Raw genomic sequence first — 144,179 nt, forward strand, 5'->3', positions numbered from 1 at the left:
TGGTGAGCATGGTGCTCCCTTCCTGCCCATGGCCCTCACACTGACCCCTGCAGGCTTGCGGACTCTCTGGGGACAGAGTCCTTTCTTCTCCTGCCTCAGGCCTCGGGAAGCCACCAAGTGCTGGGGGGATCAGGGGGGATGGGTCAGGTGCCCTCACTGACAAGCAGTGGAGTCCAGGGGACAGCCTGGCCACAGCTGGAGTAGCTAAAGTGCACGTGTCTACAGATGGCCAACAGACACATGAAGGAATGCTCAACATCATTAATCATTAGAGAAATGCAAATCAAAACTACAATGAGATATCATCTCACACCGGTCAGAATGGCCATCATCAAAAAATCTACAAACAATAAATGCTGGAGAGGGTGTGGAGAAAAGGGAACCCTCTTGCACTGTTGGTGGGAATGTAAGTTGATACAGCCACTATGGAGAACAGTATGGATGTTCCTTAAAAAACTACAAATAGAACTACCATACAACCCAGCAATGCCACTACTGGACATATACCCTGAGAAAACCATAATTCAAAAAGAGTCATGTACCTCAATGTTCATTCCAGCTCTCTTTACAATAGCCAGGACATGGAAGCAACCTAAGTGTCCATCGACCGATGAATGGATAAAGAAGATGTGGCACATATATACAATGGAATATTACTAAGCCATAAAAAGAAACGAAATTGAGTTATTTGTAGTGAGGTGGATGGACCTAGAGTCTGTCATACAGAGTGAAGTAAGTCAGAAATAGAAAGACAAATACCGTATGCTAACACATATATATGGAATCTAAGAAAAAAAATGTCATGAAGAACCTAGGGGTAAGACGGGAATAAAGACACAGACCTACTAGAGAATGGACTTGAGGATATGGGGAAGGGGAAGGGGAAGCTGTGACAAAGTGAGAGAATGGCACGGACATATATACACTACCAAACATAAAATAGATAGCTAGTGGGAAGCAGCCGCATAGCACAGGGAGATCAGCTAGGTGGTTTGTGACCACCTAGAGGGGGTGGGATACGGAGGGTGGGAGGGAGGGAGATGCAAGAGGGACGAGATATGGGAACAGATGTATATGTATAACTGATTCACTTTGTTATAAAGCAGAAACTAACACACCATTGTAAAACAATTATACTCCAATAAAGATGTAAAAAAAATCTTAAAAATAAAATATATAAACAATAAATGCTGGGGAGGGTGTGGAGAAAAGGAAACACTGTTGCACTGTTGGTGGGAATGTTAATTGATACAGTCACTATGGAGAACAGTATGGACGCTCCTTAAAAAACTACAAATAGAACTACCATATGACCCAGCAATCCTACTACTGGGCATATACCCTAAGGAAACCATAATTCAAAAAGAGTCATGTACCAAAATGTTCATTGCAGCTCTATTACAATAGCCAGGACATGGAAGCAACCTAAGTGTCCATCAACAGATGAATGGATAGAGAAGATGTGGCACACATATACAATGGAATATTACTCAGCCATAAAAAGGAACGAAACTGAGTTGTTCATACAGAGTGAGGTAAGTCAGAAAGAGAAAAACAAATACCGTATGCTAACACATATATATGGAATCTAAAAAAAAAAATGATCATGAAGAACCTAAGGGTAAGACGGGGATAAAGATGCAGACCTACTAGAGAATGGACTTGAGGATATGGGGAGGGGGAAGGGTAAGCTGTGACAAAGTGAGAGAGTGACATGGACATATATACACTACCAAACGTAAAATAGATAGCTAGTGGGAAGCAGCCGCACAGCACAGGGAGATCAGCTCAGTGCTTTGTGACCGCATAGAAGGGTAGGATAGGGAGGGTGGGAGGGAGGGAGATGCAAGAGGGAAGAGATATGGGGACATATGTATATGTATAACTGATTCACTCTGTTGTAAAGCAGAAACTAACACACCATTGTAAAGCAATTATACTCCAATAAAGATGTTTGAAAAGATAAAATAAAATAAAGTGCACATATTGGTACTTCCCTGGTGGCGTAGTGGTTAAGAATCCACCTGCTATGCAGGGAACACAGGTTCAAGCCCTGGTCCGGGAAGATCCCAGATGCCGTGGAGCAACTAAGCCTGTGCACCACAACTACTGAGCCTGCGCTCTAGAGCCTGTGAACCACAACTACTGAGCCCGTCTGCCACAACTACTGAAGGCCGCACGCCTAGAGCCTGTGCTCTGCAACAAGAGAAGCCACCACAATGAGAAGCCCGCACACCGCAACAAAGCGTGGCCCTGGCTCGCTGTAACTGGAGAAAGCCTGCGCGCAGCAACGAAGACCCAACACAGCCAAAAATAAATAAATAAATAAATTTAATTTAAAAAATAAATAAAAAAATAAAGTACACATGTCCTCTGACCCCCAGCAGTCCACACTCACCACAACACAGGACACACAGGAGTGGAGTCCCAAGGGCACTGGGTTCTTTGGAAAGAGCCTGAAAGCAGGTGGTCCTCTGGGAAGCTGACTCTGAGGGAGCGTCGGGGCAAGCGTTTATCAAGGAGGGTGCAGGGTTCATACCATCAGCAGTGGACAAAGGAAGGGGCACAGCGGCTTTTCCATGGGGGCTCCAGGGCTCACATGACCCAGCAGAGCTGTCCCAGGTGGGCCAAAACCACCAGACCTGCACAGACCTGGACAACCCATCTGGTTGGAAAGCCACCCGCAGCCTCCCTCAGGAGGCCTGCCTATGCCATGAAGCTGCAAGGCGCTTAAACTCCACACTGGATGAAGTCAGGTCCCTGGGAACCCGAGATGCTCCTTCAGGCCCTGGGTTTCCCTCTGGGAGAGCTTCTGGCTCAGTCCTGGGGGCTCTTCCCAGTGGCCCTAACTTATGACCAGAGGCGGGTCATGGTACAGCTGAAGATGCTCAGGATGGGGCCCTCATTCTCTTCTTCCCAGGATGGGGGACGCACCTCAGTGACTTGTTCACATGACTAGATGTTCTAGTAAAAGGGAGGTATTTTGAGTGCAGTGCATGAGACCATGGTTTCCCTTCTGGACCCTCCCAGTGTATTCACATTTGTCTATTCTTACAAAGGGGTCCCAGACTGGACGAGATTCAGGCTCTGGAGATGCTTCTGCTCCCCCTGTCCCCCTGAACACCCAGGGAGTGTCTTCCTCCCAAAGGCTGCACGTCAGACTCACCCAGGAGCTGAAAGGAATATAGGCCCCACCGTAGACCCACTGAGTCAAATTTGCTTTTCAACCAGATCTGCAAAATCCGTGAGCACAAGAAGAAGTGAGAAAGCAACTGGGAGCCACTCGGCCCTCTCCTGGGTCTCCCTGGCACTAGCCTCCGCTGCCACTGAGAGAAGGGGCACCTGGCAGAGAAGGCAGGGCCATGGGAGCCCGGGTTTCCCTGCCGACACTTGTATTCATTTCCTGCAGCTGCCGTAACAAAGCACCACAGACTGGGCAGCTTAAACAACAGAAATGTATTGCCTCACAGTCCTGGAGGCTGGAAGTCCAAGATCAAATGTTTGGCAGGGCTGGTTCCTTCTGAGATTGTGAGGGAAGGATCTGGTCCAGGCCTCTCTCCTGGGCCTGTAAATGACTGTCTTCAAGTTCATGTGGCATCTCCCTCTGTACATGTCTCTCTGTCCAAATTTCCCCTTTTTATAAGGACAAAGTCATTCTGGATTAGGGCCCGCCGTCGTGACCTCATCTTACTTAAATCATGTGCAAAGACCCCGTCTCTGAGTCAGTTCACACTAGCAGGTACTAGGCTAGGACTTCAACATCATGTTGGGGACACAACTCAACCACACTTTTTCCAGAGTGTCTCAGGGTGAGGCTGGTGCAGCAGCCCCCTCCTGATGGGTTGGAGCTGCCCACGATCAAGGGAAATGTAGCGAGTCCCCCAGAAGGTGGCAAGCTGACTTCAGCTGCCCCTGCCATCTTCAGAAAGCATCCTCACCAACTCACAGCACAGCCTCAGGGTCCAGCTCTGAAGGAACCATCGAGTTGGTCAGCTAGAATCTCTCCGAGCTGGGAGTGAAGCTCTGGTTGGACCCCAGTGGAGACCCAGCCATTTCCAGTCTCTTGAGATGAGCCAGTGAACAGAATGACATAGAGTCCATCTGCACAGTGTTATGGGCTGTGTCATGTGCCCCAAATTCTAAAATCCTAACGAAGGGGAAATATGCACTCAAAGACAGACACTCACGGAAGGATGACCACGTGAGGACATGGAGAAAACAGCCGTCTGCAAGCCAAGGAGAGAGGCCTCAGGAGAAACCAGCCCTGCCCACACCTTGATCTTGAACTTCCAGCCCCCAGGATTGTGAAGTGATAAATGTCTGCTGTTTAAGCCACCCTGTGTGTGGAGCTTTGTTACAGCAGCCCTGGGACACGGCTGCACACAGGGATGTTGACCGGGGGTGGCTTGGTTCTGCTGGCCTAAGGGAAAGGTTGGTCACAGGAAAAAGCATGTAACATGTGGTCTTGGGGGCAGGGCCTGATGGCCACACCCAACTGCAGACATACACACAGGTGTGCAGACAGGTGTGGCAGGCAGTCTGAAGAACACAATTTGGTTCTTGTTCCATAAGACATGGGCTGGAAGCAGCCCCACTGGGCCTTGGTCTCTTCCTCTCCACAGAAGGCTGCCCTGAATGCCTATCAGCGTCCCTGGCCAGGGATTGCAAAGTCTGTTGGGGCCCCATGTGAGACCCTGGGATGCTCAGCAATAAGAGGCGGTGTTCACTGATGCTGGAAGCCAGGGACATTACCATTGTCTCTATGAATCTGGCCTTAGTTTCATCCACAGGTGGTGTGACGTGGCAAAAAGATGGATGGAGGATGTGGGGGCCAGAAGGGGCCCTTCTCAGAGCCTGATGACGTCCTGATGGGGCTGAGCTCCAGGGGCCCAGCTTGGGGGTGTAGAGGGGTAGTAAGGGTCCAGGCAGAGCCCACAGCAGAGTGTGGCCCTAGCAGGTGACTTCTCTCCTCTTTGTTGGCACTACTGGCCCACCTCCTCTCACACCACCTACACCCAGTTTCTCCCCTCCCTCCTCCATTCTCTCTCTCACTCTCTCACTCTCTTGTTCTCTCTCTCCCAACACCCAGCTTCTCTCTATCGTATTGGCTGTTGGCAGGGATGGATTCACCATGCAGCTATCTATAATTCGTATAATCCTCAGGGCCTGGGGTTTGCATGGGCTCCTTCCAAGATCCTTGGAGAGGACCTAGCAAGGTAGTTATTTTTTTTAAATAAAATTTCCCCAAGTAAGAAATTTGATCTGAAATTTCTCAAGACAGCTGTCTCTTTCCCCTCCATGTTCCTGGGTAGCATTGGAATAGCCATGGGCACTGTTAAAATTTTGGGAAAGGAAAGCCAAGTTAGGGATGCAGAGAGCCTGGGCTCCCTGCAGCAGAGTAGCTTGGTTCCCTGCATCTTCCATGTATACTTAGGTCACCGCCAGCCTTCCAGGCAGCCAAGGCCACCACCCATTCTACTGAGAACGTGGTTTGAGACGGGAAGGTCACAGGTGGTAGGATAGTGTCCTGTTTGCTAGCACTGGATTGGAGGGGGGTACTTGCAGGAGGAACATGGTGGCCACGTGCAGGGCTGGAAGTGTGTCTGAGAAAGCCTCCTCATGGTGGGAGGAGGGGAGGTCCTTATTGTGAGGTGAATGCCCCTGGCAGCCACACGCCCTGCACAGCAAGACTTATACAATCATTCATATGATTGCACCATGCTTTTGTTTTTTCTTTTTGATGGGAATTAATGGAATTTACCAGAATTCCTATTTTCTTGCATCAAACCTGTAGCCATCTTACACTCAGTATGCAGAATTGCACATTTTATATCTCCCAGCACTTTGGACCAATCTTAGCACACCTGGACCAGAGCCGACTCTGGTGGTTCCGATGAAATCTCTTTCTTAAAGTCGGCTCCACAACCCTGCGTGTGAGCTTCAGACTCCACAAGCCTGAATCCGCCCTGGCCTCCGGGATAGACATAAAAGGTATTCGGTTCCCCTGTTCCAGGGCTACAAGGATGTGGACCTCCACCGGGATGTTTGTAAGGGAATGGCTTCAAGCTGAAATTACCGTGGATTTTGCTCATTGCTGGGCATCCTGCAAGTCACCTGGGGACCCAGGTGCTGAGGCTCGTGCATTCGAGGCTGAGATCTCCCAGATTCTTCTCCTGAGCGAGGCCTGAACCTCACAGGTTCCTCTGAGCCACCCTGAGCTGACAACAACTCCTGACACCTTCTCAGGTCCCCCAAACCCCATCCCCCTATTTGTCAGACTCTGCCAGCAGAGAGGGAGTGAAACAGGCAGCTCAGTTCCCAGGCTGTTCCCCAATTTGCTGACCAACACCAACAGGCTGTTCCCTGTTCTTCCATGAAAAGTTGGAACCCACATCACAGAAAAGTGATGAAGTTTAACAGGGAAAACCACGAAGTCAGATTTCTACCAGCCAAGAGAATTTTAGACCTTCACTCTTCACTGGGCCACTTTGGGATTGCAGGGACCTCTTAGAGGACTGTCCTGGCAGGTGTTCAGTAACCCATCGTAGAAAACATTGGTCCACGCTGTTTGGCTTCATTGGAGAAACCCAACCTGCTGGAACTCAGGTGAAGCTCCGACCTTAACTTCCTGTTCCAGGACCCCAAATGATTCCAAGTCCCCTAAGTCAGAGCCCTGATAAAGAGGGGCACCAGTGATGGGCCACACAATGGGAATGGATTGCACTTTTCAATATTGTCAATGCCTTGACCTCCGTGGGCCCCATTTCAGACGAATGCAGCCATGTTCTGGGAATGCAGCCTGGACATGAGCCTTTTTAAGGCTCCAGCTGATTCTGCTGTGCAGTCCGTCCTGGTACCCAGTGGTATTAGACAAAGACATCTGAGCTGGCCACTTTCTGGGTGCTCTTTTCTGAGTCAGGGACTTTTCATTTGTAAAATAAGGAGGTAATAATCACAGCTATCTCAAAAGTTGGTTGTTTTTACTTTTTATTTTTATATCAGTCCTGTGTCTTTATTAAAGAGAGTTAGAAAGAGACTAGGTCTGGCAACCAAGGAGTGAGGTACTGGCCAGAAAGGTGGGGATGCAAGGGAAGACTGATGGGCTGGGAGGGGCCGAGGATACCAGGTGCTGGCAGCAGCTGAGGAGGTGCCCGAGGGTGAGCTTTCAGGCACTGGGGTCAGAGGGGGTGGTGTGTTGGGTGATCAGCTGGTTCCGCAGGGCATCCAGGATAGATTGGGCGGGCCTGGAATCTCCCTAGATCCTCCAGTGGTCCTGATCCTGTGAGTTACCTTCCATGTCCACCTCACTGACCTCTCCATCATCGGGTGACTCATTGTAGTCTCTCACCCATGCCCTGCATGTCCTCATCAACCTCTCAGCCCTCTTCATCATCTTCATCCTCATCTTCCTCTTCCTCGTCATCATAGTGCCAGGCCTGATGCTGCAGCCCTGTCTCCTCCACACAGGGTCGATCCAGCTTAAACCACAATGTCTCAGTCACACAGAGGAAGGGCGAGGGGAACAAGGTGCGCATGGCTTCCAGACTGGGTTTGAGTCCTGGCTCCACGACTTACTAGCTGTTTGACCTTGGCCGAGTCACTTAACCTCTCCGAGCCTCAGTTTCCTCATTGCACCGGGAGGTGGCAGCTGGCGGTGACCCAGAAGCACTTCATTTTCAGAAGTTGGTTGTTTTTAGGCTTAAAATAGAAAATATATCTGAAAAGCCTTTGCCAGCTGTATTATGCAAATGCAACTTCTATTACAGTGGGCTCAAAAATGACACTGCATATACCTAGTCTACCAAAGCAGGGTAAACCATTTGTGTGCCTGAGCAATGCTCTGGCCATTCACACACTGTTTGCGTTTTTTACTATAAAGCCCTTTGTGTGCTGGTCTGCTCAGTGGTCAGAGGTGCAACCCATGGGCTGCTGCAGGGCATCATAGATACATTCATTTCTCTGACCCATGAGTGCTCACTGGGTGCTCTCCAAAAGTTGAGAATGGGGAGAGAGGAAAACTATGATCCCCACAGACTCTAATTCCACCCTCAAGTGATGTGGATAAGTAGTCTAACTTTGTTTTCTCTCCTGATGAAGACTCCAAGAATCACCAGTGGCCTGAGGCTTCACCCAAGGACCAGGAAGTGTCCCCCCCTCCGTTGGCCATGCAGGGAGTTGTCTTTGGGAAAACCTGAGCCGTGGTTGGCTTCCAAGTGCCATGCACTGTCGCTCTGCTGGTTAGGCTGGTTCCTCAGGGGCAGGAGGACAGGAAATTGCAACAAAAGTCCAAGTTCCACTGAAGTGGTACCTGCAGGTCCGGAAAGGATTCCCCCTACTCTCGGTGGACCCGATTCTCGCCTGACTTGGGGCTTCCCAGCACCCACCCCACCCTCTCACCACAGAGCAGGGGGTCAATCTCTGTGCAGTGCAGGGAAAGCAGACCTTTCCTTGTGCACTGAAATACTTGGCTCTTTCGAAGACGTCAGTAACAGTGTGTCAGGCCCCAGGTCCATGCAAGTCAGCAGGAGAAACCTGTTCTACACACTGAGAACTGAAATGGGAAAAGCAGTTAAAGCTGGTTAATAAGAGAAAGTTATTTTCATGTTGAGAAGAGTATTACAAGTCCAGGAAGTTCTGAAAAAAAGAATAGACACAGACACCTGTTTGACAGAGTCACACGCACACACACATACACACAAAGAATCCCTGGGGAAACATTACAAAAGAATACAGGTCCCATGAGCCAACTGTGGACCCTGTGTTTCAAATGATAACATACAGAAGTAGGAATTCGGAAAAGAATGAACTCTCTGGCAGTTTAGCCAGCGAGTTCTCATCGCAGAACATTCAGGAAAGGATGTCGTACTAACTTTAAGAGAAGAGTGTCCCAGAATGAACAAATGTCTAAAAGTTTTGATTGCAGAGTAAAGTCAATTGATGTGGCTCTCTGTTCCATGCTATGCTTTACCTCGGCAGCCCTTTTCTTTGGAGAGATCTCCTCCACTCAGTTCTGTCCATCTCAGGACAGAACTCATCTCTGAGCCAAGGAGAGTCTGCTCGGGTCCAAGTGTCCTGATACCCGTTGTGTGTTTAGGTCACTTTTTTTTTCTGTCTGATTTCCCTGCCATGTTCATAATCGCGTGAGGTACAAAGTGCTGGTAACTGGGATTGGCTTCCTCAAGCATCCTCTTTTCTTTCTTCTTCAGGGTTGAATGCTGACAGAAGTAAGAAGAGGTGGGGAGGGATGGGGCAGGCTGGAGGCTTATCAGGCAGCTCGTGCCCCTCAATTCTGATAGGTGCTGGGGGTGGCAGCATGCTGCAGTGTAAGGTTGCTCACCGGGCACCCTGGCAGGCAGAAAGCTCCCTGGGAACACATCCCGTGTCCAGGGGTCCTGCTCTCCCAAGTGCCTTCAGTATGAGAGGAGACACTTCTCTGGATGTTCTCCAAACATCTCCAGGTGCATCATGAAATCAAAAACTCGCTTCCTGCACAGCAGATGCAGATGACTCGTCTACTTCTGTGAAAATCACTTTCTTTCTGGAACAACCCACCTGAGAAGGACTCGAATTCAACAAAATGGTTTTCTTTTTTTTTTTTAACAACTTTATTGGAGTATAATTGCTTTACAATGGTGTGTTAGTTTCTGCTGTATAACAATGTGAATCAGCTATACATATACATATATCCCCATATGCCTTCCCTCTTTCATCTCCCTCTCACCCTCCCTATCCCACCCCTCTAGGTTGATTTGTGACCCAAGATATGATCTATCCTGGAGAATGTTCCATGAGCACTTGAGAAGAAAGTGTATTCTGTTGTTTTTGGTTGGAATGCCCTATACATATCAATTTCAATTAGGTCTATCTTGTTTAATGTGTCATTTAAAGCTTGTGTTTCCTTATTTATTTTCATTTTGGATGATCTGTCCATTCGTGAAAGTGGGGTGTTAAAGTCCCCTACTATGATTGTGTTACTATCGATTTCCCCTTTTATGGCTTTTAGCATTTGTCTTATGTATTGAGTGCTCCTATATTGGGTGCATAAATATTACAATTGTTATATTTTCTTGGATTGATCCCTTGATCATTATGTAGTGTCCTTCTTTGTCTCTTTAATAATAGTCTTTATTTTAAAGTCTATTTTGTCTGATATGAGAATTGCTACTCCAGCTTTCTTTTGATTTCCATTTGCATGGAGTATCTTTTTCCATCCCCTAACTTTCAGTTAGTATATGTCCCTAGGTCTGAAGTGGGTCTCTTGTAGACAGCATATATACGGGTCATGTTTTTGTATCCATTCAGCCAGTCTATGTCTTTTGGTTGGAATATTTAATCCATTTACATTTAAAGTAATTATCGATGTGTATGTTCCTATTACCCTTTTCTTAATTGTTTTGGGATTTTTAGGTCTTTTCCTTTTCTTGTGTTTCCTGCCTAGAGAAGTCCCTTTAGCATTTCTTGTAAAGCTGGTTTGATGGTGCTGAATTCTCTTAAGTTTTGCTTGTCTGTAAAGGTTTTAATTTCTCCATCGAATCTGAATGAGATCCTTGCTGGGTAGAGTAATTTTGGTTGTAGGTTTTTCCCTTTCATCACTTTAAATATGTCCTGCCACTCCCTTCTGTCTTGCAGAGTTTCTGCTGAAAGATCAGCTGTTAACCTTATGGGGATTCCCTTGTATGTTATTTGTTGCTTTTCCCTTGCTGCTGTTAATATTTTTTTCTTTGTATTTAATTTTTGATAGTTTGATTAATATGTGTATTTGTGTATTTCTCCTTGGATTTATCCTGTATGAGATTCTCTGCGCTTCCTGGACTTGAGTGACTATTTCCTTTCCCATGTTAGGGAAGTTTTCAACTATAATCTCTTCAATATTTTCTCAGACCCTTTCTTTTTCTCTTCTTTTTTCTGGGACCCCTGTAGGTTGAATGTTGGTGTGTTTAATGTTGTCCTAGAGGTCTCTGAGACTGTCTTCAATTCTTTTCATTCTTTTTTCTTTATTCTGCTCCCTGGCAGTTATTTCCACTATTTTATCTTCCAGCTGTCTTATCCGTCCTTCTTCCTCAGTTATTCTACCGTTGATTCCTTCTAGAGAATTTTTAATTTCATTTATTGTGTTGTTCATCATTGTTTGTTTGCTCTTTAGTTCTTCTAGGTCCTTGTTAAATGTTTCTTGTATTTTCTCTATTCTATTTCCAAGATTTTGGATCATCATTACTGTCATTACTCTGAATTCTTTTTCAGGTAGACTGCCTATTTCCTCTTCATTTGTTTGGTCTGGTGTGTTCTTACCTTGCTCCTTCATCTGCTGCGTATTTCTCTGTCTTCCCATTTTGCTTAACTTGCTGTGTTTAGTGTCTTATTTTTGCATGCTGCAGGTTCATAGTTCCCGTTTTTTTTTTTTTTTTTTTTGTGGTACGCGGGCCTCTCACTGTTGTGGCCTCTCCCGTTGCGGAGCACAGGCTCCGGACGCGCAGGCTCAGCGGCCATGGCTCACGGGCCCAGCCGCTCTGTGGCATGTGGGATCTTCCCGTTCTGGGGCACGAACCCGTGTCCCCTGCATCGGCAGGCGGGCTCTCAACCACTGCGCCACCAGGGAAGCCCCGTTCCCATTGTTTTTGATGTCTGCCCGCAGTGGTTAAGGTTGGTTCATGGCTTGTGTAGGCTTCCTGGTGGAGGGAACTGGTGCTTGTGTTCTGGTGGGTGGGGCTCGATCTTGTCTTTCTGGTGGGCAGGGCTGCGTCTGGTGGTGTGTTTTGTGGTGTCTGTGAACTTATTATGATTTTAGGCAGCCTCTCTGCTAATGTGTGGGGTTGTGTTCTTGTCTTGCTAGTTGTTTGTCATGGGGGATTCAACACTGGAGCTTGCTGGCCGTTGGGTGGAGCTGGCCCTTAGCATTGGGATGGAGATCTCTGGGAGAGCTGTTGCCGACTGATATTACGTGGGGCTGGGAGGTCTCTGGTGTACAGTGTCCTGAACTCAGCTCTCCCACCTCAGAAGCTTAGGCCTGACACCAGTCCGGGCCACCAAGACCCTGTCAGCCACACGGCCAGGTACGTGGGGATTTTCTTGCCTTTTGGGATGTCTGAGGTCTTCTGCCAGCATTCAGTAGGTGTTCTGTAGGAGTTGTTCCACATATAGATGCATTTTTGATATATTTGTGGGAGGAAGGTTATCTCCACATGTTACTCCTCCGCCGTCTTGAAGGTCTCCCAAATGTTTTTTTTTTTTTTTTTTTCCAGATGGTTTTCTTGATCAATGATCTTTCCTACCTTTCCTTTCCTGTTCATTGTCTGTGAAGCTGAGGCGTCACCTCTTCCCCCATGTCGGGGGAGGAGGGACTCAGAGCAACTGTTCACAAGCCGTGGGTATTAACAGTGCTGTCTTCCAAAGAGCTTTGACATCTTTGGTGGTTTATAGAAATTCATGGTGTCATTTCATATGCGCTATGGAGAATAAACAGTACTAGACACTGGCTCTTTACTTTTATGAATGAGGAAGAGTTGTTTGTGAACAACATACAATTTCCACTCACTGTTCCACAGTTGAATGGTTGTCATGGAAAACTGAGTCATTTGAAGACCTCAAAGACTGCAAAGGCATAAAGTCTCGTGAATCATGACTTGGGTAAAATAACGCCTCGCTGAGAAATAGCTCCTGGAAATGTCCTCAGCTGAGTAACATGTGGGCTGAGAGCATCACTTGGTCAGCTAATGCCCCATAAGGGGGCAGTGACTGGCAGTGCCCAGCTGGTGAGATCATGAGTTTAAACAGGCACAGGACGGTTTGAATCAACTCAGGATGTGCTGGGCGTCCAGGTGGATTTTTGCTGCATTTGGTGGTGGTGGCTCTGGAAATGTGTACTTTCTTAATGTAGGTTAATTTTGTAAAACTACAAAATAATAAATAAGTGGTCTTAAAAAGAACTCTATGTAATGAAACATCAAGTTATGTGCCCTGGGCCCTCTTTCTGTATCAAAATGCTATCATTTTATTTCTTTTTCTTGGAAGGAAAGATTGATTATGTGTGTCCCAGTGTTGTGTGTGTGTGTATGTGTGTGTGTGTGTGTGTGTGTGTGTGTGAGAGAGAGAGAGAGAGAGAGAGAGGGAGAAAGAGAGAGAGAGAGAAGGAAAGAGAGAGAGGGAACATGATGTATAAATAACCCACATTTGAGAACAGGACAGGGCTGGTTTTTCAGCTAATAAGAACAGGGTAACTGTTTCCTTGGCTGATTTCAGGGACAGAATTACATTCCCACAAGTGCACAGTATCCCACTGTAGAAACCCCTCCCTCCTGCGTGGTAAGTCTGGCATTTCCTAAAGTGTGTGAGGAACACCAGCTTGGTCTTGCTAGTAGGCACTGAGCACAATAGTGCTTCTGTGGTCAAAGAAGCCGGGAAAGTGATGAGCTAGAAAAAAATGTGTGAAAAGGTCTTTGTTGCACTTTATTCCTTGAACTTTGGGCTAATGGGGCACCAGAGTCCTTACGTGGGAATGCACTCAGCCATGTTATTTGATCAGGGAACTGCTGGGTGCAGAGCACAGCTCTGTCTTCCAGACTCATGTTTGCAGGAAGACACCTGTGAGCTGTTTCTCCGGTTTCTCTTTGGATGGACAGCAGGGAGAAGGAAAAGGTGTAGGGCCTGGGGGCCTGACTGTGCTTTGCCTCTGCTGGGCTCCCAATACCTGAGAAAGGCCATGATTCAGGAGGACTTGCATTCCCTGAAGCAGGGACAAATTCCACCCTGAGGCCGCAAGCCAGTGTCTAGAAGGAAGCAACTGCTGCCTCAAGTGGGAAATGCCAGCATCGTTTGTCCTGAACTAGAATCTCTTTCTGGCTCTTTCAAATTATTTTCATTTTTCTGAAAATCAGCTTTATGTTTCAGAAGCTGGGAGCCACTGATGCTCCTGGCCTTAGGTGTTCTACAAATTGATAGGCAGTTCAGGGTCACACAATGAGTTGTCACTTCCATGTATCAGGTGGTCATTTGATATGTTTCTTCATAGCAGTGTCATTCATAGGACCCCCCCATATGGGGGGTTAGTTTTCAGACTCCTAGGTTTGGCCTGTGTGGGTGGGATGGGAAAAACACATTCTCTTCCTCCAGTCAACACCACCAGAATGGGCCGATTTCAATGAAATGGAACTCTTGAGGGGACAAGAAGTCACCCAAGCTTACAGGAAGTCAGCTGTTCTCTGCCACCCCCCTTTCCTTCGGGCCCCAGCAGCTCTCATCTTAACAGCAGCTCGGGACAAGGTCTAATGGGTACTTTTTCTAAAAAGAGAAAGTGTTTATTGATTGGTTCTGAAGTCCCCTCCTCCCCTTGGAAAGAAAGGCAGGTCTTAAAATCTCTCTCCGCCTGAGCTCACTTTGGTGACAAAGCCATCTCACATCCCTGCTTCCAAGGATCACAAACAAGTGATTACCTGGGTTCTGCGCCCTCCCTGGGGTTGAAGAAGTCACTTCCTGAGCTGTCACACAGTGCCACCTGCTGGCCTGCAGAATCCCCATCGACCAGGTCACCCATTGCTCTTGGGGGCACAGGCTGTGGGGCCCGCTGGCATTTTTAGAATATGGCTCCTGGCCTCTGTGGCCAGCACTTACATGTGTCATCGTAGGTCAGTGGGTAACCCTCAGCTGCAGTTATGCACATCAGGAGGTTGAGTTTGTATGACTCGCCCAAGGTCAGTGCTGGAGACCACCTGTTGTGCCCTGCTTCCAGGGAAACCAGCCAAACGGCTTTTTGGCAGTCATCCCCCTTCTGGGGCCCTCCTGGTCTCAGGGCCCACCAATGGAGTGTGAGGCCAGCCAACCCAGGTCTCCTCCAAACCTCTGCCTTCCAGGAGCTGGAGGACTTCTAGTGGGGCTGGGAGGGAGGTTGATGGCCAGGAGAGACTCTGGTACTTGACCCAGGCCCAGAGCAGGTAGAAGAGAGATGACTAGACCCACTAACATGTATTCTGAGGCAGGATGTCTGTCCCACAGTGGCATTGAAGTGGTCATTCGGAATAAGCTTCAGTGTGCATGTGTGCTTATTGCAGTGTGTGTATGTGCATGGTGTGTGTGTATTATGTGTATGTATGCGATGTCCATGCATGTGTGGAACCTCCTTTAAAACAGGGGATGGGGCCTCTGGATATCTTTCCTTGACACTCCCCATGCTCCCTAAGCTATCTGTACAGAGAAAGGGAAAGTTCACAAGCCACAAGGCTGCTCTAGCCTCTTTTGGGATTTCTGTCTTGTTAGCCCACCTCGCATTAGTGTACGATGTGAGCTGTGAAGCTCTTGCTGGGCAGATGCCCTGCCCATGAACAGAGGATCAGGGCGGGCCAGGGCCCTCCTTAACAGGCCTTTTCCTTCTGTGCATGGCAGAAGCTTCCAGATCTGCTCCGACCAGCCTGCATACATCCATCTTTTTAGGATGTGGCTGGGGACTTACCATTTTTTAAAATACATGTTGCACATTGGACAATGCTGTTTGGCACAGTGTATTTGACAGTATAACCTATCATACTTCAATCACATCCATGAAAATCATCACAAAGCTCATTTAAAAGTTCTATTAAAAATCACAGTTGAAAAAAAGTCCAGTGACAAAAGATGGCTCTTCTGAAATGAATGGAGAATATGATGCCTGGATTGACAGGTCGAGTGTGCTCTTTGGGAGTCTGGGGGCCTGATAAACCGGCGGTCACCCCTACATGTGAAAACCCAGGGGGGATTGCAGTCATTGGGCTGGGGTAAATGTGAAGTCACCACGCAAAGGACAAAGGCAAGGCTGGTACCAGCAAGCGCAGGGGAAGGACACGCTCAAACGAAAAGCACTTGTAATTATTTTAACCACAGAATGAACTACATTTGTGTTACTAAAACTTTTGGTCCCACTGAGGTGACACAGTGTTTGTGGCATCAGCAGACAATTGGTACTGGCCAGCGCCGTGTGTCTGATGTGCTGTCCTTTGGTTCCTGCTAAACATGGACCAAAAGGTGAAGGCACACGGAGTGGGCCCAGACCCAGGTAAAGACGTGGTTAGACCCATCAGAAGGGCAACATGCATGGGAAAGCCCAGCCCTGCAGTAAGCCCTAAGCTTGCAAATTTTGCTCATTTACATCATAAGTCCTTCCACAAAGGTGCCTTTCCCTATGTGCCTTCCTCTGTGACCCCAGGGAAAAGGACAGTTATCCCTAACGCAGGACACAATTTTCACTAGACAAGACTTGGGCGAGTGGCCACAGTGAAAATTCTACACACAGGCCTCTTTCCATTAGGGGGAGAAGCAGAGGCCAGAGCGGAGGGGAGTGCTGGCTGCCTCCTGGGCAGGGCATCTCTTGCCCACTCACATTCTAGATGTTCTTCATCCCCAGACTCCTGGGAAGGGTGTTGAGCTGCTAGACAGTGTGGAAAATCCCACTGGAAAGAAGGCAAGAGCTCTACATGTGTATGACATGCATGCCCTCTATTCCTGTAAGTGTGTGGCCTTGCTACAGACACATGTTGCAGGTAGAAGGACCCTGGGAATTCAGCAGTGTGTATGGATGGTCTCTTTCTCAGATGCCATTACTGCTTTATCCAGCCCTTTCTGTGATGATTCTACAAACAACCTGACCACAGAGATTGTGTCACTCATCTTTATAATCTCAGGGACTCTAAATGTGCATTGCCATTGTTTTGAGTATCTGCTCAGCACACAGTGATCCTCTCTTTAACACGATGATTAAACTACCCTGTGGCAAAAAAGCATGGGTGGCTTCTGAAAGTTTCTTAACACAAGTTCTACCAGTGGACTCATGTCTTCTGCTGGCTAGGCTGGGGTGCCGACTGCTGCCTTTCTCCATGCCTGGCTCCCCTGTCATGAGTGGGGCCTCCTCTCTGGCCACAGGCTGGATGTACACTTTAAGATGTCTTAGGTACCGCTGAAGACAAGATGGTCTGAGTTTATGTGTCTCGACTGACCTAAGAAGGATAGCTACAGCAAATCTGATATCAATGGGCTGATGATCTGCATGAGATCAAACACTAGCCAAGGATTAACTAAGACTCAGGGACTAGAAAAAATTTCTTGGGTCTTGTATCTTCAACCCAAAGTCACACTTAATGAGGTTTACTTGTGGAGAGGGTCAGGCTCTGTGGCTTTACTGTGAATTAATACTTGCCTTAGAAACTCCTCTTTACATGACCTTGGCCACCAGGTTGTCCCTCACTATGAATACAGAAAACGTCAGGGAATTCTGGCTGCATTCCCTCTCTAAGGGAGAGCAAGCTTGGACCACACTAAGCAGACGGCAGCCCGTTGTACCCTGCTGTCTGTCCTAGGTCAGACCTGAGATGACAGACATCCTCTTCCCTACTGGGTCTCCACGAAGAACTTAATTTATTAGTCTCCAGTCAAGTACAGTCTTCAGAGAGGCTTTTGGGGGGAAAGTAAGCCAAGCCAATTCATTCCAACAGGCTCCATTTTTCATATAGATGTGAGTCTTCTGCCTCAGGACACACAGAGCAAAAGCAGTATCCAGACTTTTTATTTTCCCGTAACTAGGCTACAGGCTTAGAAATTGCAGTGGTCCAGCCTGATTTTTTAAGCCTCAAAACACTTTTATCGGGGCACGTTTTTCAGTGGCAGGGCTCAATCTTGGGACCTGTAGGAACCATGTCCTGGAGGCCGTCAAACCTCTTCTCCTCTCCCTTCCTTCCCTCCACGGCAGGCATCACAAGCCAAGGGCACCCTCTGGTCACTGAAAATGCAGCCGAAATGGGCAAGAGGGTTCAGCACCCCATGGTGATGCTGGGTATTCAAATGCAGCCCAGGAGCCCGAGAACTGAAAAGACAGAAAGACATTTGGAAACAAATCCTGCAAATAACCTGCCACTCAGACAAGAAACACACACGAATCCATGGGACCCTTGGTCCTGGTGTCCGTCTGTCTTCCCATCGCTCCTCTGGGACGGGTTGCTTTGTGGAGGGCATGCTCCAGGACAGGCTTTGGGGAACGACAGTCAGTGGAACGTTCCACCTGAGCCGGCTCTCCCGGGCGGAGGAAGATGGAGACTCAAAATCAAAGCACTGGAATCGTCTTCCCTCGACTGCTCATTTGCTCAAAGGCAGCCACAGACGGGCGCAGGAGCCGTTAGTTGACCACATCGTAGTAGTAATTGCGCAGCCGCAGTTCCACTGCTACAAATCCGGGCCTGTTCTCCACGCTGCAAAGGGAAGAGAGGCATTGTTGTTTGTTATCAATGCTCGTGAAAAAGTGCTGGTCACAGCAGGGGCTTTTGCAGGCCAAGGGCTAGTGGAGTGGCAGCGCCCCGCTTCCTCATGATCCTGAGGTCACACTGTACCCCTGCTCTAAGTGTGGCTGACCAGAAGCCTCTGGGGAATACGGTGTTAGGCCCACCCCAGACCTAAAGAACCCAATCTGCATTCCACAAGTCCCCAGGTGACTCCTGTCCACCTTAAAGATGGGAAAGTTCTGTTCTCAAAGTCAGGATCTTTTAACCGCAGGTTCAGAGACTGTCTCCTTACGATCTAGCAAAACAGAACGTGTCTGAAAATACTTAGTTGGTCAGTGTGCTGCAGATATATATTTAACGTTTGACTCAATCTATTTTTTTTTAAAAATGTGGACACAATTTAAACTTCCCCTCCCCACACCCCAATCAGGTGGCTCTGGATTTCCTGAAAAGATGCTGCTCTTCTAAACCTTAACGTGGCAAGGCCTTACTTGTGTCACTGTTGGCAGGTGAGGCGATGATGTATATAAACCATGGGTAAAAGTTTTCTTAACAACTTGCAACCTCTAAACAAACTTCTATAGACATCTCTGCTTTCTCTAACATGGGCATACTGAACAGAATCAGTTGGAAGCAAGTATTTCTTAAAATTCGGAGAGTCTATCCTTGCTTGGAAGTTAATTTTATTTTGCAAGATTTTGGGCTCTATGGCAAGTGGGTAAAACTGCCCAAAAAGTGACATAGAACTTGAGGTTAAACTGCATGAACTGTCCACATTCAACCTTTTTGACCTACAACAACTGTGATTTCATATGGTTCAGTCTAGTTATAAGAGAACAGCCAGGGACCACACATGGGAACCAAGAATCATTTACTGTGATAAGGGCAGGGTGGCTTCTACAGAACCAAAATAGGTTGTCTTGTCAAATGGCATCAAACAAACGGTTGCACCTACAGCTTTCAAGAGCAGGCAATAAAACTACGTAAAAATATCAGCCATCTGTGGTCACGCCTATAGACCACACTCACTGTGGGAAGATGCCTCTGGCCACTAAACTGTGTTGCAGGAGGGGACGTGATGGCCAAGCCTGGGATGTAGGACCATGTGTGGAAACCTGTGTCCACACAGCAGGAAAGCCTCCCTCCTGCTACTCAACTTCAAGCCAAAGAACACAACTTCAACATCTTTGCCAAACAGGATGTTCTACTCCTACATGGGGATCCGAATGCACAAAGAGTCCCTTTGAGTCTTGCTGTGAGAGTTTCATCCACGCAGCAGCCTAGCGCCAAGCGAACAAACTAGTGTAGGGAAACAGGAGTACAGACTGGCCCTCAGCAAAGACACCTGGTCAGGTTTCCCAGGGAATCTCTCCTTTATACCATGGGTGAGGCTGCCTCTAGGACATCACTGAGCTTCCGCAGAGGAAGGTGGCCAAGTGTCCTGTGTGTGTGCCGGTGTCCCGGTCACTTCCGACTACCTGGGTCTGGGTGCTTTTTCCGCTCTGACCCTCGTGCCCAGTGGGGGCATTTCCGACACTCAAGCTCCTCAACCTGCAGTTCTCGGTTGGAATGCCCCTCCCTAAAAGAGGCCAATATGGACTCTCCAATAGAAGCATGACCCTCCCCCCAAAACTCTCTACTCTCATTCAAAGCTCCCTGTAGCTTTCTCTATAGCTCCCATCACAATACATAATCAGGCGTTTATGTCGGGGTTAATTTGTTTCCTGTTTGCCTAGCCCAGAATTGTAACCTCCATGAGGAAAGTGGCAGGGAAATAACTGCCCTCTCCCTTGCTGACCCTGGGTCACTTCTAGACAATAATGAGATTCTTCACTTCCACTCCCAGCTACAGTTGTGGAAGATGCTTCCCGGGGCGTTGCAGAATCCCAGGTGGCATCTGAAAGCACCTGAAATATCCACCATCCTGAAGATACTCTTGCAATATCAGCTGTCATATCTGAGAACAAACCTGACCCTCGAAGTATCAAATCTACTGGCAGATATATGAGCTCCCCCGGATTACAGACCTGCATCATTGTCAAGTTGCAAGGGTGCTATACGCACACTTCAGTGTCAGAGGGACAGAGACCATGGCTTGGAGGTTTCCCCATGATGCATGTCCAGGCTGCCAAACCCAGGCAAGGTCAAAGGCCACGTCCCTGATTCTTAGGTGCAGTGTGTTTCCCTTGCCAGCTGAGCTGCCCTGGACATCACCTGCCTACAACGTCACACGTGCTCTACCAGGCAGGCCACGTGAGGCCCCTCAGTGCAGACTCTAGGGCCACTGTTCCAAGTTCTGAGTTGCTTCTCGGGAAGTGCTACCTTGGCCAATCCATCTGTGAGCTGGTCACCATCCGTGGTCATGCCTCACTCTGAAAGGTGATCAGGAAGTAGGAAGTATGACATCCCCCTGCTAATTACCCCTGCCATCCACTCATGCCAAAATAGCACGTGTCACCAGACCAGACCCTTAAGAATATTTTTTTACTTTGACCACCCCTCCACCCTTTGGCCAATATTATCTACGTTTAAATGTTGATACCCCGAATTAGAGTAATTGTCTATACTCTTTAGACTAAAGAATATAAGTGTGTGGTCCAGGAAGCAAGACCTCTCCCCCCATTGTTTGTTTAGAAAGGAGCCCATCCCTGATTCATGAAAAGACAGAATTCATGCTCCTTTTTAGTGCTTGGCAATTCTATCTGCCTCCAGAGCATTGGGCTAAATGGCAGAAGGGCTGGTACTCACTCGTAGGTCCAGCACAGGGTCATCAGCTCGTACATCTCTCTTGGACACCCTGGAGGGCACTCCATCCTCTCTCCTTTCTCCAGCATAGCAGAAACTTCACTGCCTTTCATTCCCTAATACATGCAAAATATTCTTGAGCTTTTTAAACATAGCATGCAGCAAAACAAAACAAATACATCCTACCCCCACAAAAGAAACAAAAGAGTACATGCTGTGTGATTTCAACTATATAAAGTACAAAAAATAGGAGCACCGGGCTTCCCTGGTGGCGCGGTGGTTGAGAATCTGCCTGCCAATGCAGGGGACATGGGTTCGAGCCCTGGTCTGGGAGGATCCCACATGCCGCGGAGCAACTAGGCCCGTGAGCCACAACTACTGAGCCTGCGCGTCTGGAGCTTGTGCTCCACAACAAGAGAGGCCACGACAGTGAGAGGCCCGTGCACCGCGATGAAGAGTGGCCCCCGCTTGCCATAACTAGAGATAGCCCTCTCACAGAAACGAAGACCAACACAGCAAAAATAAATTAATTAATTAATAAAAGAAAGCTGTTGTATGTAGAAAACTTAAAAAAAAATAGGAGCACCTAATCTATTTTTCTTAATATTTATTTACTTATTTGGCTGCTCTGGGTTTTAGTTGCAGCACAAGGGATCTTCATTGTCACGTGCAAGATCTTTAGTTGTGGCATGTGGGATCTTTTTAGCTGCAGCATGTGGGATCTAGTTCTCTGACCAGGGACTGAACCTGGGCCCCCTGCATTGGAAGCGTGGAGTCTTAACCACTGGACCACCAGGGAAGTACCAGGAGCACCTAGTCTATGATGCTAGAAGTCAGATGGGTTACCCTTGGGGTAAGTTTTGTGTGTGCAGGGGGAAAGGGGGGCTTCTGTTCTGTTTCTTCATTTGGGGGCTGGCTTCATGGGTGTGTCCCAATTGTGAAAATCCATCAAGCTGTGTCCTAGGATTTGTGCACTTTTCAGTATATATATTGATGAAAAATATCTAAAAAAAGGCAACAGATGCAAATTTGATAATGGGAATAGCCATTATTTCTATTTCAAATCTAATAAATGGTGATTTGGGTATATATTTGATGAAATAAAATTTATATTTTAAGGCAGGACAAGAAAAAAATTAAACATAAAATTCTGTGTTTGTTTGGACATTCTCCCTCCCTCCGTACTGTGCAGTCTGCATCTGCATCACACATTAACCAGAGCTCCTCAAAGATGGGAGTGCCTGCTTGGCTATAAAGATCACTTTTTTTCCCTTTCTTCTGACACTAACACTGTAACTTCTTTAAAAAATAGTGCTCTTTCCTAGCTCTGTAGGTCATGGTGACTTGCTGCTCCCTTTGTACACGTTTACCTGGACTATGTATCCCTAGTGACCTTTATGTAAAATATCAGTATGTCATTTTGATGTATGACCCTTTGTCTCAAAAATATATATGACTGTGCCTTCGACTTCTAATGGTGGAACAGTTCTCAGAGCTTTCCGGGAATCTGCTTCCTGGGTTATAATCCTCAGTTTCGCTCAAATAAAATTCCCTTTTACCCTTCTTAACTTGATAGTGGATTGAATTTTCGTTGACATATTTTATGCATATTTACATGTGTAATACACAATAAAAAAACCCCACAGACTGTCCAGATAGCTTCAAATATTTCTTTCAGTTTAGAATAAAGTGAGATCATATTAACCCCCCACTCTCAAAAGATAAAGACTCAGAAAGGGTGTACAGATTTGATGATTTTCAGGGTCCTTTAAAGATAATCTGGGGCTGATCTGGTTTGATGGTCTGTTAATTAGGAAATGAAACAAATGTAGCTCACCCGATATGGCTTCTGCCCGTAGGAAAATGCTTCCCACATTAACACTCCAAAGCTCCAGACGTCACTCTTGCTGGAGAACTTGTAGTAGTTGATGCATTCCGGAGCGTACCACTTCACGGGCCACTTCCCGTGGGTCTGGGCCTGAAAACCAAGCACATAGAGATGTTTCATTAAGAATAAAATGGTGGACACCATGTTTGTTCATAGCAGCACTATTCACAACAGCCAAAGATGGAAGCAACCCAAATGTCCATCGACAAATGAATGGATAAACAAAATGGGGTATATTGATACATTGGAGTATCATTCAGCCTTAGGAAGGAAGGGAACTCTGATACATGCCACGACATGGATGAACCATGTGGTTACCTTTTATTATGCTCAGTGAAGTAGGCCAGTCAAGTCACTAAAGGACAAATATTGAATGATTCCACCCATCTGATGCCCCTGGAGTAGTCCCATTCATAGAGACAGAAAGTAGAATAATGGTTGCCTGGGGCTGTGGAGAGAGGGTGGGATGGAGAGTAGCTGTTTAATGGGTACAGAGTTTCGGTTTGGGAAGATGAAAAGAATTCTAGAGATTGGTTGTGAGCGAAGTGAATGTACTGAACATTACTAAACTGTACCCTTAAAGACAGTTAAGATGGTAAAATTTATGTTATGTGCATTTTACCATAATTAAAAAAAATAAAATCATGACTCACAAAATGCCTGTGTGTATATATCTGGTCTGAATCTTTAAAATATGTTAAATCTTAACATCTTAAATTTTTAAAATTTAAATACATATTTTTAAGGTTCAGACTGAATTTTTTATATTTTTTCGTCTCTTTCTCTTACCTCTTCCTTTGTCTACTCACAGCTTCTTGGAGCTTGGCGTGGCAATGCAAGAGTCAGGCCTGAATATTACTTCATGGTTTTGCTCCAAGAAATACTAGGTTGTTCATAATATATTTAACTATTACTGTACATTTTTCTACAGCTTTAAGCCAACACTATTTTGGGGGAGACGGTTTGCTAGTATCATTTAAAACAAAGTTGTAAACTTTCTAATTTAAAAAAGCAAGTGCTAGTAAAGAGATAAAAATCTTGCCTAGCAAAACTCTTTCTTTGGGGCTTAGGGTTCAGCGTGGTGTAGTGAAGTCTTGATACCTCCCACGGAAGTCACTCTAACCTGGGTGACATCTCTTGAAGTGGAGGGAGGGAGGTGAGTTGCCCTACAGTGGCCAGAGGAGACAACTCGGGGATATCAATCTGAGACCACAGGTGCTAGGGCACTTCTCTAAATGACACACTGCTTATACGTCTGTCTCATTCATGTTATGTATTATTTTTAGATTTTGATTTCAAAAGTTGTGAACAATCTAGTCATGTGTGTTATTTCAAGTTTATTCTGAATTTTAAGCCGATCACAAGATAAACCTTTGACAAATCCTAAATATGATGAAAAGGGAATCTCTCTCCACCACAAACTCCAAATCCTCACCAAGAGAGACATTTGATCGTTTTTCTTGAATCCTTCCAGAAAAATCTACATATAAGTATAAACTGGTAATATATGCTTTCTTGAGGGGTAATCAAGCTATAGGTATATACATTTTGCACTTTTTAATTTTTCTACTTAACCATGTGTCATAGATATATGTCTATGTCAGCACATGCAAAGAAAGTCACTTTTAGGAGAGTTGATTGTATGCTTTGCATAAATCTGCTACAACAGATTTAACCAGCCTCCTACTGAGAGGTCATTAAGTCATTTCCTGATTTTTGCTACTACACATCATGCTAGAATGAACATTACTGACAGTGTGTATCTGCCCTGTGTGTAGAGTACTTGTAAGGAGTTGCTGGATTAAAGGGCATTTGCATTTACAGTCCTGCTGCACAAATTCATGCTGTCATGCACAGTTCTCTGAGCACTGAGCTAATTTGCTTTCATCACTATCATTTCTCTTTAATCTTGCTTAACTCTTTAATGTTTTCCATTTTACTTTGTTTTCTTAAAGAAATTCTCCATGTTCCCATCTTTTCATGTGTGTTCAGTCTCTTTTAGCTGCTTCTAACATGGCTTCTTTTTTTTTGTACAGTATGATGATTGAGACACGTATATATTGCAAAATGTTTACAACATAAGGTAAGTTAACACATCCTTCACCTGACAAAATTGCTAATTTTTCTTGTCGCTGTTGTAATGGTGAGAACACTTAAGATCTACTTTCTCAGTAACTTCCAAGTAATATACAATGTAGTACTGTTAACTCTAGGCACCGAGCTGCAGATTAGATTCCCAGAATTTATTCCTCTTATAACTAGAACTTTGTACCCTTTGACCAACATCTTCTCATTTCCCCCACCTCCCAAACCCTGGCAACCAAAATCTACTCTCTGTTTCTATGAGTTTGGCTTTTTAAAATTCCACATATAAATGATATCATACAGTATTTGTCTTTCTCTGACTTATTTCATTCAGCAAAATGCCCTCAAGGTCCATCTATGTTATTGCAAATGGCAAGATTTCCTTCTTTGTTTAAGTCTGAATATATCCCATATATTTGTCTACAGTTTTAAGCCAACACACACATACACACACACATGCACACACACACACATAACACGTATCGTATTTTCTTTATCCATTCATCTATTGATGGATACTAGGTTGTTTCCATGTCTTGGCTATTGTAAATAATGCTGCAATGAACATAGGGGTAAAGATATCTTTACTAGATAGTGATTTCATTACCTTTGGATATATATACAGAAGTGGGATTGCCAGATGATATGGTAGTTCTATTCTTAATTTTTGAGGAAACTCCATACTGCTTTCCACAGTGGCTGCACCAATTTACATTCCCATCAACAGTGTACAAGGATTCCCCTTTCTCCATATCCTCTACAACACTCATTATCTCTTATCTTTTTGGTGATCGCCATTTTAACAGGTATGAAGAGACATCTCATTGTGGCTCTGATTTGCATTTCTCTGATGCTTAGTGATGTCAAATACCCTTACATGTATTTGTTGGCCATTTGAATGTCTTCTTTTGTCATAGAAATATAGAAAAAAAATAGAATACTTCTACTCAGGTCCTTTGCCCATTTAAAAATCTGATTATCTGGGGGGCTTTACTATTGAGTTGTATGAGTTACTTATATATTTTGGATAATTACCAATTATCAGATAGATGGTTTGCAAATATTTTCTCCCATTCTGTAGTTGACCTTTCATCCTGTTGATGTTTCTTTTGTTGTACAGAAACTTTTTAGTTTGATGTAGTTCCATTTGTTGATTTCTGCTTTTGTTGCTTGTGCATTTGGTGTCATATCCAAAAAATCATTGCCAAGACCAACACTGAGGAGCTTTTCCCATATGTTTTCTTCTAGGAGTTTTATGGTTTCAAGTCTTACAATCAAGTCCTTAATCCATTTTGAGTTAATTTTTGTGAATGTTATAATATAGAAGTCCAATTTCATTCTTTTGCATGTGAATATCCAGTTTTTTCAACACTATTTATTGAAGAGACTATTTTTTCCCCATTTAACATTCTTGACTCTCTTGTCAAATATTAGTTGACTATATATGCATGGGTTTATTTCTAGTTTCTTGATTCTCTTCCATTGATCTATGTGTCTGTTTTTACGTCAGTACCACACTGTTTTGATTACAACAGTTTTGTAGCATAATTTGAAATCAGGAAGCATAATGCCTTCAGCTTTGTTCTTTCTCAAGATTGCTTTGGCTGTTCAGGGTTTTTTTGGGTTCCATATGAATTTTAGGATTATTTTTCTATTTTTGTGAAAAATGCCACTGGAATTCTAATAGGGATTTGTATTGAATCTATAGATGGCTTTGGGTAGTGTAGTCATTTTAACAATATTAACTCTTCTGATCCATGAATGCAGGTTATCTTTCCATTTCTTCAATTTTTTTCATCAATGTCTTATTTTTGGTATGTAGATCTTTCACTTTCTAGGTTAAATTTATCCCTAAGTATTCTATTACTTTGATGCTATTGTAAATGAGATTTTTTTTCCTTTATTTCTTTTTCAGATAGTTCACTATTAGTGTATAGAAATGCAACTGCTTTTTGTGTGTTGATTTTGTATCTTGCTATTTTACTGAATTTGTTGATTAGTTTTCAGTTTTTTGAGGGAGTCTTTAGGGTTTTCTATATACAGTTGACCCTTGAACAATGTAGGGGTTGGGGGTGCCGACACTTCACACAGTCAAAAATCCATATATAACCTTACAGTTGGCCCTCTGTATCCACGGTTCTGCATCCATGGATTCAACCAATAGTGGATTGTGTAGTACTATAGTACATACTAGTGAAAGAAATCCATGTGTAAGTGGACCTGCACAATTCAAATCTGTGTTGTTCAAGGGTCAACTGTATAAGATCATGTCATCTGCAAATAGAGATGAGGTAATTTTGGTTTATAAGCCTTTTATTTCTCTTCTTTTCTTTCTTTCTTTCTTCTTTTTTTTTTTTTTTGCCTAATTGCTCTGGCTAGGATTTCCAGTACTGTTTAATCAGTGGTGTGAGTGGGCACCCTTGTCTTATTCCTTATCTTAGATGAAAAACTTTCAACCTTTCGCCACTGAGTCTGATGTTAGCTGTAGGCTTGCCATACATGGCCCTTATTGTGTTGAGGTATGTTCCTTCTATACTGACTTTTTTGAGACTGTTTACTATGAAATGATGTGAATTATGTCAAATGCTTTTTCTGTACCTAATAAGATGGCCATATGATTTTTATCTTTCACTCTATTAATGTGGGGTATCACATTTATTGATTTGAGTATATTGAACTATCCTCGAATTCAAGAATAAATCCCACTTGACCATGGTGTATGATCTTTTTAACGTGTTGTTAAATTTAGTTTGCTAGTATTTTGTTGAGAATTTTTGCATCTATGTTCATCAGGGATATTGGCCTATAGTTTTCTTTCCTTTTATCTGGCTTTTGTATCAGGATAATGTTGGCCTTGAAAAATGAATTTGAGACTATTTCCTCCTCTTCCATTTTTGGGAATAGTTTGAGAAGGACTGGTGTTGTTAGGTCCATTTGGTCTAAAGCACAGGTCAAGTCCAATGTTTCCTTATTGATTTTCTGTCTCTGTGACTTATCCATTGTTAAAAGTGGGGTATTGAAGACTGCTACTATTATTATATCGTTATCTATTTCTCCCTTCCGATATGTTAATATTTGATTAATATATTCAGGTTTTCCAATGTTGGGTACATGTATATTTACAATTATTTTATCTTCTTAATGAATTCACCCCTTTACCATTATAAGATGACCGACCTCCTTTGTCTCTTGCATCAGTTTCTGGATTAAAGTCTGTTTTGTCTTATATAAACATAGGTATACCCACTACTTTTTGGTTTACATTTGCATGGAATATATTTTTCTATCCCTTCACTTTGAGTTTTTCTGTGTCCTTAAAGTTGAAATGAGTCTCTTTTAGGCAGCATATAGTTGACTTTTTTTTTTTTTGTCCATTCAGTCACTCTATGCTTTTTGATTGGAAAATTTCATCCATTTACAATTAAAGCAATTATTCATAGGTAAAGACTTACTAATACCGTATTACGGTTTTCTGGATGTTTTAAAGTTATTTTGCTCCTTTCTTCCTCTCTTACTGTCTTCTTTTTTGATTTGATGAATTTCCATAGTGGTATACTTTGCTTCCCTTTTCTCTGTCTTGTATGTATCTATGGCAAGTTTTTGCCTTGTGGTTACCCTGAGGCTTACATAGAACATCTTATAAATATGTCTATTTTAAGGTGATAACAGCTTAACTTCGATTGTATGCAGAAACTCTACCCTTGTACTCCTCCCCACATATTATGTTTTTTTTTTTTTTTTTTTTGTGGTATGCGGGCCTCTCACTGTTGTGGCCTCTCCCATTGCAGAGCACAGGCTCCGGACGCACAGGCTCAGCGGCCATGGCTCACGGGCCCAGCTGCTCCACGGCATGTGGGATCTTCCCAGACCGGGGCATGAACCCGTGTCCCCTGCATGGGCAGGCAGACTCTCAACCACTGCGCCACCAGGGAAGCCCATGTTATGTTTTTGATATCACAGTTTATGTCTTTTTATATCGTGTATCCATTAACAAATTATTGTAGCTATAGCTATTTTTAATACTTCTGTCCTTTAATCTTTATATCAGCATTAAGTGATTAACACAACACCATATTACAGTAATGGGGTATGCTGAATTTGACTATATACTTACCTTTATCAGTATGTTTTATATTTTCATATGCTTCCATGTTACTAATTAGCTTCCTTTTATTTCAGCTTGAAGAACTCAGAATTTCTTGTAAGGAAGATCTAGTGGTGATAAAGTCTCTCAGCTTTTGTTTGCCTGAGAAGGTCTTTATCTCACCTTCCTTTCTGAAGGACAGTTTTGGGACATAAAGTATTCTTGGTTGGCAATGTTTTTCTTTCAGAACTTTGAATGTATCATTCCACTCTCTCCTGGCCTGTAGGTTTTTGCTGAGAAATCTGGTGGTAGCCTTATGGGGAGCTCCCTTGTAAGGGACAAGCTTTTTTTCCTCTTGCTGCTTTTAAGATTCTCTCTTTGTCTGATTTTTGACAATTTTATTATTCTGTGTCTTGGAGAAGATCTATTTGAATTGACTTTATCTGGGGACCTATGAGCTTCATGAACCTGGATGTCCAAATCTCTCCTCAGATTTGGGAAGTCTCAGCCATTATTTAAAAAAATAAGTTCTCTGCCTCTTTCACCCTCTCTTCTTCTTGGACTTAAGAAATATATAACTTGTTTCTCTTAATGGTGTCCCATAAGTCCCGTAGGCTTTCCTCACTTATTTTTATTCTTTTTTCCTTTTTGCTCCTCTGACTAGCTAATTGCAAATGATCTGTCTTTGACTTCACTGATTCTTTCTTCTGCTTGGTCCAGTTTGTGGTTGAAACTCTCATTGAATTCTTCAGTTCAGTCTTTTTATTGTACAACTCCAAAAGTTAGGTTTGCTACTCTTTTATGTTCTCTATGTTTTTGTTGAACTTATTTTGTTTTTGTACTGTTTTTCTGATTTTTATTAAATTGTTTATCTGTGTTCTTTTGTAGCTCTCTGAGCAGAAGAATTATTTTGAATTATTTGTTAGACAATCTGTGTATCTCCATTTTTTTGGGTTCAGTTATTGGAAGTTTACCATGTTCTTTTGGTTGTGTCATCTTTCCCTGATTCTTCATGATCCTTGCAGCCTTGTGTAGGCATATGTACATTTGAAGATGCAGCCACCTCTTCCAGACTGTATGGGCTGACTTCAGTAAGGAAAGACTTTCACCTGTGGGTGGGAGCATGCTGGAGCATACTTTGACCCTGGGTCTAGGGCATGGGTCTCCAACCCCTGGGCCAAAGACCAGTACTGGGCTAAACAGCAGGAGGTGAGCAGCAGGCAAGCGAGCAAAGCTTCATCTGTATTTACAACCACTCCCCACGGCTCTCATTACCGCCTGAGCTCTGCCTCCTGTCAGATCAATGGCGGCATAGATTCTCATAGGAGCACAACCCTGCTGTGAACGGCATATGCAAGGGATCTACGTTGCATGTTCCGTATGAGAATCTAATGCCTGATGATCTCAGGTGGAGCTGAGGTAGTGATGCTAGCTCTGGGGAGTGGCTGCAAATACAGATTATCATTAGCAGAGAGGTTTGACTACACAGAGTCCATAATAAATCAATGCTTGCAGACTCATATCAAAACCCTATCAATGAGTGGCAAGTGAAAACAAGCTCCGGGCTCCCACTGATTCTGCATTATGGTGAGTTGTATAATTATTTCATTATATATTACAAAGTAGTAATAATAGAAATAAAGTGCACAATACATGTAATGTGCTTGAATCATCCCCAAACCATCCCCACCCCGGTGTGTGGAAAAACTGTCTTCCATGAAACTGGTCCTTGGTGCCAAAAAGGTTGGGGACTGCTGGTCTATGGTACAGGACATCAAGTGCAAGTGTATGTGATGGCTCCAGGTCTGGGGGTAGGGCTTGATGTCTCACTTGCTTACATCTCTGTGGTTCAAAACAACAACTGCGTGCTCCTTGGCAATAGCTACAGGGGATCTGCAGTGGCTGCAAGGGCTGTTTGAGTCCTCAGTGGTACCTCCAGGCCCAGCAGCTAGGGACCAGGCAGGTATCGGCAGTGGCCAGAGCCAGTGGTGTGCATATACTCAGCTGTGGGGGCTGGCTGCAGCTGCCTCTGTAGTGACTGGGGCTGGCTGCAAAACACATAGTGGCAAGGGCTGGGCCTAGCAGCATAGGTTGAGGCCAACTGTGGGTGCACTAGCAGCTGCAGTGACCCTGGGCTACAGACATGCCCTTTTGTGGCTGCAGAGACTTGCCGTGGGTACATGCATGGCACTAAAGGTGATGGGAGTTGGGCTGACAGTGTGTAAGTGCACAGCTGCTGGTGAGCCCAGTGGTGCAGGCCAGTGACAGGAGACAGGGCCATATCCAAGCCCACAAGATGCCATAGGGACCTTGGCTGTCAGAGTGCACTCCTGCAGCTGCACAGGCTCATGCCAGGTACATGCACAGCAGTGGAGGCCAGTAATGGGATTTGAGCTGGCAGTGTGTAGGTGCACAGCTACAGAAGATAGCCATGAGTGCACACATGCTGGTGGGGATCAGCCACTGGGGTCCAGGCTGCCACTTTGCATGCAAGCAGCTGCAGCAGCTGGAGCAGGCTGCTGGTATGGATCCTGCTCCCCATTGGGTGAGGTGGGGGGGAAGTAGGGAGGGACTCAGGTGGCTGGTGAATTAGAAAACCTGTAGGGCAAAAACCCTCAGCAGTGAAATCTGTGGGGAGTCCATGATGAGATCCTGCGTGATCAAAGCTGGGGGGAGCTGCATCTGCAAGGGCAGTTGAAGCCCTCAGTAGTGAAGGCTGCTGGGGTTCCTTGGCAGAGTAGGTCACCAGGAACCATGCTCACTCCTGCTGTGTAGCTGATAGTGGTAGCCCCCACTCTTCTCCCTTCTTCCTTGTTCCTAGCTGTCTCTAGACAGCTCAGCTTTGCTGGCCTCTGGGTTGGGTGACACTGAAGCAGGTCCTTCGTGCACTGCTCCAAAAGGCTGGGGAAGCTGGTTGCTCACCCTGCTTTCCCTTTCCTGGTGAAGAGAACTCTTTTTAGCTGGGTTCTTGCCTCCACTGAGCAGTGCTGACCTGAGGGATGGGATGATGCAAGCAAAATTAAGCTACTGTTCCTTCCCTTTTTATGTAGTTATTCTCAGATTTTTCGTTCCTCTGTGCTGCTAAAGCTTCTTAAGTGGACTCCAGCATTCTCCCAGAGCTGTTTCATTCATGGATCGCTGTCTAACTGTTGATCTTTGTTGGGGGACAGAAGCTGGGGTCTCCTACTCCATCGTCTTGTTGATGATCCTTTGCCTTTTACTTCTATACTGCCTTCTATATTTTCTTCCCCAATGATTTTCAGAGTTTCACTGGTTTACTTTCAATGGTATGTTGTTTAATATCTGTGGCAGTTGAAAAAATTGGCCCTCGTGTTCTTTGACATTCCTCCCCACACCCTTGAATAGGGGTGGTCTGTGGCTGCTCTGACCAACAGAATAAGTGGACATGACTCTGAGTCAGTTCCTGGGCCCTGAACTTAGGAGCCTGGCAGCCTCCACTTCCTGCCTCTTGAGTAACTTGCTCTTAGGACCCAGCTGCCATGCTGTGAGTAAGCTCAGGGGCACATGGAGAGGCCACATGTAGTTAAGTTTTTGTTTAATGGGTACAGCCCAGTGGAGGTCCCAGACCACAGCCCATGTCAAATCAGTCATTAGCTGTGTGAGTGAGCAGAGTGGAAATAAACCCTCTGCCCCCTTGGAACCACCTCCTGAGACACTGTGTGGAGCAGAGATGCACCATTTCCACCAAGCTCTGCCTACAGTGTAGAACTGTGTGTAAATAAATGCTTGGCATTGTTTTAATGCACTAAGTTTTGGGATTATTTGTTATCTCAACTTCTTCGCCTCCTCTCTGAGTCCTTGTTTTAGTCTATATTTTCTTCTCTCTCATTATCTTGATGAAGTGCATGTTACAAAGTGTCTCCAACATAAAATCTATTTTTTTCTGGTGTGCATGTGTGGTTGTTATTCTAGGCTATTGTTCCCTTTGCTCCATCTCCCAGCAGTCCCTGCAAAGGGCTCACTTGATACTTTTCTCATGATGGCTCATTTCTGAAGCAGCTTTGCTTTGGGGCCAGCTTCTCTATGAAGAATGGAGTGAGGAGCTGTGATGGGAGCTCTGCTACTGTTGCTCGTACCTTTGTGCTGACCCTTAGCTGACCAAGAGCTGCTATCTGCTGCTACCTGTCATACACACACCTGGCTTTCAGAGAAAGGGTGGGTGGGTAGGTGTGGATACTTAGGCATATTTCTCCAGCCACTCCAGGGTGTGGCACACAGGGCAATCCCACAGATCCCATCCTGCCATTCACTAGTTAGATCTTCAGGGTATGCTGTCTATTTCTGAGGTGGCTGGACATCCCCAGGGAACTGAAGAGGTGGGTATCTGTTCTTGGTACCCTCTTCCACCACCTGGTCTCAATCCTAGTACATCTTCTAATTGATCAACATAGACTCTACATACAGACTGTGACTGAATTCATATGAGGACGGGGTTTTCTTATTTTTTTCCCTTCTTTTAGTTGCTATTAGTTCATTTGAGGGTTCAGAGAGGAGCTTTGAAAAGTCCTGCAAGAGTCAACTTGTTCAACGCATATTTTCCAAAACAATTTAACAAAGGAATTCTATTCTTGTCTTTTTCCAAATGAATCATCATTAATACCTTGATTCCCTATTGCTCCAAGGAACATAGTTTGGAAGATACTATTCTGAGTAAATTCCAAGTTGTGACATATTAGAGTATTTCTATTTCTTTAAACAGTAGAATCAAAGCTTAAGAAGAAAATTTCTTACATAGTTATTTTTAAATAGGGAAATTGCTTCTTGAAATCCTACCATAATAAATTAAGAAAACATACATTTGCATTTCAGATTTTTACTACCTGATACTCTGAATATTGGCTAAGTTTTTCCTACCTTGTAGTAGTTTTCATCAGCACGAAGTGCTTTGGAAAGTCCAAAATCACTGATCTTGGCATAATGTTGAGTAACCAGCAATACATTTCTTGCAGCCAGATCTCTGTGCACAAAATTACACTCTTCCAAATACTTCATTCCCATAGCCACCTGATGAACCAGCTCTATGATGTTCTTATCCTTGACATGCCTGAAAGTCACAAACGTGTTATTAGTGATAGTGAACAAAAGTCCATTTTAGAACAACCAACCATGCACACAGAATATGAACCCACTCACTTCCTATTCTTCTTAAGCAAGAGTCACAAATGGTGGTGACTGGTGTTCAGCTGGTAGAATTTTCAAGGTATGCTTTGAATTGCATGAAAAGCAGTATAATGGGGTGGTCAGACCTGGCTCACCAAGAACCAGGCTTCAGTTGGAATCCCCCTTCCAATATTGGACAGCTAGCAAAACCAACCCTGAGTCTCAGTTAAGTATAAACATAATGTAGCAAATGGGATAAAGTAATCAGTGGCTATTATTATGACTTATTCCACGTGAGTTCCTCCACCTCAACCATGGCTGGAGATGAGCACAGAATGATTACTCCATCGATGGTTGTAATCAACTAATAGCAACGGATGTTTTCAGAAGTAATTACTCAAGGGAATGTAGAGGTCAGCCAGACATGTAAAATATCACTGTTTTCTTTTATAAAATGTTTATTTAAATATTTCTTTTCAAAAGAGCATGTTTGTTCTGCTTGGTGAGGGGAGACTGCTTGCCAAGATAGTCTAAGGCTGATTCTATCACCAGGCCAGTACAGAGTGAGCAAAGGAGACCAAATTGTTGGATTAGAGTTTTTCTTTACACATTAAGAACTAAAGAGCACTTGGTCCAAAGACTACAGCTCTCTTGTCTCCCTGAGTGTGGACCAACCCTGGGAAGGTGTGGGAGGAGACAAGGCTTCCTGTAGAAATCAGGTTATGATGTGCATTGGGCAGGTGGGCCCTGCCCCTCACAGTATGAGCTTCTTGGGTGCCTAAGGATACCTGTTCTGCTGTAAATATTTGTTGAGTGGACCAAGTTCCGCCATCTCCATAACCAGCATCCAGGACTCGGCTTCGCATATCCCAATCATGCGCACAATGTAAGGGTTGTCAAGTTGCTGCATGACGTTTGCTTCTGCTAATAACTCATCTTTAAGAGCGGGGTCATTGGCCTCGTTTTTCAGGATTTTCACAGCCACTGTTTTCACAACTCTGCAAAAGAAATCACAACACATAAGAAACTTTTCAAAGTGGCTCACATGTAGGTAACTATCTTTCACGAAGCATAATTCCTATGCTAGAAATGATGTTATAGAAATATCTGCCACAGAATGGAAATGCGTCTTAAGAAGGCATGTTATACATGACTAATTTTCCACTCATGTTCTCTCATTTTATAGACAAAGAGAGTAACACCCAATTGGTTAAAAATAATGGGAGAGTGCTGAAGAATGCCCCAACCAAGCAGAAAGCCAACACATTGTAGAATATTTAAATAACTTTCTAACAAACTTTACAAACTATGACATACATGAATTCCAGTAACATCTTGAGATTTATCATCTCAGATTATGTGTAATGTATGTAAATACAACATGCCTTTAATATATGTTACAATGAATTTCTAGCTGGAGTATTAAAAAACATATACTGTTAAAGCTCATTAAAACACTTTTAAAAACTGAGCTTTGCTAATTTTAAGCACACTTCAACAAGTTTGAAAAAAACTAATTACTTTCCATTTTCTAATAAAAACATCACCTGGGTCATGTTTCAACTCTTGAAAATATTCTGATATAGTGGGGCTTAAATAAATGAATGGAACTTAACTACATATGATTTGAGAAACTGCATCTCTCCATGATACAGTTCCCACAAATACAAGAAATATACCTCTTTTGTTGAACTCTGAAATGGGAGAATAAAAACAGAACTATCCCATAAAATAGGTAAAATAACAGAGTAACAGACTAAGTCTGACATACATTCAGAAAAGAACATACAGCTTCAGTGCAGAACTCCGAAGAGTGTTTACACATTGGACACATGCTATAGCTCCTACATATATAGAGATACACAGCATCACCAGCACCCTAGGAGCCCCCTGAATCCTCTTCCTGAGACCAAGGAAATATTATCCTATGCTATCTCTAGACAGTTTATTGTTTTACCTTTCACATTTCAGTCTGCCATCCACCTGGAACTGGTTTCATGTATGGTGTGAGGTAGGGGTAAAAATTAACAAGCAAAAACCTCTTGATTCTTCCCAATGTTTAAGGAAGCGAGAACACCCACAAACTCTTCCAGAAACAAAAAGAGGAAGGGAACTTCTCAACTCATTTTATGAGGATGACATTAACCTCATAAAAAAAAGAGAAATTACAAGAAAATAATTTACTGATATCCCTCACGAATGTAGATGTAAAAATTCAAAGGGAAATATTAATACATTAAATTCAGTGATTTATGAAAAAGATATGATGAATATATAATTCATGAACAAGATGGGTTTATTCCAGGAATGCAAGGTGGGTTGAACATCTGAAAGTCAATCAGTATAATTCACCACATGAACACAATAAAGGAGAAAAAGCCTGTGGTCCTAGCAGCAGAGGAGAAAAAGTACACACAAAGAATGTAATACACATTTAGGATTAAAAACAAATCCCTCAGAAAAGTAGAATAGAAGGAAACTTTCATAATCTGACAAACAGTAGCTATAAACCTAATGGTGAAATGTGGAAAGTTTTCCCCCTGAAATCAGGGAGGAGGAATGAGGTTACTGCCACTTTTACCCAACACTGAACCACAGTTCCTAGTTAGTACAATAAGGCAAGGAAGAAATATAAAAATATAAGGATTGGGCGGGATGAAATAAAACTGTTGTTATTTATAGATGATCTATTTCTGGGTCAAAGAACACATAGATAAACTACTGGAAATAATAAGTGAGAAATAATAGGGGACTTTAAGCAAAGTTGCTGGGCATCAGGCCAACAGACTAAACCAGTCATATTCCTGCATTCAAGCAATGCCAAGGAATAACAAGTAAAAAATTTTAAATTATACCACATATATTAACATCAAAAATACTAAATACCTATGAATGAATCCAACAAAGAAGTTGTACAAGACCTCTACACAAAAAAACTAAACAACTCTGCTCAGAGAAATAAAAGACCCAAGTAAATGGAAGGATGGGTCACTGTTATGGATTGGAAGACTCAGTATTGTAAAGACATCATTTTGCCCCCAATTCACCTATATGGCCTCTCCTCTCCCCAAACCTCTGGCTGAAATTATGTATCTATAGTTATATCTATGTTAATTTATATATTTAATTAAGCAAGGAATTTGAGTATCACAAACTAGTTGAGAAAATCTATACCTTAATACGGGATAATTTATATTCATTTTACAAAATAACTGTGATATATATATGTATACACATATATTTAAAAATAAGCATAGCAGTCACATATATATATACATATACACACACACACACACACACATATATATATATATATACACACACACATGTATCCACACACATATGGTGGAAGGGGCAGGATTAAAAGCGTAAGTTTCTGTGCATACTTTTGTCTATATTTTTGACCCTTGAATCATTTACATGATTCAAGGGTCAAGAAAAAAAATTTTCACAAATTCCTTAAATTTAAAATAGCATCAAACAACCAAACCCAATTATATTTCTATCAAACAGATTTTCAGAGAAGATTTGTTTCAGAGGACTTTAGAAACCAGTAGTTTTCAAAGTACTTAGGAACCAGTACTTTTACTGAGCATTCCCTGTTGGATGCCTTCTAAAGACCAAATGAAGTACAAAGAGATTTTTAGTAATTTAGCAATTCTAACTGTTATGTAATATATACTATTATTTGAAATTACAGGATAAAGCAAATAATTATGCTAAGGATATTTGTAATCAAGAATTTTCTGGTTAAGGGAAATGAGACACAATTTTTAAAAATCAAAGAAAGTAAGTGAAAACACTGGGTTATCATTGAAAGATTGCATTTTAATTAATTAGTACATATGTGCATGTGTGTACATATAAAGATCCAAAAACATATAGACACGTTTGTTAACAGTAGTGGTGTTTGAGTGGTAAAATAGGATGTTTTTATTTTCTTATATTTTGCTTGTTTCTATTTTCTAATCCTCCGGAAGGGACACATAATACATCTAAACTAATATGTATATAATTATTACATACACAGTTAATATATATAATGGATGATTTCACTTCAATTGTACCAGAAATGAACAAAAACTACACTGCTGATAACAAAGGATTTAGCCATGCCAGGTTAAATTTTGCATTTGAGATTAAATAAACACAATACATGTATATGTGGTAGTTTCTAGAATGTAAGCTCACATGAGAATGAGTGTGCTGTGACGGGGCACAGCTTTGACTTACTTTTTCATCTGGTAGTAGCCCTTCTTCACCGTCCCAAAGTTCCCAGAGCCCAGTTCCTTGTCCTCCAGGGTCAGCAGCTTCCGGTCCAGGTAGACCTCTTTGGGTCTGATCTCCTCGGGGTCTGCATAGGGGCTTTCATAGACCTCGGTGTCCATGGGCAAGGCTTCTCTCTGGGCTTCTGCAACGCAGTCAAGAAATGCACAACCCTGGGGCTGGATCCCCCATGAAACTGCCATCGTCCCCCCCACCTCTACCTCCTGGGCTCACAGCTTGCCTTTTAAGACCTTGGTTACCTTGGGCAGTTATGGTGTCTGTGAGCGCTCAAGGCACTCAAGGCAGCTGGTAGCAGGGTAGGAAAAAGCTCTTCATCCCTGTTGTACTTGACCCCTGTTCTTGCACTAATGAACATCGAGAAAGGGTCTTCCTGCCAGAGGCAAAGACAGATGGGGCCCTCCTAATGGGCCATGGTGGCTTTAAACTATGTCTGAAAATTGTGACCCTCCTTCACTGAGAGGTGGAATCTATGTCACCTCACCTCAGTGGCTTTTGTAATCATGTCAACCAATAGAGTATAGCAGAAGTGATGTCTGTGATATACTCAGGCAAGGTCCTAAAAGGCCATGCACCTTCTGCCTGGGTTGCTAGAAATCTGCCTCTTGAAGCTTCAGATGCTATGCAATTGTCCAACTGCCCTGACCCCTTCTATGCTGTGAGAATGTTCCAGCCAGCCCAGGCGAAGAGACCAGACTGAGAGCCTCCGAGGCTCTGTGGAGACAAGGAGATGCTGGTCACCCACCGGAGCCCCGGCCCCAGTCTCACCACGGTCTCCACCTCCTGCTCGCCCAGCTCCACCCCCAATCTCCCTTCAAGAGGCCCTGAGCCACCACGGACCAGCTCAGCCTTGTCCAGATTCATGATCTGCATGAGATAATTAAATGATTGTTGTTGATTTAAGCTACTAAGTTTGGGGGTGCTTTTTTTTGTAGCATTAAACAGACCAAGTTCACCAATTAAAAAAAACCTGGGGCCACCTAGAAAACCTAAGAAGGTCACCCAGAGGCCCCATTTCTGATCAGTCTAGTAGAGGCCTATTGAGTTTGAGGGGGTGCCTCCCTGAATCCTATCCTCTCCTGGCCTCACAGAATCACTACAATTCCCTGAACTGTGTTGAATTCCAACAACTCAGACATTCCTTCAGTTTTTACCAGTCACCCATTTATTTCTGCACCTCTTGCTGAAACGTATTCCTGAACACAGACATTTTTCCAAGAACAGGATCTTAGAAATGGAAACTTTGAGTAGTATCAGTTATTGTTGCAAGAGGTGAGAAATCCTGAAGCAGCAGGATTGAAGGATATTTTCAACGTGGCCAATTTATTGTGAGGGAAGCTGTACAGACCATTTCATCCAACAGACAGCACTGCTCACAGACACGTGGCATCTGTCCCCTGCCACTAGATGACAGGACCACTTGCTGCTAACCAGTGCTATGTTACAGCTGCTGACAGTGGGGTGAGCCCACCCTGCAATTGGCAAGGGACTGTGGGAGACAGTTCTGTAACACCCAGGGACTAAAGGTGCGTCTCTCACCTCTTTCGTTGGCCCAGGGCCCTCGGTCTGGCTCATAAGGGTTGAACGTCACCGAACTTTCTGGCCTTTGGGATGAGGAGCCCTGAGGCACACAAATGATAACAGCTCACTTTTCTTCAGGGATTAACACTGTTGAGTTGATCTGCATAATTATTTTTATTTCCAGATAATCACATTTTAACTTAAGCAGGGAAGACAAAGGAAGGAACTAGGAAAAGAGATAGGAAAACAACAACGACATGGCTTATCTCATTCTTCGGGCAACTGATGGGATGCTGTGAGGGTTAAATAAAGCTCTTGCTCCCACAAAGAAAGGGGCAGGCAGGGGTCCCATTGTGAGAGAATTAATCATAACTGTTTGGGTGGTATTCCTTCCTACTTACATGCCCTTTCAAATCCAACTTCCACTTGCTAAAAGATGCTGAAGATTCTCAACCCTTTGGATTTGTTTTCCTCCATTACTTCTTTCTCTTTAATTTTATATTGTAGGGAAGTGATTTAAAAAGAAACATTAGGTATCCACCAGCTGCGCTCACCCACTCCCCAACTCCAAATATCTATGCCTTCCTAGTAACCTCTTATATATTTATCATCCATGGAGATGTAGCAACTTTTGGGTAGATGCCAGAGGGTAGCACTGGTCAGTAAGCTAGAGGTCCCAAGAGGAAGCGGTTGCCAGCAGCCCAGGGTCCACTGCCCCTGCTGTTGATCTTCATCATTGTCATAATCATCATCATGATCATGGACCCTGTGAGATAGGGAAGCCTCTTTTTTTTTTTTTTTTTGCGGTAGGCAGGCCTCTCACTGCTGTGGCCTCTCCTGTTGCGGAGCACAGGCTCCGGACGCGCAGGCTCAGCGGCCATGGCTCACGGGCCCAGCCGCTCCGCAGCATGTGGGATCTTCCTGGACCGGGGCACGAACCCACGTCCCCTGCATCGGCAGGCGGACTCTCAACCACCGCGCCACCAGGGAAGCCTGGGGAAGCCTCTTTTTGCTAGCCAGAAGGAAAGTAATTCTTCCTTGTAGCCAGAGCAGGTAACTGAAGCATATGGAAACAAAGCCTTGCTGGCCATTATTAATGGCAACCTTCCCTATTATTTATTCAATTTGCAACAGTTTGCAGCATGAAATAATGGGGGGAAAAATCCACTGTTACATTCCTATATCCTTTCCCTTCTGAAAGTCTCTATCTCAAGGTCTGTCTGATCCACCTTCACCCCAACTTAAAACAAGGGTATTGCTACTAAATTTGGTTCATGGGAAAACCACGATTCAAACTATTTTTTTGGCATGAGTGAGTGGAAATTTTATATATCTATTTACCTTAGCAGTGCCCAAACACTGGCCACGAAGGAATGAGATACTGCCAGATTTTGGAGAAATTTAAAGAAACAGAGACAGTAAGCTTAATTTTACACAGTCACTTATCTCCCGGCACACACTGAATCTTCTGCTGCCTTCCTGATATCCCAAGCCCGGGAACCAAAACTACAGTAACAAGGTCACAATGCATCACTGCTGCCACTTGTCCACTTGTCTCCAAGCCTTCCTGCTGCCTACCGAGCTCTACAGAGCCACTGCTCACTGGGCAAAGGCCCTTCTGACAGCCTACAGGACATTCGCTCTTATGTGTCAACGGGATGTCATTGGATCCATTTTCTGATGACTGTCTCAGCATTCTTATCAAACTGTTTAATAGAAGTAGCTATGATATATCAAGAATGAAAACAGAATATAAGTTACAGGGGGCATAGTCATTTATTCACTGAATTAGAGCTTTTCTACTAAATTTGGTTCTCTCAACCCACCACTGATGCTAAACAAAAATGGGTTCAACAAACACATGATGAATGAATGAATGAATGGAGATACCCTTCAAACTGGGAGATGTGAAGTGTAAACTAATGTGATTTAAAAGTGAATTCTCTCTCAAGTTCTTATATTAACAAAGAATAGGTGTAGATAATTCCAAATGACAATATACTGCTTTTAAAAATTTACATATAATTACAAGATTATCAGAGGTGCTGTGAGCTCACGTCTCATTTATAAAATAATTATCCTGTCTCAACAGAACTGTCCTAGGAGAAACTAGGTAATTCCCAACACTTGCCATCCTCCTGCTCTGCTCAGTTCCCTCTGGCAATCAAACTCCAAGATGGAAATAGTTTTCAAATTTTAAAAAAGGGTCTCTTTTAGGTTCACACTGACTATCATTTCAATTTCTCTGATTTCCCCTCGAGGTAGGGAGGTTCTGAATCCAAAGAGACAAAACTTCAAGACACCAGGACCAACCATCAGGGACAAAGAGAGGGCACCAGCACCCCTTCTCTTGACTGGAAGACCTCCCACCCTTTGTTCACTTAGAGATGTATCCTGGGGCTACAGCCTCTCCACCCTGATGGAATGTTCTCCAGAGCAGGAGGACTTCATAAAGGCTGTTACAATGAACTCAAAATGCAATTACCTGTCATATGAATCCTATGGGGGAGAATTTAAAAACAGAGGTAGGGGTGTAAAAAGTACTGAAAAGGATACTAGGACATGAGGAGTAAGAATTAGTAGGGACGGACACAGTTTGCCTAAAGCCTTGGACAGAGTAATGTACACTGATTAGCTGTGTGGTGCTCACCCCTCATGTGTCTTGGCTACGGATAAGGAAACGGGTTAGGGGTTTTCTTTGAAAGGTTGGGTCCCATCTTGTAAGCTGCGGTGGTCCAGGACTTCATTTCAACGCTGCCCACACGGACCACCCCTTGACTATGAGCCTTTGCAGCCTGAGCCTTGAAGTTCTCTCAATAACCACATTAGCTCCCTGTGTGGACCCCTAGGCCCTCCCTGCCCTGACTGGGACAAAGGACGGAAGTACACTTGAGAGACTGTTCTTTGGAAGAAATGGGAGGTTTTCTGCTGTGTCTGTTAAAAGGGTAGTATTGACTTTATATGAAGATGACGATAGAAAATACAAGTTTCATCCTTCCCAGGGTACTGGGTGAATATGCCATTAGTAAAACAATGACAAAAGCCCTTTGGAATCAAATGCTCCGTTGAAAAGAAGAATTTGAGGACTTTGTAAAGAATGAGCTCTAAGGCAAAATGATAAATTATCAAAGTATTGTTAATACTTAGAATTTAAAGAAATTTTAATTTAATGAAAAACATATTGCTGGTCCAGTTTGCTGTTCCAGTCTATCACTTGTCATTATTCTTTCTTCTTTGTATTTGATAACTTATTCTGCCCTAATCAATAGCATCCCCTTTTCTACACAGAGAACAAGGTATAAATGAAATGTTGACTGTTGCTTTTTTCCCCATTTTTGCTGGTATTCGAAACAGAAGTCAAAGCTGCAGGACACCACTAGATGGCACTAGCTACCTTAGCTTTCCACCTTCCAAAGAACAATTTGTGATTTTTCTTTAAGTTTTGCAAATGCAGGTAAAAACAGATCACTCCACAACAATAAAAAGAATATTTGTTTCGGTTATAAATTATGATCTGTGATCTCTGACTGCCCAGGCTTAACTGCAAGTAGGATATATATTTGACAAATATTCTTTCCATGCCGGTTTCTAAGAAGTGCACATTCGGAAGTGAACAAAAGAGAGAAAAAAATATTGCCCTTATGGAGCTGGTAGGCTAATTCAGAGTTTCCTGATTGGGGAGTATTGCTAGGTGTTCTGATGGCCATTTATACACTTTAATTTTCAGACTTCTTAAAAGACATTTTCAAATCAGGCAACAGCAGTAATAAAGATGACAACATATTTGTCACAATTGAAGTGACAAAAAGAGCCAGTAGGCTTCAGAAATATTGGCTGCCCAAACCAGACATGGTTCTGGTCTCTGGTGGAATGACCGTGGTCCCAATGGGGACTAAGGTTCCACAGGTGAAGGCAGACTCTTCTTGGCCAGGGTATGAGATAATCTTAGGTTTGCTTCAGATCCATGAAAATAAACACTTCACCTTCATAATTAATCTTCCCTCACCTTAGAAGCAAAGATCTAAAATCTGGCCCTTTATAATGATGTGGAAATATTTTCTCAGGGGTCTGGTCCACTGCTCCCACATTACCAAGTAAATGGGTATGACTTAAGAACTTCTTCTTTCTCTCTCCCAGCTGAACACTAGTGAATCGTGTATGAAAATGTCTTAAAATATTCCAACCAGCAATGTATGTGTTGGAATAAAACATGTAAAATGGGTTTTAACTTGAAATTCTGGAACCCTTTTCCACAACTAAGATAAATGTGAAAGCTATGTCTCATCTTAGAGACTGTGCCTTTGAACTGTGAAACAGAAGCACAGTCTCTAAGGCTGCTGTTGCTCCAACTCTGCCAATCATCCTTAATAGGATAGGTTTATGCACTTAAAGTAGCAAAGAAAAATATTCCAAGGCTAATAACAGGAGAAATTTTATTCCTGTAAGGACTACAAGTCCTTAGAGTAAGTGATGGCAAGGGGTAAGGAGAGGGTGAATTATACTTTTATTTTTCAGTTAAATCCATTTATATTTTTAAGTGTTAAAACGTACTAATCTCTAAAGAGAAGAAAAATACACCTGCCCTAAAGTTTTTATTATGGACTTTCAAATTATCTGATTAATAATATTCTGCAAATCAAAAAACACTTGTCATTAACTACCTACATGCTAGAGTTAAGTCAAGTTCTAACATGTCCATTTTGTGCCTGAATTATTAAAAACAACTATTTATATTGATCAAATTAACAAATTCAAGAAAATTATTTAAACCTTAGCTTAACAAATGGGATATCTGACATAATTCCCACAGTCTTTTCTCATGACTGGTTAAATAATGGAAAATTCCCCTTTTATTTGTGAAAACGTAAGTATTAGTTCTCCTAAAATATTTCTGGTGAGCAATTAAAATATTTTTAATCCATTGCTTAAATCACACAATCCTTCCTTTATCAATTAACTATTGATATCTTTGATATTTATGAAAATTCAATGCATACTTCGAAGTTGTTATAAATTTACATAGGGACTTCCTTGGTGGTCCCGGGAAGTGGTAAAGAATCCACCTTACAGTGCAGGGGACGCAGGTTCAGTTCTGGTCAGGGAACTAAGATCCCACATGCCTTGGGACAACTAAGCCTGTGAACCACAACTACTGAGCTCACATGCCTCAACTACAGAGCCCGCGTGCCACAAACTACAGAGCCCATGCGCTCTGGAGCTTGCGCGCCACAGCTAGAGAAGAGAAAACCCCCATGCCACAACTAGAGAGAAGATCATGCACCAAAACGAGAGCCTGCGCACCGCAACAAAAGATCCTGCATGCCTCAACAAAGAGCTCACGTGCCGCAACTAAGACCCGATGCAGCCAAAAAATAAAAATAAATAAATAAATAGTAAATTAAAAAAAGAAACAGCAGTAGCATGCTTTAAAAATAAATAGACAACCATCCTCTTTTAGCCAGAAAAGTATTTCCACAGTATTAATCAGATTAGTTTCTAATATTTAATTATCCTTTAAAATTGATTAAATAATTTAGGAGGGGCAAATTTTAAAAGGCACAACTATGAAAAGTGGGTCTGCTTGACACCCCATTCCCTACTCCCAAGGCAACTAGTGTTATCAGTATTTTCTGTATTCTTCTGGAACATTCTACACTATATCAACACATATATATGTGCATGACTTTGTTGTCTTCAATTAACATTGTATTTTGGAAACAATTCTAGATCTCAGCTACCCATCACAGTATGAATTTTATTGTAGCTGATTTCATTTATCTCTCATTGCTTGACTTTTAAATTATTTCCAGATTTTGTCAATGATACGTTAGAATAAACATTTTCATATATACACGATTACACATAAATGCAAGAATATCTGTATGATAAATACTTAGAAGTAAAATTGTAGTTAAGAGGTTATATATACTCTCAATTTTGATGGATGTTGTGAGATTGCCTTTCTTAGAGATTGTACCATTTCACACTTCTCCAATAAATTATAGCTGTGCTTACTCACCACAGTCTTGTTGTGTGGTGTCACCAAGCTTGTTTATTTGGATCAGTTTCACAGCAGACATAAGGGAGCCCCACAATTTTAACTTGCATTTCTCTTATATGAAATGGAACAGCTTTTCCTATGTTTAAGAGATATTTATGTTTGCTTTACTATAAACTATTGCCCATTAATCTGTTAGTTAAAACTTTTATTGATTTATAGAAACTCCTTACATATTAAAGATATTAACCTTATATATGTATCATCATTACTAATACTTATTCCAAGTTTATTATGTTTCTTTTGATGATGTTATGGTTCTTATCCACACATATTTTATTTTTAGGCAGTCTTACTGATATTTTCTTCAACTTTCCTTAGACATGTTCTTCTTTAATTTAAAGATCTACTAAAACTTATTTTCTGTATATTTCTTTAGTCACTGTGGGTGACCTGAGCTGGCTTCAGCCTGCTTGGGACAAGGACAGGGGTGGGAGTGGGGCCTGTCTCCTCACAGTGCTGGGTTACTGTTTCCTGGGGTGATGGCATTTTGATGTGTCAACCTGGCTAGCCTGAATGATATTCCTGTGTTAATGAATCAAACTGTGATCTTGGTACTGCTGTGGAGGGATTTTGAAGAGGTAATTAAAATCCTTAATTTGCTGATTTAATTTAAGGAGATTATCCTGGATGGGCCTGGCTTAATCAGTCAAGAGTCCTTAGGAGAGATTGAGGCTTTCCTGAGAGAGAAAGCGCACCAAGGGGAGAGGGGTGACTGACCCTTGGCTGGCTGTGAACGACAGCTTTGGCTCTTCCCTGAGTGCTTCCACCCTGCTCATCCTCCCTTCCTGATGATCTGCTCTATGGACATTGAACTTGCCCCTACAGTTGCGTAAGGCAAGTCCTAGTGATAAGTCTGTATATCTGTGTGTGTGTACATGTATACAGATGTGTGTATGTATAAATATGTACATGTGTGTGTTATGTATGTACCTATGTGTGTGTATGTGCATGAGTGTGCTGTGTGTCTTTCACGCATCAATCTCTGACTGGTCATGCTTCCCTGGTTGAACCCTGAATGATGCCCTTGGAAACCACAGAATCAAGATAAATGTGGATTGCTATGTCTACTCTGTCTGCAGTGAAACTGCTCATTTCTGGGACTGCGCAGGGTGAAGGGCTATGTATTGGCACACCAGCTGTGGGCCATGATAAAGAGAACAATGAAGAAACAAGCGGTGGGAGCCAGGGGTGTGGCCCACGCCCACGGGGGCTCCTCCATGGCTGCCAGTTAGACCTGGTGCGTGGAGGGGCCAAGGAAGCCAGGCGAGCGAAAGGTTCTGGGCCTGCTGATGGGGCACCATGCATGGGCAACTCAGTGTCCCTCCCTGAGTTGTGCTATGAAGCTTCGTCAATGCAGCATTTGATCAGGACTCCTGAAAAGATGACTCATGATTGGAAGGCACCTTGAACCAGAACACATTTTGAATCACCTCAGTTGCTGGGGTACCATCTGACCTATTTCCCCCAGACAATGGTCCTGTGAGATGCCATCCTGGCAACCAGGTGAGCCCTGTCCAAGGAGAAGGGGTGAATGCCAACAGGGGTCGAGAGCCATGTGGGCCAGAAGGTGGCCACCGTGGAAACTCTCCACGAGTTTCGCCTTTGATCATGGGGAATGCTGACCTCTTCAAGGTCAAAGCCTCAATCACGTACTGGCCCTGGTGGCCTGAATCAAACAACAAGTCATGGGGCAAAAGGGACACCAACATAGAGCATGTATTGTCTTGACAACCTGGTCCCCAACTCCTAACATGCCACCCTGGCATGGGTAGCCCTCACTGTCACACCCCCCACCCCCACCCCGCCAAAAGGGATGACCCCTCATGGCTGATGTTTCCCACAAGCTGATCCACACTGACTGGGAGCATGATATCAAAACAGGCAGTTATCCATTCAGGTTTATCACATAACATTTCCCCTCAAACACCACACTAAACTCACTTCTCTGTTCTGTGGTCAACACGATTGAGAACATCTAGAATATGACTGCCACTTGGAAAGAAAATCTCAGGGCTTTTATGCTTTTTATTTCCGTTGTTTCTACTTAGTACTTTAGGCAATCTGCTTCATGAACTGACACTCAATTATATGCTGAAATGTTTGGAAAAATACTAACCGATATGAAAATGGAAAGACTTATTAATAAAATAATCAATTTTAACCCCAATGATAAAACTAAAAAGTAAAAAAAGAAAAGCAATCCATATACAAGTTATAAATACATTTTTTGAGGGAGGTGATTCATTATAAATGAAAATCTTTAAAAAAGGAACTTCTTTTTATTTCTTTCATAATTCAATCATATAGCAAACTATGAAAATGCATTATATGTCAGCTTCACTCTCTCATAAATAAAAACGGCATTTCTAATTCTCAAATTCCACCTTGTCTTTATACATGTTATATTTAAAGTTTTGTGTTGGAACTGTACAGCCACAATGAAGTGACTGTGGCACTTGATATTTATAAATCCAATGGCCTTGTGTAGTCCCTGGGCAGGATCCACACAACCTTGGCTGTTCCTTCTGCCAACATGTAATTTATCTAGTCAATTACCATAACGCTGCAGCATGTGATTCTGGCTCGCTTTGAAAAGACTTTCCCATATGAGAATTCCCTCCCACCTATTGCATGGACTGAAATGAGTTCCAAGAGCACATTATAGCGGAGAGAGCACACTCACGGTGATGGACTTTGCAGGAAAGGGACTCGGACCACACAGAAAGCAGGGCGTGGGCTGCCGAAGACTGCTACATATGGCAGGGACATGAGACCACAGCAGCAGGAGGGTCGGCAGCAGGGCACACGGAGTGGGCAGCCACAGGGCAGAGTGTGGGTGCTGAGTGCGGGTCTGTCCTACCACTTAGTCAGGGACAGCAAGCAGGGGACGTTTGAGCACCTTTCTGTGGCCAGGCTTTGGGAAGGAGTATGATTTGATTCTTGAGATTATTCCACCCGCTGACCAAGTCTAGAAACCATAATGGCAAAGAGGAACAAAAAATGTTTCAGAAAACAAATACAGGCTACCTTACATGACATGCTATTTTAACCTGTTCTATAATTACACTAACGCCCTCCAGATTCTGTTGATGAGATGCACTAGGGGCAACACATGATCATTAGAAAGGCTTCAGAAAAAGCTGACCACTTGAGCAGAAGGATCTGGAAAAATACTTGGGCAATATTTTCCATAGAAGGCTATAAATTTGAGCTTTTACATTAAATAGCCGACTTTTCATACAGAATTATTAAGTCACAAACTCAAGACAAATCATCCTAAAGAAACTAATTTTGCATGCCCAATTTTGTTACTTCTTGTGGGTGCTGGTTCCATGATGTTTGTGGAAATTCACTGAGTTTGGCCCTTAGGGAACATGCATTTTTTTCCTATATGTTTTTCACTAGTCAATAAAAAGTTTTTCCAAAAGGTCCAACTCCTTGAGGCCATTAGGTGATGCAAGGTTAAATAGAGGGCTTGATATTCTTTTAAGAGTGCTCAGTCCTAAGCCCTCATGCCTCTTAGAGGAAAATGGACCTGTCTCATGACGGGACGGGTACAACCTTAAAGTTGACTCGCCAGGTCCAAGAGCTGTATAAAGGGCAAAATAAAATGATGACTCCATTAAGGTGCTATATTTTAGAGGTTGATCTCGAAGTTCATTGGTATTTTAGCAAGCTCCAGTTCCCCCAGTCTGGGGACAGGGGCTGTGCCCGGAGAACCTCCCTGGTTCAGCGTAGCTGCAGCTTCTGAGCAAGTCAATAGCCCCCTCAGAGGGCAGAGTGGGCATTCTGCCTTTTGCAGATTTTAAGTGTTAACAGGCAGAAAGTGAGGTATAGAGTGCACAGCTCACGATGGGGTAATTTTCATTCCTCACAGATGGCATTAAAGGGCATCAAATGCCCACAGTGAGGTCCCCCTTAAAGTAGCAGGACATCATTCCTGCTTGGAGTATAAATCCGTGTGTCAATTCATAACAGTCTGGAGGGAGGAAAGAGCTGGAATTCTCTCTTTTTGGGAGTATCAGGCATGTGTTGGGCAAACCCACGTGGAGAAGTGTGGACAAACCACATTCTCACCTCCTATTGACAAGGAGGGAGATGTGGGTTCTGGCCAAGCCCCTGACTCCATCCTTCTCTAAGGGCTTCTCTCATGTGATGGCACAGAACATCCCCATCCCAAGCCTTCCTCCACCAAGGTATGGCCAAAGCAGCTCTCCTGGAAAGGGTGATTTTTCTGATAACAATGTCTTGGTTGATTTAACCAAAAGAGTCGGGCGGTCTACCTCAGTGAGATGTCTTACACACTTGGCTCGCCACACCATCATGCACGTGGTCACATGGATCGTGCACATGCCTCCACATGGACGGATCAGGACTGAACCTGAACAGTATGCTACGTTTCCCAAATCTGCCAGGAGGCATATTTCTGATTTAACACTGGGTTGCATGGTCATTTTGTATACTTTTAGAAAATGGAGGAATTTTAACCTACCTAAGAAGTTAAGTTGGCTAGCTCGGATCTGAAAATAGGCTGATTCTAGCTGATACCCGCAATCCCAGTTTATCAAGTGTGATGAAAACAATTACCATGACTCCTGTTATCTAAACATGCTTTTCATCATGTTAATATACAACTGTTTCACTTTTAACAGCGTGGCTAAGTAACACTTACCACAGGATGGGAACTTGGAAGTTGTGGACGGAAATTAATATTTCCTGTTTAGAAAGAACATGGACAGTTACTGTTATGTTAGTGAAAACCAACTATTTATCCCCTCCCCCACTGCAGATCAATCAATGTGACTGTAAAATATTACTGCTTGAGGAGTAGATACATTTTCTGCATACATTTCTTGATACCCTCTTTCAGCTTTCTCACATAAGCAATTAAAATGAGTTTGTTTTTTAAAGTTAAAGTTATCAGCTATTTTTTGATGAATGATATCTATAAAACTGGAGCAATCTGACATCATTTTAATCAATCAGTAAAAACAAAAGCCTCATCCCATCTTGTTTGAATTTGCAACAGACCAGATCTAAAACGAGGCTGATTATTATCAACATCTGAAAGACTGAGACTCCAATGTCTTGGCTACTCACCCACTTGCCCGTCAAATTTTTGACATGGAACTGTAAGAACTCTTAACAAACCATCTGACTTATAAGAATAATGCTCGACAAGCTGAAAAAGAAGAAAGTAAGAAAGTATAATAAATAATGGAGGCAGGCAATGGAGAAATCCTGACCTGGAGCAGCTGACTCCCCTTTGGACTTTAAAAGTGATTCAAGGACAGCGCTTAACAACAGAAGGTGCTTCCTTGGTGGTATTCCTGATCCCTTCCCATGCCTCTCTCCTGCCACCCTCAGACTTCTGGACAGAAGTCCACATGCCACCTTCCCTTTTGGACTCTGCTCTTGGCTTACCCTCTTTCTCTCTTTCTTCTTCTTCTTTTTTTTTTTGGGGGGGGTAGCAAGTTGCATTTATTTGTTTATATTCTCCCATATCTGTGTGATATTATAACAATGAATTCAGCACGCTAATGTTCATTCATTTATTCAGTCATTAAACAAACATTCTGCTGTGTGCTAGGTCCTGAGATAGGACAAAAGGTAAACTATGGTGAATCATCCTACAGTTGAGGTACTTTCTTGGTGGAGATATAAATGAACAATGTAAAGTGATTAATGGTGTAATAGTGTTGTGGGCAAAGGCTATGGAGGGACCAAACAATTCAGCCCAAAAGTTTCAGAGAGAAGACATCACAGCACAGGTGATGTAAGAGCTGGGACATGGGGAAAGCTGACCCTTTGGTAAATGGCCTTATGTTGACAGGATATGGACAGCCTTGGCTAATGGCTCCCAGAAAACTATGAATCATGATGCCTGATTGCTACATGAAAAAATAAATGAATGGCACATAGATTTACTTATATCTAATCAAATTATGCAATAGGAAGACAGTCTTAGTTTTCACATTTACTTTTCTCATACAGACATTTCCTCTTCAGACAAGCTAAAGTCTTCATATCTGATATTTCTTCCTTATCTGTTTATTGGTACCTTTTCCAGTTAAGGACTCTTTGCTTCTGAATCTTTTTTCCTCTCAAATCTTACCTATTTAGGTGAATGTTTGCCGAATGAATATATTTTATCCTTCCAGGGAGCATTCTGTTTTTTAAATTTTATTTTATTGTGGAAAGAACACAACATGAGATCCACCTTCTTAATAAATGTTTCAATCTGACCAGCCCTAACACACTACTGAGATGGACATCAAAGTTCTCTCTATTCTGTTAAATGCAATAGTGTGTTCTAAGGCTAATAGTATTGAGGTCCCTACAACAGCTGAAATATCACACATCTCCCCACTGTCATTCAAATATCTCCTTACAAGCTTATGTTTTCAGATAATCTATGCCACAAGGGTGTCTGGGAGGTGGGCATACATGTAAAGATTTCCCTCTTGGGCAGGGGTCTGCAAACTTTTTCTGTAAAGGGCCAGATAGTGATATTTTAGACTTTTTCACTCCACATGGCATCTCTGTCACACAGTTCTTTATTTATTTTTTTAAAAACCACCCTTTAACATATAAAAACCATTGTCTTCAAGTACTACAGAAAAGCAGACCAGGGGCAGATCTGGTCCACGGATGTGTTGACCCTAGCTCTAAAGAAAGGAATACTAGGGTAGTGTAGCAGTTACCAACTCTCAGACTCCTGGGCGGGGGAAGGGCACAGAGGTACCTTACGTTGGTGTCATGGAAAACCAATGAAATCACACTTGTAAAAATGGAAGGTACTGCTGGCATTTTTATGCTCTTTCTTAAACATATATAGTTTCTAACAATTAAAGATGTTTAACATTATAGTCAGCATGCAGACTTGGAAACTGTGAGTGGGCTCAGACAGGGAAAATGGTCATTCAGGAGAAGTGTAATGGCTGTGTACCAGTGATGGAGCCCAGGACCCTCAAGCATTGGGCTGACAGATGGACTCCAGTGCCTTTAAATGCACACCATCAACAATTCTTGTAGGAAGTGAGAGACTCTGATGGGAAATTACTACCAGAAGGCAACATTCCCTACTCATCTCTCTGATTTGCATTGGGCATTAGTACCTAATAGGTTAAATACTCTTTCAAAGCGATACCATTAAAACAAAGTCTGCGGTTGATAATAAGCTACATGCTAATGATCTACAAACCAAAAGACAATGTCGACATTATGACTAATATGAATAAATATTAAAATACCCAGCATTCAAAGAAGAAGATTTTGTCCCCAGCTACAGCGTTAGGAACCAAAATACACCGTGTGGTGGTTACTCTAAGTGCTTTAAAGGTAATGGGCATCCCTGATCACAGTTTTTAAAAAGGCAAGATTTTGAGTCGGGTCCTTTCCTGCTGTAACCACACATGAGGTTCCTGGCGGGGCCTGGTGTGGACATTTGAACCCATCTCCGATGACGTGTCACACCTACAAAAGCTCAACGTAGCTCTCGCTCTTGGGATGGCAGAGTCCCTTGGTTTTCTCTGTCTCTGGACCCACTACAGTTTATAGGATGCTTTGCCATTTCCTCATGGAGCTGTGATTTAGAATGAAGCCAAGTCGTTCGTGCTCAATGTTAAGCAGGGATGAACAGCAGATTAGGGCTCATTAGTGCCTAAGAAACTCCCAAATTATGCTCTGTTTTCAGGTTTACTATCAGGTAGGTCAAGAAGAACCCCTTTTTAGACCAGGGCTGAACAATCCTATACAAGTGGTGGCCTGAAGCGCAGGTTCAACTGCTAGGTTGCCCTAATTTTGCAGCAAGATTCACTTTGCAGTGAGAATGGCACCTGGCATTTTATATTAAATTTGGCCTCTCACAACTCAAAGAACAGTCTGATTAGCCACTTCTAGGCCTCCCTTCCCAGCCATCCAAACCTTTCTATTGTGTGTATATTTCTGATAGGCTGTTCTGGGTTCCAGGCAGAACGTCTTAGAAAGAAATGCCTCTAGTGCCCCAAGCCAGGGTCTCTGGTTAAACTAAGCACAGTCCTGAGCGGGTACCACTTCCTAGTGCCAAGAGCTGAGGGGCCCTGGATAAGCTATGGGAGCCTCTATCACCTGACATGATGACCCTAGACCAGTCATCCAGGAACCTGAAGGCTGAAAAGCAGACTCTGATTGGGCAAGGACCCAGGTGGCATATTCTAACAAGTTCCAGGTCCCGGTTCCTCTCTTTTCTAAGGATGATGTATACCTGCCAGAGTGTGTCAAAATTCTTCCCACCAGGGATGGAGAGCTTCCCCGTTTTGTCCTTATCGATGCGGTAGTGCAGCACCTTCCCCTCGTGCAGCAGGCACAGGGCGTAAGACCCGTTGTCCCTGGACCTGATCCTGGAAGAGAGGAGATAGCGCATCACTATCACTCCTATCACCTGGAAGGGAGAAGCACCCTGGGGAGGCAGCCTGCAACAGCGTCCCAACCTCGGGAACAAGGAGTCAAGGACTTTGTACCCAGGGAGGCCCAGCCCACAGCTCAGTGACACCGCAAGCTCCAGACAAGGAAATGCTATGGTCGGGGACAGGCCACAGCCAAGCCCAGCAGGCTGGGGAGCGTTGGGTGGGCATCAGGAGAGGCCTGGGCTCTGGGGGCAAGTCCTCTGTTTGCCTGGAGCAGCAACACTGCTCAGGGTACCAGTAAGTGGGACCCTCAGCATTCCGCAGCTGGGGAGTCCTCTTCACTCACCTCCTCTCTTCAGTGAGGTCTGCATTTGGATCAGATTCCAGGGAGTGCAGCTCCCCTGTCTAGCCAAGGGTGGGCGTGGAGGGGGGTGGTGTTTGGTGGGCATTTTAACTAGGAACCTTCTGGACCCCAGATGGAGGGGGCTGAAAGCTCTCTTCACTCCTTCAAGCTCGCTCTCCCCTTGGCAGGGAGGAGAGGGCGGGACCAGGACCGGGATTTAAAATGTTCCACGTGATGCGGTCAGATGACGTTGCCAGAAGAAAATGTCCTCCAGCGTGGGGTGGGGAGCAGCAAGCAGAGCCAGGTCTGCGCTGGCTGTGCTGGGCGCCCAGGCTCTGCCTCCTGGTCCCAGTGGGTGCTCCTGGACCCCACCCCCTTCCCTTATCCAGGAAATGAGACTTGTGAGTCTGATACCAAGTAGAGAGGCACCCGCTGTGATGCAGGGGGACCTGCCGCCCACGGGGAGGGCCTGTGGGACTTGGGGAGGGCGCAGGCCAGGTGGGGCTTCAAAGGCACGGAATGGAGTGAAGCCCCTCCCCAGCTGAATTCCTTAGTCATCGCCAACCTCAGCCCATCTTCCCCTCTCAGCAACTCAAGCCCTTGGGATCACAAGATCTGCGAGAGGGTGAGTCACTGAGGTCCCAGAGGTCCCAGAAAGCCTCTCTGGACTTGGCATTTTCTAAAATGAGGAAACTGAGGTCCCCAAATGTTAAGTAATGTGCCCAATGCACTGTATTTTGGGAAGAGTACAAATATGCCAAGCTGCCGTCGGATTTCCACGTTGAGGGGAAATTTCTGATGCCTCCTTTGGGTTGTACGAGGCCACATCCACAAGATGCACTTTGGAAGCTGACGTGGTCACCCTTGGCCTTGTACGTTCACCTCAAAAAGCTAACCCAGGACTTGAGATATGAGCTGTGTCGTTGGAACCTTGTTTTAAAAATAAGTTTAAGTTGTGCTTGGCTGTGCGTGACGAACTGGTTCCCTGCATGCACCAGTGCTCAGGGCAGCTGGTGTGGGTGGCGGGAAAGGCCCAGACCTGCCTCGGCCTCGGTAGGGGCCGCTTCTGAAACCTTCTGCTCTGTGAAAACATCCCTTCCTCCCAACCCAACCAGGTCACCGGCACCCCAAAGTGTAAGCTCCCTTTCACGGTTACATGGCCCATGAAGGCCAGTTGGTTGCTGTCAAACTGAAAAACCACCACACAGAAAAGGAAAAACATATTTTTATATGAGGCATAACTGAGTCTATCTTGTAGGGAAGCTATTTTATAATGTGGGGCTACTCACACTTGCTTTGTTAATTTTATAAGCATCCGTGGCAAACAAATAGGATAGTTTGGAGGTACAAAGAACTATACAAGTTCTTAATATGAAGCAATATCAATTTACATATGTGCATATAAATGGTGACCTTGGGATACTGATGCTCATAGGCCATTCCAAAATACCACTCTCTTTGATTTAAAGTCCTTTGCATCTTGGACCTCAGGGCCCTGGAATCAATGAACTGGATCTGAACTCTGGTTTTCCAGATCCATGTCCAATGCCCAACCATTCCACCTTGCCTTATGCCCTGATTGACCTTTTGTTGTTAAAACTGAGATGGAGGATCACAGAATGTCTGGAGAGATGGTTCAATCACCTCATCAGAAATTGGGAAATGCAAATTAAGACCACAGTGGAAATACCATTACACGCCCTTCAGACTGGCAAAAATTAAAAAGACCAAAAATGCTAAATATTTCTGAGAATGAGGGCAATAGGCACCCTCGTATACTGCCTGTGGGAGCATGAATCAGTTCAATCATTTTGGTAAACAGTTTGGAATTCTCTACTGAAATTGAACCTATTTCTCCCCTCTGAGTCAGCAAAACACTCCAAGATATACAAAATGTGTGCATTCTGCACCTATAAAGTATGTGGGGATGCTTATAACAGCTTTATCTGCGATTATCAAAAACCGTAAGGGTGGGAGGGAGGGAGACGCAAGAGGGAAGAGATATGGGGACATATGTATATGTATAACTGATTCACTTTGTTATAAAGCAGAAACTAACACACCATTGTAAAGCAATTATACTCCAATAAAGATGTAAAACAAAATAGCATACTTTGCCAAAATTTTGTAAAAAAACAAAACAAAAAAAACCGTAAGCAGCCTAAGTGCAGAGTAAGTAGGTTGTGGGGTATTCATACCACAGAATGTCATAGAATAAAACAAACAAATGGCAGCGATACGAAGCACAGATGACTCTCACAAGTATAAAACATATACTGTGATTCCACATGCATGAAGTTGCCAGACAGGCAAATGCAAACAGTTTTGATGTACACCTAGGTCCTAGGTGGTGACGAGAAAGAAAAAAGAAGAAAAAAGCCAGGGCATGCTGGACACAAGGGTGCAGGAAGTGGTGTCCTGTAACGGGTGGGTGTGAGTGAGCGGCTTTCTGCGATGCTGCTTGTGTTTTAGTTCTTGACTCCAGTGGTGTTTGCTTTAGAATTATCCATTAAGCTGCACTTACAGAGTGACTCACTCTTCTGTGTGTTTAGTATTTCATAAGAAAAACAGCATTAAAAGAGAGCTGATTGTAGGCAGAAATTGAGCATCTCTTGCTTTTGGGCAGTGATTTCTGCAAAGGCACACGCTTCCTTGGGGCTCCCCCTGAGAACAGGTCCCAGAGGAGTTTCTCTCCCAGAGCTCCAGCCAGGCAACCTGTTTCAGCTCCCGGGATGCCAGCGGTGACAGCTACCTGGTGAGCACAATCTAAGGACTGGGAGGCACAGGGACAGGCTGTGGACACGCAGCCCGAGCAGCCCCCGAGGCAGCTGGCAGGAAACGAGGGCAGAGAAGGGAAACCCACAGGCCCAACATCTGTAGGTGGCAAAGCCCAGAGGCTTGGTGACACTAACGGCCAGTAACTGTGAGGTGTCTGCTGGCTGCAGGCGGATCCTGGGCTGGGCTATTTTTAATCTAACATATGGAAAATACTGGTTTGGAAGCTGAAGTATATCCTCCTCCTGGCCCCCTCCTGTTCCTCAGAAAGCACCCCTCTGCCCTGGGACACCCGCCAGGTTTGTCACATGGACACCCAAAGGGGAAAGAGCAAAGACTAGTCTTGCACCTTTCCTTGGGGTTGCTGGCCTCCACCCTCCAGGTCAACTATCTTCAGGCATATTCCTGGAAGCCACAGAATACTGTATTTTTTCCCAGTGAGTCTCTTGGAAGAAGCAGGCTCATGACAGATTTGTGTTTTGCTACGACAGGGTGTGGGACTTCAGCGCTTTTGAACTGCAAAGTTGTCCTAACTGGCCTTAAGACCGTTTTGAGGTCCTTGGTGAGAGGGCAGGAGAGCCACCTTGCCTCTGCGGGTGGATGGTCTCAGGCTCTGCGATGAGCAAGGCTTGCACCTCACATACACCAAGCACTTGGCAAAGCTGAGGTGGGGAGAGTGTTTGTTCTGCCAGGCACAGCCTGGGGGGGCTGAAGCCCTTTTCCACCCTCCTACGACCTCCTGGATCAGAGAAAACATGTGGTAATGATGCCCAGACACTGACAGGGAAGTGAAGACTGGGAGGTGGTGGGACCCTCAAGGTGACCTCCACCCAGCAAGGTCTGGGGACAGTGCATTGCGTCTGCTGCAGACAGAACAGGACAGCTGGGGCACATCCTAGCCCACCAGGCATTCTCACTGTCCTGTGCGTTTGTTTTCCCATGGGCAGAGTAGAGCGTGGCTGGATGGAGGGGAAAGGGGGTGCCTGGGATAAGCTGTGTGCCTATGGCTGGGATGGGCTGTACAAAGAGACAGGGAGGGGCTCACTTCCAGGGCTGACACTGTATCGGGTGGTCAGATACTGCGGCATGGGGCCCAACCGTGGCTTCAAGACAGCAGATGAGGAGTAAGGAAGGAGAGGATATGGGAGTGGCAATGCCCAGTAGTATGCTTGCCCGTATAACGCTGAGAGCACCCCCAGACTCAGGAGAGGTATCAGCCCTAATGATCCATGGAAGACAAAAGGAAATGCAAGTTCTGGGTGCCTTTGCTTTGCACTATAGCAACATTTAGGCACATGAGCACACCATACATGCAATGAAAGCAGGATCAGTGTGGAACACAGGTGTAAATATGGGGCCATGCCAAGCTATTCTTTCACACATCTGCCTTTTAAAAAGTTTTATCAATTCCCCCCTCTCTCCCTCTGCTCTAGTTTATGAGGTGAAACTAGGTCAGGCTGCTTCTCCTCCAGCTTCATGGGGACCTTGATCAGACCAATGAAGTGATACTGATGTTAGTCCACAACCCCCTTTAAACTTTTCACTTCAGACAGGCCATGACACTTTATGCTGACCTGCGGCTGCAGAACCACACGTGTCGAATAAAATGGCACACTTTGATCCATGATGGCAACACCTAAGAGTGCTCACCGAACTCACCTTTTTTGTGGCATATGAAGGTCACACAGTCTCATTCATCTATGAATAAGGTTTTTTCTAAACCCAGAGATCACTTTTGAAATTTAAATATATAACAAAAAGTGAGTTATAACTTAAGCGGGGAAAAGTGAGTGGCAAATAAGAGCAAAAAAAAAAAAAAAAAAGTGAGGGCTTCCCTGGTGGCGCAGTGGTTGAGAGTCCACCTGTCGATGCAGGGGACATGGGTTCGTGCCCCGGTACGGGAAGATCCCACATGCCACGGAGCGGCTGGGCCCGTTAGCCATGGCCGCTGAGCCTGCGCGTCCGGAGCCTGTGCTCCACAATGGGAGAGGCCACAGCAGTGAGAGGCCCACGTACCGCAAAAAAAACAAAACAAAACTGAGATTTGCCTAAGGACAAATACCAATATCAGTGCTGCAGTGGACAGGGGGAGAACATCCCGGGCCAGCAGCAAGGTGGGCACCTGAACCTGAGATTCCCCCATTAAAGCAAGGACGGTGAAGAAGGAAACCTCTTCAACTCCGGAGAACAGTGTTCCCAGCATAGAACACTCAGGAGTCCCACAGATGAATATCAGTCAAATACGAGCTCAAAAAGATCACCCAAAACATAAGGAAACAGGAGTTATAAGAAAGAGGTCAGGGAGGGAAAAAGAGCAGGAGAGACAGAGATTTATACACCTAAGGACTTTCTGTATTGGAATCATCAGATACAGAAGATAAGCTAACTATACATGAAATATTCAAAGAGACAAAAGATGAAATCACAAAAACTAGCAAGCAATAAGATACTCTCAAGAATATATAGGACTATTTGAGAAAGAACAAAAACAAATGGAATTTCTAGAAATTTTTAAAAAATATAACTGATGAAAAAAAACAGTGGATGAGTTTAAAGTAGATTAGATACAGATGAGGTGAAAATTAATGAACTGGAAGAAAAATCCAAGAACAATACATAGTTCAGTGCAAAGAGAAAAGGAAATAGAAACTAAGAAAGAATAGAGGATGAATTAAGAAGGTCTAAAACATGTTTAATAGGAGCCTCTGAAGGAAGAAATGATAAGAAAGAAGGATGATAATACTTGAAAAAAATAGATGACTATTTTCCAGAACTGATGAAAGAATCCATGGTTATAGGAAGCACAGATACAGGACAACCACTGGCTTAGCTTTAAACATATTACCTTGTTCATCTCTGTAACAACTCAGGTAACACAGTAGTTTCCCCTTTTTATCATTCAGTAAGCTGAGGTCAGAGAGATGAATTAAGCTATCTGAATCACAGAGCTATTAAGTGGCTGCACTTGCCTGAACTTAAGTTTCTACAAATAGAAGCAGTTTCAAGGTTACCTCTGTCTCAACCAGCCAAATAATACAGGAACATTCCCTACTGCACATATGGTTAAAGACCCTCCAATGAACTTGGAAAATCTCAAATCACTATTCTTAACGTAGCTTAGGTAGGCATCCAGCATCTTGAGCAGGCTCAAATGTGGTCCTCAGACCAGCATCACTTGAGAACTTACTAGAAATCCAAATTCCTGAGATATAACTCAGGCCTAGTGAGTTAAAAACTGGGGGGTGGGGGTGTGTGGTTTGACCCAGCAATCTGTGCTTTAACCAGCATCCAGGTGGTGTGCACACACAGAGAAGGTTGAGAATCACTGCTTACATCATCTGCTCTGGACTTTGTACCCATCCTGTGGCACCCCACTGAAGGTACTGTTTTCATTCTTCATCCTTTCTCCTAGTTTACATTTGTTCCTTGATCATGGGGAATACAAGTGTATAGTCTTAGAAGCTATCTCAAGGTCTCTGAAAAAATGTAGCATATTCTGAATACAGTTTATCCTGGTTACCTTACACTGAGTTGTACTTGCTCTGAAAAAGATTACTAATAGCGATTTCCAAAGAGAGGCATCCACCTGCCACCCAGTATACCTGATGGGGAAGGGAGAGAGGGAGGGGGAGGGCACTGGTGAAAGGTATTGTTCTCATATTCAAGATGGCCTGTATGTCACCCAGAGTCCCCAAGCCAGGTCCAACCTGGACAAGGACCACATGGTTTAGCACATTCCTGATTCTGGCTGGACACAACCCTTTTCCTTAGAAAGCCACTGTCACCAAATCTTCTAGTACTCAGTTGTGTACAGAATGGTGTATGCCCTCATTGGACCATCTGTGCATGTTGCTCATTGTTTTACCTGTAGGTTCTCCTGGAAGGCCTCCTCCAGGGCCCCGAACACTAGAGGCATGAATAAGTGAATGTGTGTGTGTGTGTGTGTGTGGACGCGTACATGTGTGTAAAGGAGGAGAGGGTGTGAGGGGCATCGGGCTATAATGGAGAAGGATATGGTGGGGAAGGGAAGGGAAGAGAAGGGAGTAGGGGAGAAAACAATGAGAATGTCATACGCCATCTAGAAAATGGCCAATGAAGAAGGGATGACTCAAAGATTAAAGTGTTTATTTCTCCTTGAAAGGGGCAGGGGAGGGAAGGTCTGGGGTACCTGGATTTCAGAGGCAGAGCACATAAGAGCACATCACACAGGGAACTCAGTTGCTCTGCAGGGCTGGAAAGGTGGTTGACTGTGGAGGGCATGCGAAGGATAAATGGCACCACTACGTGGTACCTGCTCAGAGGCCTCTGCACTGTCTTGTTTCTCTGCATACAGGGCCCCAGGCTACCTGGGATGACTGTAACATATTAAAGAGCTGTCATGAGAAAAGCACGGGTCGAGGAGTCCCACCCATCATATGCAACAACCACAGGCCAGTGCAGGGTGCTGAGGCCCACCCCCAACTGCAAGGGATGTAACGCTCTACGACCTCAGGACCCGCGAAGCCCACAGGCCACAGCTCGTACACTCCCCAGCACGTGTGCCTCTCAGACCCTCGGACTCCAACTCGCTTGGGCTTCCTCTAGGCCTTTGTTCTCACCTTCCTGCCCTGCCCACACTACTCAGCTATGGCATGGGCAACACTCGCTCTTGACTTCTGCAAACTACAGTCCTGGTCGAAGACCTGACTCTCTGCCATCTCTTCCCCTGCAGAACCCTCATTCCCCTCTCTTCACAATCCAGGGGCCCAGCCCAGAGGTCAGGGTCTTCCTCAGGACCTCACAAGTCTCCCAGACCTGACTGCACCACTGGTTTGGCCCAGGAGACTCGACCTGGCAGCTCCTCATCCCCACCTGCTCTCCTGGGATCTCCTTCAATCCCCTCCACCTCTTAGTCCCATGGCAACGCTGGCCTGGCGTTCACCAAGCATTTCCAAAATAAGGCCTGCAGTCAGCACCTCTTGCCTTCCACTATTCTCACCCAGCGGCTCTGGGCACAGCCGCCCCAGCACTCATCCTGCTGTGGCTCTTGCTCCCTCCTGATGGAGTCCAGAACTGCCTTAGTACCACCTCAACCTCAGCTAAATCGAATCGGCCAGTTTAAGGATCATTTGGCAAATATTACATTTGGTGTGTAAATAGGATGACCATCTGGCCTGAGACAGCCCTGTGGACCCCTGCTATACCCCCTCCCATCATGTTATCGGCCCCCTTCCACTCTCCCTGAGTGGACAATCCATTCCCCGGTCCACCCCTTAGGGTCAGGAGGGACTTCCTGTCTGGTTGGACTGCCTTTCCTTCACACAGCTTGTCACTCCTGCCCTGCTCCTGGGCCAGGCCACGCTCAGGTGGCAGTGTTGCCCCCTAAGACTCTGCACTGACACTTCCTCCTGCCCAGGACCCCTTTCTTTTCTTTCTCTACTGATTCTCTTCTCCTCACTGCTCAGAGCACAGCTGAAATGTCCCTTTCCCCAGAAAAAGATTCCTACCACTGAGACCTGTTCTGAGCACTGGGGCTCCACCCGTGAAGATGGAGGCCGGTCCCTGCACTTGGGCATGGAGAACAAGTGGGACTGACGGACAACAAACAAGTGAACAGAAATAAAGATACCAACGGTGTCATTACGTGGGACGACCGTGATGGATGGAGTGGGACATGTAGTCACACGTCACACACTCTGTAGTTATGTGTTTCTAAATTTAACATCTTCCCCTAGGCTGTAAGCACGGTGCAGGCAGGGACTAAAGTCTATGTTGTTTGTCACAGTCCTATCACAATGCCTGGCACACATCTGGTGGAATGCAAGGCTATTTTTGCAGCTTTTTTCTTTTTTTTTGAACAGCATACTTCTGAAGTCAGAAAATAAGAACTACAGTGAAAATGGCATTGGCGACTTACTGGTTTGATGACTCCTTTGGCAAATCTGAGATACTATCTTTTCTGTGCCATGTTAATTCAGCCGTTTGGAGAGCTGCCATCTGTGTATTTTAAAGGTCACTCAGAACTCACTCTTGACTCTGTAAGACTTGCAAGGACTTTTAGCCAAAAACAATAAAATGTTTTCCTGGGTACTAAACACACAGCAAGTGACAATTCCATTGTCTTTCGTTTGCAGAACATGGGAATTTTAGAGCGTTTTTGTTCTGAGATCCCTTACATGATGACACAAAGGGACTAGCACATTACATTTCAGCAGATGTGATGTGTTCTTGGAGCAGCACTTGTGAATGTGAGCTCTGAGCTGTCCTGCACGAACCACATGGTGAGATATTTCTGAACTGGACAGTCAGAGAACCATTGACCACAGCCCGTCCCACGGCCTCGTTTGGCCCAAGCAGGGCCCAGCAGTGGGACCACATGGCCTTAGAGTTTTATATGATTTGTAAAAGATATTTAATCACAGCCAGAGAAGACCACTCTTTCTTCCACTCCAACTTCTTTTCCCAGAGTTGACAATGATCCTAAAAATGGATGTGCGTTACTCAGAGTGAGCTGTGAACCTAGAGGAAGGACTGAGTTTTCTTTTTTCAAAATGAAGAAAATACTACCAAATTATTGTCAGATGAAGAGGCAGACACTATGCCGTCAAAAGATGTAGAAAATAAAAGGTGCTATCGACATGTGTCAGGAACTTAAGTGAAAATAAAAATATTGCTTTTTCTAAATTTTGTATGTTTAAGGGATTGATTCGTTTTTTAACAATTGCAAATCATTGTGACGTTTTTTCTCACTCTAACATATGCTGTATTTTGTACCTAATTTTGTGTTCTTTCTTAAAGAGGGTCTCCAAATTATACATGCTTTGGACCCCACCAATTCTGGATCCTTCCTTTGGGGGAGAGGGTACAACATTTTCAGAAGGTCGGCTTTGTCTCTCTTTCCTGACAAATCCATTTTGTAGTCACGCCTGAGCTGCAGCTAATGTCTCAAAATGGCAAACTGTGCTGTCATATGAGGCCTCAGAGAGCTGAGGGGACTCATCCCCAACACAGCCTGTCCACTCTGCCTCTGCCCCTGACGTCACGGATGAGGCACAGCTCCGGCCCCGACCCACAGCACCTGGGCTGAGGGTCCCTGTCTAGTGTTCCCATCTGGCCAGCCAGACCCCAGACACAGGCAGGTGCCTTAGTCAGAATACCACAGGCTGAGGGGCTTCAACAACAGACGTTTCTTTCTCTCAGTTCTGGAGGCTGGAAGTCTTGGATCACGATGCTGGTGAAAGCCTGTTTCCTGGCATGTAGACGGCCGCCATTTGGCTGTACACTCACGTACATGGCCTCGCCTCTCTGGTGTAGGCAGAGTCCAGCCTCTTCCTTTTCACAGATAATCCCATCATGGGGCCCCATCTTCATGGCTTCGTCTAAACCTAATCTTCTCTCAAAGGCCCCACCTCCAAATCTGTTACACTGGGGGCTGGGGCTTCCACATACAAATCTATGGGGACACAAACATTCAGCCCATCATAGCAGGTGATGAAAAGCCACCTCTAGAAATGCCACAGATGACTGCAAGGGAGGGTCTACAGGCCACACTGTCCATCTCCTCTGGAAAGAGCCTTTATTCTCCAAGGACAGTACCACTCCCTGACAGCCACTCTTCACAAAGCCACTCCTGAACGGTCCCAGACAAGCTGTGTGGACGGGAGACTAGAGGGGGGAGCGGGCATTCTGAGTGATGTGCCCTGGCACCATGCCTTACATGGGGAGAGCGGTGCAGCCAGAGACAGTGGACGCCCTGGACGTGGCTTTTGCTTCTGCTTCCTCTCAGCCCAGACATGCCAGGGACACCACATTCCAGCTCTCATCTCCTACTTGCCTGACAAGCCTTGGGCAAGCTCCTCTGTGCCTAAGTCCTTGTCTGAAAATCAAGGGATTTAGACCATTAGCAGTGAGGTCCCTTCTGGCTCAGCGGTTCTGCTACCGCAAATGGATTTCACACCATAGTTCAAGCGGAGAGAAAACATGCACAGTGTGGCCGGTGAGCATGCTCACTTCTGCACCTCCGCACTGGCTCTTTTCTACATGCAGCCAGATGGGTCCCATTGAACTTCAGTTGGATCCTCCCTAACACCTTCCCGAAGTTGGACAGACTGGTTTGCCCAAAGCAAAGTCCTCCCAATGCCCGAGAGCCTTCAGTAACCTGGCCCCCATCCTCCATTTCTCCCCCTCTCATTCTGCACCAGCCACAGTGGCCTCGTGGTGGCCTGGCCCTCCTAGCACACTCCTGGCCTCTGGGTACCCACACATGCTGCTCCCTCATCAGGATGGCTCCCAGCTGCTTTCAGGTCTCTGCACAAATGTCTCCTTCACAGTCAGGCCCTTCCTTGTCATCCAGCATAAAACAGAACCCCCAACCACAGCATGCTCTAGTCCCTTCCTTAAATGCTCTGATGCGCTGTGCAGCTCTCGTTCAATCATTCAGTGTCTACTTCTGCCAGTGACATGTGGGCTCCACAAGGCAGACGCCTCCGTCTCCAATGCCCAGGACGGAGCTGGTGTCCAGTGCCTCACGCAACTGTGGACACTGATAAATGCTGGTCCACAGATGGACGAGTCGGTTTAAATGATGGGGAAGTAGGCAGGAGACACATTCTCTAGGGAAACCTGGATGGGGCCGGAGAAGACCCAGTTGGAAGGACCCCACAGCTGTGGGGCTGTCCCAGGGTGGGTGCTCCCTGCAACACCCCCTTGTCTAAGTGGGGAGCAGGCGGTCTCCCTGAACGTAGCTGTTCCCTGGTGAGAGTCTGAGTGCAGGCTTCTGAACCGGTGAGAAGGCAGAGGCCTTGCTGTTTGGATAACCCAATTTGGGGCTGACTTAACGTACCAAGATGCCACGTATGCAGTCCCATGACAGGTGTGATGGAAATTATTCCTAAGAAGGTGGTAAAAGTTCAAACCTCAGGGGAAAATGAGCTGAGAGGTGCCACACTGAGGGGAAAAAATACCCCTCTGTCCCATGATTTCTGCCAGCGGCCATCACTGCATCCACTGAGCCATCATCCCAGCCACGCTGTGTGCCAGCCTGGGCTGCTCTGGACTTGTTTTTAGGATCTTTTTTTTTTTTTTTTGAGTATTGTGTTTAAGATCACTTCTTAAATAATAGGGATTATGGGAAAGTCTGAGGAAAATTCCTTACATAGATGGATACTCAGAGAAAACACTTCAATTCTAGGAAAAGTTTACAATGCCAGCTGGGTGTGACTCCACATCCTTGGTCATGGGGCTACACTGCTGTGTAAGTGTCCGAGCCCAGATTGGGGCACCCAGTCAGCATGTCCGGGGCAGGGGTCACTGAGCAGTGACAAACACAGGTGAGCATGCCTTGGCTGGCAAGCCCACCTGCCACAGCACCTCGGGGGAATGAGGTCGACACCTATCCGAGACAGCTCCTTGCCCTCTCTGGACCACTGACCCTGCCCCCAGGCAGCCTGCATCTCCAGCACCTCCAGGATTGAGGTGCACTGAGCACTGAGGATAAGAGTGAGCAGGCCTTGAGACACACACCTCATTTCTGAGATTATGAGGCCAGAGTCTGCACACCTGCTTGTGATCAAGTTCCTGCACTAACCTTTCATATGAGCGACTCCCAGCAAATTTTCTTTATTATCCATCCTATTGGTACTTCTCCCCAAGTGAAAAGAGAAGAAAAGTCTGAGATCCTGGGGCAAATGTGAGCAAACACACTGCAGTATCTTTAGCTTGGATGGACAGCCACAGAGAGCGTTACGCATCCCATGTTTGTCATTAAAAGCAGAATATGTGGCTGAATAGATATTCTTCAATGATGTCCCTCAGTGCCCAAGAAAAGTGCTCACTTTGGGGCCATACTGGGCAAAACAAATGCTGAATTCCATGAGATGGCTTCAATTTGAGATGCCTGTGCAGCCAACCAATACACGTGTTTTGATGATAGCACATGATCCCCACCCCAGGGTCACCAGGACTCCAGGGATGGGGAGGCTGAGCTACCACTAACTGTCCAAGCAGGCCTGGAGCTACTGGGTGAAGGGAAAAGACACAATACTTACAAAAACTTTCCATTTGTCTTTGATCCTATCAGGACAATCTGCTCAGATTCATCCCGAGAGATTTTTCCGTGGAACCAGGGCATTTTTTCATGGGCTGTGGTGGCGATCAGCTTCTCCAGCTGAGGTTTCTGGCTGATAATGGCCTGCTCGAGAGCTTGACCCTGCCACGAGGAGAAGAGAGTGAAGCCATAGCAAGTGAAAGTGACGAGAAAGACGCAGAAAGCATTTCCAATCTATCCTAAGTCCTGACATGGTAAAATGGAATCACATTTATTTATGTGTTTGTATGTTCATTCAATAAATAAAGCCAGTAGATCTGATATATTATTTAAGTGCCTTCAAGTATATAACTAACAAAATAGATTTTAGGATACAGAGGTGGGCACTTTCAAAGCCACACTGGGCTTTAGAAACCATCTGGTATAATCCATGAGGTCTAGAGAATGGTCTTCCTGCCCTCTTCCAATCAGTCGCCTCCTAGAACTGATTGTTCTGTGTTAGACCCTGATCACATAATAACAATCTGTCTGCCTCTACAAGGCTTCACTCTGAGCACTTACACATGTTGCTGCCTGTAACTGCAAGAGATGTGATCACAGAAAGAGGAGATAAACCTTGACAACATGGAAAACAAAAATGAGAAAAAGGCTGACAGCTGGGTAAATTTGCTTCTTCAACTGTTCTTAGTGGGAGAGAAATAGATATCTTTCACAGTAGTAAATAAACAACCTGAGTTGATTATTCCAAGTTATAAAAAGAATCAGAAGTGAAAATAAAAACATAACCAACCCACACGAGGAGATGGAAGGGGGGAGGGAAGGCAGAAGGGAAGGTGAATTTGAAAATTTTGTCATGCTTCACAGATGGAATGAAAAACAAAAGCAGTAATAGTTACGTACCAGAGAGGCATCCGATTCAAAGTAAGCAAAAGCAAAAGGGTGTGGAATACTACTCGGCCATAATAAAGAATGGACCCCTGACACACAGCTGACTCACAAATGCATTATGTGGAGTGTAAGAAGCTGCTCTGAAAAGGCTACATGCTGTGTGAGTCCATTTATATGCATTCTGGACAAGGCAAAACTATAGGGACAGAAATCAGATGAGGAGTTGCCAGGGGCTGGGGTTGGGGGTGAACATGAGGATGCTTGATGGGTGATGGAACTGTTGCATATCTTGACTGGGGTGGGGGGCTACATGATGCCCTGTGACTGTCAAAAAATCATAGAACCATATACCTAAAAAAGATGAATTTCACGGTGTGTAAATTACACCTCAATAAATCTGATTTATCTGATTTAAGAAAAGAGTAAAAAGATGGTCTAAGACTTATGTAATGAATACTGATGAAAAATACTGAATACATAGTATCTGTTTGCAAGACTGAATTCAGTGCAGAACATATTAAAGGAGTCAAGAAGTCGGTGTATAGAATCCTCAGAAAGCCCGTACTGTCATACATCCACATGGATATATAGGAAACATACATCCAGGAAACACAAGGAAATGGTTGAACATGTGGGTCTGAGCAGGAGACCATCAGCCAGCCTGGTGGCTCCTGATAGCAAGTGCTCTTGAGAGTGTGGCAGGAATGTAAGTTGTCACAACCTCTGGGAGCTTTCTGGATGACAACCTGTCAATATGTCCAAATCCTTCACTGTGGCAAATGCAACCTGTTCAGGGTTATCCTGCTGATGCTGCGTAAAGCATTAGGAGAATGTCACTAGCAGCGTTATTTATAAACCATGAAGGTGTCCGTCAATAGGGACTAGTAAAATAAATTATGGTGCACAGAAGGGACCATCAGGCAGCCAGTAACAGGCTGATGTAGCTGTGCATCTGTCAACATGGAAAGTTCTGCAAGAGATATTATGAAGGGGTGAAATCAAGTGCCAATCAGTGTTCAGTATGACCCTGTTGGGTAAATAAAAACCAGTATATGCCTGGGATGCCTCTCTGAAAGGGCCCAGCACGAATTGGGTAACAGTGGTTTCCTGTGGTGGAGAAACCCACATGGCTGGCACAGTAGGGGCCCACCCTCTCAAGGGTGACCGCAAAAGAGGAAAGGCTGTCTTCTTGGAGTGAGGCATTTGGGGGCCCACGCTGATGACTAAGGAATAGGTTGCTTATCTGAGGCACCACTGCATGGCTCTCATGCAACTGGGTGCCCGTGTGGCATTCCAGGGCCCGCACGCACACGACACCGTGCCCCGCCGCCGCTGCCAGGGGACCGGCTGCCGCCCACCTGTAGGTTCCATGTCTGTTTCACATACTCCCGGATGAGGTTCTCCTTCAGGTCCTCAAAGGGGCCGGTTTTGGGCTGCACCCCGGGCGGCCGGTTGAAGGGCTTCTTGAGGAGGCAGATGAGGCCATCCAGCTCCTGGGAGTGGTAGTGGCAAAGCTCGGCGGGGCTGCCGTGGGCCCTGCCGCCCGAGATGGCGTAGGTCCCGTTCAGCTCACGCTCAATGGTGTAGTGATGCGCCTTCCGGTCGTGCGCCACCGACAGGGCGAAGCCGCCCAGGTAGTTGCGGCTCTGGCGCAGCAGGTAGAGCCCGTCACTCATGCCCCCCTGGACCAGGTAGTCTTCTGCCTCCTCCCGGGTGATGTTGCCGAAGAAGAAGGGCAGGTGGTTAGCGCTGTCGCCCATCCCTGCGCCTTCCCCTCACGTGTCCACCTGGCAAAACAAAGACAGGGCGGAGGTCAGGAGCTGAGCGGCAGGACGCTGTTAGAGCACCGACCCTCCAGATAAGGACGCAAGTCCTCCTGCCCGGCGGCAGCTCTTCCCTCTGGGACTCGGGTCGAGAGCCTGAACCAACTGTGCCCCCGTCGTTTCTGCCCACATAACCATTACGTTTCCAAACACACCCTCTCAATACTGAACCAAGAAACAGAGCATTGGACCCATGCAGTCAAATTAATCTTTTGTGTGTGGGGGGTGGGCGGGGGGGACAGAGAATGCTAAGAGACAAACTAGAAAGAGAAGTCCCCTTGCAAAACAGGGCTTAGGAGCTCTCTGACAGTCAGTGGGGCACAGGGGCAGAACCCAGACAAGCCCCTTGTTCTCTGGAGATGCAGAGAGTTGTCAAGAACACTCACGCTGGTCAGAGTTATGTGCAGTGAAGACGTCACTGGACTCCTTCTACGTGGACATTGAGGGTCTACTGTGTCACACGCTAGAGCTGGACACCAGAGAGTTGAGCACTGGCCACGTTTATATATGTCAAACCTCCGGCCAGGAGGTAGGACGGGCAAGTGGCTGCCCTGAGGCATGAAAGTGCCCTCCTCCCAGAGCCCCAGGCCTCAGAGACACACTGTCCCCTTCCCACCCTCCTCCAGACCACTTCCTGGCACCCGCCTTGTACCATCCGCCGGAACAGTATCGAAGAAATAGTGCAGGTTCCACATGTGATGAGGACACCTGTCACCAAAAACAGATACTTCTCACACTAAACAGACACACACTTCAGAGGGGAAGTGTGAAGGCAGTGAATGTAATTTGACAGGAAGACTGTTTATCATTTGTGGTTGTAGATGAGGAGGATCTATATTGCCAGTCCAAAAGGGGCTTGTCATCAATGGTAAAGTATCTAGATGACTGCATCTGTGCATCTAAGGAGCAAAGCACATACCCCTTCATGTTACACACACAGACATACACAGAGACACCCAAAGAAACACACACAGACCCACATACCACACACATACAGAGACACAGATACACACACACATGATTATGTGAAACAGCCTCTTCTCAACAGGACTCACCTTACAAAAGACAGTAGAACATAGTGCCTGCCTGGTAGAGGTAACAGAATTTTCTCCAGGCAATACTGCCAAATCAGTATTCCTGAGTGAGTCCCCCAAAAGACATGGGTTTTATTATAATTTGATTGTACAAATAATTTTCTCATTTGCTTCTCTTAATATTTGACTATCAATCATTAATTTTTCTTTGTCAAAGTCTCTAAACATTCATTTTCCATCAAGGTTTTGTTTTCTTTCTTTTTTTTTTTTTTTTTTTTTTTTGCGGTACGCGGGCCTCTCACTGTTGTGGCTTCTCCCGTTGCGGAGCACAGGCTCCGGACTCGCAGGCCCAGCGGCCATGGCTCATGGGCCCAGCCGCTCTGCGGCATGTGGGATCTTCCTGGACGGGGGCACGAACCCGTGTCCCCTGCATCGGCTGGCAGACTCTCAACCACTGCGCCACCAGGGAAGCCCCTGCGCCACCAGGGAAGCCCCTGTTTTCTCTTAAAAGTACCATCCATATTTGCTCTTAAAGCAAAGACATCTGCTATTAACCAAAAGACATCCCTGGAAAGATGGTGAGTAGATGTGTCTTTGGGGAGCAGTAGTTCCCTTCTGCTTCTTTCTTCTTCTCAGGCTAATCCCTCTATGCCATTTGTGTTACAGTTTCAGCCCCTGCCCCCACCCCCCGCCATCTCCCAAAGAGTGAGGGCCTGGCCTCCTTTATCATGCTCCGCTCTGTTCCTGCAGTGGGTCTTCCAGGGCCTCACCTATCTGTCTGCACAGTGAACCCACCTGCACTTCCAACTCCTGTCCCCTGCGGCCCAGCACTTTTCCAACCTCCACGTGCCTACACATCACCTGAACTCTGTTAAGCGCAGGGGCCAGCCGAGCTGCAGTGCCAACAATCTGGGTGATGCTGATGCTGGGCCCCTGACCGTATCTGAGGCTGAGATCTCCATGTACTACCCGCCTGCCTTCCTCAGCCCAGGCCCTCCCTCAGCCAGGAACCCAGAGTCCTTCAAGAGTCCTTGCTTTCTCTCAGGCTGGTTTTCCAAATGGCTGTGGTGTGTGTTCCGTTCCCTCTGTATCTCTTACCACTGCCCTTTCTAATGCATCACTCCCAGCTGCACTGCTGTAAGCACTGATGTCCCGCTGCCCTGCCATCCCCTCCCCTCTTATTCTGCTTCATCTGCCCCATAGGCTCACAGTTCCCTGCAGCTTGCCCCATCCCTCTCTGCCTATCAGCCTCATTCCTAGCAGGCTCGGTCCACAGGCCACGGCTGTTCCCTCCTATCTCCTTGCTCACACACTCCCTCTGCTTGAGGGACACACCATCTTGCACACCTGCCCCAGATGCACCCTCTATCTCAGCTGTCCCTAGTGCTTGGGACTTCTCACAGAGCTGCCACCACCATTGGCCTCAACAGTAAGTCTTCAGAAACAATGTTGTAAGTGTTTACAAATATTTTTTAATTTACATAAACCTTAACAACTATCATTTTTAAAATTCATCCGTTTGCCACTAAGATTTACATCGGTGCTGGCCCTCTGACGTGAATCCCACATTGAAGCGAACCAACGTGACAAGATAGAAGACAGGCGGAAAGGCAGCCTGCCAGGCCCATCTTCCAGGCCCATGTGGGATGCTCCTGAATGGCTCTGATGGTGTATGTCAGACTCACCCCTAAGCAGGTGGTACCTCTCTGGCTTCCCTGGGAGGGAAAAGGCCTGGCTGCCCTCAGTGTCAGCAGTGCCTGGCCAAGCAGCCCTTTTATTTATTTATTTTATTATTTATTTCTTTATTTCTTTTGCGGTACACGGGCCTCTCACTGCTGTGGCCTCTCCTGTTGCGGAGTACAGGCTCCGGACGTACAGGCCCAGCGGCCACGGCTCACGGGCCCAGCCACTCCACGGCATGTGGGATCTTCCCGGACCGGGGCACGAACCCGTGTGCCCTGCATCGGCAGGCAGACTCTCAACCGCTGCGCCACCATGGAAGCCCAAGCAGCCCTTTTATAATGGTGTGATTTCCTGTGCTGGAGGTGACACCGGGTGAGGGCCTGAGAAAATGCACTGGGCCGTTGCCGTTGGTGGTGGTTTTGACAGTAGATATGGTTTATTGCAAGGACAGCTTAGGGCACATTCTTGGGCTATTTAATTTGGGGGATGAACAACATCTGCGATGCCCTGCTTATGCCTTCTGAGGACCGGTTCCCACCACTGCCCACCCGGGGCCTTCTCCACAACACAGGCCACGGTGACGGGAGATGGTCACCTTCATTGCAGCCGCTGGCCACAGAATCTGCGTCACCGCGCTGCTGCTCTCAGCCCTGTTCCTCAGACAGTAGCTCTCGCTCACTATGGTAAATAAGTACAGACAGCAGCTTCCCCGCTCTGCTGTGTACTCCCCTCCACACGTCCGTTGACTTGGCCCCCTCTCCATCCACACTTGCTCACAGGCACTGCTTAAATCTTCCTTTTCTTTGGACCCCAGGGAAAGTCTGGAGCTCAAACTCTGTTTAACACACACAGGGATAATACTCTCCTCAACAGTGTCTAGAGCTTGCTACTTATTTTTTCTTTTGTCTATTTCAACATTCCCAGTTATTTTTCACCATCTGTGAAATCACTTTATTGTGATAAATCAGCTTTATTCCAAAGCTCAAAACTGAGAAACTAAAGAGGCCGTTGGTCCCCATGGACCAGGCCCCCTAACTCCTCCCCAAATGCCCCCAGCGCCTCGGCTGGTGCACAGGTAGCTCTTGAGTAAGGTGAGGCTTCATGCTATTGCCAGGTGAGCACCTCAAAACACTACAGCATTGGGGAGGGTTGGATTGGGAGTTTGGGACTAGCAGATGTAAACTATTACATATAGAATGGATAAACAACAAGGGTCTATTGTGTAGCACAGGGGACTATATTTGACGTCCTGTAATAAACCATAATGGAAAAGAATATGAAAAAGAATATATACGTATAACTGAATCACTTTGCTGTATACCTGAAACTAATACAACACTGTAAATCAACTATACTTCAATTAAAAAAAATAACATTACAGCATCATTTGCTTTCGGGGGCCTTTTTTTTTTTTTTTTTTTTTGCGGTACGCGGACCTCTCACTGTTGTGGCCTTTCCCGTTGTGGAGCACAGGCTCCGGACGCACAGGCTCAGCGGCCATGGCTCACGGACCCAGCTGCTCCGCGGCATGTGGGATCTTCCCGGACCGGGGCATGAACCCGTGTCCCCTGCATCGGCAGGCAGACTCTCAACCACTGTGCCACTAGGGAAGCCCTGGGGCCTTTTTATGACACAGGTTCAAGGTGGATTTCCCACTAGAAAAATGTTTTATAACATGAAATAATGTTGTGATGCCTGGGCAGCCTATCTCCCTTCCTGGCTTAGTTTTTCTCCGGAGCACACCTCCATGGGTAACAACCCTTTAACACACTGTAACTTGCTGTTGAATTGGATTCTTGTCTCAGTCCCTGCACCAGAGCGCCAGCTCTGAGAGGTGAGAAGAGGATGCCTTTGTTCACTGCCCTGTCTCGGCACACAGCAGGTGGTCAAACATATTTGTTGATTAATAGGTATCGTAATAGGGAAGAACAAATCTGACTCCATATTGGATGTGTTTCTCTTACTTTAACCTTTGTATTCTATTGCTTTTGCTACAAGTTAATCACTAAAGGGATGTTGCCCATCGCTTAGAGAACACATAATGGCCCATCTCTGGGAACCCTGCCTCCTATGCCTGAGTGTTAAGCTAAAATACCTTCGTTTAGCTCACAGGAAATATCCTGACAAGGCCCACCTGTGAATGGCTGCAGGAAAAGAAGAAATTAACACGTGGCCTGCAGAGTCTGGTCAGAACCAGGAAATATTTGCAACAACTTAGTGTCACCTTTTTTACTTTACCTCCTCACCTCCCCCTCTTTGCTCTAGAAAAGAAACTAGCATCCAAACCCCAGTAAGATGGTTCTTTGGGACAGTAGTCCGCCATCTTCTCGGTCTGAATAAAGTTGCTTTTCCTTGCCCCAGGACCTCATCTCTCAATGTACTGGCCTGTCGTACGTCGATCTTGGACTTGGTAACAGTATGATTAAGTGAAAGCAGCTTTCAAAATAATGTGTCCAGAGCAATCTAGTTTGGTGTTTAAAAGGTTATATGTACCCAAGTATGTAATAACATACACCGAGAGAGTGAGACAAGAGACAGAAAGTCTGAGAGGACAGTGGGTATGGAGGAAGGACCCTGGCTGCCTTTATTGGCCTCTTTTGTATTTTCTGCCAAAGCCTCTGCACTGCCGCATCCTCTTCTGCCTACTGTCCTCTGCCTGGCCTTTACTCCACACTCCATGAATATGCTCTTGCCAATGTCACCAACCTCTAAATGGCCAAACTCAAGGTCACTCCTCTGGCCCTATCTTGCTTGACCTCCCAGCAGTGCTGGATGCCACCCAGCACTCCCACTTCAGTGGGTCAGTCCCTCTTCTTGGCCGACCCCTCCCCAGTCCACGGCTCCTTCCTTCGTTTAATCTGCAACCCAGTGTTGGGTCTTCAGCTGCATCTTCTCCCGGCACATGGCCCCACTGCCAACGACGTGCCCGTGGAACCCACATCCATCTCTCCAGGCTGAGTTCCTGACCTAAACGCTGCTTACCTGACGTTTCCACCTGAACATCTAAAGGGTAACTCAACCTTCAGGTGCCTAAAGTGGGACTTTCAATGGCTCATGCTTGGTCCTCCCTGAGCCCCTCCTAACTGAGGAAATGACACCAACTCTAACCAGTTGCTCAGGACGAGACCCTAGAGACTTTCAGGATCCCTCCTTTTCACTCATCATGCATGTCTAATCCACTAGCTCAGAAAAGAACATGTTTTCTTTCAGATGTGTCCAGGCCACCCTGGAACATGTCCCTTTGAGAAGCAGTGAGCTCCATTCAGAGACCAATGGGCTCCATCATGGGCTGGGGAATCTCAAGGGAGGTTGGACCAGCTGGTCTCCAGGGATCTCTTATCAGTTTTCCTCTAAAACATATCCCAAAGCCATGTCTTCTCTCTTTTTCCCTTGACATTCCCTGGGTAGAAGGTCCATCACCTCTCACTCACATGGATGGAAGTCTTACCCGTTAGTTCTCCCTTCCGCCCAGCGCTCCTCGTGGACCATTCCCCACACAGCAGGCAGAGTGATGCTAGCAAGCCATCTCCCTCTCCCAGACACATCCCAAACCCTCTTCCTCTGGCCTTCAAGCCCTACTTGGTTTGGCCTGAGCCCCCTCCTCAACCTGCCCACTTACCCATCTCACCCGTGCTCACCACGTCCAGCCACACCACCCTCCTTCCTGTCCCAGCTGCTGTACTTTCCCCCATGGCTGGTTTCCTCCTTCTCAGGCCTGTGGTTTCAGCTCATGTCACCTCCTCAGAGGGGCGCATGCTGATGGCCGAGTCTAAGGTGGCTTCATGCCCCGGTTCATCTTTATTTCCTGAAAAGGTTTATTTCCTGCATCACATTCACCACAAGCCTGCCCTCGTACAAGGTAAGGTCCAAGGTCTGGAAGTATCGACCTGCATCCCCAACACTTAGGGGCTTCCCAGGGGCTCACAAAATACCTATTAAATGGAAACCTGCTGATCTCTCCTTTTTAGAGTTTCTACAGTGAACAATGCCATTGCTTTACTAATATAAACTCTCACTGTGCAGCTGCTGCTTCGCCCAGGTGAAGAGCATGGTTGCAGAGTCAGAGAACCTCGGAGAACATGTGTCCAACCTCCTTCGAGACCCACACAATTCCAATTTGCCCAAGACACTCTTAAAGGTATAGTTGGCTTCAATGCCACCACCGCTGAGATCTAAACACACAAGTGCACAGGCCCCTCTTGGGCTGCTGTCGGTAGCCCACAAATGCAGCCATGGGTGGCCTCAGCTTCCAGTATCCACCTTGGGTTTCTGGCAAATGAAAAGCTGCCCTTTTCACATGTGGTCAAAGCACGTCCCCCACCCTTGATTTACACACTAAGACCGCTGCATTTGCCCCTCTCACACTCATTTTGTTGGTCTCACCCATTTCCATCTGTCACCTTTCATTACATCAGCACCGGGCTTCTCAACCTTGGCACTCTTGACATCTGGGCTGGATCATTCTCTGCTCTGGGGGCTGTCTTGTCCACTATAGGCTGGGGTAGCAGCAATCCTGGCCTCCGGCCACTAATGCCAGCAGCTTCCCCCTATTCCCCAATCATAGCAACCATTTCCAGACATTGCCAAATGTTTCCTGGGGGCAGTGTCCCCAGATGTCCCTTGACTGGAAGCCACTGTGTTAGCGGTTTGGCCTGCCCACAAATCTGATGTGTTCCTTCCATTGCTCGAGCACCTTCACTAATAAATTAGCTAAATATCCCTCTATCGAATTTATTACCATGCTCACTCTGAGCACAGGACAGGGAGGGGTGGAAAGGATCAGAGCCCCGTGGAGGTAAATGTGCGCTGACCCTGGAGGAGAGCTAGGGGTGCAGAGAGAGTCTGGGGGCCAGACAGGCTGGTGTCCCATCCCAGCTTGTGTGACCAGGGCACATTAGCATCACAGTTCTGCACCTGTGAGAGTGATGACGGTGGCACCAAAGTCGCCGTAACTCACCGCAGTCATGATGGAGAGTGTGGAGGGGTTTCCATGACAACTGGTACCTCACAAGTGGAGTTCCGAATAAAAGAGAGAAGGAGTGGTTCATGGTGGAATGGTGAAGGGGAGGTATGGGCAGCCCACACTTGAAAGGAGAGTGTGTGTGTGTGTGTGTGTGTGTGTGTGTGTGTGTGTGTGCATGCATCCCCAGTAGACACCTTCACAAAGGCAAGATGGAGGCTTGAATGGAACCACAGACAATGTTTTCTTACTTTAAAATCCTGCCCAGTCAGGTAAGGCTTCATCTTCCATTCAATGCACTCTGAGGAGTTACATCTAGAATAGAGCCTATGTCATCCCTGGGCTTTGATTCTGGCTGCCCACCGCCCCACACCGCCCCACCAGGAGCCCCACCAGCAGCCCTCCCAGAGCCTGCAGAAATGAATTCCTGTGACCGACCATGAGCCCCTTGAATCCGACTAGCACTCTCATGTCTTCCTCGTTTGATTTAAGCAGTACTGCATCCTTTTGCACTTCCTGACATGTTACAATCTCCTCTGCCATCTAGACTCTCACAGTGCATTTCCCCAGTCCCAGAACCAAGGCTGCCTGCATGACCTTTGCCCTTTAAAATGCATTTAGCTTGGAAAATATCACTAAGTTCTAGCTTATCAGACAGCAGTTTCATAGATGAAGAGGAATAGCCCAGGCTTGCCATCATAAACAAAATGTTTCAGATAAGATTTGAGCTAATTTTTTTTTAAAAGTCACATTTCTGGGGGCAGCCTGATTGAAAAATTAGGTACAGCTGCTCACATCTAGGCTAGTAGCTGAAAAAGCTGTCTGGAACCCACAACTCAGGTGGAAGGAAATTTCGTCCCCAGCAGAGGACAACCAGAGTGAAGTCAACGTGATGAAGGGGGGCTGGGCTCTGCATGCCCACCCACCTCAGCTTCATAACCTCCTATTTTTTCCTTGTCTGCATCCTGAAAGCCATTAGAATAGATACTCCATAAGGATCAGTATGTTTACTGTATTGTTCCCTGCTGCCTAGAACAGAGGCTACTCTAAGAATGGGCCTCCACCCTGCAAAGCTCGGTAGAGAATTATTATAGAATGTATACATGGCAGGTAGCCTCCTAGATGACGCCATGGATCCTCATCTCTTGGTTCCAGGCCTTCGTGTGGTCCCTCCCACACTGACTGAGGGCTGCCTGCACAGTGAGAGTGTGGGATGCCTGAGCCTAGCCTGTAAAGGCCTTTACAGTTTTCCCCTGGTCTCTGGGTCTCTCACCCTCGGAGAAGCCGGATGCCAAGTCATGAGGATGCTCAAGCAGCTCTTTGGGGGACTGAGGCCTGCAGATAACAGCCAGCATGGACTTGCCACCCTCAGAAGAGGGTCCTCTAGGCCCAATGAGCCTTCAGACTATGCAGCACATGTGATTGCAGCCTCACAGGAGACCCTGAGCCAGGCCAACCCGTCTCAGATTCCTGACCCACAGACACTGTGAGGGATGCTAAATGATTATTGCTGTTTCAAGCCACTAAGTGTAGGGTAATCTGTTATGGAGCAATGGATAACTAATGCCGCATGTGGAATAGGGTCACATGAGAGAAACAAAGGTGCTTCATAAATATTGGAATGATTTGTTGACAAACAAGGCCCCCAAATCTGTGAGTGAGGGAAGTAATTAGAGGATGGGTTCTGGCAGGGTCCGAATAAAAGTTTCTGGTACTGAGAAGGGAGGAAGAGGAGGAGAGAAACCCCTAAGGTCAGGAGGGAGGGAAATGAAGTACCTGTGCCCGGCGAGTGTCCTTAGGAGCTGCCATCTCAGTCCGCCTTCCTTCATTCCCTATTTCTACCCGCTGAAGACTGTCAGAGGCACTGACTCCAAGCCCTGCAGGGCTTGGGAACCAGGATCAGAGGCAGATGCCAAAGTTCAGATTAATTTACTATCTGTGACAACTGTAACTCACACACCTACACAGCATCCTTTCCTTCCCTTCTTCCTCCTCTCTCCATTATGTCAATATTGCTACCCTTGCCTCTATTCTCTGTTCATCTAATGCATAAAACAAAGCATAGTCAGCTCTCATTTTTGGTGGCGGTAGTTAGGCTCTACAAAGGCGCTGTGAACAATGAATATCCAAATGCTGAAACACTGCTCCTGGGGAAAGACTGGGTTAGGTTCTTGCGAGCCTCTGGTCCACGACAATTTTGTCCACAGATCAATATATAACCTTGTTTCAGGTGTGTTCCTGTGTAAAGAAACTTATTTCATATATATTGTTGACTTACTAACATTGCATTCACGGCCAACAGCACCATAACTCACACCTGAAGGAAGCTTATCTAACATGTGTTTTCTCTGTAAGGCAGATCACAACCTTCTCGCCCTTAGGAACACCAGACAGCACTTCAGCACTATGCTTGGGGCTCTTCTAAATAAGAAAAGCACAGAAATATACAACACACTTGGCACTAAACAGACCATGGAAAGGACCCTTGTTTGCATATGAGCTGAGACAAGAGGGCAGAGTGTCTCCTCATTCAACCACAGCGGGCAACGTACGTCTTGGGCGACTCAAGTTTTTCACTGCCCTGCGCGTGTCCACAAATAACCACACAAGTGTGGTGAGTATTGATGTGGGTGTTGCAAATCTATTTTAGTGAGACGGTGGATTCATAAAAATGGAATCCGTGAATAATGAGGATCGACTATAAGTGACTTTCCTCCACTCTCCCCCACCTGCCCCAAAAAGCCCCCACCTCGTGGGCTGATACATGATGATGCCTTAATATAAGACCGTGCTCTTAAATGTATTATTCTTATTCTCTAAATCTGTGTTCATTTCAGTGCTTTTAAACTTGGCGTGGAACCAGAAGAGGTAGCCTATGTCTCTGTACTTTTTTTTAAAATTTTTCTTAATTTTTTTAATTTTAATTTTTTAACTTTTTTAAGAGTGTAGAATATTTTTATTGAATAATAGTGTATACCTTAATCATAGATTCCATAAAAATCCCAACACTTGAATGCTAAAATTTCAGCTACAAAACGATCATTTGCTTACTTATATACATTTTTTTTCTTTTTTTCTCCATATTTTTAAATACATTTTTATTTTATATTGTAGTAGAGTTGATTAACAATGTTGCATTAATTTCAGGTGCGTGGCAAAGTGACTCAGTTATACATATACATGTGTCTATTCTTTTTCAAGTTCTTTTTTAAAACCCTATCTGCCCTGGTTATCACTGGCCCAGACCTGAGCTTCAAGGCTTCTGCTTTTCTTAAGACCCATCAAACCATGGCTCCTGCAGGTGCTGTCCTCTCGACTACAGGATTCAGCCCTTTCTACTTCCTGTGGAGAACATTTCAACAGCGCTTAGCACATTAAAGGTGGCTGATTTCTCATCACTGGGCCACAGTTTCCCCACAGAATGGGGACTGAGGTGACAGTGGCAAGAAGTAAATGGTAACCTGGGGACACAACATCTGGGGACAATTTCTGCCATTGCCCTACCATATAGGGGAACAAAATCAGGAAGATGCAGAAATGTATCTTGGCTTATCATGCTCAAAGCCACACAGCCACCTCAATGCAAAGCAGCCCTGATAAAATTTGCCTGGGAATTTCCTCTGCGGGTCGAAGCTGAGAAAATTAAGTACCAGGACTTTGGTAAAAGGAAAAACTTCCTCTGTGGGTTTGACTGATTTTCATAAGAAAGAGGAAAGAGCCCGGCCCAGAGGGAGAAGGGTTCTTCCTGGGTCAGTCAGGGACTGGCTGATTAGTTACAAGAAATGACCAGGCAAAGGGAGATGCAGATGGTGCAGGTCCACCCCAAACAGCACCTGCAGACAACTGCCCTCCATCAGTCTGCAAAGGGCCCTGGGCGCTGCCTTCTGCAACAGGGTTTTGCTGCCAAAAAAGAAAACTCATGAACACATCTGCAGCCGCAACACGGAGAAACAGAACCCAAGGACCCAGCCTGATTTGGCCCCATGTCCACCCGGCTTCCTGAGTGACACCAGCTGGCCTCCTGCAGGGCTGTCCCCAGGCCCCCTGAGGCCTGCTGGGCCGGTCATACTGCTGCAGACCTGGTCTTCCGAGGCAGAAACATACTTCGTGACTTCTGCGGAGTGGCCCCCGCTTTGCATTTGTGGTACGGCACAGTTTCTTAGATACAGACACACACATTTCAGAAACAGAAAGTAAGTCTAAGGCTGGCAAGAACATGATGTTTCACTAACATTTAGAAACACAGGGGCTGTTCCGATACTTGAAAACATTATCCAAGCCTTCAAAACCGAGATTTTTTGCTTTGCCTTCAAAAACCCTGAAGGTCCTGAAAACGCATCAAGGAAAGACTGATGTATCTCAACCACCAACATCTGGATTTTCAGACTCCACGAGAGATGCTCAAGAACCTCTTTACTATGTCCACCTAATATTGCTCCCTCGACCTAATTAGCACAACTCACTGATATCATGCCTACATAAACGTTAACTCTTAACATAAACATTCACTCTCAACATACTTGGTTACAGATAAGCCACCAGCCCACCATAGTGAATTTAACTTTAAAATATGAATCATTTATTCATTCAGGATGTTTGCTGGGCATCTACTAAGAGCAAATCATTTTGTTGGGTGCCCTGTGGAATAAAAAGGGGACCTCCTGCCTCCAGACGGTGAGTAGGCATAAGAGGCTCATGGGGGGCAGGTTCTGTTCCAGGGGCCCTGCTTCCATGCCCAGGACTGTGAAGATCCAGGGTCTCTACTGTCTACACCTCTTCTCGCCTCCCAGTGTGACTGGCCAGGGCCACTGCAGACGCAGCTTCTAGGTGGGAACTCACCATGCCGTGCACTTCAGGCTCAGCCCTGGAAATGGGGGTCCCGACCCAGCTCAGGCCCGCAGGTAGAGTAGGCAAGTCTGGATTTTAAACAACTTCCTGGTGATTTTCAAGCACTCTCCTGTTTGAGAACCTCTGCCGTAATCCAATGTTTCACTCCCCAAGTGGGACTGGCAGAGAGAAAAGGGAGTTGAGTAGGTCTCCCTCCAGGATGTAGGGAGGAAGGGAATCAGGAGATGGGCCGAAACTGGGCTGCTGGCTGCCACGGCAGCGAAGGGAACCAGGGAAGGAAATTAAAGTCCCCCATAGTGTGCCTGCTGAGCCCGGGGCAGGAAAACTCGGCTCCAACTCCACCAGGGAGGGAAAGTTACCCCTGCACCACTCTACCAGGGCACAAAGTCACAGGCATGCTCGTCATGAGGCCGGATTTATGCACAAGGATGCGGTGATTAAAAATGAGCTATCCAAAAATGGGCAGAAGACCTAAATAGACATTTCTCCAAAGAAGATATACAGACTGCCAACAAACACATGCAACAATGCTCAACGTAACTAATCATTAGAGAAATGCAAATCAAAAGTACAATGAGATATCATCTCACACCAGTCAGAATGGCCATCATCAAAGAATCTAGAAACAATAAATGCTGGAGAGGGTGTGGAGAAAAGGAACACTCTTGCACTGCTGGTGGGAATGTGAATTGGTACAGCCACTACGGAGAACGGTATGGAGGTTCCTTAAAAAACTAAAAATAGAACTACCATACGACCCAGTAATCCCACTACTGGGCATATACCCTGAGAAAACCATAATTCAAAAAGAGACATGTACCAAAATGTTCATTGCAGCTCTATTTACAATAGCCAGGAGATGGAAGCAACCTAAGTGTCCATCATCAGATGAATGGATAAAGAAGATGTGGCACATATATACAATGGAATATTACTCAGCCATAAAAAGAAAGAAAATTGAGTTATTTGTAGTGAGGTGGATGGACCTAGAGTCCATCATACAGAGTGAAGTAAGTCAGAAAGAGAAAGGCAAATACTGTATGCTAACACATATATATGGAATCTAAGAGAAAAAAAATGTCATGAAGATCCTAGGGGTAAGACAGGAATAAAGACACAGACCTACTAGAGAATGGACTTGAGGACATGGGGAGGGGGAAGGGTAAGCTGGGAAAAAGTGAGAGAGTGGCATGGACATATATACACTACCAAACGTAAAATAGATAGCTAGTGGGAAGCAGCCGCATAGCACAGGGAGATCAGCTTGGTGCTTTGTGACCACCTAGAGGGGTGGGATGGGGAGGGTGGGAGGGAGGGAGACACAAGAGGGAAGAGATATGGGAACATATGTATACGTATAACTGATTCACTTTGTTATAAAGCAGAAACTAACACACCATTGTAAAGCAATTATACTCCAATAAAGATGTAAAAAAAAAAAATGAGCTAGACTTTGTGAAGAATCAATGAGCACGGGACCCTATCCAAGTTGTCACTGGGTGATGCCCTCTCATGCTCTCCTAAGCAGAAGAGGAGAAGTGTGGTTGCTGTCAGTGGGCTGAGGCCCAGGTCACCCCGGATTGGGTCCCAGGACATCCTCCCACCCCTCTGAGAACTTCACTCAGCCACTGTGTCCTGAAAGCCACCTTGTCACCCACTCTGCTTTGGGGAAAGATAAAAACAACACACAAAGTCATAGACAAGAGAACTCACATTGAAAGTGGCTGAGAGCCCTCACTGGCATTCTCTTCCTATGGGCAAACCACACAGGGAAACTGAACAGGCAGCAAAATTACTGAGTTTCCCCTGGTCCTGATTCAGATGACTTTCCAAGACCCTTTCCCACTCAGAGAACAGAGCTCCTGGCAAGGCCGTGGTCCCCTCGCAGTGTCTTGGCCTCTCCTGTCCCCTGTGGTGGTGCCTGGAGAAAGTTTTTAGCTTCCAGGCACTATTTTACTTTCCTGTCCCCCCCACCTCATTCACACAATATTTACAGGGACCCTGCAGCTGCCAGAGAAACCATACCACCTGATTTAAATGAAACACGCCTTTAAATCCTTTAAATGAAAGGATTACATCATGTACAGAAAGTTTTACATTCTGTAGATAATTTTTACATTAAAAATAGCCATCACTTTTTTTCTAGTCAGTGAAAGAATTATGTGAGTGACTCATGATGGCAAAATATTATAGAAGTTTATGATCATATTCTTAGATTTCATAAACCTGTGACATATATATACCCAGTGCTTAAACAAGTGGCAAAAGGTTCTATGAAGGAGAGAGAGATGATCTGACCATACAATAACTGCAGGCAAGGAGTAGGAATGGCAAAGACCTGAGCCCTGGCTCTTCTGGGCATGCGTTCAGTGGGAGAAGGCTGGCTCTACAGGGAAGAATACACGCAACACATGAGCACAGACATGAACTCACTGAAGCACGAGGGTGGTATCCTTCCTGGGGGCAGCCACAGAGGGTAGAACTCTGAGGTCACCCTTCTGGATTTACTTGATTCTGACACATCTGACCCACCTTCCTTTTCTGGATTCAAGCGTAGGTCTGCAATCAGGAGCCCAGGACAGCATGGAGGGAGTATGGGATGGAAAAAAGCCCAAGAAGGAGAGATGTATTTAGAGGGAGAACAGCAGAAATGGAGAGAAAGCAGAAGACAAGCCTTACCAGCTGGAGTACTTCCTGTCCGCACTGTGTCTGCAATTAGGGAAGTGGGACTTCTCCTCCCAAATCGGCAAACCAACCAGAAAGCAGAAGTGCAGTTCCCCACGCAACCAGCCTCCTTCACTTGTGGGTACAAAAGAACACCCCAGGGACATGGAACCCAACAGAACAGATTGCACCAATGGCTGATCCTGTTATGCTGAGCCAGCCAGGAAATGCACTCTCCCAAGAGTTCTTGCTAAGAGAACTTTGTTCTAAAGTGCTAGGTGGGGTATACCAAAATCATCTTGGTTATTACTATTATTTTTTTTTAATTTTTAATTTTTTGCTGTACGCAGGCCTCTCACTGTTGTGGCCTCTCCTGTTGTGGAGCACAGGCTCCGGACGCACAGGCTCAGCGGCCATGGCTCACGGGCCCAGCCGCTCCGCGGCATGTGGGATCCTCCCAGACCGAGGCACGAACCCGTGTCCCCTGCATCGGCAGGCGGACTCTCAACCACTGTGCCACCAGGGAAGCGCTTTGGTTATTTTATATTTTTAAAAGCCCTAGGACATTATAAGTATCAAATTCCACCTGAACGCTGGATCGAATAGGAGAGGAATCCTAGGAAAGGCCTTCTCAGAGAACTCAGTATACTGATTCATGGCTGGAGACTGGAGAGGTAGGTAAGCAGGCCATTATGACAGGAAGGCCAAAGTGCAGGGTCAGAGTACATGTGCCAGCCCTCTCCGACTCTGCTCCCAGGACTCCTGGCAGACAGCCACTCATGGTACCAGCAGGAGACATGACTCCACAGAGGACCTCTGGTGAGGTCCTTCAAGCTGAGTCAGGAGGTACTTCCCAAGCATCTCCTAAACATCCACACACTCTGCAGGAAGAATGATTTTGAATTTCTCACTCCAGGCTGCATCATCCCCCACGCTTGGAAAAGGAGCTGGGAAGAGCCTAGCCAGGCTTCACTCTGAAAAGGTGAGGAAACATCCGTGAGGGGGCAAGATGGAGAGACACCCTCTCCAGACACTTGAAGCTGGAAGGAGCTCAGTGGATGGTTTACAGGGGTGAGGCCAGGAGACTCCCAAGGATGTGTTCAGAAAAGTAACAGTAGCCAACCTGCACCTGAAGCCAGCAAAAATGACAGCTCAATGCAAAAAGCATTACCATTTTACAGGTGATAAACCCAAGCCACAAAGAGGTTTAGGCTGTGAGAAGGATGATGACGAAGATGACAAGGAGGACAACCAGAAGCAGCTCCCTCGTAGGGCATTGGCTGACCTGCATAACATCCCTAAAGGTAGTGGCTACTGTCACCCCCAATTCACAGACTTGGACATTGGCCTCAAAAAGGTCAGTTACTTCCCGAAAAACACACAGGTAATAGTGGGAGACCAACGTTGGAAGCCAGCCCTTCTCTTAGCTACTGCCTTTAGAGACCCTCAGGTGGATGTGAAAAGGCGCCTCTATCAGCACATCCAAATGCAAGTTCAGAACTTTTGCAACATCAGCATCACCAGGAACTTGCAAGAACTTTGGCTCAAGGACTCCATCCATGTAATGGCTAGAGACAAAAATCTAAGTCCTCTCAGATAGTGCTCTCCTCTGAATTCCTCAAAGTAGTGCATCACCAATTCCATGCATCTTATCTTCGAGTCTTCCAAACACGTCCTCTCTTCAAACAAAACCTGATCACACCACTTCTCTGCTGAAGATCCACCACTGTCCACTCTCTGATCTCAGGATAAACATGCCCCTGTCCCCCAGCATCCACATCAGCTTCCCTCAGATCTCACTCCCACTGGGCTTTCTCTGTACAGCATCCTCGGATGCTCTCAGACCATCCAGCTCCCCTCAAGGTACCATGTGCCTTTGTTTTGTAATACTGACCACTGTCCTAACTAAATTTTAATTTACCTTTACTTAGACGAGTGTGATTATTTGATGAATTCCTGTCTACCTGAAGAGGGCCGAGATTATATCTAGTCATCTCTCTCTCTTACTTTTTAAATAAACTTTTAATTTTAGAATGTATTGAGATTTACAGAAAAGTTGCAAAGATAGTACAGAGAGCTTTCATGTACCCAACATCCAGCTTCCCCTATTATTAACATCTTACATGATTATGATACATTTCTCACAACTAATGAACCAATGGTGACAATTTATTATTAATTAAAGCCCATACTTTATTACTTTCTTTGCATTTCCTTAGTTTTTACCTAATGTATTTTTTTTTCTGTTCCAGGACCCTAGCCAAGATACCATATTATATTTAGTTGTTATACCTCCTTAGGCACCTGTTGGCCATGACATGTTCTCAGACTTTCCTTGCTTTTGATAACCTTGACAGTTTTGAGGAGTACTGGTCAAGTAGTTTGTAGAATGTGCTTCAATTGGGGTTTGTCTGATGATTTTCTCATGGTTAGACTGGGGGTTATGTGTTTTGGGGAGGAAGAAAACAGAGGTAAATTTCCCTTCTCCTTAGATCTTACCAGGGTGTGTGCTATCAACGTGACATCACCACTGATGTTAATCTTTGATCCTTGGGCAAAGGGAGTTTGTCAGGTTTCTCCACTCTAACGTTGCTCTCCCACCCCATCCCCGTTCTATACCACCCTCCTTGGAAGGAAGAAACCCTGCACAGCCCACACTTAAGGAGAGGCACTTATAGATCACCATAACAGATATTGATACAATAATGAAAAAGTTTGAAATATTGTGAGAATTATCAAAATGTGATGCAGAGACATGAAGTGAGCAAATGCTGTTGAAAAATGGCACTGGTAGAGTTTTTTGACACAGTGTTGTGACAACCTTTCAATCTGTATAAAACACAAAACCTGTGAAGCACAATAAAGGTAAGTGCAATAAAACAAGCTATGCCTGTATTTGTCCATTGTTGGACTGAATATCTTATAAGTATCAAGTAGATCAAGTTGATTGACAGTGCTGCTCAGGTCATCTACATCCGTACTGATTCTCTATCTACTTCATATATCCATTACTGACAGAGGGTGATGGAAATCTCCAGTTGTAATAGTGGATTTGTCTATTCTCCTTTCGGTTTTATCAGTGTTTGCCTTTTGTATTTTGATGCTCTTTTGTTATGTGCATACAAGTTTAAGATTGTTCTGTCTCTTCAGATAGCTGATCCCTTTATCATTATGTAACATACCTCCTTATCCCTGATAATCTTCCATTTTCTGAAGTCTGCTTTGTCTAAAATTCATATAGCTACTCCAGCATTCTTTTGATTAGTGTTAGCATGGACTATCTTCCTCCATCACTTTACTTTTACTTTATGTGGGTTTTAACATTTAAAGTGGGTTTCTTGTAGACAGTATTCAGTTGGGTCTTGGTTTTTGATCCACTCTGACAATCTCTGTGCTTTAATTTGTGTGCTTAGACCATTTGCATTTAAAGTGATTACTGACTTAGTTGGATTAATATCTACAATGTCTGTATCTGTTTTATTTTTTAATTCACTGCATTTGTTCTTTTTTTCTCCTCTGTTTCTGCTTTCTCTGGTTTTAATCAAGCATTTTATATGATTCCATTTTATATCTTCCCAGCATATCTTTAAAAAATTTTTAGTGGTTGTCCTATAGTTTACAATATATCAATACATTTTAAAGTCCATTTTCAAATAATACTATACTGCTTCATATATACAGGTACCTCGTAACACAGTATTCCCAATTCCTCCATCCTGTCTTTAAGACAATACTGTCATTAGTTTCATGTATCCATATGCTATAATCATCCAATACGCAGTTACTTCTATTGCTTTAAACAGTTACCTTTTCGACCAATTAAGATTATGAAAAACAAAATATTTTATTTTACCTTTATTTTTCTCTTCTTTATAATGTTCTTCCTTTATTCAGATAGATCCAAGTTTCAGACCTATATCACTTTCCTTCCACTAAAGAACTTCGCTTAGTATTTTTTGTAGGACCAGTCAGCTAGTGGTGAATTTTCTGTTTTTTGTTTGAGAAAGTCTTTATTTCTCCTTCACTTTTGAAGGGTAAATTTATCTGGATATAAGATTCTAGGTTGTTGCTTTTATTTTTTTCCTTTCAACACTTCATATCTTTTACTACTCCAATTCTTGTTTGCATTGTTTTTCATGAGAAGTCTGCTATAATTCTTATCCTTAGTCCTCGGTAGGTAAGACTTTTGCTTTTTTCATCTGGGCTCTCCTACAAGTGTGTCTTTTGTATTTGAAACAACCAATCTCCCACCAACCTCATTTACATGCCAAGCCACTATTCGCCTGCCCCAATCATCCCAAGGTCAGGTACCAGGCAACTAGAGACAGCCCCTATGCACCATAGCCCACTGAAATCATTCAAACTAGCCAATCCCAAGCCTGCTTACCCTGCCTTACCTGTTCTTTCCCACAGAAACCACAACAAAGGCTCTTGTCGACATTTTCCCCTCTCCCTCTGCCTCCTGACCAAACCTGATGCTTCTCCATGTAGCCTTGCATGGTATGCTGTGCCTGCTATTTCTAGGGATATGTGAATATAAAAACTTCTATCTTCATGACAGTTATTTCTGTGTCTTTGTGTCTTACCATACCTAAGTAGACCATAACCCAGGTACCCTTAAAACAAGGTTTCTAGAGGTAAAGCCCAAGAAAGTGGAGACGCTTCTGAGACTGTGACCTATTGGAGTTTCTCTCTCTCAAACTTGTCCATACTTGGCCTCACCAAAGTGACCATTTAGGAGTTCCTGTCTGGTTAGGGCTCCAGCAGCATCACGCCAGGTAAGCAGGTTTTGGTGTTTCTAAATACACGTGTCTCTTCCAGATTTCTAGGTGACAAACTGCCCTAAGACTTCAGTTCTCTGAGAGTCTAAGAAGAATCACTGAATCACAATTAGTTCAGCTTTTTCTTATTTTAAGAATAAAAGTGAGAACACCTATTTTAAGTTCTTTATTTGTGGAAGCTGAAACTGGAAGATGGTGTCTCTTTTCTTTCACCCTTACCTGGTATTTATCCTATCAGAGATGGCCCACGAACATTTGTCAGATGAATGAATAAATGAATGAGTAATTAGATGTGATTATTCTATAACAGATGGTCCATAAGCATTTGTCAGATTAAAGAATGAATGAATGATCCAGATGTGATTACTCCATAATAGATGGTCCATAACCACGTCATACCTATGAATTTATGAATGAATGAAAGAATGATTCAGACGTGATTATCTGGTCCATAAACATTTGTCAAATGAATAATGAATGAGTGAGTGAGTGAGACGTGATTGCAGTTTTATCCAGACGGGCGTCCCAACTGCTCATCTCAAATCTAAGGCAGCCCACAGGTGCTCCGGGGTCCTGAGTCCACTCCACACTATTTCACTCCAAATCACTAGAGAGCCCAACATCCTCTGACACACAGTGCACACCCTTTCCATATTTTCTCCCCAGGAGCTCTGAGACAGTCCTAAACTACTTTTGCCTCAAATGATTAGGTCTTTGCTTTTTCATGCAGGTCTGGAATGCAGAAGGAAAAAGAAATATTTGTTTTTCACACTCCCCCAAATACAATATATTTAGAAAACCTTGATATGTCTCATTTAGATATTGACCAGTGTTATTTTCTACCTGGCTAATTAATAAACCACAATCTTGTCCCAAATTACAGAGAATCTGTGGGCCTTACTGTCTTAATTCCCTTCTTTTTCCCTCTGCACAACCTTTAACAACATTTGAGGTCTACACCAAGAAAACTACAATAACTGCAAAATTAAGGGCCTTGTGTTTTGACAGCAATGTTCACTTTTCTCTTTCACCTGAAGAGCAAGGTCAAGCAGCATTTTCTGTGCCTTATTTTAGGCAGAACCCTCTTGTAGAGTCACAGAAAGCCTTGCATACATGGGGTGGAGAGGTGGTCTGTGACAGGCTCATGAGCCCCAGCTTAAGACAGAGTCCCTGGGTCCAAACACTGGATCTGTTGCTTTTTTTTTTTTTTTTTTTTTTGTGTGGTACGCGGGCCTCTCACTGCTGTGGCCTCTCCCGTTGCGGAGCACAGGCTCCGGATGCGCAGGCTCAGCAGCCATGGCTCACGGGCCCAGCCGCTCCGCGGCACGTGGGATCTTCCCAGACTGGGGCACGAACCCGTGTCCCCTGCATCGGCAGGCGGACTCTCAACCACTGCGCCACCAGGGAAGCCCTGGATCTGTTGCTTTTAAGCCACGCAGCTGAGCCTCAGCTTCCCTCATTTGCAAGATGAGAATCTTGGTGAAACCCACCTCCAAGAGCAGTGTGGAGATTCCATTGCCAATCTGAGTGAAGTGCTCACAGCACGTAGCCTGGCACCTGGTATATGCCCCGGGTTGGCCATGAGGATAAGTGTCCTAGTGGCAGGCAGGGTGACAACTAAGTGCACACCCTCACCATTGGAAATGACCTCCTTATGTAGATTTTCTTATCCAATCACTCCCAGGATGGTGTGTTCACACATTCCTCTTCACCTGTCTCTGTGGTTCTGAAGCTAGGGCGATGCCAGAATTACAAATGTCACCTAATGCTAATTGTGTTAGGGGGGATATCATGCCTTTTTTTCAGAAAGGAACATTAAAGTGTTTAGGGGTGAAATTTTATAATATCTGTAGTTTACTTGGAATGCACTTCAGAAAAAAAATATGGAAAAATATTACCATAACTAAGTCATGAGTATACACATGATCATTACACTCTTTTCTCCATGTGTCTGCATATGAGAAAATTTTCATGATAAAAATGTAAGCTTTTTTTCATGCAAAAATATTAAAAAATGAGCATAAAACTTATGTTCCATAATATGGGCTTTAAAGACAAATTCGAAGCTTGTCCCCATCAGCCACCACTCTGACTACACGAGGGCCCATGATTATATTCAGGCACATCAACTGCAGCCCAGGGCAACGATGATCAGTAAAGATGCTCTGCATTTTGTGGATCTTACTGGAAAAAGTGGGAATGACCACAACACCCTAGACACAAACACACTCCTAGCACATAAAGTGATAGAGAGGATCAAGAATAAGGTGCAAGAAGCTTTGAAAACATAGAGCCTTAACCAAAAAAAAAATCTCTATTATGATATCATTGAAAGTATTTTGTTCACAGAAACCTCCAACTGCTAAAATGACCAACATTTTACCCTCCAAGGAACATATGACCTTCATCACAAGAATTGCTTGGATTCAACATTTCCCACCTAAAGAACAGGCTCTGCCCCACCAGAGGATGGCTCTTCTCCCATTGGCTATGTGGTGCCCACCTATTTAGGCAACACCACTTTTGCTCATGCTAACTAGCATTTTATTTTATAAGTTGCATCTGGACTGGAGGAACTATAAATATCTAATAAAAACCAAAGGTTTGGCCTGTTTCCAGCGGGACCTTTAAGCTGTCTTGAGTGTTGTTCAGAGAGATAGCTGGCTTCCTGGGCATGCTCCGGGTGTGGACCTGTCTCTTTACACCTGAGGTGTATGATGCAGTCAAGACCCCACTGGAGGGAAATGCCTGCCGTTGACCTGCTGCACAGAGCAGTTTCTGCCTGACAGCCTTCTGAGTCAGCCTGTGCCAATATGACCTATGATGACCTAGGGGTCTGCATACTGTGAGCCACGAGGACTTTCTGGTGGGTGTGTATTACAGTATTTCATCACGAGCCTCCAACTGTGCAGCTGGGAGGGAACTTGCATAAAATCAGTCCTTGGTTATGAGAAAGATATTTACTTAAAAATACTGCTATGAAAAACTATTCTCTCATAAGAAAACACTCGTGTGAGAATCAGACTCTTGTTTTGAGAACTCACTAGGGTTGCTACCAAATTTAAACAAAAATCATGTTGATGAAGTGTCGGGACTTTTAATCTTGATGATTGTGATCTGACCTCTGGACCTGTTCACCGATGTTCTCCTGGTACCAGAACAGTGCCAGGCACAAAGTAGAAGCTCAAGAAGAACCTGCTAATTTAATTAACTAATACAAAATGCAAGGCAAAGAGATTTTCACTGGATTATAAAATAGTTCTTTTCTTTCAAAGATATGTCTCATAAAAACAGTCACATCTAACTGCGTTTTAAAAATCATTTCCCTGATGTGTACAAAAAAAAATACAGTCATTTCTCGTTATTTGTGATAATTATGTTTTATAATGTTGCCACGAACACTGAATTAGCAAATATTGAACCCTTGCTCCTAAGGGAAATACACGGCTAGGGTCCAAAGAGCCTAAGGTCACATTTTCGTCAACCAATCAATACATAACCTTGTGTTATGTGTGCTTCTGTTTAAAGATACCTTATTTAATATATACTGTTGATTCATTAACATTGACCTCACAGCAAAAGCTCCATAATTCATGCCTAAATGAAGCTTATCTAACACATGTATTTTACCCATAAGGTACAACACAGCCTTCCTGTGCTTAGGACACCAGACAGCACTTCAGCACTGTGCCATCTTAAACAGCAAAATCACCAACAAAAAGCACAAAAATAAAAATGTACCACTCAACTGACCCCCAAAAAAGACACTGTTTATAGGATGAGCTGAGGCTAGAAGGCAGAGCTTCACCTTATTCAGCCTCAGCTAGGAACACGCATGTCGGGTGACTCAAGTATTTTGCTGCTCTGCACATGTCTACAAAGTACTACAGAAGCACCATGGGTATTGATTTGGGGGTTACAAATAAATTTCGGTGAGTAGGTGAATTTGCAGATATGGAACCTGCAGAATGCTAAGTATAAGTCTTAGATTCATTCTTTATCCATTTTGAGTGACTTCTAGAATATTCACAAGGGGCCTCAGTGGTCACAAACTAGATGAAAAAGTATGGGTTACTGTAAAAATCAACACAAGGGTAAAGAGATACTAACATCTGGAAAATTCACATCCCAACTCATCTCAGCTTCTGATAACCACCTTTCCCTTTATTTGCTTGGCTCTCTAACAAGACGTTTCTCGGCACTCTCAAAAATGTAGGCTTTATTTACATTTACTAAAAAGCAGTCCATTGCATAAGAAAAATCCGTCTGGTTTACTACCGTAGGTGTTGATATTTGCTGTAGAGGAGCCGCACAGCTAACATGGCACAATCAATGCCTTGTACACAAGGCAATGCAGCAAAGTAAATAAAAGAATAACCAGACTTTGTACCTAGAGGGGCCTGCTGCTCACCAGCTCTCCAGCCTTGAGCAAGTTACTCTCCACAACAAGGGTTCAACTTCTACTTTATTTGGGATGTTCTTTCTTTAGAAGAAATAAAGGCAAAAATGGTAAACTGGCAGTGTTTGTTAATTACGTGTTATTGCACTTTTCTGAATTTTTAAAATGGTTATTGTGAAGAATAAATGATGTTATATCTGATTAAGGCCTGGTGCTGGGCCTGATCTTTCTTTCAACTTGACTGTAAACAACTTGAGTGCAGAGAAGGATATTGGCTACAGCTATAGCCTCAACACCTGCCACCATCCCTGGTTGGTGGCAGGTGGCCAATGAATCAACATAATGAACAGATCAAGAAACCAGCCAATAAAACGGCCCCAGTTGTCCAGGTAGATCAGAGAGGCTGGCAGAAAGCAAAGAGTGCCACATGAACTTTTGTGGTCATTCTGAAGTTTTCTGTTTATTTGTTTGCTCTTAACTGTTCCTGTAGAAACTTAGTTGTTTGACAAAAATGCCAAACACGCTAAAGTTGTCCTGTATGATAAATATCAAAATATCAGATAGCCTGGATGTTGACAGAGTAAAGATGTCACGACCCCCTTCTCTCTAAAATCACCCCCCAAAAAGAACAAGAAAGAGAAACGTCATGGAAGTAGTAGACCGTTCTCACCTGGAGCAACAACCCAAGGGGAGCAGCAAAATGCAGCAAAGGCTTGTCCTGGGAGCATGAAGACTTTTAGGGAAGATGGTCAAGGAAGCGGAGGTGCTGCTGCAGACCTCAAAGCCTGCAGATGTGCAGCTTCTATAGAGCAGGAGGAAGCCAGCCACCTCCCAAGGGTAGAGAGGAAATTCTGAACGGCTTGCAGCCTCCATGGGAAAAAGTAAAGGTTTAAGCAATTCTTCCTTCCTTCCTTTTCTCCTTTCTTTCTTTTCTTTCTTCTCTTTCTTTCTTTCTCTCTTTCTCTTTCTTTCTTTCTTTCTTCCTTCCTTCCTTCCTTCCTTCCTTCCTTCCTTCCTTTCTCTCTTCCTTCCTTTCTTTTCTTTCTCTCTTTTTCTTTCTTTCTCTCTCTCTCTCTCTCTCTCTCTCTCTCTCTCTCTCTCTCACACACACACACACACACACACACACACACACACACAGCATTACTTAAAATGAGGAAGATACTCTGTTAGGCTGGAACACATGGTGGGCCGCTCCCTGACATGATTCATTTCCAAGATGAGGAACCTACCCTGGGTCTGTCCAATTACACTAAAAGAATAAAAGGAGAGAAGCAACAAGAGAAACAAGTAGCACACAGTGAACATTGGCCAGAAAATCTTCCCAACGGGCATATGAAATCACAACCACACATACAGCCATGGAGTCAAAGGACTTCACAGAAGAGTCACTGTAAAAAACAGTAGCTCTAAATGGAGACATGAAAGGCAGGGGATGAGATGCGAAGGCAAGAAAAGTCATGGGAAATAAGCTGGAGATCAGGGGAAAATGCAGGAAAGAAATGATGGCTATTATTTCAGACAGCAAAAAGAGAGCAGACATTAACATTGTGAAGAAGGTGGTGGACAGGATGGAGTAGCCTGAGAACAATGAAATGGAGATGAACAAAGAGTGAGAGAATTCAACAGAAAACGACTAGAAGGACAAAGGAGATCTAACATATGCAAGATTGATGTTCCTGAAGTAGAGAATTTAAATAAAGGAGTGGAAGAGATGTTTAGAGTTATGAAGTAAATTTCCAGAAATAAAAGAGGACTTTTCTCCTGGATTCTCTTACCCAGGATCCTATAAAGGGAAGGAAAGTACTGGGCTTCAGACTTCTCCTGGGCCATGTTCCCAGCCAGCACAGAGAGGGCTGAGGTCCCCAGAGGAGGCAAGAGTGTCCAGCCCAGAGACAAAAGGTCCAGCTGGGCTAAGGGCTGGCTACAAGCAGCACAATTTCAGGACACGGACTAAGAGGACTGTGAACAGTAGGAAGGCTTTCATGCTTCTGCCAAGAGTCCAAAGGCCAAGCAGGCCCATTACACCTCCAACACTGCTTCAGAATCACTCCAGATGCTTCTTATCCGTGCAGACTCGGGGCCCACTGCAGCCTAGGGTGTCTAAGTCTGAGGGCCTGGGCTGCTGCCCAAGGTGTTGAGTATGCACAGAAAATTACAGAAGAGTGCTTTCAACAGCAAGTTCAATAGCAAAGCTCCGGGCCAGAACAGTGATTCTCTACCCTGGCTGCAGGTGACAACTACCAGGGTACTTTAAGTACTGGTGAGGGGGTCCTAGTCCAAACTAACTCAGAACCTCCAAGGCTGGGGCCCCGACAGCACTAATTTTTTTTTTTAAGTTCTCCGGGTGATTCTCATGAGCAGCCAGGACTGAGCATCACTGCTCTAGAATTATTGTCTCTGCATGGAAGGTTCAAAACTGATCCAAACAGAGCTGACCACTGAAGTGAGCACGGGTTATGGAAAGGAGGAAGATGGGCAGAGTAAAAAATGCAAAGTTTTACACAGAATTCTAAAGGAGAAACAGGAAAGGCATCATTCAGGAAACCACTTTCAGTTCAATAAAACCTCCTGACACACACTGATTTTGAGACGTACTTATTTTGCTAACACAGTAATTCAGGTAAAAGAATCTTGCCCGTGTTCGCCTCGTCCATCACGCATGTGTATTGGCCGGGGGGGTGTGAAGTCAGCTTGGGAATAGCATACGTGTTGCTCCACTTCCTGATGTCGGGCTGAATCATGAAAGGAAGTTCTATAATTCGCAAACCCTTCCAACTGCTTCTCTTGTGGTGTTTTATCTCTCCTGAAATTGAGCAGCACAGGAATTCCAGAGACAGGCAAATGGCACATCTCTCCCCGGCCATCCGGGATGAGAACGAGGCAGAGATGGAGCCTAGTGGACGGGGCAGGCGCCCAGCTGGAGTGGGTCGCCCTGCCTGCGGTGGGCCCCTCCGCCTGTCCCCTCCCCATCACAGGCTCCTCGGGTGCTGCCTCTCACAGGATGACCTCCCTCTCAGCCCACCTCTCCCCTTCCACTGCCCTCGGAGTTCTCCAATGCACGTGGTGCACATTCCAGAAACGAGTCTTGTTTTCTTGTATTTGCAAGAACAGAACATGGTCACGTGGTAAGCACTGCATTTTCCTCAGTTTGTCTTGACGAGGAGCACACTCCCTCTTCAAATCTTCCTTTTAAAGTGGACAGAGCCTTGGATTCCAAATATTTTGAGAAAATGACATTGGATTTTTTATTTACTGCAGAGAAATTAGTCAGTACTAAAGTTTTTCCCCTTACCTCTAAATCCTCTTGAACAAAAAACTAGTTCATTCTTTCAGAAACGATACTGAACCCAAGGGTGCTTAACCCCACCGTACATTACCTAGTAGTCTCCAAGGCTGGGTTCCCGTTAGACCGCTCCAAGAAAACAACTGGGAACCATTTCCCTTCCTGTTACTCATTAGTAACCTCTCACTTACCCAGACTGCCATGGTTTGTTTGCATGTGCGTGTGCACACACATGTAGGTGTGTGCTGTGTTTCTGTGTTGGCGGAAGCTGTTGTGCTGAGTAGGAGACTGTCACTGTGTTGAGGATGAAAGGGCCAGCCCAGATCCTGGGGACAAGACTTGGGGTCTCATCTGAAGGATGTGGGCAGTCGGATGCCACCACCACTTTCCAGGGTCAGAGCCTCTTAAGGAAACGGGAGACACCGGGGTCCACACATGGAAAAGAGTAATGATGCATTGCCCCCACGCAGTGGTACCAAGGGCTAGGAAAGGTAGGAGCGGGTAGAAGCTTGTGTCTCTTGACTCCCAGGAAGAATCGCGTGGGGCTCAGGTGTAACACAGAGTGGCTAATCTGTCCCCAAAACCGTACTGCAATGATGGAGATGTTTGTGCTACACTGTCCCACACAGAGCCACCAGCCACATGTGGCTAGTGGGCCCTGAAATGTGGCCACTGTGACTGAGAACTGATTTTTACATTTTATTTCAGTTTAAGTATTTGAAATGTAAATGGCCACATGTGGCTGGTGGCAATGTTCTGAACAGCACAGTTCTAGATCCTCGCCAGGGAAGCTGGGGAGACGCCATCTGTCCTCACCTGGGCTAGGTGTCCGAGGTGGAGCAGCAGGCAGCACCTCCCTGGGACCAACGTGATGGGATTGCAGGTCAACAAAGGGAATATTATAAATTCACCCTGAGGAACAAGCTGTATGGTCCAGACACTTTTCCCTTCCAGATGTTCCTCCTACTTGGGCCAAGCTTGGGGCTCTAGGTTTTCTTTCTATTAACGAGAGACACATTTTACTCCAAATATCTAGCTTACTGTATCCAAATCCTATGTGACATATTGAAATGTAAGGAGGGGACTTTAAGAGCACCTACCCATGCACAGAGGGTCCCATGCTGGGAGCACAGAGCTCACAAAAATGTCCACAGCATGGTCTCCAAACTGATGTTGTAAAAATATATGACAAGGGCCAAAATAATGTTACAGAGCATTTTAGCACTTCAGGTGAGAGTGGTGCCAGGACCCCCTGAGCAAGGTATCCTTGTCCAATCACTGGGGAGAGAGCACGCTCCCTAAGGGCTGCGTGTTAAAACCCAGGAGGGCTCCCAGGTGTGCCGCCAGGGAATAGACACTCATTTGCTTCAGAGTCAAATGACACTTGGGCCAGAGCCCCTCTTTCTGTGACCTTCCCATAAAGTCTTCTAATATCATTTTGTCCCCAGAAGACCCCCTTTTCAATCCCCAGGTAACCAGAGGCTACGTAGCTCCTTGACTCCTGTACGACTGCTCTGCAGGGCACCTCTTTGCAAGCCAGCCTGATGGGCACTCTGCACAGTGGGTCTCTGGGTGCCACAACCATCCAGGGGCAGGTCTTTCTGGCCTAGTGTTGAAGATGAGGTGGCCAGAGCTGAAGGAGTTTCATGGAATGATGGATTGAGACAGGCTGGGACCCGGGACCTGGGACCCTTTGCTGCAACATTCACACCTGGACAAACGTCTCCTCCGGGAACAAAATACAAAGAAACTATAAGAGACTAAAAATAACCCTGTGCATGCGCAGTTGGGGCAAATTATGGACAAGACGATACAAAAAAGACCACAAAAGCCCCAACTGCCACTTCTGAAGAGCCAGGAGCCAAAGCAGGGGGTCGGGAGCAAAAGCAGGGTACTGCGCATGGCCCCTGCACTCAGCACCACCAAAGGGGTGGGCAGACCACCTAAATCACCCCTCTGGCCTGACCCCCCGGACCTACCCCTACTCTCACCCCATATAAGGAAACAGCTCATCCCCCCCACCTCAGGGAGCAGGCAAGGGAACCTGTTACTTGTTCCCGCTCCCCCTTGCTGCAGCAGGGGCCCCAGTAAAGCCTTGCCTGAATTTCTTGTCTGACCTCTGATCAATTTCTTTTGCTTTAGGAGGCCGAGAATCCCACTCCGTAACAGAATCAGAGGTGTGTGCCTGGTCTGCTCCCGCCACCCACACTGCCCCCCAGAGGGGCTTTCAGAACTGGACGTTTATGGGTTATCGTCGTGGTCCTAGAAGTTTTATTACAAAATATAAATGTGGGTGCACTTGGTGAGCCCCAGGGGCTCCCCATGTGAGTGTTGCACGGTGCTCCCACGTGTGTGCTTGGACGGACAGGGTCAGCACTGGGAGGCCCAGCCACAGACTGTCCCCAAATGGCCCATAGCGGGACCGGCCCCCTCTGTCACCACCGGCTGCAGGCTTTGAGGCCCAGAAGCCACAGACACCAAGAAACCCAGGCCCTGGCTCTCCATCCACAGCGAGACTGTTCATTCACATCCTTCTCGTGTGAAAAACCATCTCACATGAAACAGGCAGATGACAGAAAATAAGTACAGTAGACTTGGGAGTCACCCTAAGAACTAATCTGAGAGATGGAAATCATTCACATTATCTTGGGTAGAAAATGTTACTGGTGGTGTTTCTATCAGACCAGTGCGCACATTCTTTCTCTGAGAATTGTTTCAATGTGCGCTCACCTCCCACAAGTCTCACAGCAGTGTGCTGAGAACACGCTGACATCCTCGCTCCAATGCCTGCCTCTGTAACTGCCATAGGCCTCCAGACTTTATGAATCCACGTTCCCAAGGAATGGAGTGTTTGCAGCATAGAAACATGTGAGTTCTCTCTCTCTCAATCACTCTCCTTCTCTCAATCTCTCTCTCTCTCTCTCTCTCTCTCTCTCACACACACACACACACACACACACACACACACACACACAGTGGGGATGCACCAGCTAATATGCCCAAAGTCTCTACAAAGGCACACACAGCTGCCACTATATCCAGTGTACCAATACATTCAAATTTGGTGGAAATTGTGTTAGGCTTGAAAGACGTGCCTGTGTGCTATACAATCCCATTAACTCATTCTAAACCAGTGGTTCTCAACCTTGGCTGCTGTACTTGATGGGGAGGCCTTAATAATGAATTTCCAAAGGCAGGTCACACATTAGACCACATCAGAAACTTCGGAGGCAGGCTGGGCATCAGTGGGCCAGACAAGCTCGGGTGACGGCTGTGCACAGGCACACTTGAGAACCTCGACTGTATAACTCTGGGCAAACCACCCAACCTCTCCAAGCCTAATGCCTTGTTTGGAGACAGAAGGGTCCCAGCAGCCATGACCGGTGCTTTGTTTCTGAATTAGTTCTTTTCCTGGTCTCATCCTACTTAGCCCCCAGACCCCCAAGCAAACCTCATTTTATCATGACCACTGCAAACATCTGTATGCAGAGTAAAAATGTACATTGCACTTTTTTTCTCAAAACCAATTCCCTTACTGCCCTCCCCAGACAACTGCTACTCACAGTGTGGTACCTTTGCTTTTGGATCTCTCTGCATATTTACACACACACATCGGTATAGGCAGACTTGCATCTATATGTAGTAAATAACATTCCAATAGAGCCTACATTGCTATGTGCACGTATGTGTTTTTAAAAATATAGCGATATGTTACATTTTGCTGTTTCACTGAATATAACTTGGACATCTTTATTTTTTTGGTCTACACGATTCCACATGTTTAAAAAGGCCACATATAATTCCAATGCATGGATATACCATAGTTTATTTAACCAGGCATGATACGCATTTCCCTTCCTTATCCCTTTCTTTCTTTCTTTTTTCTTTCTTTTCTTTCTCTCTCTGTCTCCCTCCCTTCCTTCTTTCTTTGCTATTACAAAATGAAATGTTGCAATGAATTACTGTATGCACATATATTTCCCCACGTTTGTCAATGTATGTGTGTAGTAAGTTCCTAAAAGTGAAATTACTGAATCAAAACACATGTGCGTTCTACATTTCGGAAGACGTTACCCAACCGCCCTGCTGGGGGTGACCTGTGGGAGTGTCTCTTCTCCCCCCACCTCACCACACAGCGAACTCTTAAATCAATGCAAGATTACACAGAGGCAAAGCATATTTGTCTGCTTTCGGTTCATTTACATTTTGAGTTGCCTGTTCGCATCCTTGGCTGATCTTTCTATTGGAGTGTGTTTCGTTTTCTCATTGATTTGAAAGAACTCACTGCATATGAAGGCGACTGGTCCTTTACCACAGACCTTGAAAATAAATATATCTTATAGGTTTTTTCCCTCACTTATTAATACGTATTTTTCATTTGTATAGGGACTTGCTTACAATTTTAGAAAACCATACTTATCAACGGTTTTCTGTTATGGCTTCATATTTCCTACCATATTTATAAAGGCCTTCACTCCACAATTATTTTAAAACTCACCTGTTTTCTTCTAGCACTTTTATAATTTCACTGTTATATTTTTATTCTTGGTTAAATCCGGAACTTATTTTAGTATACAAAGCAAAGCTATATTTTTCCCCAATTATCAGCTGGTTTTCCCAAGACCATGAATTGATAACCCATGCTCCCTTTCCTGACTGATGGGAAAGGCCACCCTTGCTTTGCACTAATTTCCACGTGGAATTTGTGTCCGTTGCCCCACTTTCCACTGCAGTTTTGCCTTAAGATCTTATAGAATTTGTCTCTCCTCATCATTCTTATGTTTCATTTTTTTCTCTGGGTCTCATAAGTTTCTTTTCTTAAAAAAAATGCTAATTTAAGGTGGATGGACAATTGTTTCTTGAGCATTTTAATTTGCTTAGTTTTGTGTGTGGTGTCCACGTACATCATGTTCCATAACTATCTGTGCATGAAGCTCACTTCAGCTGGCTTAGACATCTCTCCATCATGATACCGGAGAGCTCCCTCGTGCTCTCAATGGCAGCACAGCAAGGCTACTTGGGAGGAGAGACCAGGCTCCACTTAACCACCTGCTGTGGGAGGAATTGTTTCCCCTCCCAAATTCATATGTTGAAGTCCAGACCCCCAGTACCTCAGAAAGGGACTTTTCTTGGCAATAGGGTCTTTACAGGGGTGAGTAAGTTAAAATGAGGTCATTAGGGTAGGCCCTAATCCCCTATGATTGATGTCCTTATAAAAAGGGTAAATTAGGACACAGACACATGCAATACAGGGAAGAAGATGTGAAGATGCAGAGAGAATATGGTGTCCACAAGACAAAGACAAAGGCCTCAGGAGAAATCAACCCTGCCCACCTTGATCTCAGACTTCCAGCCTCCAGGACTGTGACATGATAAATGTCTGGGATACTTTGTTCCAGCGACCCTAGCAAACTAATACACCATTCCTCTATTAATGGATACTGACAGTTCCCAGAGTTTTCTTAGAAGGGATAATCTAGAAAGAATATCATGCACACATCTTTGCAGGTATTGGCTCCTTCGGGGAAATCATACATGACTTTTCTATCTTCATTCTAGAAGGCATCTTTTCTTTGCAGTTGTCAAGCTGCCTTTCTTTCACTGAACCACTGAAATCCCACCTGCATCACAAGTGTTTCCACCATGGAACAGAACTACTTTTGAAATTTTCCTTTATCTCCTCCATTCCAATCTTCAGGACCTCATGTATGCCCCCTCCCCAACTCTAGGGACAGTAATGTGTGCAGAGAGTAGCAATTCTGTCCTGTGTGGGGACAGCCACAGAGATGCAGGCCTGATGTGCAGACAAAGGCTTGGTGCGTCCTTTTAAACCAGCTTCTCACATTACTTTAGTGCACTTTGGGTGGTAAATTTGAAAGTCAGCTCAATCTTTGTTGGAAGCAGACGTATGCAAAAGCACCAGACATTCTCATATTAACCCCTCATTGATTCAGGATTTTTTTGTCCAGTTCCTACTGAATTTGCTTAATTTCTCAACACAAAGCTATAAAGATAATAATAAGTTTTCTAAAACTCCTGGTAAAAGAGTGAAATCGACACATCAAACTGGGCTTATGCCCTCCGGCTGCCTTCTCAGGCTCCTGTCTCCCCTGATAGGACTTGAAATCTGCTTACCACCAGGCATGATGGCAGGTCCCTTTTTGCTCCTCATTGGACTAGTGGATAGGACTTCTGGTTCTGGATTAGAAACACCTGGGTTTTCGGCTTCGCATCACAGCAACATCACTTAGCGGTTGGATAAGTGAAAGTCACTTTACCTTTCTGGGCCTCACTGCTTACCAGCAGGTTGAATTAGACATTCTCCAAGATCCTTTCTCCCTCTAATATCTCTGGCGTCCTTAAACATATTTCTAAGAAACTTATGATTTGGGACTAGCAATTTCCTAATAATCAGTACAGACTTGACCACTGCAGCCCTCTCCTTGGACACACTTCCTGCCTAAGCTACAGGAGAGCTGGCCCAGCTCCCAGGGCAACCGTGAAGACTAAAGAAGCCCCAAGCCTGCCATTCATGCCTGCTCTAGAGAGCTCCTCTCCCTCCTCCTCCCTGTCACTTCCTTCACAGCTATGACCATCAGCTGATTGGTGTTGCTAAAAAAAAAAGAAAGAAAAAAAAGGAAGTGGTGGACTTCCCCTTCAAGTAAATACAGCAGCTATAAATGCACAGAAAGAAAAGAAACAGCATTGAAAACAATAACATAGAGTATAAATCCATAACCATGCTGGGGAGCAAAGGAGGCATATTACCAGTGGGCTGGAAACTACTGCTATCGTTGAAGGAAGCAAAGCAAGATGGGCTCAAACTGAAGAGGGAAACCACAGCCTAAGTGCAGGCAGCTGGGGATGGCTGTGAAGAGCCAAGGGTGTGGTGCCTTGGAAAGGACAAAGCCTGGGTGGGATGGGGTGAGGGAGAAGCAGAGCGGGAAGCAGGCAGGCAGCCAAGCCCTCTCCAACTCCTCAGCTGCCGGCACCCCTAAGAGCAACAGGAGTCCCTCTGTAGGAAAGACGTGCATTTGGAGAGTCAGGGTATGGCCGCATCCATGAAGAACAGAGAGCACCTGTACCCACCCCCACCACACTGGTTACTGGCTCATCTTGCCCTGCTCACGTCTCACCTTCCTCACATCTCATGGAGGACAGGTTACAAGAGGGCCATGCAACACACACAGCACTAAAAGGCGGACAGGTTACAAGAGGGCCATGCAACACACACAGCACTAAAAGACTAACTCCTAGGACACCTCAAAAACAAGACCAGCATACATCCTAGAAGTACCAAGCACATCAGGAAAGCTAACCGCACAAAGGAAGGCACCCAATGGGCAAACAGATGAGTAGATGCCAAAGAAGACAGAGGTCATGGAGCAAGAAGAGAACGTCTATGCTGGAACCAGTAATAAAAACAAATATTAGGGGCTTCCCTGGTGGCGCAGTGGTTGAGAGTCCGCCTGCCGATGCAGGGGACATGGGTTCATGCCCCGGTCTGGGAAGATCCCACATGCCGCGGAGCGGCTGGGCCCATGAGCCATGGCCACTGAGCCTGCGCGTCTGGAGCCTGCACTCTGCAACGGGAGAGGCCACAACAGTGAGAGGCCCGCGTACAGCAAAAAAAAAAAAAAAAAAAAAAAAAAAAAAAATTAGGCAAGAGCCTAATGTATCACTTAAAAAATAAATAATTAGATTCCATATATATGAAGAACCTATGGGTAAGACAGGAATAAAGACACAGACCTACTAGAGAATGGACTTGAGGATATGGGGGGGGAAGGGTAAGCTGTGACAAAGTGAGAGAGTGGCATGGACATATATATACTGCCAAACGTAAAATAGATAGCTAGTGGGAAGCGGCCGCATAGCACAGGGAGATCAGCTTGGTGCTTTGTGACCACCTAGAGGGGTGGGATAGGGAGGGTGGGAGGGAGGGAGACGCAAGAAGGAAGAGATATGGGAACATATGTATATGTATAACTGATTCACTTGGTTATAAAGCAGAAACTAACACACCACTGTAAAGCAATTATACTCCAATAAAGATGTAAAAAACAAAAAATAAATAAATAAATAAATAAATAACTACCTTCTGTGCTTGCTAAAATATAAATGACTCAATAGATGGCCTGAATAACAGATGGACAGGGCTGAAGATCTTTCTTGAGAAAGTGATTAACCTGTCAGTTCCATAAAATGCAATGAAAAGGGTAAAACAGAGGGAATGAATGAAAGAAGAAGTGCATTCCCTGCAGCTTTGTTTACAGTATCAAAAATTAGAAAAAAGTCATAAATGTCTATCAATAAACAATCATATTTTTCGCCCTGGAATAAAGCACGATGATCACTGATAGGAAGGGCTCCCCCAATCCTGTTGATTCAAAAAAAAAAAGTTGCAGGATGATATTGGTATTAAGAAGGCACACACACACACACACACACACACACCACCACCACCACCACCACCACCACCAACATTACATCGTCTAAAAATACACACATATATACACATGCATGAACTCACAGGATGAAAGATTAGAAGAATATGCACCAAGTTGCCCTCCCTCAGTGGGGATGGGCTGGGGCTCAGGGTGGTAGTTAAGGAGGACTTCAATGTCGCCTGTTATATCTGAATTCTTCACCAATGGATATGTACTTAGACATCAGTTATGCAATTTAACACTTTCCAAAAAGAAAATGATAGAAAGTTCTCCCATCTTGGAGGTCAGAGAAACTAACTTCAGAGACAGTATTTACTCATCTGTGACCTATTTGGGACTGCTCTTATTAGCCTCCAGCCAAGACTACAGGGGCAGACTCCCAGAGCCACCCACCTGGGAGAGATTGTGACAGTTATGCCAGTTCTAACCACAGGCCAGGTATGGGCACTGTGATCTCCACTGTACATCACAGTGAAATCCTTTGTAATCCTTCCATCTACAAAAACTAAAAACAGTAGCTTGAAAACACAGTGGGATTTGAGCCCAGTGGGACCTCAGCCCCCCTACTCTCAACCACTGTTGATAAAAATATTCAGTGACTGTTACTTTGAAGCATTAGGGCAATCAAGTGATTCAAATACTCTTAGCATTTTGGAACTTCCCTGGTGGTGTGGTAGTTAAGAATCTGCCTGCTAATGCAGGGGACACGGGTTCGAGTCCTGGTCCGGGAAGATCTCACATGCCGGGGAGCAACTAAGCCCATGCACCACAACTACTGAGCCTGTGCTCTAGAGCCCGCGAGCCACAACTACTGAGGCCAGGCGCCACAACTACTGAAGCCCATGCGCTCTAGGGCCCGTGCTCCGCAACAAGAGAAGCCATCGCAATGAGAAGTCCGCACACTGCAACGAAGAGTAGCCCCCACTTGCTACAACTAGAGAGAGCCCGCACGCAGCAACGAAGACCCAACACAGCCAAAAAATAAATTAATTAATTAAAAATAAAATACTCTTAGCATTTAAGAGGCATTCTGCCTCCACCTAAGCAAAGCCTGAGGATCTTGTAAAGGGGCAGCAGGTTACCCAGTGTTTCCCAAAGTGGACTTTGGAAGTCCTGGTCCCCGAGGTGCTCCAAGAACCAATGCATCCTATGACCACAGGGGTGTAAGAGTTCAGTGACGTATGTCCTGACCACGCACAACACCTGCACAATGGCTCTGAACAAGCCCACGACAGTTACCCTGCTTACTCAACTTTATTCTGTCTCTCATTTCACTCACTTCAACAAGGAAAGCTTCCTCGGGAATACCATTTAAAACTGCACAGCACCCACTTCAGAAATCCAGGGAATAGAGGCTGGCCATCTGATTAAAGCCCTGTGGATTCCCCAGTCCCAGGAAAATACATATTCCCATCAATCAGATAATAAACCATCAGGGTCAGAGCAAATACAGAGGTGACACTGAGACTGATTTAAAACATAGCTGCTAACCGCTAAATTGGAGCTAAAAGTAACCTTTCACAAAGCATGATTCAGAATATGTCCTGACGGGAGAAATTATAAAAGTTCCAAAAGCTACAAAAAGTAATAAGTTATATAAATTAGCAAATATCCATAGAAATCAAAAGTTTGGGGAAAATGTTTTCAACAATTATGACAATGGATTTACAATGGATTTGAAAGCTACATGAATGTTGATAAGAGTTATGTTAAGACTCCAAAAAGTATACAGGGCAGCAACTTGCAGGAAATATATTTAGCTAACCAACTCCCCAAAATATGCTTCAGTTATTAATAGGTGTGTAGCAAGACTGAAAAGAAACCGTCAGACTGGCATAAGGAGGCAGAGGGTTCCAGAAAAAGAGAGAAATGGAACTGATAGGTTGCTTGGTGTATTTGACTCAGTGGGAAACTGAGTCAAGTGTGTGGGGGTGTTTAGCTTTGTGTCACAGAGTTGGGGAGAGAATTGTAACAGGCACAGGACCAACTGAGAAAACACAAAAATGAAACAAGAGTTTACACCAGGAAAAACAACATGGAGTAAATGAAAGAAAATGGAACTATATTATATACTGTGCTCTAGCAGTAAATATAACCACAACAAGGTAAACAAACACCAAATAGCATCTTAACCCAAATTGTAGAAAGATTCTCCTGGGTAATAAGAGTCTAGGACTGCCATGCACTTATTTTTCAGAGTAGGAAGTCAGGAGACATTGTCTAAAACTGATACATTAAAAAAAAAAAAAAGTGTTTGGGCTTCCCTGGTGGCCCAGTGGTTGAGAGTCCGCCTGCCGATGCAGGGGACACGGGTTCGTGCCCCGGTCCGGGAAGATCCCACATGCCGCGGAGCGGCTGGGCCCGTGAGCCATGGCCGCTGAGCCTGCGCGTCCGGAGCCTGCGCGTCCGGAGCCTGTGCTCCGCAACGGGAGAGGCCACAACAGTGAGAGGCCCGCGTACCCACCCCCCCAAAAAAAGCGCAAGTGAACATAACATCAGGAAATAAGAAGGAAAATTCTAGAAGAAAGAGCTAAAAACATTAAAAGATTGCTTTTGGGGAGCAGTACTAGAGCATTGGAAGGTATTGTTATAAATTGAAATTGAATAAAAAGAAAGATTAACTCTGGTCGCACCAAAAGATTTCCATGACAACTGAACAGAAACGGATAGATTTAACAACTTGTTGGGCTGACCAACACAGCATGAAGATTTAGCAATTAAGACAAAGAGATGGAGTGGGAATGTAGGAGGTTAATTGTTAGACATTCAAATGCTCTTTGTAGCCATTCTGAGTAAAACTAAACAAACCAGTATTTAAATTGTGACTTTTCCTAACACTTGGCCCTTGGCCCTCTTCCGTCCTCCCACACTCCCCCCATTGACTGTATCCAGGCCTGAGCCTCACTGACCCTGACATCAGCCCTACACTCTCCTGTCAATCATGCTGCCTGCCCAGCCTCTGCTCAGATCAAAGATGTGACACTCAGCGTGCCAATCTGGAAGCCCAGTGTCCTCCCACATCTGTGCTCCCCTCCAGGGCTCCAGCACAGCACTGAGGGGTACTGCCTTCTCCAGTTTCAGGGGCCAGGACTCCAGGGTCAGAGACATGTACCCACAGGACAGAGGATGCTGCCTAACAGATACTGTCCATCATAGAAGCTTTCAGTACATCCTCATTAGTAATTGAGGTGTTAACGATATTTTAAATCATCCTCACCTTCCTCTTCCCGTCATCAGCCTCTGGCAGCCACCAAAACAAATACATAGTATCCCAGAAATAAAAGAATCAAGAAAGAGTCATTTTTGATTTGTTAAACCTACTATAATAGAAACTAAATAGTCTTCCTTCTACTGGTATTTTTGGCAGTGGCTAAATTTGACTATACTTAAGATTCCAATGCAACCACCTTTCAGGATTCATAGGGCAAAACTTACATAACTCTTATTAAAGTCAAAAAAAAAAAGATTCAAACCGACGCAGGCTAACATTTTGCCAGACAAAATTATAAGCTAGTAGAAAACTTTCCTGCTAATATAAAGTCAAAATGAATGAATAAACTTTTCCTTTAAAATCCAATCACCCTAGTTTTTTTTAATCTTCCTACAATTCCTCAGTTTAAAAAAACTCTCTTGGGCTTCCCTGGTGGCGCAGTGGTTGAGAGTCCGCCTGCCGATGCAGGGGACACGGGTTTGTGCCCGGGTCTGGGAAGATCCCACATGCCGCGGAGCGGCTGGGCCTGTAAGCCATGGCCGCTGCACCTGCGCGTCCGGAGCCTGTGCTCCACAACGGTGAGAGGCCCGCGTACTGCAAAAACAAACAAACAAACAAAACAACAAAAAAAACTCTTTTTCTGAGTGGAAAGAAAACCCAACTTGTTCAATTCCAAGGTAGAAGAGTAAGATGGTAAGATATAATTAAGTCAGGCAATTTAATTCCAATCTCTCTTTAAGACTCTGCCTTTTGATTTCAACTGCTGTAAAAGAAAAGCAATGCTCAGTGTGCAGACAATTTTTAAAAATTCTTACCCAAAGGCCTAAATTCCTAATTTTCTCTCCACTCATTTGCAGCTAAATCAATCCAGAAGTGAAAAAAGTGTTGGGGGGCAGGGTGGTGGTGAGTTAGGTAATCGTTGGAAAAAAAATCTATTTGGTGAAAAGCTGAGAAAGCAAAAATTAGCTCAGATTGTACAAAGTACCTGGCCATTCCTTAGGTACAGATAACAGACAGAGATAGAATGAGCTGCAAAGTGAACAGGAAACAGTATTTCTTCCAAGGCCATGCTGTAGCTGTGAAGGGTGGTAAAGGCCCTTCTTTAAGTAACTACTGCCTTCTTTCTCTAGAATCAGACTGTCAGAAACTTTGCTGTGGGAAAGTCTCTCAGTAAGGATGAAACATCCTATTCTCACTTGGAGGATCTGTATTTTGATTGTTATCACTGAAAATTCAGGGAGGTCTTGCTATTTCAGGCTTCCTGGAAAGGGGGGAACTTCCCATCTAATTACTGGGAAGTGTGAGTTGTTGGGCAGTAGAAATGTAATTTGCTTTCAAAAGCAATCAGTAGCTTGACAGAATCTAATACAGAATCAGTCCCATAGCCCTAACTCCAAAAACCGCTGAAAAACAAGGTTTTTTAGTGAGTTTTATAGGGAACCTCATTAAGTGACATTGACACACAGCTATTTGTAGCCTCTCTTTATTCCACTTAGTGAGACTTTTCACACTGTTTGTGCAGAAATATTAACGTGTGGGATTATAGGATGCTGCCCAGGCTGTGTTGGAGTGGTGTGTAACATATGGCATCAGTATGTATGCAGACCTTTTTAAATTCTGAGAAATGTCTTTCTCAAGGCTGAAATTCAGATGCTAAATTTGAATTCTAAATTCTCAAAAATCCCGAATTCCAAGACATATCTTGGCACAAGGGTTTTGGATAATGATTATGGATATGCTATGTGCTAAGTGATGTCCTACTAAGAAGTCTTTGGTTTAATAGAGAAATCAGACCTGCACTTAGAATACTAAATATGAACCTAAAGAAGGCTAAGGTAAGTTATTTCTGAAATGCAAATCTAGCGATAAAATGATCTTTGTGACAATTTCATCCCTCAGGAAAGGTAAAGAGCTAAAATATACACCTCACTTTTATCCTTGGCTTAAAACATGAAAAACATTCTGGTTGTTAAGATGATTTATAAAATCCTACATATTGAAGCACTCCAAATACAAAGAATATAAATGTTTCTATTTTAGTGCAAAATTTCCCTAAACAGATCAAAAGTTCGATGTAGACAGAACAAAATAATTTGATAAAATATTTTTAGTAGACAAGATTTCTCACTTAAAATACCTAATACTTTACAAGTATTTAAACCTTTTACCTCAAAGACAAACATATCCAGGCACTGTTTGGCCTTTTTTTTTTTTTTTTTGCAGGGGGAGGGAGGCGTGGTATGCACATCAGTGAATTAAACTGCATTTAAGTAAAATGCCACCTGTGTAATAGCAATGCATTTGTTCTTACTAAAACAAAGAAAACAAATACTAGAATCAATTCCATTTCTTTCAGGAATTCTCCATCATCCCATGATTTTTCTTTTTTAACGTGAAGATTCAGATGTGACAATTTGAATCTCCAAGTCTTTAAATTACATCTCCAAATCTTTTAATTACACCCTGAAATGCCTCCAGGGTTTAAGAAAATGAACAACTCCGGTCAACACTTTTACTTGGTTTAAACGGGAATCTTTGGCAAGTCAGGCAAACTCATTAAAATAACCTGCAATCCTGTTTCCAAAGGCCACCTGGCAGGATGGCATGGGCCTTTTCATCACCAGTGGGGAACGTCTTGGGTTAATGACTGGGAAGACTGCACCGTGAATGAGATTCTCTTTCCCAAGCAACTGCACCTCAAACAGCCAAAAGACTGAAACTCTAACTTCTCCAATGATTGTCTTGCTAGTTCTTGATATTCAAACAAACCAAAAAAAAAAAAAATCGCTTTTGTATCGTTATTTAGGTGGGTTTAAGGTTTTGAAGCCATCCGGCCAAAAATATCTTTAACTCAAATTCACATTTTACTACACAAAACTTCCCTGCTCTTCAAGTCATTCACTGGCTGATGAAGTTATTTTACCATGAAAATGTGAAAAAAAAGGCAATCATGCTACATTTTCGTAGTGGTTCAGAAAATTTCATGTTTTTATGCAACTGCTCTTTCTTTCTGTAGTAAAAGTATGAATAAAACCTTTGCAGGCATATGAACATTGAGTCACTTCGACAAATACAGTGGAATTTTCCAGTGGATTCTGTAAATGGCCAAACGAAAATGTGTCCTTTCTGAGACCCCGACACGGAGTTTCTTGTGCCTGCGGACTCCAGCTAAGTCTCCCAGGACCCAGCCGCTTCCGCACTTCCTGCGCTCGCGGCAGCACCTGAAGTTTTGGCTTCTCGGCACAGGCCCCCCCCCACGGGCCCGGCTCCCCGTACAAAAGCTGGACCCCAAGAGGCACTAACTCGTTTTAGGAGAAAAGCTGGCACAACTGACTAGTTTTCAATCGAAAAATTTTATCAAATGTTCCCTCCGATTTTCAAGCAGGAGGGCCCTAGGCGTACCCGTCTGGGTTTGCATAGGCGCACAGACCTCGTGCCGGCCGAGGACGAAGGGCCGCATCCTCCCCTCTCTCGGCGCCTTGTCCCCTTCCACGCCGCCTTCCCACGCCTAAAGGTGCGTCCCGACGGCCCAAGCGGAGAGAGCGCGCGGCCACACCTACCTGTGTCAGGTGAGGCTAGGGCGGGGCGCGGGTCTCCGGGAACCGGACTGGCGCGAACTAGGGGGCAGCTCTGGGCGCAGCGCCGAGCAGCCCCCTCCTCCTCGCTGCTCCCGCCGCCGGAGTCGCCTCAGTCGACCAGTGCACGGCGCTTCCTCATTTTGGGCAACTTCCTTAACGCTCCCGGGCAGGCCCCGCACTTCCTCCCGGCCGCCGCGCTCCACCGCCCCGGGACCGCCCCGCCGCCCTTGCGCCGCGAGCGCCCAGTGTGCCACGTGCGCCCCCAGCGCCCAGGGCAGGGCAGCGGCGGCCGGAGCGCCCCGGAACCCAGACCGCGGGGTTGGCCTACGAGGCGGGAGGCCGGAGGGGAGAAGAGAGAGGAGCCGGGTGGGCGCTCCTTGCCAATTCCCGGGCGCAGAAGGCCCGGACAAAGGGGCTTCATACCAAAAACGGGCGCGCGGCCAACAACGGGAGCCTCTTGCCACCTGGCCTGCCTGCTGCCTGATCCAAGGACCGACAGGCACTCAGGGGCACGCTCATTTGCGGTGCAATTGCTTGGGAAGAGAATCTCGTTCACTGTGCGGGTATTCCCAGTCACCAACCCAAGACGCTTCTGCTGACTGGTGATCAGAAGGCCCCTGTCATCCTGCCAGGTGGCTTCTGCCTTAGGCGAACATCAGATTTTATAGCGCACCTTTGGGTGAGACTAGCCTGTCCAACAAGGCATTTTTCTGAGGGCTTTAATTATTACAAGGTTCTTGACAGTGAGTTAAACTTGCTTCCTTCTTACCCACGAACTGTTCTGTTTCATCCTAATTAAAGTTTCATGCTTCTCCGTAGTCTTTAAAATAGTTTTAAAACACCTACGAGGTTCCCCTCCCCCCTTTTTTCTGTTAACCCTCTTTAAAATTTTCCCATAAAAGTTTCAAGCCCCTCACATTCTTGGTAACAGTGGCTAACAGTGCCTGTTTTAAAAAGCTGTACCTGAACCGAAATACAATCAATAAAATAAAATATATAGTGTGTTAGATTATAATTGTCATGGAGAAAAATAAGGTGATAGGAAGCGTTTACACTCGGTTGGAGCCCCTCAGCATTTTCCACTGGGACATTCTCTTCCATTTATTTTTGCCACTAAATTTTTATTCCAAGTGAAAGATTTTTATTATGGTTATATTTGTTAACCACTGGACTTAACTTTACTGCAAATAACCAACAAAATATCCATTGTTGTCTAAACAGAGGCTGCAGATCCTCTGACAATATTGTTGGAAGTGGGCAGGAGGGTGACCTGTCTTGCTTTTACTAAGATTACAACGTTTCCTTAGGGAATGCTCGTGGGAGATGAGATGAAGTTTTGGATCCATCTCTAAGCCACCCTTTAGCATTGCTGCAGTGCTTCCCACCTTTGAGTCATCTTGCAAGTTAATTAGTATGCTTCTCATGATTTTTTTAAATGTTAAAATCATCACACAAATGCCTAGAAAAAGAATCCTCCTAAAAGTCAACACGTTTCTCCCAGCCTTTCTTCCTTCACCCCATGTGTCATTTCCTTTTGCTGACTTTGCTTTTTATCTTTCTTTGGAATAAATCTTAGCTGTGATTATATGCCAAGTCCTGGAAGCCTTCCTAACAAAGCCCTGCACCCAGAGGGTCTCAGGGACTCCTGACACCTTTACTTCTTAAAGTCTCCTGTTACCTGGAGATCCTTTATTTTTATATTTCTTTGAAAATAGTAAATATATATTTTATATGTGGTTTTGCTGTGTTAATTTCACCTTATGAAGTCTTTAATGTATACTTATGTTGTCTGAGTGTCACCATTGTTTCTTGCTCATGGTGCCTGGCTTCCTTGTGTATTTGGTTACATTGGATGTGAGCCACTCATTGTCCTTGAAAAATTATTTGTGGAGATTAATTGAGGCCTAGGGAGAAGGTACTTTCTTTCGGAGAGAATTTGCCTTTGCTTCTGTCAGAAGCCTAGGGTGCAACTGGTGTCTGGACAATTTAAGGTAAATTCTCAGCTTTTGTGTTTTGGGACCACCTAGGTGATATGAATCTGGGCTGGAAATTTGGGCACAGTTTTGGTCAGCTGGTGGTGACTGTTTCTCAAGGATTCATTTCTTATGCTCTGTGCTCTGCTCTGTGCTTCCATTCACATTTCTTTTAATCTTTGAGTCCGTGTTTTTTGTAGTCCATGCTTTCTCTCCCTTAGTTCACGCTATCATTTTGGTGGAACACAATCTTCAGGAGTTTCCTGAGAAGCAGAAGTAGGTATATTTTTCCTGTACACAGATATTTATTTTTTAAAAAACATATTAACAAGTAGATACATTACAGTTCATATGACTCCACAAGGTGAAGCGTGTCTTTAAAATACTTTAGGCAATCATATATTTCTAATGGCCCTAATACCCCCAATGAGAGTCCATATTTAGCATCCCTATGTTAATCATCAATACCTGGCGGGGGTGGGTATGCTGCCACTGACATGAGAAGCCATGTAGTGGTGGCCTCCAATGTGGTTAGAATTCTAGCTGACCACTAACTGGGATGTGGATCCCAATTAAGGGAAGCGGAAGTAGGTATTTTAAAGAACTTCCATATCCCAAAAGTTTCTACCTTCAAGTTTGATTGATGGTTTAGACTGTAATTACACCTTTTTCTACTCTCAAGATTTGAGAGAGAATTGTCAGGATTTTGTAGGCTCACAAGATGTAGTTTTTGGGAGGTGGGGACATGACCTCATTGTGATACTCTCAAACTTCTGTTTTGTAGATGAGCCAGCACTTTTCTAAATTCATCCAGTTCAGCACTTCTCCTTTTCTTGTTTGGTTACTATTGGTAACTTACATTTTTATTTCTCCCCCTTCCCTTTTTTTTTACTGGGGAGGGGTATAAGGGAGGTGTGGGTGAAAGAGGAGGAAGTGTTCTTTATTTTTTTCTAGATAGTGGATATTCTTTGGCTGTTATGAATACTCCTGCCATGAACATCTGTATACAGGTTTTCGTGTGGATATATGTTTTATTTTTTTCTTGGCTATAAAACTAGGTGTGGAATTGCTGGGTTATATGGTAACTCTATGTTTAACACTTTGAAGAACTGCCAGACTCTTTTCCAAAGTGGCTTTACCACATAAAGATGGCCAATAGGCACATGAAAAGATGTTCAGAATCACTAATTATTAGAGAAATGCAAATCAATACTACAGTGAGGTGCCACCTCACACTGGTCAGAATGTCTATCATCAGAAAGTCTAGAAATAACAAATGCTAGAGAGGGGGCAGAGAAAAAGGGAACCCTCCTACACTGTTGGTGGGAGTGTAAATTGGTACACCTACTATGGAAAACAGTATGGAGGTTCCTTAAAAACTAAAACTAGAGTTGCTGTATGATCCAGCAATTCCACACCTGAGCATATACCTAGAGAAAACTATAATTTGAAAAGATACATGCACCCCAGTGTTCATGGCAGCACTATTCACAATAGTCAAGACATGGTGGCAACCTAAATGTACATCAACAGATGAATAGATAAAGAAGATGTGGTAGATATACACAGTGGAATACTGCTCGGCCATAAAAAAGAAGGAAATAATGCCATTTGCAGCAACATGGATGGACCTAGAGATTATCATACTAAGTAAAGTAAGTCAGACAGAAAAAGACAAATACCACAGGATATCACTTATAGGTGGAATCTAAAATATGACACAAGTGAACTTACTTATGAAAGAGAAATAGACTCACAGACATAGAAAGCAAACTTATGGTTACCAAAGGGGAAGGAGGGTGGGGGAAGGACAAATTAGGAGTATGGGATTAACAGATACAAACTACTATATATAAAATAAATAAACAACAAGGTCCTACTGTATAGCACAGGAAACTATATTCAATATCCTGTACTAAATCATAATGGAAAAGAATATGAAAATCAATATATATATATATTGATTTTTATCAATATATTTTATCAATATATATATTGATAAAATCTATATACATATATATAACTGAATCACTTTGCTGTGCACCAGAAACCAATACAACATTGTAAATCAATTATACTTCAATTTAAAAAAACCCAACAAAGTGGCTTTACCATTTTTAGATTTCCACCAGCAATGTGGGAGGGTTCCAATTTCTCTCCATCCTTATCAGCTCATGTTATTGTCATTTTGATTATAGCCACCCTAGTGCATGTGAAGTGGTATCTTACTGTGACTTTGATTTGCATTCCTTTATGTCGTATTGCTAAGAATATTTTGATGTGCTTTATAGCCATTTGTATATCTTCTTTGGAGAAACGTTTATTCAGATCCTTTGCCCACTTTTCAGTTGACTCATTTTTATTATTGAGTTGTAAGAGTTCTTTACATATTTTGCATACAAGTCCCTTACTTGATATAAGATTTGCAAATATTTTATCGCACTTTGAGGGTTGTCTTTTCCCTTTTTTGATGGTATCATATAGCAAACAAAAGTCTTTCATTTTGATGAAGTTCAATTTTCTCAGTTTTTCTTTTTTTGCTTGTAGTTTTGTATTATATATAAGATGCCATTGTCTAGCCCAAGATCTTGAAGATTTACTTCTATGTTTTTCTCTCAGATTTTTATAGCTGTAAATCATATCTTTATGTCTCAGATCCATTTTGAGTTAATTTTTATATATAATTTGGGGCAAAGGTACAATTTCAGCTTTTTTTCAGGAACATATCCAGTTTTCCCAACAGTAGGTGTTGGAACAACTATTCTGTACACAATTATCTCGACACCCTGTTGAAGATCAACATAAAGGTTTATTTCTGGACTCTCCATTCCATCTCATTGATCTATGTATCTGTCCTTACACCAGAACTACAGAATCTTAATTACTGTAGTTTTGTAGTAAACTTGGAAATTGGGAAGTTTGAGTCATCGAGCTTTGTTCTGTTTCAAGATTGTTTTGGCTGTTATGGTTTCTTTGCATTTTTTTATATGAATTTTAGGATCAACTTGTCAATTTATGCAAAAACAGAAGCTGGGGTTTGATAGGGATTGTGTCGATGCCATAGATCAATTTGGGAGCATTTCCATCTTAACAGCATTAAATATTCTTATCCATGAACATGGTCCGTTTTTCTAGGTCTTCTTCAATTTCTTTCTTTTTCTTTCTTTCTTTTTTATGGTTCCTCTACTTCTTTGAACATATTTATAATAACCCCTCTGAAGTCTTTGTTCACTAGGCCCACCATCTGGGCCTACAAAGGCTGTTTATGTTGCCTGCTTTCTATTCCTGTGTATAAGTGATGATTCCCTGATTCTACACATGTCTCATTTTCTTTTTTGGTTGAAAACTGAACACTTTAGGTTATACATAGCAAGTTTGGAGACTGATCTCCTCTCCACCAGGGCTTGTTGATGTTTGCCTGTTTGCTGGTGCATTTGTCTGGTATTGGCTGGACTATTTTCCTGGCTGTGGGAAGCCTGTGATGTCACTCCTCTGAGGGCACAGCCCTGGGTGTGGGACAATATCTCTGACCATGGGGAGTGACTGTGGTCTTAATGGGGTCTCTTTGACTTTGTCTTTCCCTGATCTCCCTGATGAGCTTCTGACTGGTTTGCTGTTGGTGTCGTGCCAAGATTTTAACCTCTTTTAATTGCCTGCTGATTTCTTTGTTGTTTTCAACAATGCCCAGGGTATAAATTGCTCAACTGTCTGATCCAATTAAAGTCAGTTCTCTTTGCAGGGACAGATGTTACCAGGCTTTGAGGCTTGCTCCTACCCAGGAAGGCTCTTTTTAGCTACCTTTTATTCTTGTTCTCTTAATCTTCCAGCTGGTCTGTTTTGCTTATTGCTACTAGTATTATTAAGTTACCATCTTCCTTTTAATTGCTCACCTCCAGAACCTCTATTGTTTTTAACAACACTTTTAGATGTGAACTTCCTTATGTTCTGTTCCCATTAACTAACATTAGTCCCTATGGACCTACTCATCCCTGAACCAAACAAATAATTGTTGTGCCCTCCTTGGCATGCAGGCTAGAAATTGTACTTGCCTATCTCAGACAGTAGAAAATTAAACTTATAAAATTGACACTTTGTAAAAAATGACTGGTATTTTTCTTTTAGTTCAGTAGTACTGAACTTTGAATTTTGTTTCTTTAAGTCTATATGTGGTCTTAGGGAGATGCTGAATGATTTGTGGAGGAAATTAAGTTAAATATAAAGTAAATAACTTGATGAGAAAATATTATTTTAAGAAAGTCTTCTAATGTAAAGCATTAAGTGTATTGGTATGAAACTCTATTAAATATTAGTACCCTGGGAATCATAATCTATTTCAAGTATACCTAGAAAAAATATGCCTAGAAACAAAGAAACATATTCTGATGTAAAATATGTTGCAGTTCCATGAATGGGCATTTCCTGCTTGCATTTCCCATATATCTCTTCACTTAATAATGTTTGAAAAACTTGACTGATTTGAATTTTCAGGTTTGATCTGGGGTTGCAGTTGCCACCTTGAAACTCAATTAAGAATGAAAACTTGTCCTTCTTTTCATTCATACAAATGGCCAACAGATACATGAAAAGATGTTCTACATCACTAATCATCAGGGAAATGCAAATCAAAACCACAGTGAGATATCACCCCACACCTGTTAGAATGGCTATCATCAAAAAGACTAGAAATAACAAATGTTGGTGAGAATGTAGAGAAAAGGGATCCCTTGTTCTGTTAGTGGGGATGTAAATCGGTGCCACCACTATGGGAAAGAGTAGGGAGGTTCATCAAAACATTGAAAATAGAGCTACCATATCATCCAGGAACTCCACTTCTTGGCATTTGTCTGAAGAAAATAAAAGCATGAACTCGAAAAAATATCTGCACCCCCATGTTCATTGCAACATTATTTACAATAGCTAAGATATAGACACAACCTAAGTGTCCATTGGTGGATGAAAGGATAAAGAAAATGTGGTGTATAGACACAGTGGAATATTATTCAGCCATAAAAAACAATGAAATTGTGCCATTTGTGAAAACATTGATGGACCTCAAGGGCATAATGCTAAGAGAAATAAGTCAGACAAAGACAAATACCATGTGACCTCACTTAAAAATGGAATCTAATATATATATATATATATATATATGTATATATATAAGCCCATAGGTACAGAGAACAGACTGGTGGTTGCCAGAGGAGATGGGGGACAGGAGAAATGGGTGAACTGTTTTTGTCTTTTTTGCTTAAAAAATTGTATTTATTTTTGAAATTAAAAATGAAAAGCTTTCAAATTAATGTATCTTTTATAGTTACTAGCACAGTTTGTTGTGAAATTTGTTGCCATATAGAAATTGAAGAAAGGAGTGACTGACTGAAGTTATCTGTCAATACGTACTTTGACTTTTGAGTCTATGGACCCTCAAGTCTCCCTCCTCTCCAAATGGGGGCTCTTTGATTTGAGTCAAAGACAAAATAGATGGCAAGGAATGTCAGGGGGCTACTAGACAGATGGGGTTACATGAAGACAGAATTTATACACAGATATGACTCAAGAAAGAACTCTGGCTTTCCAAAGAAAATATATATCTAATAAAAGGGGTAAAATATAAAAGTCATCCCAAGTCACAACTATAGAGGCAGCTACTCAAACTTTTCTTGATGTAGTTTCAATCATTTCTCTGCATACAGAGACATATAAATGTGCGATTATATAAGTTGTTTTATCACTCAGTTATAGGATTAGATAGCATGTTATGGAAATACATTTTTTTAACATCTTTATTGGAGTTTAATTGCTTTACAATGGTGTGTTACTTTCTGCTTTATAACAAAGTGAATCAGTTATACATATACATATGTCCCCATATATCTTCCCTCTTGTGTCTCCCTCCCTCCTACACTCCCTATCCCACCCTTCTAGGTGGTCACAAAGTACCGAGCTGATCTCCCTGTTCCCACTAGCTATCTATTTTACGTTTGGTAGTGTATATATGTCCATGTCACTCTCTCACTTTGTCCCAGCTTACTCTTCCCCCTCCCTGTATCCTCAAGTCCATTCTCTAATAGGTCTGCGTCTTTATTCCCGTCTTGCCCCTAGGTTCTTAATGACCATTTTTCTCTTTTTTTTTTTAGATTCCATATATATGTGTTAGCATATGGTATTTGTTTTTCTCTTTCTGACTTACTTCACTCTGTATGACAGACTCTAGGTCCATCCACCTCACTACAAATAACTCAAGTTCGTTTCTTTTTATGGCTGAGTAATATTCCATTTTATATATCTGCCACATCTTCTTTATCCATTCATCTGTTGATGGACACTTAGATTGCTTGCATGTCCTGTCTGTTGTAAATAGAGCTGCAATTAACATTTTGGTACATGACTCTTTTTGAATTATGGTTTTCTCAGGGTATATGCCCAGTAGTGGGATTGCTGGGTTGTATGGTAGTTGTATTTGTAGCTTTTTAAGGAACCTCCATACTGTTCTCCATAGTGGCTGTATCAATTTACATTCCCACCAACAGTGCAAGAGGGTTCCCTTTTCCCCACACCCTCTCCAGCATTTATTGTTTGTAGATATTTTGATGACGGCCATTCTGACTGGTATGAGATGATATCACATTGTAGTTTTGATTTGCATTTCTCTAATGATTAATGATGTTGAGCATTCTTTCATGTGTTTGTTGGCAATCTGTATATCTTCTTTGGAGAAATGTCTATTTAGGTCTTCTGCCCATTTTGGATTGGGTTGTTTGGTTTTTTTTTGATATTGAGCTGCATGAGCTGCTTGTAAATTTTGGAGATTAATCCTTTGTCAGTTGCTTCATTTGCAAATATTTTCTCCCATTCTGAGGGTTGTCTTTTCGTCTTGTTTATGGTTTCCTTTGCTGTGCAAAAGCTTTTAAGTTTCATTAGGTCCCATGGGTTTATTTTTGCTTTTCTTTCCATTTCTCTAGGAGGTGGGTCAAAAAGGATCTTGCTGTGATATATGTCATAGAGTGTTCTGCCTATGTTTTCCTCTAAGAGTTTGATAGTATCTGGCCTTACATTTAGGTCTTTAATCCATTTTCAGTTTATATTTGTGTATGGTGGTAGGGAGTGTTCTAATTTCTTTCTTTTACATGTAGCTGTCTGGTTTTCCCAGCACCACTTATTGAAGAGGCTGTCTTTTCTCCACTCTATAATCTTGTCTCCTTTATCAAAGATGAGGTGACCATATGTACGTGGGTTTATCTCTGGGTTTTCTGTCCTATTCCATTGATCTACATTTCTGTTTTTGTGCCAGTACCATACTGTTTTGAATACTATAGCTTTGTAGTAGAGTCTGAAGTCTGGGAGCCTGATTCCTCCAGCTCCCTTTTTCTTTCTCAAGATTGCTTTGGCTATTCAGGGTCTTCTGTGTTTCTATACAAATTGTGAAGTTTTTTGTTCTACTACTGTGAAAAATGCCAGTGTTAGTTTGATAAGGATTGCATTGAATCTGTAGATTGCTTTGGGTAATAGAGTCATTTTTACAATGTTGATTCTTCTAATCCAAGAACATGGTATATCTCTCCATCTATTTGTATCATCTTTTTTTTTTTTGCGGTACGCAGACCTCTCGCTGTCGTGGCCTCTCCCGTTGCGGAGCACAGGCTCCGGTCGCGCAGGCTCAGCGGCCATGGCTCATGGGCCCAGCCGCTCTGCAGCATGTGGGATCTTCCCAGACCAGGGCACAAACCCGTGTTCCCTGCATCGACAGGCGGACTCTCAACCACTGCGCCACCAGGGAAGCCGTATTTGTATCATCTTTAATTTATTTCATCAGTGTCTTATAATTTTCTGCATAAGGTCTTTTGTCTCCTTAGGTAGGTTTATTCCTAGGTATTTTATTCTTTTTGTTGCAATGGTAAATGGGAGTGTTTTCTTAATTTCACTTTCAGATTTTTCATCATTAGGGTATAGGAATGCAAGAGATTTCTGTGCATTAATTTTGTATCCTTCTACTTTACCAAATTCATTGATTAACTCTAGTAGTTTTCTGGTAGCATCTTTAGGATTCTCTATGTATAGTATCATGTCATCTGCAAACAGTGACAGCTTTACTTCTTCTTTTCCAATTTAGGCTCCTTATATTTCTTTTTCTTCTCTGATTGCTGTGGCTAAAACGTCCAAAACTAAGTTGAATAATAGTGGTGAGAGTAGACATCCTTGTCTTGTTCCTGATCTTAGTGGAAATGGTTTCAGTTTTTCACGATTGAGGACTATGTTGGCTGTGGGTTTGTCATATATGGCCTTTATTATGTAGAGGAAACTTCCCTCTATGCCTACGTTCTGGAGGGTTTTTATCATAAATTGGTGTTGAATTTTATCAAAAGCTTTCTCTGCATCTATTGAGATGATCATATGGTTTTTCTCCTTCAGTTTCTTAATATGGTGTATCACATTATTGATTTGCGTATATTGAAATATCCTTGCATTCCTGAGATAAACCCCACTTTATTATGGTGTATGATCCTTTTACTGTGCTGTTGGATTCTGTTTGCTAGTATTTTGTTGAGGATTTTTGCATCTATGTTCATCAGTGATATTGGCTTGTAATTTTTTTTCTTTGTGACATCTTTGTCTGGTTTTAGTATCAGGATGATAGTGACCTCGTAGAATGAGTCTGGGGGTGTTCCCTCCTCTGCAAATTTTTGGAAGAGTTTGAGAGGGATAGGTGTTAGCTCTTCTCTCAATGTTTGATAGAATTTGCCTGTGAAGCCATCTGGTCCTGGGCTTCTGTTTGTTGGAAGATTTTTAATCACAGTTTCAATTTCAGTGCTTGTGATTGGTCTGTTCATGTTTTCTATTACATCCTGATTCAGTCTCGGAAAGGTGTGCAGTTCTAAGAATTTGTCCATTTCTTCCAGTTTGTCCATTTTATTGGCATAGGGTTGCTTGTAGTAATCTCTTATGATCCGTTGTATTTCTGCAGTGTCAGTTGTTACTTCTCCTTTTTCATTTCTAATTCTATTGATTTGAGTCTTCTCCGTTTTTTTCTTGATGAGTCTGGCTAATGGTTTATCAATTTTATTTATCTTCTCAGCGAACCAGTTTTTAGTTTTATTGATGTTTGCCATCATTTCTTTCATTTATTTCTGCTCTGATCTTTATGATTTTTTTCCTTCTCCTAACTTTGGGGTTTTCTTTTTCTTTCTCTAATTGCTTTAGGTGTAAGGTTAGGTTGTTTGTTTGAGATGTTTCTTGTTTTTTAAGGTAGGATTTTATTGTTATAAACTTCCCTCTTAGAATTGCTTTTGCTGCATCCCATAGGTTTTGGGTCGTTGTGTTTTCATTGTCATTTGTTTCTAGGTATTTTTTTATTTCCTCTGATTTCCTCAGTGATCTCTTGGTTATTAAGTAGTGTATTGTTTAGCCTCCATGTGTTTGTATTTTTTTCCAGATTTTTTCCTGTAATTGATATCCAGTCTCATAGCATTGTGGTCAGAAAATATACTTGATATGATTTCAATTTTCTTACATTTACCAAGGCTTGATTTGTGTTCCAAGATATGATCTCTCCTGGAGACTGTTCCATGAGCACTTCAGAAGAATGTATATTTTGTTGTTTTTGGATGGAATGTCCTATAAATATCAATTAAGTCCATCCTGTTTAATGTATCATTTAAAGCTTGTGTTTCCTTATTTATTTTCATTTTGGATGATCTGTCCATTGGTGAAAGTGGGGTGTTAAAGTCCCGTACAATGATTGTGTTACTGTCGATTTCCTCTTTTATGGGTGTTAGTTTTTGCCTTATGTATTGGGGTGCTCCTATGTTGGGTGAATAAATATTTACAATTTTTGTATCTCCTTCTTGGATTGATCCCTTGATCATTATGTAGTGTCCTTCTTTGTCTCTTGTAATAGTCTTTATTTTAAAGTCTATTTTGTCTGATATGAGAATTGCTACTCCAGCTTTCTTTTCATTTCCATTTGCATAGAATATCTTTTTCCATCCCCTCACTTTCAGTCTGTAGGTGTCCCTAGTTCTCAAGTGGGTCTCTTGTAGAAAGCGTATATGCAGGTCTTGTTTCTGTATCCATTCAGCCAGTCTTTGTCTTTTGGTTGGAGCATTTAATCCATTTACATTTAAGGTAATTATCGATATGTATGTTCCTATTACCATTTTCTTAATTGTTTTGTGTTTGTTACTGTAGGTCTTTTCCTTTTCTTGTGTTTCCTGCCTAGAGAAGTTCCTTTAGCATTTGTTGTAAAGCTGGTTTGGTGGTGCTGAATTCTCTTAGCTTTTGCTTGTCTATAAAGATTTTAATTTCTCCGTCAAATCTGAATGAGATCCTTGCTGTGTAGAATAATCTTGGTTGTAGGTTTTTCTCCTTCATCAGTTTAAATATGTCCTGCCACTCCCTTGTGGCTTGTAGAGTTTCTGCTGAAAGATCAGCTGTTAACCTTATGGGGAATCCCTTGAGTGTTATTTTTTGTTTTTCCCTTGCTGCTTTTAATATGTTTTCTTTGTATTTAATTTTTGATAGTTTGATTAGTATGTGTCTTGGCATGTTTCTCCTTGGATTTATCCTGTATGGGACTCTCTGTACTTCCTGGACTTGATTAACTCTTTCCTTTGTCATGTTAGGGACGTTTTCAACTATAATCTCTTCAAATATTTTCTCAGTCCCTTTCTTTTTCTCTTCTTCTTCTGGGACCCCTATAATTGGAACGTTGGTGCCTTTAATGTTGTCCCAGAGTTCTCTGAGACTGTCTTCAATTCTTTTCATTCTTTTTTCTTTATTCTGCTCTGCAGTAGTTATTTCCACTATTTTATCTTCCAGGTCACTTATCAGTTCTTTTGCCTCAGTTATTCTGCTATTGATCCCTTGTAGAGAATTTTTTATTTCGTTTATTGTATTGTTCATCACTGTTTGTTTGCTCTTTAGTTCTTCTAGTTCCTTTTTAAATGTTTCTTGTATTTTCTTCATTCTATTTCCAAGATTTTGGATCATCTTTACTATCATTATTCTGAATTCTTTTTCAGGTAGACTGCCTATTTCCTCTTCATTTGTTAGGTCTGGTGGGTTTTTGCCTTGCTCCTTCATCTGCTTTGTGTTTCTCTGTCTTCTCATTTTGCCTAACTTACTGTGTTTGTGGTCTCCTTTTCGCAGGCTGCAAGTTCATAGTTCCCATTGTTTTTGGTGTCTGTCCCCAGTGTCTAAGGTTGGGTCAGTGTGTTGTGTAGGCTTCCTGGTGGAGGGGACTAGGTCCTGTGTTCTGGTGGGTGAGGCTGGATCTTGTCTTCCTGGTTGGCAGGTCCACGTCTGGTGGTATGTTTTGGAGTGTCTGTGGCCTTATTATGATTTTAGGCAGCCTCTCTGCTAATGGATGGGGTTGTGTTCCTCTCTTGCTAGTTGTTTGGCATAGGGGTCCAGCACTGTAGCTTGCACGTCGTTGACTGGAGCTAGTTTTGTCGTTGAGATGGAGATGTCTGGGAGATTTTCGCCATTTGATATTATGTGGAGCTGGCAGGTCTCTTGTGGACCAGTGTCCTAAACTTGGCTCTCCCACCTCAGAGGCTCAGCCCTGATGCCTGGCTGGAGCACCAAGAGGCTGTGATCCCCATGGCTCAGAGTAAAAGGGAGAAAAAAAAAAGAAAGAAAAAAAAGAAGAAGATAAAATAAAATAAAGTAAAGTAAAATAAAGTTATTAAAGTAAAAAAAATAATTATTAAGAAAAAATGTTTAAGAAGTAAAGAGAGAAAAAAATGGACAGACAGAACCCTAGGACAAATGGTAAAAGCAAAGCTATACAGACAAAATCACACATAGAACATACACATACACACTCAAAAAAAGAGAAAAAGGGGAAAAAATATATATATATCATTGCTCCCAAAGTCCACCTCCTCAATTTGGGATGATTGGCTGTCTATTCAGGTATTCCACAGATGCAGGGTATATCAAGTTGACTGTGGATATTTAATCTGCTGCTCCTGAGGCTGCTGGGAGAGATTTCCCTTTCTCTTTTTTGTTTGCACAGTTCCTGGGATTCAGCTTTGGATTTGGCCCTGCCTTTGCATGTAGGTCACCTGACGGCATCTTTTCTTCACTCAGACAGGACGGGGTTAAAGGAGCAGCTGCTTCAGGGGCTCTGGCTCACTCAGGCTGGGGGGAGGGTCAGGTACGGAGTGCGGGGTGAGCCTGCAGCAGCAGAGGCCAGCGTGACATTGCACCAGCCTGAGGCATGCCATGTGTTCTCCCAGGGAAGTTGTCCCTGGATCATGGGACCCTGGCAGTGGCGGGTTGCACAGGCTCCCGGGAGGGGAGGTGTGGATAGTGATCTGTGCTCGCACACAGGCTTCTTGGTGGCGGCAGCAGCAGCCTTAGCATCTCTCGCCCGTCTCTGGGGTCCGCGCTGATAGCCGCGGCTCGCGCCCATCTCTGGAGCTCCTTTAAGTGGTCCTCTTAATCTCCTCTCCTCATGCACCAGAGGCAAGGCAACAAAGAGGCAAGAAAAAGTCCCTTGCCTCTTCGGCAGGTCCAGACTTTTTCCCAGGCTCCCTCCCAGCTAGCTGTGGCACACTAGCCCCTTCAAGCTGTGTTTACGCAACCAACCCCAGTCCTCTCCTTGGGGTCTGACCTCTGAAGCCCGAGCCTCAGCTCCCAGCCCCCACCTGTCCCAGCGGGTGAGCAGACAAGCCTTGGGCTGGTGAGTGCCAGTCAGCACCGATCCTCTGTGTGGGAATCTCCCCGCTTTGCCCTCCGCACCCCTGTTGCTGCGCTCTCCTCCATGGCTCTGAAGCTCCCCACCTCCGCCACCCACAGTCTCCACCCACGAAGGGGCTGCCTAGTGTGTGGAAACCTTTCCTCCTTCACAGCTCCCTCCCTCTGGTGCAGGTCCTGTTCCTATTATTTTGTCTCTGTTGTTTCTATTTTCTTTTGCCCTACCCAGGTATGTGGGGAGTTTCTTGCCTTTTGGTAGGTCTGAGGTCTTCTGCCAGCGTTCAGTGGGTGTTCTATAGGAGTTGTTCCACATGTAGATGTATTTCTGATGTATTTGTGGAGAGGAAGGTGATCTCCGCGTCTTACTCTTCTGCATCTTGAAGCTCCTCTTGGAAATACTTTTAGATTATCTTCTTTTTGGCTACATTTTGGCTCTGGAATGCATGGACAATGATTTATAACCAATCCCTGACTGATATACCATTAATTGTTTCCAGGGTTTTGATATTATCAATAGCCTTACTACAGACATCCCTATTTATACATCTTTGATCCTTGATGGATCTTTTTGGAATAAATGCCTACAAGCTGACTTAGAAGGTCAGAGGATTTGCAGTTTTATTTGTGGTGCTTGTTGCTGAATTGCACTCTGGAAAGATATGAGTTTGATTTATACTTCCACCTTGCACAGCTGGTGCTCAGCACAGGATCAGGTGGGCTGAAATCTAGCCCATACTCTGCTTGACCAGCATCTGCCTGGAGGAAGGGTGCTGATTCTTCATGGTACACAGGTGCCATTGGGCAAGCAAAGCCCTTGGGCCAGCCAGCAGTTTGTGAGTTTGCTACCTGTTGTAATTAATTCCAAGCACCATTGATGCCTTTATGCCATGTAGTGTGAGAAGTGAAAGATATCTTATTTTTAGTTCTAATTTGTATCATTTTAACTAGAGAGATTGAATATCATTTTATAGGTTCAGTGATTATTAATATTTACTTCTTTTGTGAAATGCCTATTCATTACATTTCCCAGTATTTTCACCAGCTGCTAATTTTTCTGTATTGATTTATTAAAAGATTTTGTGGCTTAGAAAGCTTATTTCTATCTATGTTCACCAGTTATGTTGTAAATATTTCCCCCATTTATTCTTGTCTTTCAGCTTCCTATATTTCATTTGTTTATGTATTTATGGCAAAAATAATATTTCAACTTTTTATATAAAAAATTACCTATCATTTCTAGCTTTAATGCCTTTGTTATCTTCAAATATATAAAAATACTCAGACCTTTTTGCATTTAAATGTTTATAATCCATTTGGCATTTATTTGGCCATAAGGAGTGAAATAGATATTCTGTCTCTTCCCCCAAATGGTTAGTCAGTTCATTCAACAGTCCATCTTTTCATGGATTGATAATTATGTTTTATCAAATACTGAATTGCTAAACACTTGTGTCTATTTCTGGCCTTTCTGTTCTGTTTAATTTATCTGTCTAATATGCTAGGACATTACTGCTTTAATTGCTAGAGCTCCGTAATTTTGCTTCATTATAATTCTTTCTCAGGATTTGAAAAAGTCTTCTTTGATAGCAAAAGCCCCTTCCCCAATGTGATAGGATGTTTAATTTTATCATTAGTAGACTGAGGAAATGCGTATGCATGTGGATTCTTAGATCACAGACTCTCTGATTCAGTTCTGAGGAGATAAAGGAGGAAAACAAAGGGAAATTTTTCTCCAATTCATGGCTATCAAGTGGAAAAGTGAGTTTGGTATAGTGATATCCCACAATTCTCCTACAGTGATCTACATTGAATGTTAAATTTTTCTGATATTTCTGGTGACCTGCAGCAGAATGAGCTGCTAAAAAACAACTGTGGATCACTCTACGCTTTGTTGTCTTTTCACAAATGCTGTTGGACATATTTGTATTTAATATAAATTTGTTAAGCTATAATTTATGCTATAGAATGTGTTTATGTTAGTTCAAATTCAGAGGCTGTGGTTTTTGTCAACAGTTTTTTTCTGAATAACTGATTTAACTAGATTTTCCACTTTCAGTATATGTTTGATATTATGAAGAGAGTCCTTAATAGGAAGTATACATTGGAGTAACCTTTCTGTTAAATACAGACACACAAACTACATAGAACCTAAGTACTTAAAGACTTCTGCTATCTATTTCTCCTACAGTTAAGAGGACTATAGCTTGCAAGGCAATATATAGACACGTTCCCTATTCCAACCTTCTGTATTAGAGAAGGTAAATGTTAGAACATGGCTGGGACCATTGAGGATTTAGAAGGAACAGTGTCTGTGGTCACACTCAGAGGATGGACAGCTTGAAGCAGCAGGAAGCAGGGGACCTGTCAGTGTCCTACATTCCTGCCACATGATGGGAAGGGAGCTCCTGCATGGAGCTCTCAGCCATGGAGGGCATCAACCTCGGTAACATGGAAAGTGTGGCTTGCAGTGATCCAAAATAGGTCCCCCATTCTGCATCCTTCCTCCTTGTCAGAGGCTGCACTGAGGGCCGAAAACACCTTGAGCAACAAGAGCATTAGAATAACTCATGGTGGATGAGAAGCCAATGATGGCTCCATCAGGACTGGACCATCCTCTGCTGTCCACCTGGTCTCAGTGTCTTTGTAGTCCAGGGGCATCTCAGAGGAGAAACTGGACTAGAGCTTCCTGGATGTGCTGTCTGAGCAGGTTGGGGAGGGGACTGGGCATGAAATGCAGGGGAGGGGAAGCAGGGAATGCAGCTGGCCACTGAGCTCAGGTGAGTGGGCATCAGGTGAGCAGGTATCAGGCAGACTCATAGCCACACCCAAGATTGGAGGCTGCCGGCTGGTCCTCTGGGCTCCTGGGACCAGACCCTCAGATCCTGGAGAGCCCTCAGGATCCTCTGCACGCAGGAGGAAGTCCTTGACCAGAGGTAGTGTGAGCCTCTGGCTACTGGCACACTCCCCCCGCAAATCCACAACCTTCCTGCCTGGAACCTGCAGAGGCTGATGTCTGAGCAAACCATGACCTGGGAAATGGCCTTGTTAATCTAGGAAGATTTTGTCATCTTAGGGAAAGGTTTTTAACAGGACTTTTCATTCTTTTTTCCTTTGAGACATTTTATTAAAAGTAAAAATTAAAGAAGTTGTCAGCAGCGATCAGGCATTGGCAAACTACAACGGCTGGCCAAATTTGGCCAGTGGCCTCTTTTCTATGCCCTCCCAAGCCAAGGATGGTTTTTATATTTTTAAAGGGCTGTTTAAAAACGCACACAAAAAGTAAACACTATTGACTGTGCTCCAGCGATTCCACGTGGCCCACAAAACCTAACATTTTTACTATCTGGCTCCCAGAACAGGTGTGTGAACCTCTGACATAAATAATCTAGATTATTCAAGGAGTTTATCTAGAGAGTATTATGGCCCTTCTGTACAGTGCATGGATTCCTTGCCCAAAGTCAGAGACAGGTGGCATAGTGCAGCATTGGAGATAACACATTAAGTAACTTTAAGAGACAGAAACTATTTAAGTGGAAGTTAGGTTCTACTTTGAAAAGCACATTCAAGTTACTTGGGACTGAAGAGCTATTCTGAACTGGGTTACCCTTGTCATAGTCAGGAAAAAGAAAAAAGGGTCTCATTACCCTCAAAGCCCACTGAGGCTGCCTCTGGTCACAAGCCTTCCAACTCCTGCCTTCTTCCATGTGACCTTTGCAGGGAACTGATCACCCCCAACACCACCCCACCTACCCGCCACCCTCCAGAAGCCAGAAGCTATGTCTTGGCTTATACTAAATCTTATATTAAATATGAAATATTTGTCATAAGCTTTCTCACTCTTGCTCTTTTATATATAATAATGAAAGGAAGAAAATACAAAAATATAAAAGGAAAAACAGTTCTGTTTTCTTTCATTGAAGGTATTACTACTATGCAAACTTTTTAAAAGAATGATTCTGTTCAAAAAATTATGGTGCATGACGATTTTCCTAGGAGTATCAGGGTCAAACATTTTTGTATCCATGTGTGGTGCTCACTCTAAGTTCTTTTTAACATTTATAAAGGTTTTAACTGTTCGGAAAATTTTCATTTTATCTCATGAATGACAATGAGAAGGCAGTGTTGATTTGTTTAACCTTTGGGAGTCTTTAATAGAGATCCTGATTTAAACACGTGTTAAAGGATTAAAAAATGTATTATTACTCAATACAGAAAACAAACTTGACTCAGAAATATATTAATAAATGGAAATCTGTCTTCCATTTTAAAAACAAACTTTTAATTTTGGAATAGTTTTAGATTTACAGAAAAATGCTATTGGAAAAATGCTATAGAGAGTAGTCATGTACCCTTCTCCCAACTTCCCTGACGTTAACATCTTATATAACCACGGAACATTCATCAAAACTGAATAATTACCATTGGCACAATACTGTTAGCTAAACCGCAGACTTTATTCTGACTTCATCAGCTTTTCTACTAATGTCCTTCTCCTGTTTTAGGATCCAGTCCAGGATTCCAGGCTGCATTCAGTGTCCTTTCTTGTTTAAACTTCACTACCGACAATAAGACAAAATCACATTCACACTTACGTTTTTAACAAGAAGACTGGACCTTCTACTTTTGAAGGTTCCTTTGAGACCTGATTTTTTTTTTATTCTATAATGTAAAGACCAATGAGAGAAAGAAATAAAAAATTCCCCTGACTTTGTTTAAGTACTTTTAAATAGCCAAAGATCTTTGGATAGATGCCCAGTCCATAATGACAGAAAGAAACCCTTAGTAATTTTTCTTAGAAACTCAAAACTCTCATAATTAGAAAGTTCTTCCTAAATTACAAATTAAATTCTTTCTGTGGCAATTCAGCAGAAACAACAAAGAGTTTATGATTGTAATCATTAAAAATAGAATCAATGATTGTTTGGTTTAACTCATCCTGAGAATCAAGGTCCTGGTGGGGAGTTTAGTGGCCGCCAGAGAAAAGGCAAAGTCAAGAACCATAGGCGAACACTTTCTGGGCTGTGGCAGGAGAGACAGGAGAGCACCCTTGGGCAGGGCTGCTGGCTTTGCCAGGGCACCCCTTCTTTTCACCAGGTGAGTGTGGGGTGAGACCCTGGCGGCTGGTGGCCCCCCCGGGTTCGATGAGCCTCTTGTCATAGCTGTCAGCATTTCTACTTCAGAACAGTCTCTGGTGGGTGCATAGTTTTATCAGGGTTTGTTTAGTTGCAGATGACTGGAAAACAAAGTCTGGAGCAAAACACCTAAAATCTTGCCAAAAAACCCCCAAAACACCTCTGAGAAAAAGTGGCAGTTATACCACAGGGAGTGTATCAGCTTCCTCCTGCCAGCTGAGCCTTCACATTGAACATGTGCTTCTGTATTTAAAATTGTTTCCCTTTTTCTTGCTTTAAAGAAACCACATGTTCTCATGTTTCCAGAGAACGTTCTGTCAGTGACCTTGAGGAGAGGCAGTTGAATTCACTCACACTCCGTCAGGATGTTGGTTCTGCTTCCGGGAAAATGGCCAGCATGCCAGGTCAGGAGAGGGAAAGGCAGCCCCGTCTCTGCCTCCGCATTGTTCTCCCAGAGCCAGGCTTGGCTTAACTGAAGACATCCCTTCCCTGGGGGATTCAGACAGCCCAGCCCACTAAGAGCAGGCTTGTGTTGGGGGATTTGTGCTTCTACTTAGGAAAAGATCCCTTCTGAGCTCCTTCCATATGCAAGAACTCTGCATATGAGCATGTGTGCCCACACTGGTGCATGTGGGACCCCCTTGGAAACTTGGCTCTGTTCTGGGGCCTGTTTGATGCATCCATAAAGGCATAGGTGCCTCCAGCCATTTTGTTCCCAGGGTCTGCGTGTAGGATCAGAACATTCCTAGAATCTCTGTTCCATTTTTGGAGAACCCAATTTTTATAAAGTTCTTTCTCATATTGATCAACACTTTTACATCCTAAGACATCTCTCCTTTGGTGTTAAGGCTGCCTTCTAGAGCTAAGACTTAATCCTCTATTGTCACAGCAGTCTAGTTTAGAGACAGCTGTCACAAATATAGCAGTATAGTCAAGAGTATAGACTGGGTTTCTCTAACTAGAACTTCCAGTACTGTGTTGAATAGAAATGATGAGAGTATCTTCCTGGTATTTAACCTGTAGGGGGAAAACATTGTTTTTTTACTGTTGATTATTATGTTGCCTGTGGGCTTTTCCTACATGGCCCTTGTTGAGATCACTTCCTTCTGTTTGTAGTTTATTTTGACCATGAAAAGATGGTAAATCTTGTCAAATGCTTTTTCTACATTTGTTAAGATGATTATGTGATTTTTTTTTTATTATACTTGAGTTTGGTAATGTGGTGTATCACATCTATTGATTTGCCTATGTTGAACCATCCTTGTATCCCAGAGATAAATCCCACTTGTTCATGGTGTATGATCCTTCTTACATGCTGTTGAATTCAGTCTGCCAGTATTTTATTGAGGATTTTTGCATCTAGAGTCATCAGGGATACTGTTCTGTCGTTTCCTTTTCTTGTAGTGCATTTTTCTAGTTTTGGTATCAGGGCAATGAAGACCTTGTAAAATGAGTTAGGAAGTGTTTTTCCTCTTCAATGAATTTGAGAAGGAATGGCGTTAATTCTTCTTTGAAAGTTTGGTAAAATTCACCAGTGAAGGTATCTCGTCCTGGGCTTTTCTTTGCTGGGAGGTTTTTTATTACTGATTCAATCTTTTTACTCATTGGTTTGTTCAGATTTTTTATTTCTTCATGATTCAATTTTGGTAAGTTGTATGTTTCTAGGAATTTATCCTCTTCTTCTAGGTTATCCAATTTGTTGGTGTATAATTTTTTATAGTAGTCTCTTATAATTCTTTTCATTTCTGTGGCATCAGTTGTAATTTCTGATTTTATTTACATGAGTCTTTTTTCTCTTTTCTTCTTGTAGCTAAAGGTTTGTCAAAGTAGCTGATTTAAAAGAAAAAAAACTAACCCTTAGTATTGTTCATTTTTTTCTGTTCTCCATTTCATTTGTTTCTGCTCTTATTTTTATTATTTCCTCCCACCTCCTAACTCTGGGTTTAGTTTGTTCTTTTTCTAGAGCCAGTCGGGGTACCCAATGCCTGTAAGCCTAGTGACTGGACAAATGGTGGGCATGTAACTCAATTAGGGCCCACCTAGAATGCTTCCTTGAGATTTGACATAGAAATCATGGATAAGGGTGGGTTTGTCCTTCTGTTGGATTGTGTACTGCAAGGATATGTCCCTGGAGCTTCCAGAGTCATAATTTCTTGGCTCACTGAGACAGCCTCTCTGAAGTAGGAGGGAATGCAGCCAGCAAGTAAGAAGAAAGAGAGAACATTATAGCTGGGAGAATGGAGCAAGAAAGAGAGAGAAAACCATTCACACATCAGGTCTTCTAGCTATATCAAATCTCCTCCTTGATGTTCCAGTTGTGGAAGTCAACACATCTTCCCCCTCTCTCTCTCTCACTTTCTCACTTTCTCAGTTTCTTCCTCCCTTGCTCTTTCTCCTTTTTGTCTTAAGCCATTTTGAATTAGGTTTACATCTCTAGCAATTGAAAGTATTACTATATTTTGTTGTTGTGAAGTCTAAAAGCAATAACTTGTGTAAGATACCTGACATCAATGAATATTATTTATTATTATTAACATTTAATTATTATTTATAACTCCTTCGGTTCCAGTTCTTTTATTTTCTAGTACAGATAGCAATATCTACAGCTTTTTTACTCAAGATAGGGCAATTCCTTTTTTTCATTGCACTCAGAAGACCTTCCCTAGCCCTTTGCTTATAAATTATACTAAATACATATTTATAAAAGCTCCAGGCACTTTGCTAAAATCTTTCCCTGTATCTAATTTTTTTCTTCAACATAGCCTGTGAAGTAGGGACCATTATTATTTCCATTTTACAGATGGAGACACTGAGGAAAAGGAGGTGAAGTAATGTGCCCAAGGTCACATAGGCAGGAAGTTTTAGAACCAGGATTTGAACCCAGATCTCTCTGCTCCTGGAACCCAATTTTGTCTTTAATGTTACAGGGACCAGAGAATAGATTTCTGGAGTAAGGGTGCAATTATTTCAGAACCTGTGTAATGTGTTTTCACAGTTCAAAACACAGACTAACCACTTTGCATTAGTCCACCAAATAATAAGGATGTTATTGGAATCCCAGCAAAATGAGAAAAGACAAATGTCACCAATGGTGACACCTTGAGTCCTCCATGTGATCATTTATGCAGGCTGCCACCCTCCTTGGGAGAGACACACTGGTCCAGAGCACACCAGGCATCAAGGACTGTGACCTTCCTTCACCAGGATGTAGGAACCAGAAATGGCCCTTGAGGTCCAGGGTGCATATTGGGGTCATATAAGAGAAGCTGGGGGAAGAGAGGTTATTATCATTCTTGTTGTGGGATCAAAGAAACATCCAAATTAGAATGATAGTCACATTTACATATCACATTCCACAGCCATTTTCACATAGCTATTCAGAGGTGTGCCTGGGAACTAAATTTTATATATTTGTCAGGACTTGGGAAGATTATTGAAAACATGCTATTTCTTTGTAAAATCCAGTAACTTTGGCCTTGGAAAGGTCCTGGGTATTGCTGACAAAGGAACGTTATTAGTAATGTTTAGTTGATCAGACTGCTACTGATTGAATTCATACATCTAGCCAGCAAGCCAAATTACATGATTTTCAGTATCTTTACAATTTACTGACTTTCCTAGATGAATTCTTACAAATTTATTTACTTATTCATTACTTCCTCCCTCCTTTCCTCTCTTTTTTCCCCCTTTATTTATTTATTTATTTATTTATTTATTTTTGCAGTACACAGGCCTCTCACCGCTGGGACACCTTCCCCTGTGGAGCACAAGCTCCGGACGCACAGGCTCAGCAGCCATGGCTCACAGGCCCAGCCGCTCCACAGCATGTGGGATCCTCCCGGACTGGGGCACGAACCCGCATCCCCTGCATCAGCAGGTGGACTCCCAACCACTGCGCCACCAGGGAAGCCCCCTTCTTTATTTCTTCTAAAATTGAGGTTTAATTGATTTTGCCCTTCTTTATCTATTTATTTAAAATTGAGGTATAAATGAAACAATTATTTTTATTTTTCAAGTAAAATGACCCAAGCCAGATACCTCTTTGCTGATAAATATTTTTATTTCCAGTTGAAGTCAAGAGCAGCTAAAATTTCATGTGAACTTGGTACATTTCTTTATCCAAAACACTGTGTAATGTATTCTACAGCACATTTCTGTGGACATAAAAAGAAGTCCCACATGGAGAAACAGAGGGCTTCCTGCAGAGATTTATACGTGGAGTTTTACAAGATCTCAGCCTTCTAGTGGAAATAAGCACCTTATAAGTACAAACCAATGAGAATTTGTCTTACTTACATGGCTTTGCCCACTCTTCTTAGTCAACATGTATGTATGTAACATCTGCTGTGCACCAGGCAATTCTAAGCCCTGAGATATAAGATAGGCAAGGTCTCTGACTCCAGAAGCTGACAATCCAGTGGGCAGATAGGTGATCAATAAGCAAACTGATACATATGCAGTTTAATTTTGGGTAAAATTAGCACTATGAAGAATTACAGCCAATGGGAAGGAAGAGATAGAGTGTCAGGGAAGATGTCTCTGAAACAAAGATATCTGGGGTGTGAGTAAATGAAGAGGTTCATGAATTAATGCTCCGTGAGAAGATGTGGAATAAGAGTGTTCTAAAGAGAGGGCAAGGGAAGTGCAAAGGACCTGGACTGTTCAAGCCAGGGTGTTTGAGATGAAGTGATCATTAGAGTGAGTGATAGCTGAGTGTGGAGAGGAAAGAGGCTAGGTCAGGTCCCCCTTGTAAATCACAGTAAGTACTTTGATTTTGTTAAAAAGCCAAAGAAGCAATAGGAAGATTTTGATGACAGGAGGGACTTCATTGGATCATTATTTTTTTAATTATTTGACATAGGAAACTACTGCATTGTAAAATTTTAATTTCATTGGGTTGACCCTGATCTATTTGTAAAATTAAGGCATCATTCACATACAGTAAATACACAAACCTCATGTGCATGTTCTGATTAGTTTTAACAAATTTATACGAATGTAGGTAACCACGACCACAATGAAGACAATTTCCGTCCTCAAGAAACTGCCCCATTGCAGCAAGTCTCTGCTCTCTTAGAGTTAATAATTCTCATGTGTATCACCTTAGATTAGTTTACCCTGTTCTTGAACTTTATTTAAAAGAAATCATACACTTAATGTACTCTTGTGTGTCTGGCTTCATTTCCTCATCATCATCTTCTTAAGATTCATCCATGTTATGTGCTTATTTATTTTTATTGGATGTATATTCATTTGTCCATTTTCCTGTTAGTGGATATTTGAGCTGCTTCCAGTTTTTGGCTGTTCTAAATAAAGCTACTATAAACATTTTTGTGTGAGTCTTTTTTTTGTAGATTTATGTTTTTATTCTTCTTGGGAAAATTCAGAGGATCTAGAATGGAATTGCTGAATCATGGATTTTGTTTAACTTTAAGGGAAACTCCCAAATGCTTCCAGAGTGATTGTAACATTTTATGTAAAAGATTTGTGCAAGGAGTTCCAGTTGCTTTGCATCTTTGCTAACACTTGATGTTACTTGACTATCTTTTAACTATTCTTGTGGGGGTGTAGTGATATCTCACTGTGATTTTAGTTACTCTGACAACCAATGGTTGTTGAACATATTTTATGTGCTTAATGATACTTCCATTATTATTTTTGAAATTAATATATAATTTATAATAATCTATAATTTTACATTAGTTTCAGGTGTACAACATAGTGATTCAATATTTTTATAGATTAAATTCCATTTAAAGTTATAAAATAGTGGCTACATTCCTGTGATGTAAATTACATCCTTGTATCTTATTTATTTTATGCACAGTGGTTTGTACCTCTTAATCTGCTATCTGTGTCTTGCCCCTCCTCCCTCCTCTCTCCACTGGTAACAACTAATTTGTTCTCTATATTTAGGAGTCTCTTTCTGTTTTGTTATATACACTCATTTGTTTTATTTTTTAGATTCCACATATAAGTGAAAACATACAGCATTTGTCTTTCTGTGTCTGACATTTCACTAAGCATAATACCCTCCAGGTCCATCCATGTTGTTGCAAATGGCAAAATTTCATTCTTCTTATGGCTGAGTAATATTCCATTTTATGTATATGCCAAATCTTCTTTATCCATTCATCTGTGATGGACACTTAGGTTGCTTCCATATCTTGGCAATTGTAAATAATGCTGCTAGGAACATTAGGGTGCATATATCTTTTTGAATTAGTGTTCTCATTTTTTTCTCAGATATATACCCTGGAGTGGAATTGCTGAGTCATATGGTAGTTCTATTTTTAGTTTTTAGAAAAACCTCCATACTGTTTTCCACAGTGACTGCACCAATTTACATTCTCACTAACAGTGAATGAGGGTTTCCTTTTCTCTACACCCTCTCCAGCATTTGTTATTTGAGTTCTTTTTGATAACAGCCATTCTGACAGGTGTGATGTAATATCTCATTGTGGTTTTAATTTGCATTTCTCTAATGATTAACAATGTTGAGCATCTCTCTCTTTTTTTTTTAATAAATTTATTTATTTATTTTATTTTGGCTGTGTTGGGTCTTCGTTTCTGTGCGAGGGCTTTCTATAGTTGTGGCGAGTGGGGTCCACTCTTCATCATGGTGCACGGGCCTCTCACTATCGCAGCCTCTGTTGTTGCGGAGCACAGGCTCCAGATGTGCAGGCTCAGTAGTTGTGGCTCACGGGCCCAGTTGTTCCACGGCATGTGGGATCTTCCCAGACCAGGGCTCAAACCCGTGTCCCCTGCATTGGCCAGCAGATTCTCAACCACTGTGCCACCAGGGAAGCCCTGTTGAGCATCTCTTCATGTCCCTGTTGGCCACCTGAATATTCTCTTTGGAAAAATGTCTATTCAGATTTTCTGTCCATTTTTTAATTGGGTTGTTTGCTTTTTTGATATTTAGAATATTAACCCCTTCCTGGTCACATCATTTGCAAATATTTTCTTCCATTCAATAGGTTGTCTTTTCATTTTGTTGATGGTTTCCTTTGCTGTCCAAAAGCTTTTATGACCCATTTGGTTATTTTTGCTTTTGTTTCCTTTGCCCAGGGAGACAGATCTAAAAAATATACTGCTACAAATTATGTCAAGTAGTGTTCTGCCTAAATTTTCCTCCAGCAGTTTTATGGTTCCTGGTCTAACATTTAGGTCTTTAATATATTTTGTGTTTATTTTTGTATATGGTGTTGGAGAATGTTCTAATTTCATTCTTTTATCTGTAGCTGTCCAGTTTCCCCAGCATCAATCATTGAAGAGACTGTCTTTGCTCCACTGTATATTCTTGCCTTTTTTGTTGTAGATTAGTTGACCATAAGTGCGTGGGTTTATTTCTGGGCTTTCTATCCTGTTCCATTGATCTATGTGTCTGTTATTATGCTAGTACCATACTGTTTTGATTACTGTAGCTTTGCAGTATAGTCTGAAGTCTGGGCATGAGATTCCTCCAGCTCTGTTCTTCTTTCTCAAGACTGTATTTTTGTTTCCATACAAATTTTAAAATTATTCATTCTATTTCTGTGAAAAATTCCCTTTGTATTTTGATAAGGATTGCATTGAATCTGTAGGTTGCCTTGGGTAGTATGGTCATGTTAACAATATTAATTCTTCCAATCCATGAATATAGTATATCTTTCCATCTGTTTGTGTCATCTTCAATTTCTTTCATCAGTGTCTTATAGTTTTCCAAGTACAGGTCTTTTAGCTCCTTAGGTAGGTTTATTCCTAGGTATTTTATTCTTTTTGATGCTGTTGTAAATGGGATTTTTTCCTTAATTTCTCTTTCTGATAGTTCATTGTTAGTGTATAGAAATGCAACAGATTTCTGTATATTAATTTTTTATCTGGCAACTTTAACAGATTCATTGATGAGCTCTAGTAGTTTTCTGGTGGCATCTTTAGAATTTTCTATGTATAGTTTCCTGTCATCTGCAAACAGTGACAGCTTTATGTCTTCCTTTCCAATTTGGATTCCTTTTATTTCTTTTTCTTTTCTAATTGCTGTGGCTAGGACTTCCAATACTATGTTAAATAAAAATGGTGAGAATGGATATTCTTATCTTTGTCCTGATCTTAATGTAAATGCTTTCAGCTTTTCACTGTTGAGCATGATGTTAGCTGTGGGTCTGTCATATATGGCCTTTATTATGTTGAGGTATGTTCCCTCTATACTCACTTTCTGGAGTTTTTATCATAAATGGATGTTGAATTTTGTCAAAAACTTTTTCTGCATCTATTGAGATGTTCATATGATTTTAAAAATTCAGTTTGTCAATGTGATATATCACATTGATTGATTTGAAGATATTGAAAAATCCTTGTATCCCTGGGATAAATCCCCCTTGATCATGGTATATGATCCTTTTAATTTATTGTTGCATTTGGCTTGCTAATATTTTGTTGAGGATTTTTGCCCTTATGTTCATCAGAGCAGAAATAAATGAAATAGACACACAAAAAATAGAAAGTTCAATGAAACTAAAAGATGATTCTTTGAAAAGATAAACAAAATTGACAAACTTTTAGCCAGATTCATTAATAAAAAAGAGAGGTCCTAAATCAATAATATCAGAAATGAAAAAGGAGAAGTTACAAACAACACTGCAGAAGTACAAAAGATCATAAGAGACTGCTATAAACAACTACATGGCAATAAAGTGGACAACATAAAAGAAATGGACAAATTCTTAGAAATGTACAATTCCCCAAGACTGAACCAGGAAGAAATAGAAAATATGAACAGACCAATTACCAGCAGTGAAATTTAACCAGTAATAAAAATACTACAACACACAAAAGTCCAGAATCAGATGGCTTCACAGGTGAATTCTACTAAACATTAGAGAAGAGTTAACATCTGTCCTTCTCAAACTATTCCAAAAACTTGCAGAGGAAGGAATGCTTCCATACTCATTCTGTGAGTCCAGCACCCTATGTCTTTTGATTGGAACATTTAGTCTTTAACATTTAAAGTGATTTTTGATAGTTATGTACTTATTACCATTTTGTTACTTGTTTTCTTGTTGTTTTTGTAGTTCTTCTCTGTTCTTTTCTTCTTCTTTTAGTTTCTTCCCTTGTGGTTTGATGATTTTCTTTAGTGGTATGCTTGTGTTCCTTTCTCTTGGGTTTTTGTGTATCTACTGTAGGGTTTTGATTTGTGGTTACCATGGGGTTCATATTTGTTGACCTATAACTATATCTATTTGCTTTTCATACAGCTAATCATTTAAGTTCAAACACATTTTAAAAGTTCTACATTTTTTACTCCCCTCCTCTACATTTTGTGTTTTTGATATTATATTTTACATCTTCATGTCTTTCCCTTAACTGTTTATTGTAGTTATAGTTAATTTTATAATTTTTTGTCTTATAGTCTTTATAGTTGGTTAAGTGGTTGATCCACAGCCTTTATTATATATTTTCCTTTTACTAATGGGATTTTTCCTTTCCTATAAATTCTTTACTTTGTACTGTAGCCTTTTCTTTTCCACTTAGAAAAGACCCTTTAACACGTCTTGTAGGGTCAGTTTAGTATTGATGAATTCTTTTAGTTTTTACTTGTCCTAGAAATTCTTTATCTAGCCTTCAATTCTGAATGATAATCTTGCTGAATGGAATATCCTAGGTTGTAGGTTTTTGCCCTTCAGCACTTTGATTATATCATGCCACTCCCTTCTAGCCTGTAAAATTTCTGCAGAAAAATCAGCTTATAACTTTATAAGGATTCCCTTGAATGTGGATCTTTGTTTTTCTCTTGCTACCTTTAAAATTCTCTCTTTACCTTTAACTTTTACCATTTTAAGTATGTCTTGGTGTGTGTCTCTTTGGGTTCATCTTGTTTGGGATTCTCTATGATTCCTGTACTTAGAAATCTGTTTCCTTCTTCAGCTTCAGGAAGTTTTCAGCCATAATTTTATCAAATACATTTTCTATCACTTTCTCTCTCTCTTCTCCTTCTGGTACCCCTATAATGCAAATGTTAGTATACTTGATGTTGTTATGGAGGTCCCTTAAACTTTCCTCATTTAATTTTTTTCTTTTTGCTGTTCTGATTAATTTCCATTCATATATCTTCCTGATCACTTATGTGTTCTTCTGTGCCATCTACTGTGCTGTGAATTTCATCTAGTTTGTTTTTCATTTCACTTCTTGTATTCTTCAACTCTGATTTTTTTTTCTAGCTCCTTGTTAAAATTCTCACTGTGTTCATCTCTTCTTTTCCCAAGTTCACTTAGAATTTTTATTGCTAATTCTTTGAACTCCTTATCTAGTAAATTACATATCTGTTTCATCAGATTTTTTTTCAGTAGATTTTTCTATAATTTTTTCAATAAAGGGCTTGTCCAATATTTTCCCATTAAATATATTAGACTATTCATGTTTTAATTATTGATTTCTGGGATTTTAAAAAATATGTTCCAAATTCAAGTCCTTTGACAGATATACATGTGGCAAACATTTCCTCCCTTTTAATTTTCTTATCATTGTCTTTAACTGAGCAGTTGCTAATTTTGATTAAGTAAACTTGATCAACTTACTTATTTTAAGTTTAGTGCTATTTTTGACCAGTCTAGAACTCTTTGCCTACCCCATCTGATATTCTCTCTTTCTTTCTCTTTTGCAATTTTATAACTTTTAGGTTTAATAAAACTTTGATCCATCTTGAATTGATTTTTGTGTATGCTGTAAGACAGAAGTTGAGGTGTTCTTTTTTTTTTGGATACAAATATACAATTGATTCAGCATCATTTCTTAAAAGGACTTTCTTTTTCCCTTTTGAACTGTTTTAATGACTGTGTCAAAAATTATTGTATACATATGGACTCTCTATTTCATTTTAATAATCTATTTATCCTTACACAAATATGCTTACTATACTATAGTAATACAAATTATGTAATTAATTCCTTCCTTTTTCTTTCTTTTTTTTTTTTTTTTTTTGTGGTACATGGGCCTCTCACTGTTGTGGCCTCTCCCATTGTGGAGCACGGGCTCCAGACGCGCAGGCTCAGCGGCCATGGCTCATGGGCCCAGCCACTCTGCAGCATGTGGGATCCTCCCGGACCGAGACACAAACCCATGTCCCCTGCACTGGCAGGCGGACTCTCAACCACTGTGCCACCAGGGAAGCCCCTTTTTTTTCTTTTTTGAGACTGGGCTATTTTAGGTCCTTTTTATTTCTATATAAATATAAGAATATAGCT

The 144,179-nt window shown here is 43.5% G+C and overlaps 1 protein-coding gene and 1 pseudogene across 3 annotated transcripts; both read right to left on the reverse strand.

Annotated features, from left to right (window-relative positions):
* Positions 1-7,255: 7,255 nt before the first annotated feature.
* Positions 7,256-7,722, reverse strand: LOC308618765 (anaphase-promoting complex subunit 15-like; annotated as a pseudogene). The gene has a single exon. The product of its transcript is annotated as an anaphase-promoting complex subunit 15-like (transcript).
* Positions 7,723-15,545: 7,823 nt separating this feature from the next.
* Positions 15,546-113,233, reverse strand: SYK (spleen associated tyrosine kinase). 2 transcript variants are annotated; one of them, XM_081237861.1, is made up of 14 exons: positions 113,136-113,233; positions 69,795-70,223; positions 67,550-67,710; positions 54,265-54,400; positions 51,120-51,201; positions 50,692-50,735; positions 48,919-48,987; positions 39,977-40,058; positions 38,387-38,564; positions 34,942-35,151; positions 33,908-34,097; positions 22,813-22,953; positions 20,979-21,091; positions 15,546-18,200 (listed from the first exon to the last, which is right to left on the reverse strand). In XM_081237861.1, the coding sequence occupies exons 2-14, from the start codon at positions 70,194-70,196 to the stop codon at positions 18,128-18,130; spliced, it is 1,881 nt and encodes a 626-aa protein (XP_081093987.1). In that variant the 5' UTR covers positions 70,197-70,223; positions 113,136-113,233; the 3' UTR covers positions 15,546-18,127. The 2 variants fall into 2 exon arrangements, with proteins under 2 accessions (XP_081093987.1, XP_081093988.1); XM_081237862.1 differs by lacking the exon at positions 48,919-48,987.
* Positions 113,234-144,179: the final 30,946 nt, after the last annotated feature.

The sequence above is a fragment of the Mesoplodon bidens genome, assembly GCF_964165515.1.
Source record: "Mesoplodon bidens genome assembly, chromosome: 6".
Taxonomy (NCBI): domain Eukaryota; kingdom Metazoa; phylum Chordata; class Mammalia; order Artiodactyla; family Ziphiidae; genus Mesoplodon; species Mesoplodon bidens.

Coding starts and splice junctions, on each gene's coding strand:
- SYK (XM_081237861.1), bottom strand. CDS start 70,196: ATGGGCGACAGCGCTAACCACCTGCCCTTCTTCTTCGGCAACATCACC. Junction 34,098..34,941: donor AAATATTTACAGCAGAACAG/GTATCCTTAGGC, acceptor TGTGACTTTCAG/GCATGTCAAGGATAAGAACA. Junction 18,201..20,978: donor ACCCTGTGCTGGACCTACGA/GTGAGTACCAGC, acceptor TTCCCTTTGCAG/CGTGGAGAACAGGCCCGGAT.